Here is a 144179-nt window from a genome sequence, read left to right as displayed (position 1 = left end):
TGGGCTGCAGTTACTTAGTACTGTTAATAGAGAGCATCATGCGAATGTTGGGTCGAAACAGAGGGGTATGGTCTAGTTAACAGTTTAGATGTCTGTGTCTACTGTGTTATTTATTTCTTTTTGCATGTTTAGGGGTTTGCTACCTGCTGTTTTATGGCTTCTTCAAATGCGTTAGAAGATTCAACATTTAAGGCAAAATGTTATAATGAACCCACAACATAATGTCACATGACCTACGCAGCTAGTAGAAAGGGAAACTGGTATCATGTTCTTCCCCTCCCCAAAAGGAGTGGATGAGTACATTCAATAGCACTCAGGTAGATTCTTGCTAAAGCACATTTAGCATTGGGAAAAGAACACATTGATCCCAGCAAAACAAGTCATTACACAACTTGTTTGGATAGCTTGAAACATGAAATGGCATACCATAACATAGCACAGTGTAGCATGCCAAACCCATCCTAGATGTATGTTCTCATTTACACATGCTTACCATGAAGGCTTGTTATTGTTTATATCTGCAAAAAGAGTAGTTTGCTTCATTTTGGGGATTCTGAGCTCGTGTGCATGTACAAATGTTATATATGTTGATTAAAAAAGGTTTCTTGCTAATGTATAAAACAGGCATGCAATTGATTATCTACCCCTATCGATGGAACTATGTTGATATTTCCATCGACAATTTCATGCTTGTCATTCTAATGCATTGCATTTGTTCCATTTGTTACAGAAGGAAGAGTCAACAGATACCATGGACTGGGGAACATTGTATGAGGTCATCGGAGGAGTGAATCGACACTCCACCAGCATCGGCAAAATCTGGCTCTCTGTCCTCTTCATTTTCAGGATTTTGATCCTTGTGGTGGCCGCAGAGAAGGTCTGGGGAGACGACCAGTCTGACTTTGAATGTAACACTATGCAGCCAGGCTGCAAGAACGTCTGCTTCGATCACCACTTCCCGGTGTCTCACGTCCGACTCTGGAGCTTACAGCTCGTGCTGGTGGCCACGCCTGCCCTCTTAGTGTCCATGCATGTGGCCTACCAGAAAAAAAAGCAGAAAAAGCAGCTTGCAAAGCAAAAGAATGGGGCCCTAGATGCCAGTGAAATAGAAGAAATACAACTAAAAAAGCTCCGCATTGTGGGCAGTCTGTGGTGGACCTACACTATTAGTATATGTTTCCGGATCCTATTTGAAACAGTTTTCATGTACTTGTTCTATTTTATGTACACTGGCTTTCATATGCCTCGCGTGGTGAGGTGTGATGCCTGGCCTTGCCCCAATGTGGTGGACTGCTTCATCTCCAGACCCATGGAGAAGACGGTCTTCACGTATTTCATGGTCATTGTTTCCACCATCTGCCTCGTCCTCAATTTGATAGAATTGTTCTACCTGATATTGAAAGCTGCAGGCAGGAGGATAAGGAAAATATCCAGGTATTGCATTCAAAAACACAACAGCACTGAGATGAACCAGCTGAACTCCATCAGCTAACAGAGCGGTATACCCATCTTTTCCTAAATGGAAGCCCACTAGACACATGACCTAGCAGTGCCTTGTTTTCCTGAAAAGGATGAGAGCATCCGATTGCCAAAGTTTGCTGCATGCTGAATTGATTGTTTTCTATAAGCATGCCAAAGATGCCGATTGAATTCATTGACAAAGGGACTTGTTGTGCATTTTGCCCAAGAAATAGGGTAAAAAACAATAGCCAAAATGTGATCAAGCCTGGAGGGGCATTTACTGGCAAGGATATCCATCTTAACAACATTACTGGTTCCCTGAAAATTGCTACCGAGTGGTGTTTAGTTTCATTTCTGGAAAGCACTACATTGTGGAAATTACATTTTTATAGAAAGCTGTTTTCAACCTCTGTTGTTGCAAGTCATCATTGTCTTTTATGTGCATTTGTTTGGGAGCATTACAATGAATACCAACTTGAAGGAGGTGCTACACAACGGCTTCCAGATTGTAAATATTTGTTATTTAACACGATTAAATGTTTTCCGGAAGGGTGTGAATCCCTGGACAGCACAGTGCACTGTATCGAAGCAAGAGGATAAGCACATCAATATTTGAACCCAGAATATCTAGTCTAGAGTTGCCAAATCGTATACAGTATTAAAATGATCGCAGTTGAGTGCCTGTCTGTCAAATCAATGTGAAATGTATTTTTTTTAAATAAAAGTGACACAAATGAACTCACCATGTGTTTGACTCGATTTATCGTAGACTATCACATAACCTGTATATTGCCAGTTCACTAATCGGCCCTGGTGTGCAGATGGGGGACACTGGCACACTTTCCTTGGGCTGGAATACACAGGTTTCATTTATTTTTAATTTTATAGGGTGTTTATGATGTGCCTATGCAGCAATGGTGTTTCAAGACGCCACAAGACAGGGGGCGGGGTGGGGCGGAAAAGAAGATGAATAACAAAAACGGTCCTACCAGGCCTTGTGACTTTCGGATCGTGCAAGTGCAGTAACAAGAAGTGCAGGGGAGTGGGGAGGAGGGGGGGACGTGCTGGTCAGAGCGGAATGCGCTAATGTAAGTTTAGGGGTTGAAATTGAAGGCTGATGGAGTGTGCAAGTTGGGTCATTTCATGCCTGCTTTTGGACACATAGCCCTAATGATCCCTTGGTTGCTCATTACTATTACTCACAGTTTAGGTCTTAGGTTGTGTATGTCCTGTGCTGTTCCATGTCTTCACCATGGTGCTCATGAAAGAATATTTCCTAGTGGTACCCTAGAGCGTTCTTCTCTGTTCTCATAGCATGACCTCTCCTTCATCCCAATGGCTGATTTTCAGAGTATTCACTGTATTTTGCATTTTTAAAATCTCTTTCCTATCGCCACAAAAGCACCCAAAATCATTGATAACCCACAAGGTGGCAATGGTGACCAATTCAGAATTCGCCAAGTGTTTCTTGGCCTTAGAAAATGAGCATTTTAATGATGCTTTCAAGTCCAGCTTCGCCGTGGCACGTGATCAGAGACAGGAAGGAAGTCTATGGGTTCCCAGTGGACCACAAAGAATACATAATCCTGGCATCTGGGCCAGACCTTCAGGCCAGTGATTAGCACAGTTTCAGGATATTCAGATAAAGTTCAGCAACAATGGCGAGATTTGTTGTCATTAAAGCTGTTATCACCCTTGCGTTTGACGGTGGTCAAGGTCAGTAATGGGCCACCAGCCCGAGCATAATGTAGGCCCAGCTTAGTAACACTGTTAGTGGTCCTGTCCACACCTGAACATGGGGGTGATAGCGATTCGCTACCTAGGGGATTTGTGTTTTTCTATTCGAGGGAAGCAGCACTGTGTCACAGGTGTGCACCAAGTTTCCTTGAAAATAAACTACAAACAAGTGGTTTCAAAGAAAATGCTAAAGGGGGTTTGTTCCTTTACTATTTTCATGACCAGGAAAAAGCAGCTGTCATGAGGAGAGAGCGACATGAGGGGGAGGTCTAGAGAAGGCTAAGTCATGGTGTGAAGGGTCAAGGACATGACGTTAGACAAGAAAAGGGCTAAGGGTGGTGCTGCAAAGAGTCGACATAGGGAAATGGGTGCCAGGCTAGAGGGGAATGAGGCCCAGGGCACCAGGGCACCAGAAGGAGATATAGAGAAGGCCGGGAGAGAACACAGTCGGTTACTTTCTGATACTGCCCACTTTTCTGACCTCCTGTTTGCCATCACCTCTCCCTCGGGTGCCATTCTAATGTAATATTCTTGCTCAGTGGCAAGATGTTCCTGCCTACAGAGGATACATTTTTCCAGAGATCAGGCAAAATGTAAGGAGATGTGTTTGCCTCGAAAGGACATATTATGGCAAAGATTGGGTAAAATGTGGAGTTTATATGCACGATGCGTGTAATACTCCTGCACAGTGACTGTGTATGTGTATTCTGGCACTGTAGCTGGGTATTTTGGAACAGTATTGAATGCTGTGAATATTCTGTAGCCCACACTCTGTTTAAAATAGCACATGCAATTGAGGAGCATCAAAAGTATTCTTAAACATGCTTCTTACCTAACTATTGACTTTCATTTTTTCTGACCACTGAAATCTTTTTGCCTCAAGATGTTAAGCTTGAAAGTATGCTGACATCCAAACAAATTGACTGACTTGCATATTTTTAGGCATTACATTTAAAGGCCCACCCTCCTAAAAAGTAAAATGACGATCTGAACACAGAAATTGGGTATCAGAGCATATGTGAGTGATTGATGGATTGAGTGAGGACATTTGCAAGGCTCACCTATACAGAATTACCATGCTTATTCTGTCGCTACCTAAAGTAGCCTGACCAGTTACTGAGTACCACACCGGATATTGGTGAAGATGAGGTGTTTCAGATTTCCCCTGAAGGCAGGGAGGTTGCAGGTATGGTTACCGGCTAACAGAGCCTCTTCCGGCTCTTGGGCCACTCTATTCTCATGACTTTGGCTCCTAGTCATGTCCTTTTGAAAAGCGGGACAATCAATATCTCTTGACCCGATGACCAGCGAGATGAGATGAAGCTCAGCCATGAATGACATTATGGAGCAAACAGAAGATCTGAAAGTAAATGCAGGATTTGACATGGTGCCAGCGCGTGCACCTCCAAAGAAAAAGAATGTGTCACTCTTACTGGCTTCATGGATCAAGTGAAGAGCAGCATTTTGGTCCAGCTCAAGACAACACAGATACTTGGCTGGCCTCCCTGTTATAGTAATATTGTCTGGAATTGGCAAGCACCCCCATCTGCACAGAACAGACAGCCAGAGGAATAGAAAATAGGAGTGGATGAAGAAGATGGAAACCTATAGCTTTCCAAGATGCTCTACTTGTGTATTGTGGTGAGGAAAAGGTCACCAAAATATACATTTTTTTTGTATCTTAGCTTAAATGTATCCCCTGTTTCCAGGCGCTAAACAAGCTATAGAGCATCCAATCCTGGCCTAGTTCAGGGACAGTTCCCATGGAAACCACCATCCCTAACCCCCAGCCTACTGGATAGGGAGGGTGTGATGCTGGAAATGCATCGGAGGGACAGGGACTCTGTATCCTTGTCCTTTACTGCTTTTTATCATGTGTTCTGTCGTGTTTTCCACGCAGGAGTTCATGTGAGACTCCTGGCGGTGCAGCTCTTTCCTATGGTTTTGGTGAACGGACCCATGGGATACCCTTATGGCACCCATGGGTAGGGGTACAACCCTGTGCCCCTAGTGTATGTTGGCCCACAGAGCAGGGTACGGGCTGGTGGCAGCTCCGTGCTGAATTTACTGGTGCCCTGTGCATCCTCCATTTTGGGATGCCCAGGCCCTGTCATTGGAATTGGTAGAATCCTGATGGAGACAAGATGGCCCCCGTGGCCTCTTGCCTTCCATCGCCTGTTACCTTGATCTTCCCGAAGTCCCGGGAAGCCCTGACTCTGTCCCTTCCCCCTGACTGGCTGTTGGGTGGAAGTTCCATATATGGTAGTGTGGGGAAGTGCTGACCAGACTGGCTGGAGCCTTCCCAATGACCGTATGTTGTGGGCGCGCCTGTGGGTGGGACCTGGGTGAATGGAGTGTGTGACGAATACACATTCTGTGTTGTGGATGTCTAGTATCTGGTGTTTTACACAATGACTGAGACAGCCCTGCCCGAAACTGGTATGAATGCAGTGTGGAGTGTTGAATGGCTGGGTACTTGTCCCAATACGCATAACTTGTTGTGAGTGTCTGGAGAGAAGTGAATGGCCTGAATGCACTATGCACCTGATTAGCTACCTGCCTGCATGAATGCCCTTCTGACCGATTGGTTGCCTGAGTGTGACCCAGCAGAATGAATGGGAGACCAACTAGTATATCTCGGGGCCTCTCCCTGCTAGAATTCGTGTTCAGAAGCTGAAGTCCACTACGAAGAGTAACTGGAGTAAACCTGAAGCTTAACCTTGAAGCCCTGCTGGAAGAGAAGAATTGCTGTTGCTCTCCTTCACAATCTGAAAGCTGCTATGTCTTCAAGGACTGACCCAGAGAGGACCTGGTAAGGCACCCTCTTCCCGAGCGATGAGAGACCATTGTGCACTAGCCAAAGCTCCCTGGTAGACAGACCTACGACAGGCTGCCGACCCGAGACAGGGACTTCTGCGGAATCCCAAGGAGAAGCACCCAGACTGTTGTCCACCACTGTCAATGACTGCCGTTGCCGACCGGAGCTGCCATGCTCCCATTGCCTAAGAACTTCATTTGATCCAAGGACGCTCTTGTCTGCATCATCGCCCTTCTTATCCCACTGGAGAAGGCCTGACTGTCGACGTGCCAAGGAGCATCCGCCGGTGGGTTTCCCACCACCCGAAGACCACAGAGATGCCGACGACTCGACACCCTTGCTGGGCCGCAGTTCTTCAAACTCTTTGCGGTCCACAACTATCGACACGAGGTGCCCTGTACTCCTCTTCCTTGCAGGACGTTTAAGCTTCTCTTTCAACGAGCACTGCTAGGAACAAAGCTGCCACTTCACCGTCGTAGCTCACCCTGTTCTCTGTCGGACATTTGACGAACCGTGACTCCTGCCTTAAAGGGAGGACACTCAAGAAGGGCCGTCGATCCCCTGACGAGGAACGCTACAATGCCAGGTACTTTGGGGTTGCAGAGCTATTGGAAAGTCTTGTGTGAACAATATATGGACTGGGCTTGTGATATAGCTTTATTCTACAGGTTGTCCAGGTGGGGGTATCTCCACACAGAACTGTGTCTAGGTATCGGGGCCAGTAGTCTGCCAATTGTTCCAACCAACTGCTTTCCTCTTACCTCTATTGTTGGTTTCCTTTATAAACTGATTTGTGTAACATTTAACCGTACAGTTGATGCAGTTTAATGAGATCTAATAATAATTGTGGTACCACGTAGAAATGTATATTTGCCATTATAGATAACCGAGTACAAAGTGAGTTATCGTGATATTGTACATAACCTTGAATATTAATTATATAAAGACTGTGTTTTAACTAATACAGTGTGCGGACATTCCTTTGTGGGTGCTTGGGGACTACAATGTACTTAAGAACCAGCCTGCATCACCTCCCGAGAAGCTAGGCCTTGATTGCTCGTCCATTGCTACCACAATATTGAGAATCTTGGCAGGGGTCCTCTGTGCCTCTCCTCTACCAAATAGAGAGCGGAAGTACAGACCCCCCTCCGGTCTTCACACTGGTGGCAGCAGTGGGATGCTTACAGTTTTAAGAATCAGTGTATAACCGTGCCACTTACAAGGATATCTGCACTTTGTTAAATTGAAGTTTAGTTGTGTACAAGATAACTGCATTACAAGCAATGGAATCTATTGCAAATGGTAAATTGACTAGGATGAACTTAGAGGCTCTCCAGGATGCCTGTGAAGCCAAGTAGTTAGACTTTGTGGATAAGTATAGGGCTGAGCTGATAGCTGCCCTGGTGGACGACAAGACTGATGGTGAAACTCTTGAAGGGGGGGATGCAACCAATGAGGACCCTACCCCGAGGGTTGTCGCTGAATCTGTTTCTGGGAATGCCATAATTACTGCTGCCTCTGTTCCAAACCCCAGCACTTCCTTGGAGCTTGAGTTATTAAGGATGAAATTGGCCTTTGAATACCACAAGTTGAAAATAGATACTGAGCTTAAGAAAGAGGAGTTTGCACAGCAAGTGGAACTCAAGAATAGGGATCTTGAACTCAAAGACAAGGACAATGAATGTCAGCGAATCCATTTAGCGAAAGCTCGAGTGGAGACTTCAGTTAAACCAGTTGAGAGTGTCAGGCCCCAAGCAACCAAGTTTATGAAATATTTGGTTGGTGTGTATGCGGAGGGTTCTGATATCCTCCAATGGATTGAAGCATTTGAGATGGCGCGTGCAATTCATGATGTTGATAAGAGAGATTGGGCTAAGTGTTTGTTAAGCAGAGAGCCTCAGTCTGGATATGATTGCATTCTGAAGCTGAGTGTGGAAGAAAGGTGTCAGTATGAGTGCATGAAGTCTGCTTCAATTGCCAAGTTTGGCAAGACACCTACCCAGTACCTTAAGAGGTTCAGGGATTTTAAGAAATGAGAGAATGTGTCTATGATTGACTGGGTGAGTGCTGCGCACATGAACATGATGGGGTGGATTAATGGTTACAAAGTGAAAACGTTTGTTGAATTGTCCCACCTCTTGTTTTTGAGCATTTTTCCGGAAGCCTGTTCACCAGAGCTGCATCAGTATGTTGCTGACCAGAACATTCTGGAGCCCTTTAAGCTGGCTAGGTTGGCTGACAAGTGGGTCTCCCAACGGGTGTCCCCTAAGGACTCCAGTGGGAAGGACAAGGATATAGAAAAGTGGACCTCTCAGAAAGCTGAGGAGTCCCAGAAGCAGTCACAGTCGGGTAAACCAAAACCTTCCTCTCCTAAGACCCAAAAACCTAGTGGGGATAAGTCTGTCGTGGGTGGGAATAAGAGTAGTGGTCCGCATGCTGCAAAGCAGGGTCCCAGTGGCTCCAGTACAGTACCCAACACTCCTGGCACTTGTTGGGATTGTGGGGCTCTGGATCACTGAAGGGGTGTCCCCAAGTGTAAGGGTAAGGCACTTGGAGTCCAGGCTGTCAGCCTGACCTCCCCTCCTCTACAGGGTTCACATTTGGTGTTCCTGTAGAGATTTCCTTGGTGTCCCTTGGGGCCTGGGACCAGTACACAGAAGTACTGGCGACTATCCCACAGAACACTGGTAGATTTCTGAGAAGGGTCCTCTTGAATGGCCAGCCTTCTACTCGTTTGAGAGACACTGGGGCAAGCATGACAGTGGTGGACAAGACACTGCTAAAGCCATAGGACTATGTAGGTGCTCCTCTGAGAACCACCAGTTCAGCTGGCGGGCCTCCCAAATTATTGTCTGTAGCCTTAGTCAACATTACGATTGGAGACAAAACAGCGAAGCTTCCGGTCCTGGTTCAGGACAACGTGCCTGTGAACATTTTGTTAGGAAACGATCTGGTCGAGTTGGGGATGATCACGGATGGTCTACCCATGGCTGATGTGGCGTCACCCGATCGCAGGTCACACAGGGTCCAGCTGCAAACCCGGTACCCTCGACGACGGGGAAACCCAAGGCGCGAAGAAAACAGAAGAATAAGAAGGCCGCATCTGTGGAGGGAGCCCCTGCTCTTCCTGCTGTTCTGACAGCATCCATTGGGATCCATGCTCCAGACAGGGTACAGTGGTGAACCCTGTCTCAACTCCTGTGAGAGAAGAGCCAGAAGGCTTTCCTGTGGGAGAGGTACTCAACCCGGAGGAACACCCCGACCTTCAATGCTTGTTAGCGGAAGGGGGACCCTCCCGGGTGCACTTCTGTAAGGGACAGAGAGAGTGCCACTCTCTCGAGGGTTTGAGGAAACCGGCCCTGTCCTAGGTACAAGGAGAAGTGCCTAGGACATTCCGGATCTATTGGGAGGGTGAGCTCCTTGTTAGTGAGCCCACTAAGCCTGAACCTGGTGCTCTCAAGAGGTTGGTAGTACCCCAGGTTTGTAGGCCCTTCCTGCTGCAGTTGGCACATGAGGTGCCCTTAGCTGGTCATCTTGGTGCCAAGAAGACTAAGCAGAGGCTCTCTGCTCATTTCTACTGGCCTCGGATGGGAGTGGAAGTGGAGTCCCACTGCAGGACTTGCCCAACTTAGTTGTCTGGCAAGACTGGAGGCAGTGTCATTGCCCCACTGCAGCCATTGCCAGTGGTTGGCACACCGTTTGAGAGGGTGGGCATCGACACTGTTGGTCCCCTTGACCCTCCCACTTCATGTGGACATCGGTTCATCCTGGTCTTGGTTGATCATGCCACCAGGTACCCTGAGGCTGTGCCCCTTTGGACTGTTACTGCGAAGGTGGTTGCTAGGGCTCTCCTGGGCATTTTCACCCATGTTGGAATTCCCCAAGGAGGTTGTCTCTGACAGAGGATCCAACTTCATGTCTAGTTACATGAAAACCATGTGAAAAGAGTGCGGGTAACCTACACGTTCTCCACCTCTTACCATCCCCAGGCCAATGATCTGGTTGAGAGATTTAATAAAACTCTCAAGGGCATGCTAGGTGCTTTGGAAGAGCCCCTAAGGAGGAATGGGATCTCCTCCTGCCATGCCTGCTGTTTGCTCACAGAGAGGTACCTCAAGAGGGTGTTGGTTTCAGCCCATTTGGTTTACTCTTTGGACATCCCGTGAGGAGGCCCCTTGCCTTGATCAGAGAAGGTTTGGAAGACACCCCTCCAGGTCCCGCCAAGCAAGTGGGGGACTATGTGTTAGGCCTCAGATGGAGGATGACACAGACGATGGGTCAGGAGACAGCAAATCTCAAGGCCAGCTAGGAACTGAATAAGTACTGGCATGACCTTAAAGCCTTGCAAGTGGATTGGACTCCAGAACAGGAAATCCTTGTGATGGAGCCTACCAAGCCTCGAGCTTTGGCAGACAAGTGGACTGGACCCTTCAGGATTATCCCCAAGATGGGCGAAGTCAATTATTTGGTTGACATGGGAGCCCCTGTGGTAGCCCCTCAGGTATTCCATGTTAACAGGCTCAAGCCTTTCCACAGGCGAGCAGAAGTCTCATGTCTCTTGCTAGCTTCAGAGCAAGAAGAGGATGAGAGTGAGCCCCTTCCTGATTTGCTGCAGAGCAACCCTCAGGATGGCTCAGTGGAGGGAGTACATCTCTCTCCCGATCTGACGACAGAGCAGCAGAAGGCCTGCAGGGCTTTGCTCTGGCAGTATGCCTGTCTGTTTTCACTGACACCAGGCCTTACACCGTGGTGTAGGCACGGGATTGACACTGGTGACAGTATGCCTGTCAAAAGCAGGTGCTACCGTATATCACATACAGTTAAGAACCACATCCAGGCTGAGGTCACCAAGATGTTGGATCTGGGTGTTATTGAACCCTCAACCAGTCCCTGGTCCAGTCCCGTGGTCCTTGTCCCCAAGGCAAGTTCCCAGGCAGGTACCAAGGATTGGAGTTTCTGTGTGGACTACCGAGGAGTCAATGCCATCACCAAAACTGACACGCACCAATTGCCCAGGGCTGATGAGCTTGTGGAGACCATAGGTGCTGTCAGATTTGTGAGCACCTTTGACCTTACCTCAGGCTATTGGCAAATAGCTCTGACGGACCATGCCAAGGAAAAGACAGCGTTCTCAACACCAGAGGGAATCTACCAGTTTAGGTTCATGCCTTTTGGGTTGAAGAATGCCCCTGCCACGTTGCATAGATTGGTTAATCATGCACTCAGTGGGATGGAAACCTTTTGTGCGGCTTACTTAGACGACATTGCTGTCTACAGTTCCACCTGGGAAGAGCATTTGACACATCTGGATAAAGTGCTGCAGGCCTTGAAAAGGGCTAACCTCACTATCAAGTCCACCAAGTGCCAGATAGCTCAGGGGAAAGTCACGTATCTTGGTCATGAGGTAGGAGGGGGTCAAATCCAACCTCTCCCCAGTAAAGTAAAGGATGTACATGACTGGGAGACTCCCACTACTCAAACCCAGGTGAGAGCCTTTTTGGGCCTCACTGGGTATTATCGCAATTTAATGGCAGACTATGGAACCGTAGCTGCACGCCTGACAGCTCAGACTTCACCCAAACAGCCTAGGAAGGTTAATTGGACTGAAGACTGTCAGAGGGCCTTTGATGGCTTGAAAGAAAGTCTGTGTAGGGCACCTCTACCAGTACTGGAAAAGGGTTACATTGTATCCCTTTTGTATCTGTAGCTCCTAGAGCATTGTTTCACTCTTTTAACATTTAGACTTGGCTGGTGGCATTGGTATCTACCCTAACTTTTCTACCACAATTATACTATATAAACATGGTATTGTTTTAGGCTATTATATTAGCCTCGAACTTAAACCCGCTTGACCAAATACTTTTTCTTTTGGCTCCGGTCGGGTTTATTCGCCATTTCTTTTTGTTAAAGTCCTTCTTGTGTTTTACTTTGCACGGCAAACCAGGTTTGCCTTCTTTGTTCACCGTCTTTTGGCGGGCTTCTGCTCAGAAGCCCTCCTCCAGGAGCCTGTGTGTCTGGGTGGGCTGAATGTGAGGGAGGGGTGTAGTCACCACCTGCTCAGGGTATCCTAGGAAACCCAAGTCGCACTTTGCCATGATTGGCTGAGGTGGTTGTCCGGGCCGGACAACCCCCCTGCTGCGTGATTGACAGCCAGGCTGTGTGAATGGGGTATTTTCGCATAAGAGGCAGGTCTCTTGGGCTAGAAGTCAGAGTCGCCACTGGAACTACAAGGAACCGAAGAGAAGCAGAGAAGAAGACAGCTGCTGCAACTACCCTGTCCCGGTGAAGCCGTGCTGCAGGTCCAAGCTATCTACCCTTTGACGCCAGAAGAGATCCAGTCCGGAGTCTTCTTCCCTTGAGCTTGGTGGGGATAACCAGCTCATCTTCCACAGCCAGAGGATCCTCCTCTTGGTCGAAATCGCTGCACACTGCTGTAGTGGTCCGGATAGCCATCTGAAGAGCCTCTCCTGTTTTTAAGGAGTGCACCTTTTATTCATGGTTGCTGCTGCCGGCCTCATCCCTGGGTGGTGCAGACCCCTCCAGACGTCGTCCTTCACCTCGAAGCTCCAGGAACCGTGGGTCTGCAGGAAACCAACAGGAAAAACTGCCAGGGCACCAGCTTCTCCATTGAATAAGGTACTGTGTTCTGCCTGAGGAATTAGGGTGAATCCCTTTTCTTCATCTCTAAAGCTTGCCCTTGTCTTCCCTCCTTCTTTTAAATTTTGCTTCCTCTGTTGACAATATCTAAGTACTCCTGGCAATGTTGAATCTCGAACTATCTGACTGTGTGATCCTCGACAACAGGAACCCGGTTCCACTTGACACTGGCTCCGGCCTATTGACTCTTGAATTTCTGTCTATCAGTGTTCTCTGATTCTGTCTGCCTTGACAAAAGTATTGCCTGTGATTTTTTCCCCCAACTCTCTCTGGTTAACCCAGGTGCTAAGTGTGTTTTTGCCCGGTAACAATTCTTGTTGCGGATACACGTTTCTTTATTAAGACCGAACTGTCATTACTGTCAAAAAGTGATCGCAAGAGTATTCCCGGTAACGTCTTTTGTTTCATAACACCGGTCCATTGAAACACAGGGTGCTTACCTTGAGTTAGAGTTTACCAAAGTGAATTGGGTGGTTGTAGTATATTTTACATGTGGTTTTGAATTAATAGAAGTGTTGTGTTTATAACAAATGGTTTAAAAAATAAATGTACTTATATTTTTTACCTGAAACCTTGAGTCAGTGTTTGCTTGAGTCACAGTAATTCTGGTCCCTTTGTGTAATCTCTACTACTGCTCATATACTCTTGAGATAAGCCTGGCTGCTCCGCTACTGCTACCACTTTAACATAGTAGTACAGGCTTGTACCAAAGGTAAAAGTTGTATTGCCACCTGTAGTCTTAATTGTGTGTAGTGGTCCCTAACGGCACTTCACAGGATTCTGCCTAACACGGGGCCCATCTTGTCTCCATCAGGAATCTACTGATTCCAATGACAGGGCCTGGGCATCCCAAAATGGAGGACAATCAGGGCATCAGTCAATTCAGCACGGAGCTGCCACCAGCCTGTACCCTGCTCTCTGGGCCTCCCACAGGTGCCCAAAACATACACTACGGGCACAGTGTTATACCCCTACCCTTGGGTGCCATAAGGGTATCCCATGGGTCCATTCACCAAAACCAAAGGAGAGAGCTGCACCACCAGGAGTCCCACATGAACTCCTGCACAGAAAACACGACAGAACACACAATAAAAAAGCAGTAAAGGACAAGGATACGGAGGCCCTGTCCCCCCGATGCATTTCCAGCATCACAATCGCCCCCTCAGACTGAGGTTAGGGTGCCTAATCTCCTACGAGATAGACACCCTCATCCAGACGGTCAACATACCTTCTGGAAAGGCCATCTGCATTATCGTGGCTCTTCCCTGGTCTATGCTCTATGGTGAAGTCTAGTCCTTGCAGGCTAATGGACCACCTGAGCAGTTTTGGGTTTTCACCCTTCATCTGCATAAGCCACTTCAGGAGCTTATTGTCTGTTTGGACCTTGAAGGTAGACCCAGTAAGGTAGGGTCTAAAACGCCAAATGCTCCAAACTATACTAAATCATTCCTTTTCCACAGTAGCCCACCTAAGTTCTCTACCCTTGAGTTGTCTACTGATGAATATGATAGGATGTTCCCTTCCTTTGTCATCTAACTGGGACAAGACAGCTCCAATTCCGGTGTTGCAGGTATCAGTTTGAACGATAAAGGGCTTGCTGTAATCAGGCGCAAAAAACACATTGCAAAACATGGGTAAGAGTGGGGGGAAAAGCTCACACTCTTACCAAGTGAAAAATAAACTCCAGAAGTCCAGCAAAGCTGCTGGGGGACTCACTAGGTGAGGGAAATTAGCCATAAAATGAGAATTTTCCCTAACACTCGCCCCCCCAGACTAAGGTACAGGAGGATTTAATCCACTCCTGGATGGACTGCATACCTCTAGTCGGTTAAAAACATCCTAGAGAGACCATCAGCATCTTGGTGGTGACTTCCTGCTCTGTGTTCAATGTAAAAATCAAATCCTTGTAGGCAGATTGACCATCTGAGTAACTTTGGGTTTTCCCCTTTCATTTGCATCAGCCATCTCAAGGGTTGGTGGTCAGTCTGAATGATGAAGGTAGAACCATACAAGTCTGGTCTAAACCTCTTCAGTGAGCACACAATAGCAAAACATTCACGTTCTATTGTTGCCCACCTTGTCTCAGGATCCTTTAACTTCCTGCTGATGAAACAAATGGGGTGTTCCCTACCTTTCTCATCCAGTTGACTAAGGACTGCATCTATACCTACATTAGAAGCATCAGTTTGTACAATGAATGGTTGGTGATAGTCAGGAGCTTTTAGGACTGGAGCTTGATAAAGGGCTTTCTTTAGAACTTCAAAGGTTTGATTGCACTCCTCATTCCACCTAACCTTTCTAGGGAATTTAGGAGAGGAGATGACATTCAAGGGAGAAGCTATGGTTCCATAATTCTCTATGAAGTTCCTGTAATACCCAGTAAGACCTAAGAAGGCTCTCACTTGGGTTTGAGTAGTAGGGGTGGCCCAGTTTTGTACAGCTTGTACTTTGCTAGGCAAAGGCCTTATTTCACCTCCTCCTACCTCATGTCCAAGGTAGACCACTGTACTCTGACCAATTTGACATTTGCTTGCCTTTATGGTCAGATGGGCCTGTTCCAGAACCTTCAATACATGTCCTAGGTGTTCAATATGTTCTTTCCATGTAGGGCTGAACACTGCAATGTCATCCAAGTATGCCATGCAGAAGTCCTTCATCCCATTCTGAACGTGAGTGACCATCCTCTGAAATGTAGCAGGTGCATTCTTTAGTCCAAAAGGCATTCCCTTGAATTGGTAGAGGCCAGCTGGGGTGGAGAATACAGTTTTATCCTTGGCATGGTCTGTCAGGGCTATTTGCCAATAGCCTGACTTTAGGTCAAATGTGCTGAGGTACTTGGCTACACCAAGTTTGTCCACCAGCTCATCTGTCCTAGGCAAAGGATGGGCATCAGTCTTGGTGACTGCATTTAGTGCTCTATAGTCCATGCAGAATCTCAATTCTTTGGATCCTGCCTTTGGTACAAGCACAACTGGGCTAGACCATGGGGTAGTAGAGGGCTCTATCACCCCGAGATCAAGCATCTTGTTGACCTCATTCCTTATATAGGTTCTTACATGATCTGACATTCTGTACCCCCTGCTTTTGACAGGCAAACAGTCACCAGTGAGTATGTCATGTTGGCCCCAAGGGGTCAAGCCTTGTGAAAGTGAGAACAGGGAGGCAAACTGATTTAACAGTAATTTGCACTCATCCTGCTGGTCAGTTGTGAGACTGGAAGAGAGATTGACTCCTTCCACTTGCTCATCTAAAGGTAGGCCTTTGAGGAGGTCAAGCAGAGGTTCACTCTCCTCCTCCTCATGAGCTGAAGCTAGGAAGAAAGCTCCTGTGTCAGGTCTAGAGACATAAGGCCTTAAACGGTTGGTTGAAAGACTCTGGGAGCCTCCTTAGGGTTGCCTAAGTCCACTAGATAGTTCACCTCTCCAAGTTTATCCACAACTTTGAAGGGTCCTATCCATTTGTCCTGCAAGGCCCTCTGCCTTGTTGGGAACATAACAAGAACAAGCTGGTCTTGAGTGAACCCAACATGTTAGCCTTCTGGTCATGCCAATGCTTGACCAGAGCTTGCCCAGCCTTCAAGTTATCTCTTGCCTCTGCCATCATGTGTAACATTCTCCTCCGGAGACCTATCACATAGTTAGTCACTCTGACTGGCTTGGGAGAAGGAGCACTCTCCAACCCTTCCTTAATCGGGGCCAATGGACCTCTAAATGGATGGCCATAGAGAAGTTCGAAGGGACTGAATCCTACTCCCTCCTGAGGGACTTCTCTATATGTAAAGAGAAGGCATGGCAGTAGAAGGTCCCACTTTCTTCTAAGGGGTTCTTCTAAAGCACCTATCATGCTCTTCACACTTCTGTTAAACCTCTCCACCAATCCATTGGTTTGGAGATGATAGGCAGTTGAGAACTTGTAGATGACTCCACAGGTTTTCCACATGGCTTGCATGTAGTGGGACATAAAATGTGATCCCCTGTCAGATATCACCTCCTTAGGAAAACCTACTCTGGTAAAAATACCAAGTAGGGCCTTACCTACAGCCGGAGCCATAACAGTCCTCATAGGTATGGCTTCAGGAAATCTAGTGGCATGGTCCACTACAACCAGGATAAACCTTTTGCCTGAAGATGTAGGAGGGCCAAGAGGACCAACAATGTCACTCCCACCCCTCTCAAAAGGAACTCCCACTACTGGGAGAGCCACCAAATGTGCCACATTCTTGGCTCCACTCTTGCCAGAGGTTTGGCAAGTGTGGCAGCTTCTGCAGAATCTGACTACTTCTGAGCCCATCTTAGGCCAGTAGAAGTAAAGAGAAAGCCTTTCCTTGGTCTTCTTAAAACTTAAGTGACCAACCAAAGGTACCTCATGAGCTAACTGCAGAAACTGGAGTCGGTTCACTAGAGGTACTACAAGTTTCTTGCAGTCTCCAGGGGTTCACTCAGTCGGTTCACTGTAAAGAGGCCATCTTCACAGTGCAACCTATACTTCCCAGGCTCAGTCCCATTGAGCTGGGAAGCTGCCTGTAGGCGAAGACCTTCCAGGGTAGGACACTCTCTTTGTCTTTGCTGAAATCTGCCCTGTTGGGTCCACCTTCTGCCTGTAAAGACTGCAGCTCAGGGTGGTCAACAGGGTCAAGATCTCCTACCAGAGCAAGACCTTCCTCTAGATCTGATTCCTCAGTATCTAGCTTAACCATACAGGGTTGAACCTCACACTCAGCCTCAGCTGGTGCAGGAGTCACATAACTCACTTTGGACAGTCTTAGAGATGTCCTTCTGGGCACAGGAGTGCTTGCTGGTTTCTTGCTGGCAGACTTGGGTTTCCCCTTTGTCTCTTCCTTACTTGCAGTAGCAGTAAGTAAGTCCTGTGGACTTGGGGTGATAGTTTCTTCTATCATGTCTGCAGGAGAGCCTATCAAGGTTCTCTCCGTTGCAGACCTAGTGAGCTACTGCTTCCTTCTGCTGTGGGTTCTGGGGGTACTAGACACACATCCAAGAGTGTTGAGGTCATTACCCAATAGGACCCTTCGAGGTACGTTATTTTGCACACTTACAGGTATTCTGACAGTCATGTCATTACACTGGATGAGAGCTGGTAACTGGGGAACCATTTGCACAGGGCCTCCAGCTAACTTGGTTAGGTGTTTAGGTGCCTTAGCAACATCCTCCACCTTGAAAAAACATTCATCAACCACAGTTATGCTGGCTCCAGTGTCTCTGATGGCAGGGGTTTCCTGACCATTCACAAGGACACTATCTTTGTAATACTCTTTAGTATTATCGGGGATTGAGTTATAGACATCTAAGTTCTGTTGTTCCCAAAGACCCAAGGACACTAAAGAAACACTAACTGAGACTCTCATGGGCTCATCAGCTAGTAACTGAAAGTTTCCACTGGCTATAGGTACTTCATCCTCCTGGGAGAAGGCTAAGGAGACAGTGTTGATTCCTGAAGGTTTACCCTTACACCTGGGATCTCCTTTCACATGGCCAAGTAACCCACAAACAAAGAATTTCCCAAATGCTCTTTGGAATGGGGGTTTGTTCTGGCCTCCATCTGGTGTGGGACCAGGTGGTAAACTAGCCTGATTCAGTTTACCTTGTGGCTTACCCTTGTTATGTGTGTGGCCCTCTTTTGGATTGGAATTATTTGAATTCTCTTTGTTGTCTTTCTTTGGCTGTTTTCCCTTCTCCTTTTTCTTCGTGACCCCAGAATCCTTGTGAGTAGCCCGGTTGGCAACCCATAAGTCAGCAGCCTTAGCTAGCTTCTTAGGATCTATCTCCTTTGAATCAGCCAAGTGCTGTCTAAACCCAGGTGAGTAGACATCAAAAATAGACTCCAACATCTCAAGATTCCTCAAAGCTTCATAAGTGTTCACTTTGTAACCCTTAACCCAACCATCTAAGTTTTTCAAACATTCACACACCCAGGTAGCCCAAGGGGTACCATCATGCTTTTTGAGGGTTTCTAAACCTCTTATGATACTGGGAAGGGGTCTTCCCAAACCTAGGCATTAATGCTAGTTTCACACACTCATAATCCTGTTTATCCTCCTCCCCCAACTCCATTACAGCATCACTTGCAACAGGGGGAAGCCTAGAGAAATGCAAAGGAATCAACTGATTCCCTGAGATACCTTGAATCCCATGATTCTACTCAAACATTGCTAACCAATCCAAAGCATCAAGTTTAGTCTCATACATACCAATCATTTCCTTTGGCACACAGGGTCTCTTAGGGCAGGAAGACCTAGAAGACTCTGGGAGAGAAGCATTTTCTACAGACAATATCTTCATCTCTAGTTCATGATTCAGCTCCATTTCTCTGAGCCTTAACACTTGATGTTTCATGGCAGTTTGTGCATCAATACGTTTCACTTCCAATTCAAGTCTCATTCTCTCAAGTGAAATAAACTCAGGGGTGAGTGTAGGACCTGTGGGGGTCCCTGTGGACAGAGGTTGTGCTTTCTGAGCAGGCAAAGGAGGTGTAGGGTTTCCTAACAAGGACTCGTCTACTTTTTCAAAATGAACACTCTCAGAATCAGAAACATCAGTATCCACATTTGCTGGAGGGGTAGGCCCTTCTGACCCACTCTCCAGACTTTGTTTTCCCATTAACATTGCAATCAATTCAGATGTCTTTCCTTTACCAGAGAGACACCTCTCCCTACACATGGTTCTTAAAACACCAGCAGTGTAGTTTAAGAGACCCTCTTCAGTGTAGTTTACCATATTTGACATGATTTTTCAGTTAAATAGAATTAGTGGTGTTAGCCTTGTGGTTGATTTTTATTTATTTATGTATTTATTTATTTTATTTCTATTGAGTTGGGTTAGTTGAACCCAAGCAATAGCAGCACTTTAAGTGTAATCACTCTACTTCCAAATCCTCTTCGCTATACACCAGTGTTAGGCAGAATCCTGTGCAGTGCCCTTGGGGACCACTACATACAATTAACACTACAGGTGGCAATACAAGTTTTACCTTTGGTACATGCCTGTACTACTATGTTAAAGTGGTAGCAGTAGCGGAGCAGCCAGGCTTATCTCAAGAGTATATGAGCAGTAGCAGAGATTACACAAAGGGACCACAATTACTGTGACTCACGCAAACACTGACTCAAGGTTTCAGGTAAAAAATATAAGTACATTTATTTGTTAAACCATTTGTTATAAACACAACAATTCTATTCATTCAAAACCACATGCAAAATATACTACAACCAACCAATTCACTTTGGTACATTCTAACTCAAGGTAAGTACCCTGTGTTCTCTACTCTTGCAATCACTTTTTGACAGTAATGACAGTTCGGTCTTACTAAAGAAATGCGTATCCGCAGCAAGAATTGTTACCGGTGCAAAAACACACTTTTCACCTGGGTTAACCAGAGAGAGGTGGGGGCAAAAATCACAGGCAATACTTTTGTCAAGGCAGACATAATCAGAGAACACTCATAGACAGAAATTCAAGAGTCAATAGGCCGGTGCCAGTGTCAAGTGGAACAGAGCTGCTGTTGTCGAGGATCACATAGTCGGATAGTTAGAGATTCAACGTTGCCAGGAGTACCTAGATATTGTCAACAGAGGAAGCAAAAGTTATAAAAAGGAGGGAAGACAGGGGGAAGCCTTGGAGATGAAGAAAAGGGATTCACCCTAATTCCTCAAGCAGAACACAGTACCTTATTCAATGGAGAAGCTGGTGCCCTGGCAGTTGTTCCTGTTGGTTTTCTGCAGACCCACGGTTCCTGGAGCTTCGAGGTGAAGGAGGACATCTGGAGGGGTCTGAATCACCAAGGGATGAGGCCGGCAGCAGCAACCATGAATAAAAGGTGCACTCCTTAAAAACAGGAGAGGCTCTTCAGATGGCTATCCGGACCACTACAGCAGTGTGCAGCGATTTCGACCAAGAGGAGGATCCTCTGGCTGTGGAAGATGAGCTGGTTATCCCCACCAAGCTCAAGGGAAGAAGACTCCGGACTGGATCTCTTCTAGGCGTCGAAGGGTAGATAGCTTGGACCTGCAGCACGGCTTCACCGGGACAGGGTAGTTCCAGCAGCTGTCTTCTTCTCTGCTTCTCTTCGGTTCCTTGTAGTTCCAGTGGCGACTCTGACTTCTAGCCCAAGAGACCTGCCTCTTATGCGAAAATACCCCATTCACACAGCCTGGCTGTCAATCACGCAGCAGGGGGGTTGTCCGGCCCGGACAACGACCTCAGACAATCAATGCAAAGTGTGACTTGGGTTTCCTAGGATACCCTGTGCAGGGGGTGACTACACCCCTCCCTCACATTCAGCCCACCTAGACACCCAGGCACCTGGAGGAGGGCTTCTGAGCAGAAGCCCACCAAAAGACGGTGAACAAAGAAGGCAAACCTGGTTTGCCGCGCAAAGTAAAACACAAGAAGGACTTTAACTAAAATAAATGGCTAATAGACCCGACCGGAGCCAAAAGAAAAAGTATTTGGTCAAGCGGGTTTAAGTTCGAGGCTAATATAACAGCCTAAAACAATACCACGTTTTTATAGTACAATCGCGGTTGGAAAGTTAGGGTAGATACCACTGCCACCAGCCAAATCTAAATGTTAAAAGAGCAAAACAATCCTTTAGGAGGTACAGATACAAAAGGGATATGAAGTAACCCTTTTCCAGTACTCCATGGAAGATAGGGTGTACTGGATCTGTGGTAAATTGACTAAGTAAAGTTAATGGCAACTTTACCCTTTTCTGGGGGACTGTAGTCAGCCCCAGAAATGGAGTTGGTGGGAAGTCTAAAAGACAACCCTGTGTCACTGCACTGAAGGTGCTGTGTAACACACAAAAGAAGGGGACAACTGTAGTGGTGTACTTCAGAGTCCACAATCATAAAAACAGGTAAAAGACACATGGCAAAACATGGGTAAGAGCGGGGGGAAAGCTCACACTCTTACCAAGTGAAAAATAAACTCCAGAAGTCCAGCAAAGCTGCTGGGGGACTCACTAGGTGAGGGAAATTAGCCATAAAATGAGAATTCTCCCTAAAACCCTGTGGCCTCTTGCCTTCCATCGCCTGTTACCTTGATCTTCCTGAAGTCCCGGGAAGCCCTGACTCTGTCCCTTCCCCCTGACTGGCTGTTGGGTGGAAGTTCCATATATGGTAGTGTGGGGAAGTGCTGACCAGACTGGCTGGAGCCTTCCCAACAACCGTATGTTGTGGGTACGCCTGTGGGTGGGACCTGGGTGAATGGAGTGTGTGACGAATACGCATTCTGTGTTGTGGATGTCTAGTATCTGGTGTTTTACACAATGACTGAGACAGCCCTGCACAAAACTAGTATGAATGCAGTGTGGAGTGTTGAATTGCTGGGTACTTGTCCCAATATGCATAATTTGTTGTGAGTGTCTGGAGAGAAGTGAATGGCCTGAATGCACTATCAACCTGATTGGCAGCCTGCCTGCATGTATGCCTTTCTGAACGATTGGTTGCCTGAATGTGACCCAGCAGAATGAATGGGAGACCAACTAGTATATCTGGGGGCCTCTCACTGATAGAATTTGTGTTCAGAAGCTGAAGTCCACTACGAAGAGTAACTGGAGTAAACCTGAAGCTTGACCTTGAAGCCCTGCTGGAAGAGAAAAATTGCTGTTGCTCTCCTTCACAATCTGAAAGCTGCTGTGTCTCCAAGGACTGACCCGGCGAGGACCTGGTAAGGCGCCCTCTTCCCAAGCTACGAGGGACCATTGTGTACCAGCTGATCTTTGCCAAAGCTCCCTGGTAGACAGACCTATGACAGGCTGCCGACCCGAGGCAGGGACTGCCTCAGAATCCCAAGGAGAAGCGCCCGGATGTTTGTCCGCCACTGTCGATGACCACCGACGCCGACCGCAGCCGCCGTGCTCCCATTGCCTAAGAACTTCATTTGATCCAAGGATGCTCTCGTCTGCATTGTCGCCGTCTCATCCCGCTGGAGAAGGCCTGACCGTTGACGCGCCGAGGAGCATCCGCTGGTGGGTTTCCTGCCACCCGCAGACCACAGAGACGCCGACGACTCAACGCCCTTGCTGTGTCACAGTTCTTAAAACTCTTTTCAGTCCAGAACTATCGACACCGAGGTGCCCCGCACGCCTCTTCCTTGCAGAACGTTTACGCTTCCCTGCCAAAACGCACTGCTAGGAACGAAGCTGCCACTTCACCGTCGTAGCTCACCCTGTTCTCTGCCAGATGTTCGATGACCCGTGACTCCTGCTTTAAAGGGAGGACACTCAAGAAGGCCCGTCGATTCCCTGATGAGGAACGCTAAAATGCCAGGTACTTTGGGGTTGCAGAACTATTGGAAAGTCTTGTGTGAACAATATATGGACTGGGCTTGTGATATAGCTTGATTCTCCAGGTTGCCCAGGTGGGGGGATCTCCACACAGAACTGTGTCTAGGTATCGGGGCCAGTATTCTGCCAATTGTTCCAACCAACCGCTTTCCTCTTACCTCTATTGTTGGTTTCCTTTATGAACTGATTTGTGTGACATTTAACCGTACAGTTGATGCACTTTAATGAGATCTAATAGTAATTGTGGTACCACGTAGAACTGTATATTTGCCATTATAGATAACCAAGTACAAAGTGAGTTATTGTGATATTGTACATAACCTTGAATATTAATTATATAAAGACTGTGTTTTAACTAATACAGTGTGCGGACATTACTTTGTGGTTGCTTGGGGACTACACAGTACTTAAGAACCAGCCCACATCACCTCCTGATAAGCTAGGCCTTGATTGCTAGTCCATTGCTACCACAATATTGAGAATCTTGGCAGGGGTCCTCTGTTCCTCTCCTCTACCAAATAGTGAGCGGAAGTACAGACCCCCCACCTGTCTTCACAGAGGGGCACTACAGCCGCTAAATAAAATAGCTGTTAGCAGGATATGGGCCAAAGCCTGAGTTATTTGATCACTCCGGGACACAGGCATCAGAGTGAATTTTGTAGGGATCTCAACAAGGACCCTTCTTTATTTAATAAAAACACTAATACCTTTTCTCTTTTCCCTAGGAGTCCCCTGGCAGGAGCTCAAATGATCGGGGACTTGCTACGTCAGCTCACCCTTCATTGAAGGGTTCTCAGAAACCCATAGGGTGAGCCTGGATCAACAGACCCCTACCTAAACTTAGGTACCACCCACATAGATTGTGAGGCCGGTAGGTGGCCTCTTTGGGTGGATCCACCTTGCTAGGCGGCATCAGGCAGGCCGCAACCCCTCTCCCACTATCTCACACCAGAGTACCTCCCCTCTACCCTTAATTTAAATAATGGGCATCTAAATAAATTGTCCGACCCTTACTTAACACTTAACCCTATATAGCATTCCCCCTAACACTTACCCCAACTCTGTACTTCCCCTACTTAACAACGACCCTACATAAAAGTACTTAAATACATATATACATATAACTACACATAAATATATACATTGACTTACAACATAAAACACTATGTGACAATGGGGTGACTGCTGCAGTCAGTCACCCTTCACAGTACCTTGACATCTGTCTCTGGTGGTGCTGGCTCTGTGCGAGCTGGTGCAGAGCTGCTCCGTGTGGTTAAGCTGGATGGCGGCTGGCTGCAGGCAGTGCTGGATGGTGGGCTGGCAGGAGCTGGCTGTAGGCTGGAGCCTGTCCCATCATGACACCTGATGGGGCCCTAGCCCCTCCTCTTTCTTCAGGGTGGCCCTGTCCAACCACACTGGGCCACCCGCTCTCACCACGTGTGCTTGCCCTCATACCACAATCCTGGGTGGCCTGTGACGGTCCTCAGGTGTTTTTCATCCTGGTTGGGCCCCATTGACCCCATGGAAACGGGGACGCTGCCGACGTCACCACTGCACTCCGTGGCCTTGTTGGGGCACCGGCCTGCCCCCTGTGTAATGTCCCCAAAAATTAAATCTATGATTTAAAATATACAACAGTGGGCATGGCCAAAGGCCATGGTCAGTGGGGCTGAAAAATATACAGTGAGCACGAATAAAACGTGGTATAACAAAAACCTTGAAATTGAACGAAAAAATATTACTTAAAGTGCACCGAGTTAAGCCACTCCTGAGTTTCCCAATGCGCTGAATTTGAAGGGTTTTGTTGCATTAAGTTTAGTCACCTTAACTGCACTTACACTCATTTTTTCGTTGAAAAAAAAAAATATATATGCTATTTATATATGTTATGCCTGTAAATACTGCACTTGATATTCTAGTAGCTCACATGACACAACAAAAATAACAAAGCACTCAATCCAACTTTAGCATGCAAACATCTTTATTAAAGTTAAAAATAGTTCATAGTCAATATATTAGCCAGCATGCACTTACAAAGATGCTAAAAAGTCAAACACTCATCTATGCGCCACGCATTCCACCCCTATGCAGGGACTTCCTCAGGCAAAGTGTATCATTTGTTTAATGGAAACCGCTTTCTATTTCTACTTTCTTCGGGAGGTAGTTTAGTCCTAAGTCATGTGACAGATGTAACTCATGTCAATTTATTTATAGAAAAACATGTCGGCCATATTGGGCCTTTATAACCATAATAATCTATATAGGCATTCCTACATGATCTTAAAATAATACTGTCTACTTATTGAGACACAATAGAATTTCATCTCCCTTATCAGTAATCTCAATTGTACTTAATAGTACTGCTTAATTTGTTCGCCAGGCCCAATGGCCCCTTTATCAGATACTGTCACTGCAGTATCATACTGCGTGTTGCAGAGTGCATGACATTTAAAAAGCTTCAAAGCTAACGTTCATGCATCAGCACTGGTGGTAGTCAGAAAAAGGAGGGGGGAAGTTATGCACCAAGTTTAGTTTGAAACTTGTACCACGTGATTATACTAATACTAAATCATTTGTAATTCGCATCACAATTATGTCACATAACCATTCTATATAAAGTGCTCAAGCGCTACAAAATTATTTCTAATAAACATGTTAAAATACGACTTGAAAATGCTGTGACATAAATAACAGTCCTCATATTCAATTGTTATGCATCCCATGTTTAGAACAGTCCTGCCCAAGTGGGCTTTGCATTGCCGCTAGACAATGTTGTATAAAGTGAACAGGTGCAATACAGCACTAATTCATAACCTCTATTTCCTGAATGTGCAACATAGCTCTATAATTCCAATTGTTTAATGAATAGTATTTAAATCAGTGCTAATGATTAGTGTAGATATAAACTCTACTCAAACACAAGGATTGACAATGCAGCGACTTACAACCCCATCCATTGAAGTGCTAATTTTTTATTCATAATTCACTGTACTATATATATATATATTCAAGAAAAAAACTTTAGTTGCAGGTATGTTAATGTGAGCAATACATTGTAACAAAACCCTTGAAATTCAAGGAAAAAACTTTAGTTGCAGGGACGTTAAGGTGAGAACAAAACCCCTGAAATTCAGCTAAAACCACCTTAACTTCGCGCCCCCTGTTTCGCAGCCTATGACCACAATGACAACATCCCAGATCACATCACTGATGACATCACTAATTACATGTTGTATGAAAATACTGATGGCATTACAAATCACATGCTTAACATTTAAGTTATAACAAACTACTTTTTGCATCCGCAAATTCAGAAAAGAATAGCCTACAACATCCATAGTTCGTACACCAATAAATGCATTTTGCTACCATGCACAGATATTACAATACTATACAAAAATTACTTTGTTATACATGATGACTAGTTTACAGATTACTTTATTGCAACCTTCACAAGGAAACCAAGACATATAACATAACTATATCTTCAGTTTTAGAAAGAAATAAATGAAGGCATGCCAACACGGTAACATTATTTTGAGTATTAATCTTTTTAGACTATAGTCATACCTATATTATAAATAATATGTAGACAATAAAAAATGTTGTGAATAAACATTTTAACACTTATCAAAAACTACACTAATAACATAACAAATGTAACTTCTATACTTCTTTTAAATTCTGTGTGCGTACATTATTTGGCCACCTACACACATGAGAAGTTCATAATGACAGATACATAAGTGTACAGATTTGACTCGTAGTGAAATGTGCTCTAGCCACTAAATGATAAATATGAGGGCAAGCTAGGTACCCTTAACTAAAGGCCCACCCATAAGGACATTAATAGAGTATAGAGGAGAGTATGGTTGGGATTGGGGTATCTGTGCTCTGTCTCTTTAGTTTAGGAAATAAATGATTAGCAATGAGATCACTTCAAACAATGGCCTTAAATGTTTTTTTCAAGAAAAATGTTTTTTCTTTATTGTCGAGAAAACATGGTCAGCTGACACGTGTTTACACCTTAGTCACCTTCAAGGCCTTAGATCCACAGTACGGTAAGTAGTTACCCATATATGGTTCTCATGTGTCATGATACATCTGGTATCTCTCAAAATATTCATGTATTTGTATAAGTTGGCTCTTTGCAGTGCATTCAATGTTAACATAAGCCCATTGGCTATAGCGTGGAAGATACGCGTAACGCCAGAGGTATTAAAACCTGCTATGATTGCTGACACTGGTCATGGACCTTGAGCCCAAAGTTTGAACTGGCCGATACTAGCTCCAGAGACATACTCGTTTCTACATATATACACATATACATCCAATGCGATCTTCAAACAATTCAGATCAATTTGGATAATATGTATGAATCAAGTTGGTTTTCAAAATCTCTGTACTGTCAGGTCCTGATTCAGCTAACTGCTCAATTTCAGTCAAGGGCTTCAATACTCAATTTCTAGTACTAGCTGGTCCAAGACTTAACCAAACTGCATTAACACTACATCCATACAAAGGCAAACTAGTTAGCTGATCTGAAGCTTCATAGCTACCACACTCTCTATGTGAAAGCATCTTCAAACCAAAGTTTATAAGTTTCTGACTGTGATTTTTATCTGATGATAAATCTGCCCATACTTCAGCTGCATTGCTCTTTTTTTGTTTTTGTCATGTATCCTGTAACATAACGAGCAACAGCTAGTGAATTATCAGCAATAAACTGTACATCAGTATTTGCATTGCATAGCTGTGCAATGACTGCATTGTAATCATAATATTTTAAACATTTTTTTAATTTGATTTAATTGAAAAATGATTTTTACAAAAAAGAAGGATTATTGTTCCTTATTTCCCTTTTCCCATTTGTCCACTTTTATTTCTGACTGCCTCCGGCGGCTGAGGTTCCCAATATTTCACTTAATTATCTTCGGTTTATTTCTCCTGTTTCTCTCACATGCCAATGTTTTGTGCAAAGTAAGTGTCACAGCAATCACCCATGAGGTCTTCTCTCCACTCTTCCTGTCTTCTTCATCCAGCGTTTGCATCTTTAGAAAATGGTGTCTCAGGTAAGTTGGTCTTAAGGATTTTGTGCCTGAACATGAGAGCAGCAAGTGCCTAATTGTTTCGATCTCTTCCTCATCTCCACAATGTCAACACTTATTCATTAGTGATTGACCCCTAATTGCCAGGACCTTGTTTGTGTCTAGAAGGTTTAAACAAGCTCTCAAAAAGGTATTTTGTAAAATATTCCTTGGAAACCTTTTCATATATTCAGCTAGAATGTTTTTTTTTGGTTTGGCACAATATTAAGCTGTCAGTTTGTTACTAAGTGCTTTATCTAGTGTGTTGATCCAATCATGTTCCTCTACTTTCTTTTTGACCTTATTTGGATTGGTCACTAGTTCTTCTTCTGTGCTTGCAATCTCTTTCAAGAGAGATTGATTTCTCATTTGCCACTCTTTTAGCATCTGATTTTGACCTCCTTTTATTTCTGCACTTATGATGTCCAAAATGTTTGGTCCAGACAGGAGAAGTGTTTTCCTGAATAACATCAGACTGTTTCATTCAATAACTGCTTGGAGTGATGTCAAGGACAGTTCTCTCCTGATTGATGCCATAGGTGTTGTTTTTGATAAATCCAAGACTTTCCTCCGACCTTCTAGTTTTTGCCATATTCTTGCAGGAATGTAGGGCATAGCTTCTATTACATACACCAGGAATGGAATGACTTTGGTCCTATAAAAGTTTACAGTAGGGTTTAAGGAGAATTGTTTTTATATCCACTGCTCTTGTTTGAACCACCAGTAATTTAGTTTTTTTGTAAAGTGTTCTCTGCATTGCCGTTTCCAGGCGATTGCTGCTCAGAATGACTCTGAGGTACTTGATTTCTTTCACTATTTCTATCGGTTTTCCATTTACGAGCCATCTTAGTTTTTCCTTTATCTTAGATGATTTTTCTGGGATCATTATTTTAGACTTCCCTTTGTTAATTTCCAAATTGTTGTTTTGTATATATGCACAGAGGTTATCCAGTTGGCTTTGTAGACCGACAGCTGTCTGGACTAGGAGGATTAAATCATCAGCGTATAATAATCGTGTTATCTTCGTGTCACCTAGAGTCGGAGGGAACTATCTAATCTTCTGCTCTTCTAGTTGAAATAAACAATAAACAAAGTTGGGGCCAGTGGGCAACCTTGTTATAGTCCTTTTCCATTGTAATCTCTGAGGATAAGGTGCCACGCTGGTTTAGTCATACTATCATTGTTGTATCGTAGTATAAGGCTTGAATTGGGCCCAAGATGGATTTTGGGCATTTCCAGGTGGTCAGCTTCTTCCATAGGGTCTCACGATTGACCTGGTTGAATGCCTGGACCAGGTCGATGAACGCTATGAATACTCTTGGGCTTCCTTTATTGATCTTCTTTTTTAAGGTGCTTAATAGCAGTATATTAGCTGTAGTCCTCACGTTTTTTACAAATCCTGCTTGGAATACGTCTGCACGAGGAGCTTTCTTTGCCCATGATTGAAAACGGGTCAACAACGATGAACCAAAAATTTGATGAACCAAAAATGTAATCATTAATACAATGAGAATTAAGTAATGGACCTAGATATAATTGAGGCTAGCGACAAACTTTCATCATTACAAAACCATTCTTGCAATAGAAAAATATATATTTATTCAATGTTGTCACATATAATTTTCATGTTCTGGAATCAGAACCTATTTGAATAACATAAATTCTTTGACATAATATTTTCTCCTTTCACACTTTCATTTGTATACATAATAAACAATGTTTTTCTCTTTCACAAAAGTGAGACCTAAGTCGTCACAAACAAACATAAAACAATCCTGTCCGTATCAGTATTATTTCTTCTGTATCTTAATACACATTTAGATGTTCACAAAGTAGTTAAGATTCCTCTCTCTTAGATCGACATATGTTTTGGTCGATCTTGGACCCCACTGGGTCTGCTATTTATCCGACCTTCTTCAGGATCTAGGAACCACTCGTCAGGGTTCCCAACATAACAGGAAAAGAGATGTATTCTGTGATATATCTCTAAAAATTAATAAATAAAACATCACTCTTTTTCGACACAATTCACTGGTGTGTATCTCTCTTTACTGATGATACCCATCCACACTCACCTCTAACCAAAATAGTGTCAGGGGTAGTATTGATGCCGGAAATCAATCCTCCAGGTCTCTGTATTAAATCACATAAACCTCAAAATATACAACGGCGAGGATAAATAAATATCCCATCCTCGTATAATGACTCTACACAAATGTCTGCCAGCAGGTTTTCTACCAACACATTTTACACTTACATGTGTCTTCAATTGGTCTCAGGCACATGAATGGTCTCCTCAATAGAGCAATATAGAATCCAATTATTATGGGTGGTACACCATCTGCTGTCACTACCTAGAAGCATAGCAGATGGCACCAGTCAATATACTGTCACTGTAAACCCTACAATTGCAGAACAAGAACATCACCATTGATTAATCGAACTACTCACCCTCTCTCTGTGTCTTAAAGGGTAGTAGGGTGAACACGATATCACTTTCTGCTGTCTTTCAGTTTACTGAATCAATTTGCAAAGAGAACCATATTTTAGAGCTGCAGGTATTCAAATTTCTCTCTGTGTTAATAAAATCCAGGTAGTCATGGCATCCAAACTTGTGAGGGCGTGTCCCAGTTCACTCGTGGTGTGTCCATATAGTCACCTTCCCACTTACACACTCTTTTTACACACATAACCAATGATGGTGCGTACAAATCCGCATGTGTGTGATTTAATATGCGGAAGCAACGATTTGCTATCTTTTATGCTCCTTGCCTATCTCATATATCAGTTTAATATATGTACGTCCTCATTGGCATATCGCCCCCTCTGTGTCTATCGTGGCCCCAGGGTGACCACTTAATGGGTATGGCAATTATCCCACTATGCCACTGTTCCATGCAACATCAACTTCAAATCATCCCGCAAGAACATGTCTGTTTTCAGGGGGACGCTTACCTCTCAATGGATCCTAAATTCACTGCAGCAATTCAGATTCGCTTCTGAGTAGGGTGTATCCGCATCCACAGCCCGTTAGGAGCAGCTAGTGTTACTGTGAGCGCGGCAGCGACCCCGTGATGAACATAAACAGGGGACTACTGGATTAGCCACAGTTCAGTGTCTAAACATAGACAGAGGACTGCTCCATCGTGCTGTAGCTAAACATAAACAAGGAACTACTTCAATATTCATGCATATATACAATTGGCTCCCAAATAGCCACGTGATATTTCCGAAATCGGTCATGGACCGGGAGCTGGTGTGGAGGGCGGGGGGTGGTAGATTTACGACTCCAGTGACAATCACCATGGTGTCGGGTACACCCAAATACCGCTTAAGCTACCAAACAGGGCATCTCTATGGGATGTCACAATAATGGAGACACAGTTGTATAACATTGCGAAGTGTATGTATAAACACCTGGGCCAGGAACAGGGTGTACATTAGGACAGGGATTCCAGGACCCCCACCTACAGACTGTATAAGTCAATTTTCAAGTGTGTATCAATTTGTTCCATTCAATGGAAACATTTTACCCCTGTTTAACAGAGTTGAGGGTATAAATCCATTTCTGTTCTGCCCGGTGAAGTATCGTTGACATATCCCCTCCTCTCATCGGTAGTTTAAACGTTTGTAACACAAAACGCCTGATGTCTTTGGCAGTGTGACCTTTAAGCTGAAAGTGTTCCTCTAGGGGCTTGTCAGCAACGTTGTCAGCAATCCCTGGCACCTTGAGGTAAAGGCATATAATAAGACAAAAAGTGTGGTGCCAGGGTAGCGGGAGCCACTAAAGAAGGAAGACAGAAGGTTTATAAGAATACATAAAAAACATTGAACATTTTAATCAATTCTCTAAAAGACGCATCCTACATATCATGCATTCAAACACTCATTCAACTAATTGAATCCCTAAAACATATGAATATTTTAAGATGTTAAGAAACTTCCAATTCATTTCCATAGTGTTATTAATGATTCCCGACAAAATATCATTAATGATGGTTCATTCCAGACAACATATCGACTATTGGTGCCCATAAGTATGGATCTTCTTTAAGAAAACGGCTCCCCAAATGGTGAATAATTTCGACTTGACAAAATGTGTGTGTCTTCATCAGGATTGGATGAACATTTAACAGATTTCTAAAAACAAACATACAATTAAGATATTGTTTAAAATATAAACTGCGGTCTCCCCTCATTCAGTTTAGCCCGCAAAATGCTATACAGCATACAATAGAGAAGAAATCGAATGTATCTCTATAGCCTAAGAGTACTGTCTTTAGGCGACACCTTATGAACATAATTAAGGTCTAAACATTCACAAATTACCTAATACAGCAAATGTGGGTGAAACAGAAATGCAACAAATAAGCATAGTTTCAATTAGCCCATATCTTATTTGGGGCTCAATGGTTCAAAACATATAGAACACATTACTATAGTTTCCCTATCATTAGCACTCTCCTGTAGTGCCATCGTTCTCTCTCTGTTCTCACCCCAGACCCCCATGTGTCATGCTTAAGTTTAAAATTCACTAAGATTCATACCTGCAAACCCAATTCGGTTCGCCAAAAGGCTTGTGTTCCAGTAGCCTCTGGTGTGTATCTAAGATGCTAGTTCTCCAGGAAGTGAAACTAATCTAAGAGAAAACAAGATCAAAGACCTCTATGTGAGAAATGGATGTGACAAACTGTCTCATGTAATACAGTACAAGAGTGCAGGAGATATACCTTTTTTTTCCCGAAAGCTTTTCTTCTTAGCACACTTGATCTCATTGATGTAAGTGAAATGTAATCCGTTCCGTACTCTCCTTAGGCTGTACAGCACCGCCTCCTATGTGCTACCCTATGGGGCGCGGCAGTGATTGCAAAACACGGGGGGAGAAAGAATACTTGGCTGCACCCAGATCAGGGCATATATTCTCTCCTACAACGATTTAGAAATTAACATAATAAGCAACCCCTCCTCGTAAACGTGAATCTGACATTTAAATGTGCGAACGCACAAAAACATTCCGCTTACCTTTCACAGAAAACGGGGGGAGAAAGAGAATGCACTAAGCTCCTCCCAGATTGGGGCGTGTATTTGCTCCTATATCAATCTACGAATAAACAAGCCAAATGAGCTACCTGCTCTAACTTTAGAAAATCTCACAGTTAAGTACGTGATCACTCGAGGCCAGACAACCTACTTTTCATTCTACGTCCCGAAGTCGATGCTGATGGCGAGAGCATCCGAAAAAAGGAGATCGAATGATACGGAATGAAAGTCCATCTTTTATTTAATTTCAACCGTCTGTCCCAGCAACAAACAAAGGACTAAAGCTAGGCGGCAAGGCGCCCTGCCAGAACGTAACGTTACTGCTCTTTGGAGTACAGAGATAAAAAACCGACTCCCAAGGCAGAAAGTAAAGCCAACATGTTAATAAATGATGGCGACCAGCCATGGGGAGGCCCCAAATGGCAAAATCAAATGTTCAAAGACAGCGTGTCAGGATCGCCTGTGTGGGCTTGCCCTCGTAGTGTAGCCAATGAATTCTACCCTACAATATAACCCTGTGTGTGATTACAATAAAACCAACACCAGGGATCAATTGTTTGGAAGAATGGACCCAAACGCGTGGCAGAAGACTCCCTAAACCAGAAAGGAAAAGATTGGTTAACAACAATCTTACTTCTTTCCTAAGCAAAAAATGTAACAAATAAATAAATCTAATACCTTAATGTAGATACTCAAAGACCCCAAGGGAAGAAGCTTGAAAACAGTATCACAGAAAGGGAGCCCTGGAACTCTGATTCTAAGCACAAGAGGAAACACAATGGAAAAACTTCTAAATACTCACAAGTGACCAAAGCATGAAGGAAAAGCAAATCAGGACAGACACTTCTTACCATAGGTGGTTCAGGAGACCAAATAGAGGCAGGACAAGTGCTCCAAAATAAGACTGTAAGGTACAACAGGCCTGGGACTATTCCCGACGGCACGCGAACTCCTAGGGAGAGGAAGTCCCACAAGTACACCCGACGAAACAAGGACGCTCCCCCCTTTCTTCCCAGGGTACAAATGGCAGTCTCTAGTCCGTACCGAAGAAAGGCGAGGAGGGGGTACCCACAGTCTTATGCAGGAGAGCACCTGCGTTGATATGGGTCTGTGGTGGTTTAGTGGTCTGGAAGTTTCCTGATCACAGTACGAGAGAAGGAAAATCGGGAGGCAAAAGGCATTCCGTTGAGCAGTCCGGGTCGGCAACATGCAAGAAGCAAACAGCGTTGAAATCGGGAGGCAAAGGCAATCCGTTAAGCAGTCCGGGTCCGCAACGTGCAGGAAGCAAACAGCGTTGAAATTGTGAGGCGAAGGCAATCCACTTATCAGTCTAGGTGAGAACAGGGATCAGAGAGGGCGACGAAGAGGTAGGTCTGAAGCGGGAATAGACACACAGGTAGTGGGAACAAGGCACAGAAGAGGAAGGGGTAAATGGTGGGTACGGAGATGGCAAGGAATAAGTCTCTTACTAGACTTTCACACTGGCAATAATCACAAAGTAGGCAACTTGACAGCAAGAACAAAACATAGTTCGCAACTAATCAGAAGCAATGAGTGTTGGGAGAGGAGGAGTTTTATGAAGTTACGGTCACATGATCGTAACGTGCGTCTGACGTCGGATGCATTGGCGTCTCACACTCAATTTCCATGGCAACTGCCACCGGGAAGAGAAAGAGGTGTACTTTCGTAATGGCCGGGGTCTGCAAGATGTTCCTTTCTCCGTAAAAGGGGTTTTATGTGTTGGCGTCTGTGAGCGTGTGTGTGTACTTCGTACCCTGGAACGTCCATACTGTCTCTGACAATATGGAGACGGAATCAACCTCCCTTGATTCCTGACAATACCCCACCTCAAAGAATGCTTCCCCCGACGGGATGACCAGAAATTCCACAAAACCTCCGGGGCGTGAATATGAGCCAAAGGTTCCCATGTTTGATCTTCGGGACCATAACCCTTCAAATCCACTAGAAACAGGCATACCCCCTGGGAGACCTTGGTGTCTAAAATTAGCTGCACCTCAAATTCATCTGAGCCCTTCACTGGCAAGGGGCGTCTGGTAGACATCGACCGAGAACCCTCCTGGACAGGTTTCAGTAGAGAAACATGGAACACAGAGTGGATTTTCAAGGTGGCTGGGAGCTGTAACCGAACAGCCACTGGATTGATCACTTCCAAGATAGTTAAGGGTATGAGAAACGAGGTAACAGAGAACTACGGCCGGGTAGGCGTAAGTTCTTTGTAGATAACCATACTTGCATACCCTTAGAATAGGCTGGTGAATCCAATCGATGGGCATCCGCGTGTTTCTTGGTACGGCGTTGAGCCTCCAAAAGATGCCTTCTAACTTGGGAATGCAAGACTGTGAGAGAACGAACACAAGTATTATCTGCCGGATTACTAGAATCGGACAATGAAGACAATGGAAGAGTGCGAGGATGGTGGCCGTAGAGGGCAAAGAAAGGCGTAGTACCAGTAGCCATATGGAATTAATTATTGTAGGCAAACTCAGCCATGGCCAACAGGGATAACCAAGAACTTTGGTGGTGTAACAGAAGGTATTGTTCCAGGGTTGCGTTCACTCTCTCTGTTTGCCCATCCATCTGGGGATGATAAGAGCTGGAATACCTATCATCTATACCTAAGGAGGTGGTGACGGCTCTCCAAAAGCGAGAGGTAAACTGCGAACCCCTATCCGTGATGATAATGCTGGGAAGACCGAATCATCTGAAAACATGAGAAACAAATAAGTCTGCCAACAATGGAGCTGATGGTAACCCACAACAAGGGATAGTCAGGTAGTCAACAATAACCCAGATGATATTGTACCCCATAACTGGTGGCAAATCTACTATAAAGTCCATTGAAATCATATACTAAAGTAATCTAGGAACAGGTAGTGCTATAAAAGCCCCATGGGTTTGGTGTGTGAAGATTTACCTTGGGCACAAACAGTACAGGTCTTGACATAGGGATTAGTATCCGTTTTCATGGTTGGCCACCAGCTCCACCTGTTGAGTAATTCTAAAGTCTTTCGGGTACCAGGGTGTGCTGAGATTTTAGAATCGTGACACCACTGAAATGCCAGAGAACGAGTTGCATTGGTAGGAAGAAAGATTTTCTCATGAACATAGGGTAATGAGTGCACAACCTGAATACCTTCTTCTTTGATGGTCTGTGGATTCTGCTCCACCCAAGCCATCAGGAGAGATCTTAAAGAAGCGTCTACATTGCAGCCACACACCACCTGTTGAGGAAGCAAAACAGAGGTAGGAGCAGGTTTCGATATCGTGGTTCCAGGAATGCGTGAGAGAGCGTCTACCTTAGAGTTACATGAACCAGGACGATATGTGATCGTGAAGTTAAAAGCAGAAAAGAACTCATGCCACCGGGCCAACCCAGCTGTAGTGCATTTCAGTGATTGGAGGGAGACCAAATTGCGATGATCAGTGTATACCAGGATGAAGGGCATTCGAATCACGACAAGCCTGGGATAACACCACACCTACTGCATTGTCTGAAGCATCCGCTTCGACCACAAAAGGCAGGTCTGGATTTGGGTGTAGAAGAACAGGGGCCATGGTAAAGGCTAACTTGAGTGAATTGAAAGCTTGTTGAGCTGCTGTATCCCATACAAATGACTTCGTGCTACTGGTCAAGGCGGTCAATGGAGCTACTATCTGAGAAAAAGAACGCACAAAATGTCTATAAAAATTGGCAAAACCCAAGAAGGATTGTAATGATTTCAAATCCTTCGGAGTCGGCCAATCCAGAACAGACCTGACCTTAGCTGTACTCATTTGTATCCCCTGATCTGTGACTTCATACCCCAGAAACTCCACGGAGGATACATGAAAAACACATTTCTCCATCTTGGTGTACAGTGAATGTTCTCTTAATCGTTGCAGAACTAAACCGACATGGTGTATGTGACTTTCATAAGAATCGGAATAGATCAGAATATCGTCTAGGTAAATGACGAGAAATCGATCCGTCATATCCCGGAAAATGTCATTGACGAAATGTTGGAAGGTCGCCGGAGCATTGCACAAACCGAAAGGCATTACACAATACTCGAAAAGGCCATACTTGGTCTTGAATGCCTTTTTCCACTCGTCTCCTCTCTGGATTCTAACTAGATTGTAAACGCCGCGTAGATCCAGTTTGGTAAAGATTTTCGAGGACCCAAGCTGGTCAAGTAAGACCGATATCAAAGGAATCGGGTATTGATTTCTGATGGTAATGGCGTTTAAGGCCCGATAATCTATACAAGGTCTTCGGTCCCCTTCCTTCTTGGGTACGAAGAACATAGGGGATGCAGCGGGTGAACGTGAATGACGAATGAACCCAGACTTCAATGATTTGTCAATATACTCTTTAAGAATCAGGTCTTCTTTCTGCGTAAGAGAGTAGATACGTCCGGTAGGTATCTTTGCCCCAGGGATCAAGTCAATAGGACAATCATACGGCCTATGAGGTGGAAGAGATTCGGCTCCTTTAGCATCAAATACATCTCTAAAGGACATATATTCCTTTGGAAGACTGTGGCCAATGACCGCGCCAATGGCGGAAACACCATGTAACAATGGTCGAGATGGATTACTGGGTTCTGGAGTCGAAGGGAAACAAGAAGACTCACAATGAGGGGACATAAATTCCAGTTCCCCGGTATTCCAATCCACCACAGGATTGTGGAGTTTTAACCAAGGCAGGCCTACTATCAAACGGAGTTGGGGTGCTGCTATAATATCAAAGCTGATGTTTACCACATGACCTTGATTTATGGTTAGCATTAATTCAACCGTTTGTTCCGTGACTAAACCGGAAAGCAACGTTGTACCGTCCACAGCATTGACCATCTCTGGTTTGGTTTTTTGTACCCTTGGAATACCCAACTTTTTGGCAAAGCCATTACCAATATAATTCCCTGTCGCTCCTGAATCTAGTACAGCATCGATGAACCACTCATGATCTGGAGAGCAGGAACAACGGGTAGGAATGGAAAAAGGCCTCGAAAACAGGGAGTCAAGAAAAGATGAGCTTGTCAGTCTGACTCCTTCTACTGTCGAGCTTTGGCATTTCTCTGACGTTTGGGTTTCTTAGTACAGGCTTTTAATAGATGTTCTGATGACCCACAGTAAAAACATAGATTGTTTATTTTTCGTAATTCCCTTTCTTCCTGGGTTAGTGGACCATGGACGGCACCTATCTGCATTGGTTCTGTAGCACCCGATACAGTAGCTGGAGGGACCAAGGCCAAAGGTGTGGAAGATCTTTTTTCACCCCTCCTTTCTGCTCGTCGAGAGTCTATTTGGAGGACCATATCTAAGAGTTCAGGAAACGTGGTGGGTACAATTGGGACCGTGGACAAAGTATCTTTAAGCGAATCTGACAATCCATGATAAAACATAGAGGTTTTTTTATCTTCCGGCCAGCCGGTCCCTGCGACTAATCGGTTAAATCTAGCTAAATAGGCCAACAAAGATGATTCACCCTGATGTAAACTTAACAATTCTAGATCTGTGGCTTGGGTTTATAACGGGTGTCAAAGACCCAATTCATAGCTGCAATCAGAGCATCACAATCAAATAATAAGGGGCTACCTTGTTCAAGTAAAGGATTGGCCCAGGAGGCGGCTGTGCCACCGAGATGAGACAATAAGAATGGCGCCTTTGTTTTAGAGTCAGGGAATGAAGATGGCCTGCATAGAAAATGCAAGCGACATTGATTTAGGAAGGTGCGATAAGTACGGGGATCGCCGTAGAACCATTCAGGTTGAGCTAATGGGAAATGGGCTGTCATAAAGAAGGGTCCCGTTTCCTGTCCTGCCAATGCCCCTCCTGCACCAGAGGGTGCCGCTGGATTTGCAGCAGGAGGATTAGCTGGTATCATGCTGGCTTGTATTTCATTACTACGTTGTTGAGTGGCGGTATGAGCAGCTGTCATATCCACACGTAACTCAGTAACCATATGCATGATTTGGGTCAGGGTGTCGTTTGGGTCCATTATAAGGCTTCTGATTTTGTCAGGATCACCTGTGTGGGCTTGCCCTCGTAGTGTAGCCGATGAATTCTACCCTACAATATAACCCTGTTTGTGATTACAATGAAACCAACACCAGGGATCGATTGTTTGGAAGAATGGACCCAAACGCGTGGCAGAAGACTCCCTAAACCGGAAAGGAAAAGATTAGTTAACAAAAATCTTACTTCTTTCCTAAGCAAAAAATGTAACAACTAAATAAATCTAATACCTTAATGTAAATACTCAAAGACCCCAAGGGAAGAAGCTTGAAAACAGTATCACACAATGGGAGCCCTGGAACTCTTATTCTAAGCACAAGAGGAAACACAATGGAAAAACTTATAAATACTCACAAGTGACCAAAGCATGAAGGAAAAGCAAAACAGGACAGACACTTCTTACCATAGGTGTTCAGGAGACCAAATAGAGGCAGGACAAGTGCTCCAAAATAAGACTGTAAGGTACAGCAGGCCTGGGACTATTCCCGACGGCACACAAACGCCTAGGGAGTGGAAGTCCTACAAGTACACCCAACGAAACGAGGACACTCCCCCCCTTTCTTCCCAGGGTACAAATGGCAGTCTCTAGTCCGTACCGAAGAAAGGCGAGGAGGGGGTGCCCACAGTCTTATGCAGGAGAGCACTTGCGTTAATATGGGTCTGTGGTGGTTTAGTGGTCTGGAAGTTTTCGGATCACAGTACGAGAAAAGGACAATCGGGAGGCAAAAGGCAATCCGTTGAGCAGTCCGGTTCGGCAACGTGCAAGAAACAAAAAGCGTTGAAATCGGGAGGCAAAGGCAATCCGTTAAGCAGTCCGGGTCGGCAACGTGCAGGAAGCAAACAGCGTTGAAATCGTATGGTGAAGGCAATCCAGTATCAGTCCAGGTCAGAACAGGGATCAGGGAGGGCGACGAAGAGGTAGGTCTGAAGCGGGAATAGACACACAGGTAGTGGGAACAAGGCACAGAAGAGGAAGGGGAAAATGCTGGGTACGGAGATGGCAAGGAATAAGTCTCTTACTAGACTTTCATACCGACAATAATCACAAAGTAGACAACTTGACAGCAAGAACAAAACATAGTTTGCAACTAATCTGAAGCAATGAGTGTCGGGAGAGGAGGAGTTTTATGAAGTTACGGTCACATGATCGTAACATGCGTCCGACGTCGGATGCATCGGCGTCTCGCACTCAATTTCCATGGCAACCGCCGCTGGGAAGAGAAAGAAGTGTACTTTCGTATTGGCAGGGGTCTGCAAGATGTTCCTAAAAGGGGTTTTATGCGTTGGCATCTGTGAGCGTGTGTGTGTACTTCGTACCCTGGAACGTCCATACTGTCTCTAACAATACGGAGACGGAATCGACCTCCCTTGATTCCTGACACAGCGGCAAATCTCCACCGACCCGAGGATATAATACCTCATATGGCCTAACAATGCTGCTAAAAGCAGTAAGGGCCTAGAGAATAAAAGAAAATAATACAAACCATGCTTATTACCTTAGACGTGGAGTCGCTATATTCCAACATCCCACAAGCTGACTCTCTGGGGATTATGAATAGGTTTTTACAAACTAGGACTAATACTACTTCAGTTCCCAGTGAGTTTTTGGTAGAATTATTGGAAATTGCACTCACTAAAAATGTCTTTAGATTCAAGAACACATACTACATGCAAATCAAGGGGACGACAATGGGGGCATCTTTTGCTACCAATTATGCCACCCTGTACATGTGGGATTTTGAGGAGTCTTACATCATGGCAGACTCGAATCCCTTTAAACCTGCCCTTAAACTATATAAGAGATATATCGACGATATACTCATCATTTGGGACAGTTCCAGAGGGGACTACAATGCATTTTTTCATTGGATTAACAATTTAAATCCGAATTTGAAATTTACCATCCAGACTAGCAACAAGGAAATTGCATTTTTAGATTTGTTAATTAAAGTGGACTCAAATGTATTGGTGGTGGACCTTTATAGATAAGAGTCCGATAGAAACATCATACTGCACCATCATAGCTTTCATGCCCAGTCTTTGAAATCTAATATCCCTTATGGACAGTTCCTAAGGGCTCAGAGAAATTGTACTAAAGTCAAGGGATTGGAACCTGAGGCATCATACCACCTGCCTCAGTACTAATGTAATTTATGCGATCATATGCCCTTGTAGCAAGGCTTACATTGGTAAGACGTCGAGAGCAGTTAGATTACGTATAAGTGAGCATAAATCCAAAATAAGCACTGGACAGCTGAATGCCCCTTTAGTCACACATTTTGCGGAACTGAATCATAAGCCAGAGGACCTAAAATGGTGGACTGTTGAAAAAGTGTTTGGTACAGATATGGTCAATGTTGCGGCACGCCTGTCCCAAAAGGACAGTGGTGGATATACCACACCGACAGCTTAAATAGGGGTCTGAATCAACAGGAGGAGTGGAACTGATTCTTTTTATGCATTCTGTGCCCCTATACTATTTTGAAGTCTTGAATTCTTGAACTTTTGAATTGTTTGGAATTTAGAATTTTCTAATTTCTGAATTTTTCAATTTTGTATTATTTTCTTTTATTCTCTAGGCCCTTACTGCTTTTAGCAGCATTGTTAGGACATATGAGGTATTATATACTCGGATCGGTGGAGATTTGCCACTGTCTGTGAACATTTGATTTTGCCATTTGGGGCCTCCCCATGGCTGGTCGCCATCATTTATTAACATGTTGGCTTTACTTTTTGCCTTGGGAGTCGTTTTTTTTATCTCTGTACTCCAAAGAGCAGTAACGTTACATTCTGGCATGGCGCCTTGCCGCCTAGCTTTAGTCCTTTGTTTGTTGCTCGGACAGACGGTCGAAATGAAATAAAAGATGGACTTTCAGTCCATATCACTCAGTCTCCTTTTTTTGGATGCTCGCGCCATCGGCATCGACTTCGGGACGTAGAATGAAAAGTAAGTTGTCTGGCCTTGAGTGATCACGTACTTAACTGTGAGATTTTCTAAAGTTAGAACAGGTAGCTCATATAAGAGCAAATACACGCCCCGATTTGGGAGGAGCATAGTGCATTCTCTTTCTCCCCCGTTTTCTGTGAAAGGTAAGCGGAATGTTTTTGTGCGTTCGCACATTTAAATGTCAGATTCACGTATACGAGGAGGGGTCGCTTATTCTGTTCATTTCTAAATCGTTGTAGGAGAGAATATATGCCCTGATCCGGGAGGAGCCAAGTACTCTTTCTCCCCCCGTGTTTTGCAATCATTGCCGCGCCCCGTAGGGTAGCACATAGGAGGCCGTGCTGTACAGCCTAAGGAGATTACGGCAGAGATTACTTTTCAGTTACATCAATGAGATCAAGTGTGCTAAGAAGAAAAGCTTTCGGAACGAAGGTATGTCTCCTGCACTCTTGTACTGTATTACATGAGACGGTTTGTCACATCCATTTCTCACATAGAGGTCTTTGATCTTGTTTTCTCTTAGATTAGTTTCACTTCCTCGAGAACTAGCATCTTAGATACACACCAGAGGCTACTGAAACACAAGCCTTTTGGCGAACCGAATTGGGTTTGCAGGTATGAATCTTAGTGAATTTTAAACTGAAGCATGAGACATGGGGGGTATGGGGTGAGAACAGAGAGAGAACGATGGCACTACAGGAGAGTGCTAATGATAGGGAAACTATAGTAATGTGTTCTATATGTTTTGAACCATCGAGCCCCAAATGAGATATGGGCTAAAATGGGTAATTGAAACTATGCTTATTTGGTGCATTTCAGTTTCACCCACATTTGCTGTATTAGGTAATTTGTGAATTTTTAGACCGTAATTATGTTCATAAGGTGTCGTCTAAAGACAGCACTCTTAGGCTATAGAGATAAATTAGATTTCTTCTCTATTGTATGCTGTATAGTATTTTGTGGGCTAAACTGAATGAGGGGAGACAGCAGTTTATATTTTAAACAATATCTTAATTGTATGTTTGTTTGTTTTTAGAAATCTGTTAAATGTTCATCCAATCCTGATGAAGACACACACAATTTGTCAAGTCGAAACTATTCACCATTTGGGGAGCCCATTTTCTTAAAGAAGATCCATACTTATGGGCACCAATAGTCGATATTTTGTCTGGAATGAACCATCATTAATGATATTTTATCGGGAATCATTACTAACACTATGGAAATGAATTGGAAATTTATTAACATCTTAAAATATTCATATGTTTTATGGATTCAATTAGTTCAATGAGTGTTTGAATGCATGATATGTAGGATGCGTCTTTTAGAGAATTGATTAAAATCTTCAATGGTTTTTATGTAAATCAAAATAAAATGAAAATAATGATTTGATTCTTATAAACCTTCTGTCCTCCTTCTTTAGTGGCTCCCGCTACCCTGGCACCACACTTTTTGTCTTATTCTCTGTCTATGTTTAGACACTGAACTTTGGCTAATCCAGTAGTCCCCTGTTTATGTTCATCACAGGGTCGCTGCCGCGCTCGCAGTAACACTAGCTGCTCCTAACGGGCTGCGGATGCGGATACACCCTACTCGGAAGCGAATCTGAATTGCTGCAGTGAATTTAGGATTCATTGAAAGGTAAGCGTCCCCCTAAAAACAGACATGTTCTTGCGGGATGATTTGAAGTTGATGTTGCATGGAACAGTGGCATAGTGGGATAAGTGCCATACCCATGAAGTGCTCACCCTGAGGCCACGGTAGACACAGAGGGGGCGATATGCCAATGAGGACGTACATATATTAAACTGATGTATGAGATAGGCAAGGAGCACAAAAGATAGCAAATCGTTGCTGCCGCATATTAAATCACACACATGCGGATTCGTACACACCATATATGGTTATGAGTGTAAAAAGAGTGTGTAAGTGGGAAGGTGACTATATGGACACACCACGAGTGAACTGGGACACGCACTCACAAGTTTGGATGCCATAACTACCTGGATTTTATTAACACAGAGAGAAATTTGAATACCTGCAGCTCTAAAATATGGTTCTCTTTGCAAATTGATTCAGTAAACTGAAAGACAGCAGAAAGTGATATCGTGATCACCCTACTACTCTTTAAGACACAGAGAGAGGGTGAGTAGTTTGATTAATCAATGGTGATGTTCTTGTTCTGCAATTGTAGGGCTTACAGTGACAGTATATTGACTGGTGCCATCTGCTATGCTTCTAGGTAGTGACAGCAGATGGTGTACCACCCATAATAATTGGATTCTATATTGCTCTATTGGGGAGACCATTAATGTGCCTGAGACCAATTGAAGACACTTGTAAGTGTAAAATGTGTTGGTAGAAAAACTGTTGGCAGACATTTGTGTAGAGTCATTATACGAGGATAGGATATTTATTTATCCTCTCCGTTGTATATTTTCAGTTTTATGTGATTTAATACAGAGACCTGGAGGATTGATTTCCGGCATCAATACTACCTCTGACACTATTTTGGTTAGAGGTGAGTGTGGATGGGTGTCATCAGTAAAGAGAGATACACACCAGTGAATTGTGTTGAAAAAGAGTGATGAAGCTAGAGTCTAATAGGTTGTTTTATTTATTAATTTTTAGAGATATGTCACAGAAGACATCTCTTTTCCAGTTATGTTGGTAACCCTAACGAGTGGTTCCTAGATCCTGAAGAAGGTTGGATAAATAGCAGACCCAGTGGGGTCCAAGATCGACTGAAACATATGTAGATCTAAGGTAGAGGAATCATAACTACTCTGTGAAAATCTAAATGTGTATTAAGATACAGAAGAAATAATACTGATGCAGGCAGGATTGTTTTATGTTTGTTTGTGACGACTTAGGTCTCACTTCTTTTTGTGAAGGAGAAAAACATTGTTTATTGTGTATACGAATGAAAGTGTGAAAGGAGAAAATATGATGTCAAAGAATTTATGTTATTCAAATAGGTTCTCATTCCAGAACATGAAAATTATATGTGACAACATTAAATAAATATATATTTTTCTATTGCAAGTATGGTTTTGTAATGATGAAAGTTTGTCGCTAACCTCAATTATATCTAGGTCCATTACTTAATTCTCACATATCTTACCTGGAGGACCTATGATAATACAATGGCGTTCCTTATTTCTTTTTAAATGATTGGTTTTTCTCAGAGCCTTACCAGTAACATGGTGGCAAACAGAGGACATTAAACTATTCACTTGACAACTGGTTTAACACGCCTTGGAAAGCTAAATCTGCACTTAGTATAGTTCTTGTCATTACGTTTGTATTTTCTTAGACAGGACTATCCACATGAATGCTTTTGAAGTCGTTACATCTTGTTTCATAGATCATCATCCATGTGCTGAGCTGGAATAGAACAAGTAACATATTTTTCAATTGAACTCCATCACACAGCCCTCACTTTCCTTACCAAACTGAAGAGCATCTTTAATCCACAACTGCATATGTCTATGTGGAGCCCCACGTGCCTGGTACCCTTTCCTCCCCAAAAAAATGTCTACAAGGCCTAGTGGACCATTTTCTATATTACATATAAGGTGTAATATGGCTAAAAATCTATGATGAAAAAAATGTGTTACACTTACAGGATCCATAAAACACAATTCTCCCTATGTCATGTGTTCTATGTTGTCTTCCTCTGCATTACTTTCCCAAATCCACTCTGCAAAATCATCGCAACCATACTTAGCGTAACGTAAAGTCACAAACCAGGTTGGATATCAAATGTTTCTGATCATGCATCTAACCTCAGAGTGTCTCCTATAGCAATATTCTTTATTTATTATTATGCTTTTTTATTGTTTTAGTTGAAATACAACTTCCTTAATAGAAACAATTTGCAGAGGAGTTTACATGTTGACATTATTCAGTCAGAATGAGTATGTCCAGATTTGTCACATAGTTCTTTGTTAGGAGTGTTGTGGTTAGATTTCAGTTAATAATATAATAATATCTAAAACCAATAACACTGAAGTAAAATTTAAAGAAATGTAAAAACACAGGTATTCAGTCATTATTCAGGTACTAAAACAGTATTCCAAATTGTGATATATTCATTGAGATAAGACTCATAATGTTGTGGTTATACTTAGAGATCAAACAATGAAATTTATAAGACCTTGTAAATAAAAATATAAAAATGATAATTTGAATATTATTAGGGTATCATGCTTGTAACAATGAACCTAGATGAAAATTGATAAATTAGTTGACCAAATCATTGCACAAGTTGAAACGAATAAAAATCTAATTTTCGAAATATTTAACGACACTTTTATGGCATTAAATATTTGTGACCACATTGATTCTTTTGTCATAATTCTATAAAGTCTACAGGATGTTTAAGAAAGATGCCTTGCCTCAATTGTGTTAATGCTAAACATTCGGTTAATAGATGTTGAAGAGACTCTGTATTGGATCATAGTGCAGAATCTACATGTTGGGATTAAATTCAGAGATGTGTTATACTGGGTGGCTTGCAGCTCAGTGGGCCAAAGATTTAGGCAAAGTCTTAGTATCGTTTGAGCATATTTGGGATCACGACATGTTTTCAAATATTATGGTATTTCATTCAGTGGTTTGAATAGAAAAGCTCCCGATTAAAATCATGAGTATGAGTTACATGTTTCCCAGGTTGTTTGCCAGTCCCATTGCCAAAGCTCCAATTTAGCTTTTTCAGCAGATTCAAGTAACAGGTCTATGGTGATGTCGGCCTCATTTAAAATAGTGATGCAATGCACTTCCCGCATTTAAAGAGGAGTCTTCTTTGTAGTGTGTAGGATTGATTTTAGGGTTGGTAATAGGGCGTTGCTAGTAGTCGTGGCAGAGAGGGATTTTCTATAGGAGGACAGCATTTGCCATGCAACTTCCGCTGATAGTGAAATTAATCCTATTTCGTATCTAATTATTGCAAATTGTATTTATTTATTTATTTAACATTTTTTTAAGCACTCACACAGCCGACGGGCTTCGAGGAATTTAGTTGCATAATAGTTTTTTTTGTCTTAATTGCGTCTTTATAATGTGCTTAAATACCCAGAGGTTTCTAGGCGCAGACCCGGGGATCGAACCTGTGTTGCTTCGTGTCGTCTTGCTTCCAAGGCGAGCACGTTGCTGCTGAGCTACCCACCCGGGGCAATTGGAGTGCTCTTTGGGAGGGAAAATATTTTTTTCCAATAGATGCCTTCCAAAAGATTCCATTTTGGACAGTTGGCTGGAAGTTTAGTTTGGGCTTTGTATGTGATGATTGGGATGACTTTTTGTTTATAGAATATTCTCGCTGGGATGTACGAGAACTTCCCAAATTTGTTCTGTATGGCTTATCCATGGACTGACAAAAGCTTCCTTTTTGTTCTTAGTTCCAGTTAATATGGTAAATCCGAGGTGTGTGTATTAACATTCAAGCCTAAATATTTATATAGATGGACTTGAACTAGGGAAGTCTTAGAGAGAATCCAGGTGAATTGATATTTGTGTGTGGACATATCATGATGAAGAACCATTGCATTTGATTTTTCGGTCTTTATGATTAAATGATTATTTGTGAGTATTTGTCTAGGGCAGCTAGTTTCCATTTGCAAGCCTATTGGGGTCCTGTCCAGTACAACAAGATCATCGGCATATAAAATCCATAACATCTATCTAGAACCAAGTTTTGGTGGGAATGAGCATACAGATTCAAAGGCCTTGTTGACATCATTAATATAAAAATTGAATAAAATAGGAGCTAAAATACAGTCATGCTTCAGCCCTGAGTCTTTCAAAATGTTGCCTCTAAAAAGGCCATTGTGTGTGAGTTTCACTTTTATGGAAGTTTTAGTATAAAATTGATGAATTAAGTGTAGGATATATAAAGGACATTTAGCATTAAAAGGTTTTCCCCATAAAACATTTTGAGGCACATTTTGAGTCGAAAGCTTGTTTAAAATCAATGAATGCTAAACAAAACGGTTGTTTAGATAAAATTGCTTGTTTTTTAAAAGCAGTTAAAATGGTTAAATTTCGAAAAGTTCCTTTAATAAAACGTGACTGGTGTACATCAAAAAGCTTGCTAGCTGTCATCCACAGGGTTAAATATCTAAGAATGAGTCATGCAAATATCTTTCCTGGAATATCCAGGAGCGCGATGTTAGTTGGATCATTATGGTTGCCTTTCTTGAATATAGGTATTATGATAGTTTCCTTCCATGATGGAGGGATAAACCCTGTTCTGACGACATTGGTGTAAATAAGCATAAGAATGCTTGCCCACTCAGTTGGATGAGCTTTGAGGGTGGCATTTGTTAAAGTATCTGACCCTGGTGCTCTGGATGAGCTTACATTTTTTATGAGGATAATAATATCAAGTTCATCAAAAATTAGTTTTTGACAATCTGGGGTGGGAACATGCCAAGATGATCGTCCTTTGGGGGATCTATTGAGCAGAGCAGTAAAATGTATAGACCATTCTTGTTCTGATATGGAGTTTATTTGAAGTGAGTGGTATGCACATTTATCTTGAATGTTTATAAGATTCCAAATCTGTGAAACAGATTTACTTACTATAGCTAATAGTATCTTCTCTGCATTAATTTGGGTTTTATTAGCATTGATTTGTTTTATCTTATTTCTATAAGCAGTTTTTAAGATGTGTCTTTGTTGTAGGCTCGCAGATAGAGGTAACATTCTCAAATCTTGCCGTAATTTTGTGTTTTAAGTTTGAATTTGTGTGTCAAAACTATGTTTGTGTTTGAAGCATGGGCGACTTAGAGTAGTTGTTGATTGACTAATTAAGTTTAGACAGTCAGTATATAGTGCGGTGGTTATCGAGGAGTTGTCTTGTATAGAAGGGCTCAACTGAGTTTTTAGTAGTTCCAGTTTATGAGGTAACCATATTAGTCTGTTTCTACCTTAAATAAGAATTAGTGGAAATTCTCTTGTTTCACATACTGTGTCCGAAGCCCCGGCAGTGGAACGTGTGCATCGCTGAAACGGAACATGCTCCTTCAGCGAAACGTCCGTGAGGAGGCTCTCTGGACATAATTATACGGACCCCCGTGAAACGAATGTCCATGAGCTGTGGTACGGATGAATACGGAGAAGCGCTGGGTGGACCTAACAGGACAATAGACATGCAGTGAAGCCGGCTCATGCAGAAAGTCGGAGAGCCGCGAGGCGCTACGGCAGGGAGACGAAGAGAACTGGGCAGACGTGAGCATACTGCTCACACAGCAGGGGCCAGGAAGATCTTCATGTGACCCACCACACTATCTGGGCGGCATGGACTAACGCAAAGGGCCCAGACATAGTGAGAGGAGAACATCCGGCCCACCCACCACCCACCAGGCGGTGGTGGGAAGTAGAAACACAATTCAGATTGCCAACAGATACATTGTAAGGCCAACAAAGCCCCGATCAGGCAGCAGAAAGAGCCAGAGAAGAGACACCGCAACATCACACTGAGGAGGCCGGTGTGGGGGAAGGGACCATGGTGGCTAAAAATAACAAGGCCAAAGGAAAACAACCAACGATGGACATCTTCGCGAAACATGTACAGTCACCGGAGGCACCCGAGCCCGTAAAAGGAGCCACTCAAGACAAGATCGCCCTGCCTCGGGATGATCATCACATCCTGGAAGCCATAGCAGAATTGAAGGCCTCGTGGGGAAGTAAAATCTACACGGCCATGGCGGAGTTGAAAGCTGCACTTGAAACCAAAATTGATGCAGTCAGTGTGGATGTGAACCTTCTAAGACAAGATGTAAAGTCGCTGGCGGAACACACAAGTGGCCTGGAAAGAAAAGTACAAACCAACACGGAGACCAGCACAGCCACTGCCAAGGAGGTGCACATACTGCAGCAACAGGTGCGCAACGTGGAAAACAGAGCGGAGGAGGCAGAAGGACGAGCGCGCTGCAACAACATATGAGTGGTTGGCCTACCGGAGGGAGAGGAAGGTACGGTCCCTGCAAACTACTTGGAGAACATGCTGATTCAGGAGATTGGAGCAGAAGCGCTCACACAAGGATTCACAGTGGAGAGAGCGCACAGGCCTCTGCTCAGGAGGCCCCAACCAGGAGCCCCTCAACAAGCAATTATTGCCAAGATTCTGAACTATAAAGACAGAGAGAGGATCCTCAAATACTTTCGAAAGGGCGGAACGATAAGCAGAGCATCGGCGACCGTCACAGCGTATCCGGACTACACCATGCAGGTACAAAGGCCGAGACTACACTACGTGGCAGTCAAGAAGCGGCTGCGGGAATCTGGATTTAAATATATGCTGCTGTACCCGGCGAAACTGAAAGTCTTGCACAAAGGGAAAGCGTTCTTCTTCGAATCCCCCAAAGAGGTGCTGCTCTGGCTAGACGCACAGGGCTGCCCAGCAGACGCAGGAGATCGTGGCCAGAAGGGACAAGATAAGTGAAGTAGCCGCTTGTGAGTGGCCGAATGTGCAGACACATTGGTAACTAAGCCACGTGGTGGGTGGATGTCTAGCGAAACCCTCTGAGCATGTACAGAAGCTAGAATACATTGACAGTGGGTGATACTACGGAGTAGCCTTAATATTAGGATTGATTATAAGCTGCAAGTGAGTGTCAGGAAAAATGTGAGTGGCACATTGCCATGAATGCGGGAGCAACAGAGACAGAGCGTTCTTACCCCCAGTAGTTAGTTGAGTCGGGACACCAATAGGGTGGACCCCTGCTGGGTTCTACTTGTAGGATTAGATGCCGGATAGCCTGAGATCCAAATATGGAGCACAGGTAGGACGTTGTTTCGCCTGCTTTGTGCAAGACGAAGGTTCAGTGGAGCAGAAAGCAGCCAGCACACTGTAAATGTACCCATACGCTGCAGAAGAAACACGTCGTGCGTGATGTACTGCATACTACATAGTGCAGTTGATGAAGACACCCATTTGGATAAGCCAAGGATAAGCCGAGGAATGACGTTCCCTGCAGTATCCATTTTTGTGCACTGAATTCAGCCACTTCCTCTTCAATCAAGCAAACCTACAGTGCGGCTTGACTGGTCCGGCCCACAAGGAGTGCCTGCCTCACAGTGAGATTCACCTCAAGGTTTCTGTGGGGCCACCCACTCGCCCTGATGAAGGCGGTTCACGTAGAACAAAATGTATCCCTCAGAAGCATTTCCAAATGGGATAATGTTTCCGCCGAAACGTGTACTATGTGCAAGGGGGCTGTATTGATCCATATGTCCGATTAGTACTTATTTAACAAACATCCTCAGGCCAGCAATTGTATTCCACAAGCTGACCCAGTTCCCCCTGTCACGTTGGCACCTGCAAGATGAGTTGCTTCCTTGTATAGAAGCAACTTCAGGACCTAGAGGGCTACAGGTCTAATAAACCTTTTCGACTCCTACATGTATTTTACATGGAGCATGTTCTAAACCCAGAACTATTTGTGAATATGTTCCCCTTTGGGTCACGCTTAAATACTCTCCATTCAGCAAGCACTAAAAGGCCTGAATGAGCATTTCTTTCATGTACCTCATCAAGTTATTGTTGTCTAGATTATTGAAATTCGTCTCATACATATTGCTTTCAAATGCTTTTTTTTTTCTTTTTTGATGTTCTTATGTACCCCACCAAGTTATTCGTTGTCTAGATTATTGAAATCTGTTTCATACATATTGTTTTCAAATGTGTTTTTTTGATGTTTTTTTGTTTTAATACAAACCTTTTATGTTCACAACCTTTGACACGTGTGAGTTTCCTTATTCGATCTTTCTTCTTTCTGGACAAACCTTTTGGGTTACTAACTTAGGGATTTAATCCATTAGTACAACTATACCAGGCTCCCCGATTTCCATTTGTTCCATTTATTGACTAAAATTGGGTATGAACCTGGAAGGTAGCAGTTCTACTTCCTTTTGTTTTTGTTTCCAAATATGGAGCTGGGCACTAGTTGGTGCTGGGAGGGAGGGTGAGGGAGGGAGGAGTTGGGGTATTTGGAGGGGCGTTAATGGCGGGAGGGTGGGGAGTTGGGGGTTTGGTAGTGTTATTAGATAGAGGAATGAGCTTACATACAGGCGGGTCTGAACCTAAAGCGATTAACCAGGAGGGAAAATGGAAGGGACAAGGTAGTACAAATAACAAAGGTGGGCCTTAGGATAGCCACCTGGAATGTTAGGGGGCTTAACAGTTATTTGAAAAGAAATAAGATTATGATGTACTTAAGAAGACAGAAAATAGACATAGCCTTAATACAGGAAACACACCTTACGAAAGAGAAACTAGAGGTAATAAAGAGGAAATGGAAAGGGACCACCATAGGCACAACTTATTCAACCTATGCTAGAGGGGTGATTACTTGGGTGGCACCACATGTTCCCTTTCAACTATTGCATACCACAGCAGACGGAGATGGGAGGATGGTGGCAATAAGGGGACTGTTAGAAAATAGAGAAACATGCATTATTAATACATATGCAACAAATCAAGATACAGTAGCATACTTCAAGACCCTATACAACAAGATGAGCCTGTAACTGAGAGGAGCAGTGATATGGGGGGGGCGACTTCAATTGCACACTAAACCCGAGCATAGACAGATCAGACAGGAATACAGCCAAATCCACCCCGGCTGCCAAAACCCTAATGACTCTTTTGTGAGAACTCCGGCTCGAAGATATGTGGAGATTGCACCACCCACACGATAGACAGTACTCACACTACTCAGCCCCACAAAACTTGTATACACGCTTAGATTATATGTTTGTTTCACAGGCGATAGCGGCCGAAATAGTGCGATCGGAGTATAAAGCGAGGGTCCTCTTGGACCACTCACCTCTGGTCCTCACATGGCAATACTCGCAAGGATCCCAACGTGGCGACTTAGAGCGGAAGCACTGAAAGATATAATGTTCAGGGATAGCCTGAGGGAGGAAATTATAGAATATTTTGAGAAGAACACAGGGAGTGTGGAATTGGCTGGTAACCTGTGGGAGGCTTTTAAAGTGGTAACGAGAGGAGCAGCCATAGCCAAGTCTAAAGGGTTGCAAGGAGGTATACATAGAGAATTGCTGAAAGCAGAGGCGGAACTGGAGGCAGTGTTGGGCAGAGGTAGTGACTCCCGGGAGGATGCAGAAACAATAAACCAATTTGCAGCAGAAATGCGTAGAGCTTTGGGGTGATTGTGTAATTTAAACTATAAGAAGTACACAGAGAGACAACATGCGGGGGGAGACAAGGCAGGTAGATTGCTAGCATGGCTATGCAAAAGCGAGACCCCCGGAGCAACGATTAGAGCAGTTACAGGGGAGAGCGGGCATATAGTGGACACCCAAGAGGGCGTGAACAGAGAGTTCTTTGAATTCTATAAGCGATTGTATCGGGATGAAGTTGAGTGTGAAAGTTGCGAAATAAAAGAAACATTAGAGGATGTTGGGCTACCGAAAAAAAGGTTTTGCTGGGATTGGAGGAGTTGGGTTTGAAGCTATTTGATCTGATCTTGCTTGAGTAAAGATGGAAGAATGTGTGGGTTCTTTGTGGAAACCCGGGGTTTTGTTCAATGTGCTTTGGTTAGATTCTAAAGAAGGTTTTGATGTAGTTAGCCGAGATCTTTTCTGTTCTAAGGTTCTGAATAGTCCAAGTCGACACATATAATTTGACGAATCTAATTCGTTTGAACTTGTGGGTAGTGTAAACTTTGGTCCATAATATCTATTTGTGGAGGAGTGGAGACCGGATAAACAGAAAGATTCATCAGTTCATCATTGCTAATTTCCACATTTGTTTGATCTTCACTTACAAGTATAGGGTTAACATCGTTAGCATTTGCATTAGTCAAGTTACCTTGAGGTGCCGCCAATGGATTCACTGGCTGGAGAGCAGGAACTTGTGGGTGTATGGTAGGCTGCAAGGTTTGGTTGCTTGTTTCAGTAGCAATGGCAGATGTTTTATCCACTTGGCTAGCTTTATTAGGAATAGTTAGCCCATCCAAAAATATTTTTCCATTTTGTTTGGATAACTTATTTGGAATAGGCTGCTTCTTTTGAGTTTGAACAAAAGCCGGGCAGTTGCGTTTTTTATTTATTTTATTTTTCAGCTTATTCTGATGAAATAGTTCAAAGGTGGGGATCTCAGTAACTTCCCCTTCTGTAGTTTCTAGGTTAACGCTGTGTGTATCAGATTGAATCGGGAAACTATTTGGTGAAAGAATTGGGAGGTGAAGGATTCGGCTGTAGTGGTCAAGGGAATTATGTTGCTCTCCAGCAGAGCCATTGGGTGACTAAAGTTAGCTTGGTGAAGAGACATTATGGACATATGCAGTTCAAATGGAGCAGAGTTCGTAGCGTTTGACGGACACATTCATTCTCCTGCAATCCAATCAATTTTGGAAACTATAGTATGCATGATGGCATTGTGGTCATTAATCTTGTAGTCCATTGATTTGTATACTTTCGCTGGTGTCAAAACACTTGGCTGAAAGGGTGGTATCTAGTGCTAGCAATGTGGGGAGTGGAAAGCCAAAGGATGGTTTTGGTGTCGGTTTGGCGAATTAGTTAATGGACAAGTTTCTAGAAACAAATATTTAAGTGTTTCAGGAATTTCTTAATTAGTGTATAAAATGGGCAAATTTAATAATCTAGTGGATGGACTATTTGAGGTTAGTTCTGGGTGTACAGGAGAGCATAGACTTATAGGAGGGAGAGGCAGAGGAGGTTGAGTAGAATGCTTAGAGGGGAGATTGAATGGCAAGTTACGCTCTGATTCCTGAGCAGTTGGTAGGATACCATGCAATCTGCACACTGTGTTATTTTGTACAATTTGAGAGTATAATGGTCGGATGTCCCTAGAGTCTGTGGGATGTTTCAACCCACTTCTGCTCTGCTATGCGGCATCAATGTGTTATGATGGTGCCAGACAACATCAAAATGGCTGCAAAACCCTTGTGCGCACTAAAACCTCTGAAAATCGCGCTTTGCAATGCACAAAAAGATAGCTGCCCAATCTGCTACACATGTTGTCAGTGGTGGAACAGAGATCTCACTCCTGAAATATGTCACTGGGCTCCACAACAAGTAAAAATGGAGTGCAGAAGGAGAAAGCAGTGTTGCTAATTGAAATCCCCAAATCTTGCTTTAAATCCCTTTGAAACATCCAAAATTCTTGCTTGTTGCTACTATTCACTTAGTCTAAGAAACCATTGTGAACTTGCAAGGTCCTGGAAAGCTGAAAGCATATAGAGATTTCCACAGCAAAAGTGGCCTGTCTGTGGATGTTAGAAAAAATCTCTGTGCAGCAGAGAGCTGCTGTAATGTCAGCTGTCAGGAGCCTGCCTGATTAAACTTTAAACATGGATAAACTGAAATGTTTGCAATCTAAGAGGCCTGTTACTGAGAGTAACCTATGTTGTAATTGTTTTGATCCCATGGTTTAAAATCTTGAATAAGTATTCTAGCTGCTATTTTGAAATCACAAGTTTGTTTTAAGCTAAGGAAAAGTCCAACATAATTAACAATTAAATCAAGCCTGGCTAAAAGCTACCAAACTGGAATATCAGGTTTCTTCACAGAAGGAAGGCCTTTCGCTCCAGCAGGAAATCACACCCCAGCGGTAATTATAGGGATTGGAAAGAACTTAGTCTACAGAAGCAAAAGGGAACAATGAACAGCTCGCAAATGGTCGCAAATGGTCTCGGCCAAGAGCAAACAGTGAGGAGACTGCTTCTGAACTGCAGGGAGACAAAAAGAGGCGCAGACAAACAACCATCTGTGGCTGAACCTTCACAAAGAACATTTTTTTAAAAGACTTATAATTTGCCAGTGAAAATTGTACAGAATATAAAAGTAACAGATTGGTGAATCTAAATTTTGGCTGCACGTTTCAAGAGGTGGCAAAATCGTGTGACATGTTCTGGAAAGAAATGGCAGAAAATGTGATTTTACACAAAATGTATTTTTCGCTAGAAGCCTGAAACTTTATACACTTATGCCCATGTTAAACGCGCACACTTGTAGAAATTTGCTAATAAATTGGACATTGTGTTCCTGATGAAAAGGGCAACATTCTGTGAAAAGCTGAGACAAGATCCCACAGCTACGGGGTTTTGAGGGATAGCTGCTATTTAAAATATGTTATCTGTATATTTCATTCTTATACAGGTTGCACATGTGTAAATATGTATGGTGCCAAAAGTAGATTTTGTGATCAAGGGGGCAGGGGTGGATCCTCAGCCTCATAAAATCACACCATAAAGGTGACACACTGTTTCTCTCCTCCTATCAAGGCAGAGAGGAGACTCTGACCCAATCACCTTTAAAAGGGGAGCGCTTAGGCGAAACCAGCCCACACACCCCCTTTATCATAGCATAAATAAAGACAGCTCACCACTCAAAAGGACAGACAGAATCACTCTCTATCCTGATACTGGCAGAGCATCCTGCTGCTTAACTCTACATCTTCCTTGCTCCAGACTCCAGAAACTTGGCAAAGCAGAAACCCATTGCATAGCTGAATCATTTTCAGCTAGGCCTCAAATTCCAGAAACAGAACCCCACAAACCTAAGAGGAAGCATCAAAATACAGCCGGGCTGTGCTGTACTGCTTGTCTGCTGGAAGAACTATCATCAGAACCAAGAAGGGCTGATTCAATTCAGTTCTGTGCTGTGCTGTGACCAGAGTGCATTGCAGATCCAGTACAGTCCTGTGCCGTGCTGTGACCAGAGAGCCTTGCTGATTGCAGATCTAATCCGATGTGCCCAGCTGTCTGTCCTAGAACCAGATCCCATCCCCTGACCAGAATCTTGACGGACCAGAATCCTGACTGTTCCGTTTAAAAACATATCTAGTGAGTATCTATAGATAGAACTGTGTCACTAGCATATGTACTGTCCATAGTCAATCCCTATCTTAAATCCATCCTATCTTGTATTCAGAACCTGTATTGTTAGGAGTACTTTTGAATTATCTCCAAACCATTCTATCTTCCTCCTTTAATAGTATTGCTAAAACTATCTTTGCGCTGATCTTTTCCCATCTGAAAAAGGCGAGTCCTTAGCAGGCAGTCATTCTGATCAAGTGGCTGTGTTCTTGTGGTACATTCGTTTTGTTCATAGTCATCCTCTAGTGTAAGAAATCCTTTTGTCACTTTAAAAGTGCATTCCTGTTTTCATTCTTGCGCCTATCTCGAAAAAATGACCTCCACTAAAATATCCATAACTTCCTCAGTTTTTGTGCTAGAAACAACATTTCAACTTCTGCTTGTAGCTAACATCCACAGCTTTGAATCGCATCTAAAATTGCATTCCAATAATCCATACGGTTCTCCCATTGTCTTACACGTGTAAAATAGCTTTTGATTGCTTCCGACTTGATTTTTAAGATTTCAAATAGTTTCTTGGTATTAAATCATTGCTTGTGTTTGTGTGCAACTATCCAAAGCGGCTCCCATAAGAATTTATAACAATTACAGCAATTTTGACGATATTTAGGGTTTTTACCCAGTCCATTCTAAGGATAACTTTAAAAGCCATTCTGACAGCTTGACAGTCAATTCTGTTTTTCTCTTGTGTTTGCTGGGGGAAAGTGGGATTGCTATCTTGTTTGAATTCTGCCATTCCTGAATACCTGCTCTCTCCTCCTATCTCTTTACATTGCCTTTTGGGGGTTGAGGTGTGTGCAGTGGGAACCTTTAACCCAGTGCTATCTGATCTGAACACACACACAAAAGTATTATTTCTGTGCTAAATTGTTTTGCTCACTATTACTCCTTGTGTATTAAAGAGATTATTCAGTGTTGCATTACCCCATTGGCGATTATTGTGTACCCATTGAAACATAGTGTGATTAAATTGTAAATACATAAATAAATATTTTAACTTTACAAACCAGCCTGATTCCTGGTTCAGTGTGATCGGGGGGGGGGGTTCCAGGAGAGGGGTGTGATATGAGTGTTATATCGTTCAGAATAAAGAACTTTTAGACAAAAATAATTAAGGATTTCAGCTGTGCATTACATGCTAGGCGTTGACTTGGGTGTGTACCGGATTGAAATCACTTACAAGTCTAGGGTGTGAATTGTAGCTATCAGACAGGGTTGCTGTATCGTGTGTAGCAACTCGGTAGGGGTTGGAAAAAAACCTGAAGATCCTATTCTGCTGTAGCAGGACTTAGACACGTTTGCAACGTGGTATCCAACACTTCCGCGTTAGGGGGGTTTGACAAACCTGCCATGTTGGAGATGTCTGAAGGACAACTGGAGTCAGCTATGAGTAGAACTGAACTTTCTTCATGCGCACTTTGCTATATATCAGAGTTACTTTTACTGGGGAGACAACATTGTCTAATGTCTGTTCCCCCAAGCTGGACAAGCTTCTGATTATGCGGTCGGTCAGCTAAAGCATTGGGCAAAAAGATAGGGAGCATAGATTGCAGCTTTGGATGCTTCCCAATTAGGAGTGAGGTTTGTTCAGGCATATGTGACGTTAGGCGATAAGACACAATTATGGATGGAATTGGGAGTAACTAAAGGGAAAAGTCGTGGAAGCAGCACACGGCGCAGCGGTTCAGCAGACAGCTGACAGCACTCGCGTCGCCCTCGTGATGCGTGCGCGTGATGCACACAGTTTCCTGGTTTTGTAGAAGTCACGTGATTAGGGTGCATGGCTTAGACTACAAAGTAAAGAACAGCCAGATTAATGATGATAATAATAGATCTTTGTGCCTACAATATTGGTATATATAAGCATATGACACCCATATACCAGGAACTGAGTCCGGAGTTAGTAAAAATTAAATTTGTGGCAGTAGGTGGAGCGTGGTTGTAGAACACTCCAGGAGGACGCAATGAGCAGAGTTCCAGCTGGGACAGCTGACAGCACTCGCCTTGCACTCCCTGATGCATGCACGTGATGCACGCGGTTTCCTGGTTTTGAAGAAGTCACGTGGTTAAGGGGCGTGGCTTAGACTACAAAGTAAAGAATAGCCTGATTAATGATGATAATAATAGATCGTTGTGCCTACAATATTGGTATATATATAAGCAACTGACACCCATAAACCAGGAAGTGAGTCCAGAGTGAGTAAAAAGTACATTTGTGGCGGTAGGTGGAGCGTGGTTGTAGAACGCTGTAGGAGGGTGCGATGAGCAGTGTTCCAGCTGGGACAGCTGACGGCACTCGCCTCGCACTCCCCGATGTGCACCAATATTCTTTAGTTCCTCTCATTGTAGCAAGAATATTCGTAAGTTTGCCCTTTAAAACTTCATTTTTTTCTTTCACCTGTTGCAGCATCTCACATGCAGAAATATTATGAAACCTAGTTCTGGTCTAAAGTGTATGAGCAACAGCATTACTTAATGTTGAAAATTCACTTTCATACAATAAGTGAAAAAAATATATTCAACATTGGTGCGGAATCGTGAATCTTCTGAGTACATTCTTGTACAATGATATTCTGAAGCAGAGATTTGCACCTTCCGATCATCCAATCTCCCTCCACTACCAGTTGGAAAAAGCATAGGGAAACAACAGGCTTCTAATGTCTTTTCTCAGATACCAATTGGTGCAGCTTTCGTTGCCTTCATTTTATACAATTCACGTGAGTGTAGATGATGAATAGTGTAATGTTCATACAAACTATTCCCTTCTGCAACAGATAGATGCTGAAACTGACCTTCACTGCTCTTGTTTGTTGACTCAACATTAAGCATAGACACGTCTGGTACAGTCCGACTGTCTTTGATAAAATCATTGTGCTCCAATAGAAATGCCAATACCTTTTTCACTTTTCCAATATCGATAAGCTGTTGCCAAATCCTCGTATTTTTAGTGGCAACACCATTTACTAAAACAAACATAGAATCTGCAACGTCACACTTCACTGCTAGAGTATTAACATTTACTTCCAAATTCAAGGATAAATACAACTTTGCCTCTCACATTTTGCACTAATGACTTCTTAGGCAGATTTGACATCTTTGTTTGCAGTCTAACAATAACTTGAAAAGGATGAACAGTTTGCAATGCAATCACTTCAAACATGTTCAATATTTGAAGCCCAAGGCGGATGTCAGGCACTACCATATAGTTTAAAACACTTCTTGGTGGAATACATGTTTGATTACAAAATACAACAAATAAAGTGCCTCACTTGTGTCAAATCGTTCTTCTACAAACAAATACAGATAAAGTTATTTCCAAACATCTGCTACAGTGTGTTTAATTTTGTTCTCAACATAAACTAGAGCTCTTGAGACGTATAAAAAGTGTGTCGACAAGATACACAAACAATGTCAGGTCTTTCACTAGAAGACAACTCAAAAATTGCAATACTTCTTTTATACTGTTGAAAAATATGATCCTTTGAAAGCATTGGATCATCATTTCCGCTTGCTGTAAGTGTTTTTTCTACATACAAATACTCTTTTAAATGCATCATATTCATCATTTGCGTTGTAGAAATTAAACTTTCTACAGTTCCAGTCAAATGTATTTGATTTAAAACTGCAAGAGACATACTTGGTGTTTTGCACTCATACCGTTTAACTAGACGGTATCTCATTTTAATAAGATGTGCAGCTAGCATACGTATATGATGAAACAGCCTCTTACATCTACGTTTATAAAGACAAGTTAGAGAGTGATTCAAAAGTCTTGTTTTTTCATGAACTTCACAGTCATCCATTCTTTGTAGCATCTTCATATGTCTTTGTATACCATCATTTTTGTACAATACTTGCAAAAATCACTTTAAAATGTTACAAAAAAACCTATCAATATTGCACAAAAAATTTCAATCCTTATTTCATTTAGTTTTTGACTGACCTACAGTTCCCATTTCCATATTAAAACACTGTATGAGTTCTTCTTTTTTTAGAAATCACAGCATTTCGTACTTCATAGCTACATCCACTCTCATCAATGGCTAGTGGAACATTCTTTCCCTGCATGTAACTGTCATCATTAAAAAATCTTTCTGTATGATAAGTGTGTTTCCACTCTCCACCAAAGATGTCACAAATGTTGTCACGTGTAAGCACATGAACTGCTTGTATATTTGTATAGATTGGTGTAGTCACCTTAAGCAATTTCTTAAGTTTATTTAATACAAAATGAACAATTTTCTTTTCATATCAAAAGCTTTCTTAATGATTACTTCTACTTTTTTCTTTTGCAAAAAAAGTTTCACCAAATATCTAGATTTTCATTTCACGCTTCTCTAAACATTGGTAACAACTCGGGAGTGATACATTCTCCTATATATATATCCTTATTCCTCTGTTTCAAATTGATAGCACATTTGCTACCTTTTTTCTAAAAATCTTTCTTTTTTTACAAGTTGACAACACATTTGAATTTTTTTTTCTTTCTTTACTTTCAAAAACATTATCGGTTTCAGCAAAACTTTGTGTTGGCATATCTCTTATTTCAACTGCAACATTTCTAAAACTATCCTCAACACTAGAAGTTATTGCATTATCTACAGGATTTGTATCTACAGATTTAAAAACACTATTTTTAAAAAAGTGATACTGTTTAACTCTACTTCCCTGCGGAAGACACATTCTTATAGCTTGTTGGTTTTGTTTTCTTGATGACATCTTACAAAAAAGCTGTATATGATAAGATATGATCTGGCATTTATAGCGCGCCGATACAGAAGTGTGTCAAGGCGCGACGATGCAAGGGAGGGGGAACAGAGGGAAGACAGAGACAACAATCCTTTTGGGCCAGGTATCATTCAGATCGTGCACGTGCGTGGGAAGGGGCAAGGGGGCAAGTGCAGGGGGAAAGGGGAGGGGACAGTGCAGTACATGGGATAAATAGAATGAATAACCAATAAGTAAAAGTACAGCCAGCTGGTGGCAAGGGTAAGAGCAGACATCTGGTGTCAAGTGCTTGTAGGGGGACTGTAGGGATACAGAAAACAGTCCACAAGTGCAGGGGTGGCAAGGTAACCAGTGCAGCTTCAGTTTCAGACAGGAAATTCAGCAAGGGAGAGGAGGAGAGATACCAGAAGCAAAGAGAATGGTTTTGAGATCCTTTTTAGCCTCGCAGGTGGGAGCAGGAAGAGGGCCAAGAGAGGCCGGCCAGAGGGTGACAGGAAAGGAGGGAGCGGATGTGCGGATGAGGAGACTCTCAGTCTTACTGGCATTAAGGCAGAGATCATTGGTGGCACACCACTCCTGGATGGCGGAAAGACAGTCAGAGATGCGAGAGGGAGAAGAGGTGGCTGAAGGTAGCCTGAAAATGAGCTGAGTGTCATCCGCATAGCACTGGACGTTGGGGCAGAGAGCGGCAATGTGGTGGGCAAGAAGTGCCAGGTATTGGTTGAACAGCCAGGGAGAGAGGTTAGACTCCTGGGGAACATGACAGGAAGAGATAGAGATTGAGGAGAGGAAGGACCTAAGTTGGATCTGAAAGAGTCGATCAGAGAGGAAAGAAGTCTGCCACGCCAGGGCCTGACCGGTGATAACCAGATTATCACAGAGCCAGTTGAGCAGGATGGCATGGTTGACTGTGTCAAAGGCAGAAGAGAGATCAAGTAAGATGAGGACAGAGGGGGTGTTGGGATCAAGGTTGGAGAGAAGGTCTTCACAGATGTTTAGGAGAGCAGTTTCGGTGCTTCTGGCAGCTCTGAAGCCAGACTGATGATCATGGAGACAACCAACAGGTTTAGTTTGAAGATTGAGCTGGGAGATGGCCAGCTTTTCCAGGCGATTTCCCAGGAAAGGAGTGATAGAGATTGGGTGATAGTTAACCAGGTAGGACCGGTCAGCAAAGTGTTTCTAAAGAAGAGGGTGCACGAGGGAGTGCTTCAGGGGTATGAGAAGACTGCAGTGGCAAAGGAGTGGTTGCAGAAGTCAGCCAGCAGAGGAGCCAAGGAGTCAATGAGGTCCTTGTTGGTTTTGGAGGAACAGGGATGAACCTGTTTTGGCGAGACCATCATAGAGCTGACTTGTCTAGAAACCTTGTCTTGGGAGAACAGGGGAAAGGCAGAGAATGAGGGAGGAGAGGTGGCCAAAGAAGGGTCAGAGGAAGAGCAGGGAGTAGAGGGAGGAGGGGGAGAGGAAGAGAGAGAGGACAGGATATCCTGAGTTTTAGAGATGAAATGAGAAGCCAGAGCCATGCAGAGGACCTGGGAATGGACAGGAGAGGTAGAGACTGCAGAAGGATTGGCCAGTCCCTTGCAGATTTTAAAGATTTCGTCTGAGTTGTTAGATGCCGCAGATACGCAGGCTTGGATGTGAGCTCTCTTTTTGGTGAGGACAGAGAGCCGGTATTGCCTTTGGAGCAGGTGGCAGGCCAGTTTGTCAGAGGATTTATCAGAAGCTTGCCATTTCCTCTAAGCCACCCTGCACTTGCGTTTGAGGGTGACACGGTCTGAGTCGTACCAGGAGTTGCACTTGGCTTTGGGCTTCTAGCGGACCCTCATGACAGGGGCAAGAACATCAGAAGTATCAGATATAGCAGAGTGGAGCATTGAATGGGCTGTGTCAGGGTGTGAGTCAGCCAACGGGGAGGAGGGGGGAGAAAGTGGCGGCGAAAGCCTTAACTGACACGCGCTTCATGGGTCAGATGACCGAGAAGGTAGGTGGTAGTGCTGGAGTTGGCTTGGCCTGAGGGGTAGAGAGGGTGAGCTGGGAAGAAAGGAGAAAGTGATCACTTCAGGAGACAGGAGTGGTGAGAGAGATTGAAAGGGGAAGGTCTGAAGAGATCAGAGCATCCAGAGTGTGCCCTGCAGAGTGAGTCGGGCCAGAGGGGAGAATAGAGGGTGAGTTAGAGTCGCAGAGGTCGCGAAAGAGTCCAGAGGAAGGACACAAAGCATCCAGGTGGATGTTAAAGTCTTCCAGAAGAAGGAGTTGAGTGGTCGAGACCAGGAGGGAAGAGGAGAGTTCTGCCTACTCAGAGAGGAAGTAGGAGATCTGTCCAGGTGGCCAATAGAAAGTAGCCACAGTAAGGGAATGGCTACGAGAGAGAGAGAGCCTGCAGACAAGGCATTTGAAAGAGGGGTAGGCCTGCCTAGAAATGACAGAGGCAGGAATCTACCCAGGGAAGATCAGGGCTACACCCCCGCTGGAACGGTTGTACCTGGGAGCAGAGAGGATCTTGTAGCCGTCAGGGAGGAGAATGTCAAATCTTGTGACAGCGCTGGCCGTGTACATGTCTCGGTGAGACTGAGGATATCGAGGTCAAGTTCCTCCAGGAAGCGGCATATGTCAGAGGAGTGTTTGACAACTGAGTGAGAGTTTAGAGTGGCAGTATGGAGAAGGTTGCCATCCTTGAAAGACTTCCAGGGAGGGGTACAAATCAGAGGTACGTCCAGCGGAGGTATAGAAGAAGCCCGAGGGGGGCAGAAAAGAAAGTAGGAGAGGGCAAGGAAGCCAAGGAGGAGGCAGCAGAGGGGGTGAGGAAGCCGTGAAGGGAGAGAGGGGACAACAGGAGAAGAAAGGAAATAGATGAGGTGCAGGAAGTGTCTATAAAAGAGGGGAAGGTTGGTGTGAGGGCCTTGGACCAAGACGGTACTGTCAGTCCAGAAAATCTAGACATCCCTGGGTGGAAGGAAATGCATGATAATTGGTTGGCCGAGAACCAACCGCCTTATTCAAAGTGTTAAGAATACATGCTCATTAGTTATTACGTAGCTATTGGCCCAGCTAGAGTGCGGCCATTGTAAGATGACTTGAATTGCCATTTTGTTTTCTCTCTGTTCTCTTTAACGTTGCCTCTTTGCCTCATGTAAAACTGCTTTGCTGTAGATATTATTTCGCTTCAATGGTCCAAGGCTACGAAAACATGTTGAAACATTATACTGGAGAGCCAGACAGAAATGCGCGATTCCCTCCCTCATATATCCTTGAAGACAGGGAGAAAGGCATTTAATCAGTACATAAATGCCAGCGAGTCTCTTGAAATAATAGCAATGTACAAAACTAGCATTTAAAGAGTTGAATTATGTTCTTCTTTACGGCCCCCCTTCCTAAGCCCAGTGAGGCCCTGGAGAGCGGGCTGACCTCCAGAGTGAGAATCGAAACTTAGAGATTGGGAGGCCTGGTATGCGCCAGTGTCCTACGCACAGCTTGCCTATGAGAAACAGAAACGCTGTGTTCTCGCAAAAAAAGAATGATGTCTGTAAAACTGGAGAATGCAACCTGTTACTAAATATGGTGGTCTAAGGTGTCATATTTGTCACACTGGTCAATCATCGCCTCTAATTCAAAGGGAAATTAATTGGGGGCGGCATCAAATGTGTCATACTGTGTCATTGCTGATTGTAAGATGTTCCTTTTGTATTTATGTAACTGATGTACGTCGCTTGCTTTCGTCCCCTGAGGTCTGTTTAGACACACGTCGCGGGGCGTGAGACCACTTGGCCAATTGGGACTATTTTGTATTGCAATAAACCCTAGATTTTGGGAACGGAACCTCGTGTTTGGCGTATCTATTCGTGTGTGGTGACTTTGCCTTGTTTCCACATTCGAGGGTCCCTCAGGGGCACCTTCAAGATGACGCCCGAATAGGGACCCTCCACCACTTGTTCCATCATGTACGTTGTGACATAAGGAAGGCGACAAGAACAGCAAGGACAGGGGCGATCGAGCCGGGATCCAGAGGTGTACGGGGCGCCCCTGCGAAAGCGATGAGAGACTCCTTTGCAGATCTGCACACCGCTGATCCCTAATTGACGCCCCTGGCCAGCGAACAAGGAGGCGAGGGTCCCAAAAACGAGGCAGAGCCGAGATACGCAGACACGACGTCATTGGTTGCGTCCGTATACGGACAAATTGTGTCCTGAAGAAGACAAATTGATTGATCAGGTGAGTCGTGCCCCGATTCGTAAGTAATCCTGATATTGGTTGAGAGTTGATTTTGCAAAATCAAACACCCAGAGTAAGTTTGATTAGCCAAGGGTAAGGTTAAAACATGCCTGGGGTATTGTCTACCTTAGCGGGATTTTTCCGCTGCGGTGAACAATCTTTGGAAACTGGCCAGGAAGCACCTCCGGGAGGAACGCCGACTTATGAGATGTACATAAAGTATGGTATGGGAGCGAAAATGTTGTGTGAGACTTGGCATAAGCAAACCAGAAAACAGGCAGACCTTCAGTGGCCGAGCCATGGGAGTTTTGAGATGGGACGAATAGATAACCTGAAAAAGGTGTTGATAAGTAAAAGAGCATGCCCTGGGCCACTAGACATCCGTAGGGACTGGAGGAGGGAAGCGATGCTCAGATTTAGAAGTAGAGAGAAGCATGCCCGCAGGCATAAGTCAAAGACGGAGAAAGCTGAGGAGAAGTAGGAGGAGGAGTGGGGTAATAGCTTGCGAAAGGCAAGACGGCGTGATGAATTAAACATAGAAAAAATATATCCACAAAGAGAGCTACACACGTCAGATGAATTAATAAACAGAATTTTGACTGAAACAAAGTAGGGTCTGAGGAGTGGAACCAAACAGAATACGTCAGTAGCTGTCGCTCAAACCCCTCCCGTTCCTCAGCCCCTCCCAATGCCAGCACAGCCGCAGGCTGAATCAGACATTGCACTGTCCACCAGCCAGCCAGCCCCGAGTGTTTTACAACTACCACAACCCAACAGACATATCCCACTCTCACTGCCCCCTCCCCACCTTCCGATCAAGAAGATGCCACTGTTCCGACTGCCCCTCTCATGAGTGGAATCGAGCAGAATGAATGTATGAGAGTAACTCACAGCGCGATCAGCAAGGAGAGAAAGCGCGAGCTGCAAGAACAGGCGGAAATGTATATAGACGACAATGATGAGGCATCCACGCTAGCGTTGTTGTATGACTTCAGAAGGAACAATGAAATACAGGTATTGTTGGAAGGCATGGGGGAATATTTGTCAAGACAATTGAAAAAGTTAATTGGAAAGTTACCACCGCAACGACTGTTGGATTTGAATGCATTAGCCCGTTGTAGAGGAAGGAATGAGGAGATAGAAGAGCATTTGAAGTGACCGTTTGAGATAAAGAATGAACTGGATGAAGAATATTCTGAAGTGTTGGCCACACCGGGGAATAGGAGAAAGAATATTGAGAGGGGTAGACAGCAGCGATTCTCGTCGCCAGCAGCGCAACCTAGTGCGGAGCGGAAGGCATGCATGCGAGAGGCACAAAAATGGATTTCAGATCCCAGTATTCCCATAATGGAAATACATGGAATATTTGATGAATACACTTTAGCAATGAAGAGGATAGTGTTACAATGGTAGAATATTTGACAGCTAAAGATAGAAACGAGAAAAAGGTGAGCCCCCCAGAAGTATTGGCGGTGTATAAGAGAGCAATGGAATGGGGGACAGGAGAAACAGCTTTATCCCTCGACCTGGGAATATTGTTACATAAGAGGGAAATGGGCGGATTAGTGAGTGAGGCCTTCCCCATGAGAGAAGTGCCCCCTAATTTTGTACCAAAGGTAGAGACTCCCGCAGTAGGCGATACGCCGGCTATGGTAATCCCAGCGCATTACGCAGCTCAATTTGTGCATGTTCCCTTCTCTAGACAGGAAGTGAATAATATAAAACAGCCAATCCCTGACATACGAAAAAATCCATCAGGTTTTTATAAAGAAGTAGAGTCTTTATTGAAATCAGCGGTGCTCACAATGAGTGATATAGACTTAATATTGCCCGTGATTTTGCCAGCAGAGATATGGAAACAAATAAGAAAGGTGGATGATGAGACGGCCTATGGTGCCACATGGGCGAATTTAATACTGGAGGATAGAAATAAAGCGGTGGGTGCAGAGCCAGGGGCGAATATGTTAGCACTACCGGCACGAATAATACATAAGTTAAAAGAATTGGTCCCGGAGAAAAGAATTCAATGGAACAAGATGACAGCGTGTGTGCAAGGAAAAGATGAGGTGGCCACAGATTATTTTAACAGATTTGAAGAAGTATTTACAGATTTTAGTGGACAGGATGTGAGTGCAGAAGCAGGGAAAAGGTTATTTGTGGATAAATATGTGAGGGGATTAATACTTCCAATTCATAATTTGATAATGACATCAGAAAGTGCATGGCAAGCAAAAACGCTAGGAGAAGTATTACACATGGCTCAATATTATGAAAACAGGGTAAATACTGAAAAGGAAAGAGAAGCAAAGGATAGAGCAAACTTGAAAACGCGGTTATTACTTCAGCAGGTAGCAGGACACAACAGGGGAAGGGGAAATACACAGAACAGGGGAAATTCGAATACATATGGAGGGCCTTTGGGATTAAACCAATGTACATATTGCAGGGAGGAAGGACACTGCCGGGCACAATGCCCGCACTTACAAAATAGAGGCGGTTATGGTCAGAGAAGGCCTCATAGAGGCCACGGGGGAACAAATGGTCATAACAGAAATAATATGCAGAAGCATCAGAATGATCAAGGGAATGGAGCACAAAATCAAGGCCAAGCTCTGAATCAAAATCAGAGTCAAAATCATCAGGTTGCACAAATGGGAAATAGAGGTAGAGGGGGGAACATTTTGGACACACAGACAGGTGCATACTGTAACAACAGGGGTGATTACACATCGGATGATGTATTGTTACCCCAATAGGACAGCCCAGGACAGGAGTCGGAACCAGTGTCTTTTCCCGTGAATCAGAAAGGACCCTACGTAGAGATGAAGATCGGGAATGAAGAGCATAGATTCCTCGTAGATACTGGGGCACAGAAGTGCTCGATAGATCATCACTTGGTTCCAGACATACCTCTGTCAGGGCGACAAAATATTTCAGTAGAGTTCGCAGGTACCCCAGTAATAAACCCTGAATCTAAACCAGTAGCAGTAACAATAGGGCCTTTTACTGAACATTGTCCATTCCTTTTGACAGAGCATTGTGGAGAAAATCTTTTAGGATTAAACTTACTGAAAAAACTGAGTGCAGTTATTCATTGTACACCAGATGGGGTATTTTTGAGGATTTCTCCCCAGAATATGCCGACTTCTGAATTTATGACAGAACCTTTAACAGGGGAATTGAGTACAGTGCCAACTTGCATTTGGGCCATGAATGACAATGATGTGGGATGTTTGAAAATAGAGCCAGTACAAATTACATTGAAAGAAGGAATAACGCTACCACGTGTTCCGCAGTATAAAATTTCAGCGGAAGGAGAAAAAGGATTGAAAAGTATTGTGATTGATTTGGTAAAATTGGGAGTGATTGAAGAGATTACAGGCAGTGTGTGTAACAGCCCCATTCTTCCAGTATATAAGAAAGGGGATAATGGGGTACCGTACCGTTTTATTATTGATCTTTGTGCACTGAACAGAGTGGTAGATCCCCAATTCCCGTTAGTGCCAGACGTCACTACGATCTTGACAATGATCCCTGCATCAGCAGAATATTTTAGTGTTGTAGACTTAAAAAACGCCTTTTTCAGCATTCCAGTACACAAAGAAAGCAGGTATTAATTCGCTTTCACTCTAGGAGGATGATCATTCACATTTACACGCGTGCCACAAGGTTATACTGAAAGTCCGAGCATATACAGTAGAGCATTGAAGGAACAGCTGGACATGTTAGAATTACCAGCAGACTGTGTATTGTTACAATATATTGACGATTTATTAATCGCCGCTGACACAGAAGGGATATGTAAAAAAGGTACTATTTTACTATTAACCGATCTAGCTGAGCATGGCCATAAAGCAAGCATAAAGAAATTCCAGTACTGTCAGAAAGAAGTAGCTTATTTGGGTAACGTACTATCAAAGGAAGGGAGAAGATTAACGCCAGAAAGAATAAAGAGCATTTCTGGTTTGCCTATTTCAACAACACAGAAAGGTGTGAGAGCTATAATAGGCATGGCTTCATATTGTCGCCAGTGGATTATGAATTTCGCTTTGATTGTGAAACCAATGGTGGAACAAACAAAGAAGGGTGCTGTAGTGCCTTTGCAGTGGAATGAAGAATGTCAGAAAGCATTTAATTCGCTAAAAACCATTTTGAGTTCTGCTCCAGTTTTGGGCACACCGAATTATGAAAAGGTTTTAGGCTATTTGTGCATGAGAACGAAGGATGCGCGTTGTCTGTCTTAACATAGGAACAAGGTGGACGAAATAGGCCGTGCGGCTATTTTTCTTCTGCGCTGGACCCTGTAGCGCGCGCACTATCACGATGTTTGCGAGCTGTTGCAGCGGCTGCTGCGTCGGTGAAACAAACAGAAGGAATGGTATTGGGGCACACCTTAATTCTGATGGTGCCACATGCCATAGATGTTCTACTCAATAGAACGCAGACGCAACACCTCACCTCTGCTAGATTGACTAGATATGAAATCATATTGTTCGCTCCCTACATCCAAATTATGAGGTGTAGCGCTTTGAATCCAGCAGAATTAATGCCAATGCCCGAAGTGAAAATTGGTGGGACTGAATTGCCTCCCCATGATTGTTTAATGGTTACTGAGGAAGAAATAAAAGGGAGAATCGATTTAAGGGATACACCCCTAAAAGAATTAGAAGGGGAACTGTTTTGTGACGGCTCCTGTTTTAAATTACCTGACGGCACATCAACTGCCGCATACGCTGTCACCACATTAAAAAGTGCTGTGGAGAGTAATAGAATTCCTTAAAACTCGGCTCAAGCAGCAGAGATAATTGCCTTAACAAGAGCTTGTGAAATTTCAGAGAACTTGAGTGTAAATATTTATACTGATAGCCAGTATGCCTATGGCGTAGTCCATAACTTTGGCCGATTATGGGCCGAGAGAGGGTTCTTAACATCGCATGGGGCTGGAATACAACATGGCCCTTTCATTGCGCGATTACTGTCTGCCCTTACGTGTCCAAAACACGTGGCAATAATGAAATGCGAGGCACATAAAAAAGTGACATGTAACGTGGGTAAAGGAAACGCATTTGCAGACAGAACTGCGAAACAGACTGCCACTGATCTGAATACAAAAATGTTGACAGTACAATCGGAGGAAGTGACCTGTATGATAGAGAATGGAATCGTGACGGTTAAAGAAATGCAGGCGGAAGCTACCGCCGATGAAATACAGGGATGGGCAAAGGGCTCTGCAGAATTGGATTTCGAGGGATGTTGGGTGGACAAGAAAAGCGGGAATTGGATGTTGCCAAATGTGTATGTAAACGCAATGGTTACAATGGCTCACAGTCCCACACACATCTGTGCGAAGAAAATAGTCCAACATTTAGCCACAGTTTGGGAAAATCCCCTGATAAAAAAGAATGCCGAGAGGTTGGTCCAAAATTGCATTACGTGCTTACAGCACAATGTGGGAAAAGGAACAGTGACTCCAACGGGAAGTTTCGGACCTCCCTCTATGCCATTCAAAGTGATTCACTTTCACTTTATAGAAATGGAAAGGTGCCAAAATTCGAAGTACGTTCTAGTGATCATATGTGCATTTAGCAAATGGGTGGAAGCGTATCCTTTGAAAGATTGCACAGCCAGGAGCATGGCGAAAGTAATGCTAAAAGAGTATTTCTCTCGCTTTGCTCTGCCCCGTGTCATATGGTCAGACAATGGTCCGCGCTTTGTGGCTGCAGTGATATTACAGATTTGTGCAGGATTGCAGATCGATAAGAGGTTCCACAGTTCAAGACATCCGAGTTCGGCCGGTCTTATTGAACGCCATAACGGAATTCTGAAGTCCAAGATCAGTAAGATCTGTGCGGGCAGCAAATTGAGTTGGGTAGATGCATTGCCAATAGCGTTACTATGCATGCGAACGTCAGTGCAGGCCAGAACTAGGCTTTCCCCTTATGAGATCATAATGGGGAGACCGGCAAATGTATGGTGCGCACCTCAGCTGAGGAAAATGAATGAGGTTGAATACCCTCTACTCAGCATTTATTGTAATTTGTTAGTAAAAAAACTATGTTTGATTCATCAGCAGGTGCAGGAGGCATTACCGGTACGATATACTGGCCCAGGACATGCATTGGAGCCAGGAACCTGGGTGCTAATAAAGAACTTCGAACGGAAAACATCATTAGCACCCAGGTGGCGTGGGCCGTATCAAGTATTGTTAACCACGCAGACAGCATTACGCGTGGATGGACAGAAGGCGTGGACTCATGCTACGCACGGCAAGAAAGTGCCATCACCATTCGACACGTCAACTGATCGAGACAAAGACAAGAAAGAGACAGCAATGGTTTTGGAAACAAAAAATGCCATTGTCAGTCCTCCGACACGAAAGCTGCCTAATCCTGAAACAAAGCCTGATGAGATTGCCATAAAATTGGAAGCGCAAAAAGCGCTCAAACGTAGTCCAGCAGACTCTGCATCTCTGCTGGCCGACACCAAACGCATACATCTGTGGCGCCCACCATCTACTGTTGTGCCAAAGCCTGCATTGTCGCCCGGGCACCCATCATCATCTGCCGCTGTGCCCCAGGCTGACTCGGAGCTTGAAACCAGAAGTGCATCCGCACTGTTCATTGATCACACGGTACCAGGAGCAAATCGGTACAACCTGCGGAGCAGAAAGAAGGAGTGATCACATTTTCATCTCTTTGTTGCCTCTATTTCCTATTTTAGGATGAAGTGGGAACTGGAGGCCTAGAGGAGGGTGGCGTAAGAGTTGTGCAAGTTAGACAGCTCACGAAACGCAACTCCTCTGTGTTAAGTCCATGTGTCAGGAAACCGAGCGAACAAGCGGGGCGCACGTGGCACAAAGGTCGCTGCTCTGAAACTCTAGAGCAATGTGCAAATGCACGGAGGCCTTGCCGAAATGGAAAAGCAACCAAGGCAGGTAGCAACTGACATAAAAGATTGTAAACATTAATTGAACTGTTTCAACATCCGGAGAAGTACAAGAACAAAAGATATTTGCGACTGTGATGCTGGAAATGCATCAGAGGGACAGGGCCTCCGTACCCTTGTCCTTCACTGCCTTTTTATCGTGTGTTCTGTCATATTTTCTGTGCAGGAGTTCATGTGGGACTCCTGGTGGTGCAGCTCTCTCTCTTTTGGTTTGGTGAACAGACCCATGGGATACCCTTACGGCACCCATGGGTGGGGGGGTACAACCCTGTGCCCCTAGTGTATGTTTTTGGGCACCTGTGGGTGGCCCGCAGAGCAGGGTATGGGCTGGTGGCAGCTCCATGCTGACTTTGACAGGTGCGCTGAGTATCCTCCATTTTGGGGATCCCCAGGCCCTGCCTTTGGAATCAGTTGATTCCTGATGGAAAACAAGATGGCCCCTTGCTTTCTATTACCTGATACCTTGTTTTCCCAAAGTCCTGGGAAGCCCTGACTCTGTCCCTTCCCCCTGACTGGCTGTTGGGTGGAAGTTCAATATATGGTGTTGTTGTGAAGTCCAGTCCAGACTGACTGGAGCCTTCCCAGTGACTGTATGTTGTGGGTACGCCCTGTGGGTAGGACCTGGGTGAATGGAGTGTGTGACCAATATGCACTTCTTGTTGTGGCTGTCTGGTTTCTGGTATGAGAAACAAAGACTGAGACAGCCCTGCCCTAAACTGGCCTGAATGCAGTGTGTAGTGTTGAATGGCTGAGTACTTGTCCCAATCCACATTCCTTGTTGTGAGGGTCTGAGAGGGAGGAGGATGGCCTGAATGCACTGTGTGCCTGATTGGCTGGCTGAATGACTGCATGAATGCCCTTCTGTATGATTGGCTGCTGAGAGTGACCCAGCAGTGTGGATGAGAGACAAGATAGTATATCTGGGGACCTCTCACCACTGGAAATTGTTCAGAAGCTGTGTCTACACTTTAAGAGTAACTGGAACTGCTGATCCTCGATGCCCAGCTGGAAGACAAAGACTTGCTGTTGCATTTGCTTCGACCTGATCTGAAAGCTGCCGAACTCGTCAAGGACTGATTCGAGAGAGGACCTGGTAAGGCGCCCTCTTCCCGTGCTCCAAGGGACCATCGAGCACAGCTAACCTTCGCCGAAGCTCCCTGGAGGTCAGACCCTCGAAAGGCTGCCGACCCGAGATGGGACCGCTGAGGAGAACGAAGCAAAGCACCCAGACTTCGCCGCTGTTGAAGTCTATTGCCGTTGACCAGGGTTCGCAGGTTTGTGTAACCCCTGGAAGCCCATCAAAGTTGTATTGCCCAGCCATGGGGACCATGTGACACCGTGCCGCCGACGAGCGGAGCCACCCGCTCCTTTGCCTAAGAACATTTGAATCCAAGGACTCCCTTGTCCGCAACGTCGACCGCTTTGTCCCGCCGGAGAAAGTCGAGGACGACCAACGCGCCGAGGAGAATCCGCCGGTGGGTTTACCGCCACGTGAAGGCCACAAAGACTTCGACGACTCGACGCCCTTGTTGGGCCACAGTTCTTCTGAAACTCTTTGCGGTCCTGAACAATCCATCGCCGAGGTGCCCCGCACACCTCATCCTCGCAGGACGTTGCTGACAAGAACCGCCTGGATTGACATCGGGGTCTCGGCACGCTTGAACTTCTCATCGCCGCCATAGACGACAAGTTCACCGTCTTCGACGCCTCTCAATGATCCGTGGCTCCTGCTTTAAAGGGAGTAACTCAAGCAGGATCCTTCAACACGTCTTCGAAGAACTCTACTCTACCAGGTACAATGGGGGGGTAAAACCTTAATAGGAGGAAATAAGGCTATTGAACAATATATGGACTGGGCTTGTGCTATATATCTTTATTTTACAGGTTGCCCAGATGGGGGGATCTCCACACAGAACTGTGTCTATCCGTTCTGCCTATTGTTTCAACCATCTTACGTTCTTTCCTACCTCTATTGCCGGTTTCCTCGTTATTGATCTGTGTGACATTTTAACCGTACAGTTGGTGCACTTTAATGAGATTTGATAACATTGGTGGTACCACTTTAGAATTGTATATCTTTATCATTGTTGATTTCCGAGTACAAAGTGCGTTATTGTGATCGTGTACATACCTTTGAATATTAATTATATAAAGACTGTGTTTTCAGTAATACAGTGTGTGGACATTCCTTTGTGGGTGTTCGGGGACTACACTGTACTTAAGAACCAGCCTGCATCACCTCCTGAGAAGCTAGGCCTTGATTGCTCGACTACGTTACCAATAATATAGAATCTTGGCTGGGGTCCCCTGTGCCTCTCCTCTACCATGTACAGAGCGGATGTACAGACACCCCCCTTCAGTCTTCACAGCGACGAATAGAACAGAAGAAGAAGGGCGAGAGAAGAATGTCAGAATCAATGAATGCCCCCTTCTGAACCAAAGCTGACAGCGAATTGAACGTAGTACATTGATAGACGGCTATTGATTTCTGCATGCTATGCCTCTCTATGCGGCCTATATTACGGGAAATGGAACAAAAAGTGAAACATAATGTACGGATGAGGCGTATGGCATATGGCCAGCTAGAGTGCGGCCATTTTAAGATGACTAGAATCGCCATTTTGTTTTCTCTCTGTTCTCTTTAGCGTTGCCTCTTTGCCTCATGTAAAAACTGCTTTGCTGTAGATATTATTTCGCTTCAATGGTCCAAGGCTACGAAAACATGTTGAAACATTATACTAGAGAGCCAGGCAGAAATGCCCGATTCCCTCCCTCATATATCCTTGAAGACAGGGAGAAAGGCATTTAATCAGTACATAAATGCCAGCGAGTCACTTGAAAGAATAGCAATATACGAAACTAGCATTTAAAGAGTTGAATTATGCTCTTCTTTACGGCCCCCCTTCCTAAGCCCAGTGTGGGCCTGGTGAGCGGGCTGACCTCCAGAGCGAGAATCGAAACTTAGAGATTGGGAGGCCTGGTATGCACCAGTCTCCTACGCACAGCTTGCCTATGAGAAACAGAAACGCTGTGTTCTCGCAAACAAAGAATGATGTCTGTAAAACTGGAGATTGCAACCTGTGTCATTGCTGATTGTAAGGTGCTCCTTTTGTATATATGTAACTGATGTACATCGCTTGCTTGCTTGCGTCCCCTGAGGTCTGTTTAGACACATGTCGCGGGGCGTGAGACCACTTGGCCAATTGGGACTATTTTGTATTGCAACAAACCCTAGATTTTGGGAACGGAACCTTGTGTTTGGCGTATCTATTTGTGTGTGGTGACTTTGCCTTGTTTCCACATTCGAGGGTCCCTCAGGGTCCCCTTCAGTACCATTCACATAAACATTAATGATGACCTCAGAGGTCATCAGAGGAGTGGAAGGAGGCCAGGAGGGCCTCTCACCGGGTGCCACCATGAATGGGAGAGAGCACAGAGACCATATGTAGCGTCCATAGGACTGGTAAGGGAACGACAAAGAGGATGTCAGTGAAAGTTTGCCTGAAAGAGGCACTGGTATAGGTGCCAGTGATAGGGAGGCCTGGGTTGGAGAGCAGGATGTCCTTTTTAAACTTCTTCCTACCAGATTTAGTGAGGATAGCAAGATAGTCGATAGAGAAGCAGTTAGGGAAGATAGGAAAGACAGAGAGAACCATAGAGTAGGTAGGGTGAGGAGAGGAGAAGAAGGGAGTGGGAAGGGGTTAGAGGAGAACACTAAGGACGGACACTGGGCAGGGAGCAAGCAGATGAGACGGAAAGACTAGACAAGTTGACAATTGTACAAGACGACAGGCGCTAAAATGGTGGTAGAAAGGTTAGCAAGATGAGTGCTTTGCTAGGAGGCAAAGCCACAGGAAGACACTATTTTCACAATGCAATTTTTAAAACAGGTAAAAAACACACCTAAGTTTGAGAGTCCTGAATAGAGGGGAAAAGGCCTATGTTTTACAATGTGGATTTAAATACTTTCACAGAGCAATTTTTAAAACAGGAGAAAAGCACACATATGTTTGAGAGTCCTGAATAGAGGGGGGAAAAAGCCTAGGTTTCACAATGAGGTTTTAAATACTTTCACAGTGCCATTTTTTAAACAAGAAGAGAAAAACACAAGTTTGAGAGGCTGCTATGTGGACAGGGGTATGCAGGGTAGGGTCTAACCTGGTTGACAGCCACCAACTGGCTTCCCCTCCTGACACCTGCAGACACAACCTGGAGACGCCTCTAAGGAGCCGTCCTTTGCCTAGGAGCCCGTAGCCGCAGGGGCTGCCAGGCAGGGGGGCTGCCCTGGAGAGGTCGCTTAAGACCAGGAACCTGCCAATCCGGGAAGGAGGGGGGGCTGGGAGGCGGGAGGGGACTGCACCAGGGTAGTGGAAGTTGTGGGAGGGAGCGGGGAGGAGAGAAGGCGCAATGCGGGCCTGGGGGGCACAACAAGGCACAAGATATTTAAAAACAAGGCCCTGGAAGGGTCTTCGGCAACAAGCCGCTCACCTGCACTCCAGAATGGACAAAGAGCAGCCACCGAGCTCCGGCTCACTGTAGGGCTGCAAGCCCAGCTGGATGCACCAATCCGGGAAGGAGAGCGGGCTGGGAGGTAGGAGGGCACTGGATCAGGGAAGTGGAAGTCACGGGAGGGAGCGGCGGGAAGAGGGCGCAATGCAGGAATGGGGGGCACAACGAGGCACAGGATATTTAAAAAGAATACCCTGGAAAGGTCTTCTGCAACGAGCTGCTCACCTGCACTCCAGAATGGAGAAAGAGCAGGTACCGGGCTCCCGCTCACTGTAGGGCTGGAAGCCCAGCTGGATGCACCAACCTGGGAAGGGGGGCTGGCTGGGAGGGGTCTGGATCAGGGAAGTGGAAGTCGCGGGAGAGAGCTCGGGGCAGGGGGCGGTGGGGGCTGGAGGCCACAACGAGGTACAAGATATTAATAAAGAAGGCCCTGCAAGGGTCTTCTGCAACAAGCCGCTCACCTGCACTCCAAAATAAATTTGAAATGTTTATGTTCACACATACTGACAAAGGTGGTAATAGCTCCCCTACACATTGCAACAACACACATGGCTACCGAAAATCCCAGGGGCAACAGATGATATAAAATAAAAATATATATTTTTATATAAATATAAAAAGATGATTTTACATCATTCAGCAGTTTTCAAACACCAATGTATTCCTGAACTGCACACATTCTGCAGAACTGTAGACAATAGCAAACCCTAAATGTACAGATTACATGTGACACAGACATGACCTGCACACCCATTTTCACGAAGATCTCTAGGTCCACACAGGACTTCATAGTACTGTAAAACACTACAATGGATACATTCATGGTCACACACATGGGTCATTTGGCATGTCTCCTTGGTAACTGAAACATACAGAATGACAAGGGAGTGACTCAGAGGTTCAACACTGAGTGCCACTTAAGGTAGAGGGCTCCAATAGCACTACCTGTGACTGTGTGGGTCATGGGACTAGTCTGATTGGAGATGGGACCCATAATTATCAAATATATCCCCAAGAAAATCCCAATTGATATGATATTATAAGTCATTTATAACGTACCTGTACACAAGTATTGCTAAGCGCAACAAGAAAAGGGAGGGAAAACAAGACAAAGAATCTTACTAGGTCTTGTGTCATTCAGATCATACAAGTGCAAGAACGAAAAGTGCAAACAGAAAAGGATGGAGGAAATGCAAGGGTAAGGGGAAAAAAGGAAATAAATGCTCTGAGTAAGTGCAGCCAGGGAAGCACGGCTCTGGGTAGTGCAGGGACACTACTAACTGCTTATCCTCTTTCAACTACACTGGTATTATTCTCGGGAATGTTGTCACCTGTTCATGAAGAGAGGTGAAAACAATGTACCCAGTACTTTACTCAAAGATGATCGTGATAAAATGTCTGCAGAAAATCAATCCGGTAAATATTAATACCATATGTGGTAAAGAGAGATGTACTGGATGATTAGATCTTTGCCGCCACACATGCAGTAATAGCAATTACTTCATGTAAAAACACAACAAAATTGCATTTAAGAAAACCAGTAATGTTTCATTGCTTCTAGTAATGTTCATACCAGAAGACTAAACACCACATATGCTCAAGGAGACACCTCACAGGGCAGCCTGCATAGCAGTTCAATCCATCAATAATAGCAGCCAAGAAAAGGCATCAATTTTTCAGAATGGTTTGCTTAGATGCTTGTGATTAGCAAGTGTACATTAAAGAAGAACACTTTAGGATAACATGTATGGTTAAAGACTCTATGCCCATCGTAGGCACCCATGTTCCACATCAAAAAATACAGTCAAAAGAAGTTTTTCGTTTGTACAACATATTAGACCCTACCACACTCTTGATTCTCTGAGCAGCCATTTAATGACTCCTCCTTAACCACCCTTAACAAAAAGCAAACACAATTAACTACCTGACCTGATTCCACCTATCGCAGCATAATAACAGAGTAGCCTAATGCACTATCCTGCCTTTCCCCTACAAACTAATAACTACTACTGCTAATCAACACAAGGTTAACAGCATGTATGTCCTCCCTTCACTGTCCATCCCCACTGTACTAAGGTTTCAATGGCCATATGCCCTAACCAGCCCCAGAAAACATTCCTAAAAAACCTCATCAACAATACTGTCTCCCCCAACCCACTATGCAACCCCATTAATTTGATCTCTTATACACCACGTTACCCATTTCTTACATACCATAAAAATTCGACATCCACACCACATCCAGAAAAAGGGTGTGATATGTCAAACCCCAATACATGCCATAACAGAGAAAAAAGGATTTAGAAAAAACAGGATGTAGATAAACTGACACAATAGATGCTGGGAAATCAACCATTTTGTCTACCTGCAATGCCAAATACAAAACATAAAACCACCAAAATAACCTCCACCACTAAGGAGATAGGCATGACTGCCACGTGATCTGAAAGTAAACAGATGTGAAACTGGCCATTAACTTTGACAACTTCTTGTATATCTTTGCTTGAAACCATACATTTTTCAATGATAAACCTAAATGAAAAGTGAGATAATCTTATACACCACACTATCCATTTCTTACATAACATAACAATTCCCAATAAAGCATACACATAATACAAACAATATATACATAAGCCGTCCACGATAAACATAACAAGAGAATCAAAGCTGCAAAATAATGCACTACCACTGAGTTACTCCACCCAGCTCCAGTGTTCACACCTAACAACCCTCTGCTTAAGGACTGTAGGTCAACTACAGGTAGACAACATTCACTCTACTGCTACTCACATAACTGTCCTCTGTCACAACCTTCATCCTCCTAACACCCATGAAATCAGTCCTTCTTAGTCATCCTCATCCAATAACATGCAAAGTCAAATGGCTCACCTGTTTCTATCTATTCAACTATCATTGGGCCAATAGCAGACCCACTATCCGACATTTCATCTACACACTAATCACTACTACTACTCAACAAAACATAGCAACATGTAGGTCCTTCCTTCACTACCCATCCCCCCTGCACTAAACTTCAATGGCTTTGTCACCTAAGCAGACCCAGAAAACCATGTTAGCAAACCTCATCCATACCACTGTTTCCCCAACCCACTATGCACCCCATTCATTTGACATCTCTCTATATCAGTGCATTGCATAACAACATATTGCATTAGATAGCATGGAACCCAAATAGATTCCTGTACTTCCAAAGCACACTGTTTGCACGCAAATTGGAAAAATTATAAATATGATTGTTCATTAGTCTAAATTACTACCAACAATTACATAACAGTGAAAATCCTGAAGTATAATACAATTTTCCATATAATATGAAACCCTACCCATTTTGCCACTATAACTTAACCTTCTTCACTTTGTAATTTCACGCTTCCACAATTCTAACGCAGTAGAAAATCACCAGCATACGGTCACAAAAACAGCTTAATATCCAACTACAAAGCACACACACAGCCACAATAGTTGTCAAGGGTAGTTATACTGCTTGGTTCACACTAGGATTTCTTATACACCCTCATTCATATCACATCTTCCAATGTCACTGAGAAACAACATTTATTTGCAAATATATTTTCTGGCAAACATAAGCATAGCAACCATGTCAGACTGCTTTATCACTCTCCTAAAAGCACTGAAGTAAAATGTAGACAACCCTACTTTGCAAACAATACTTATAAACGTAACCAAATGAGACACATAAACATAGGTCAGTTATTTTACAAATACAATAATTCAAACTGTACATAGCGTATATAAAAACACACTATCACTCACCTTCAGCTGTTAGAAATAATGAATAGATCTTCACCAGAGTCAAACACAGAACATGTGCACACTCTGAGTTCTGAAATCATACTGTCAAAGTTTCACACAAATGTCACTTTCAAAGCTTTCACAATTCACTAGCACAAAAAGAGGACTGTAGAAATCAAACAAGTAAAATGACAAACACATTTCTATCACAAGATATATCAATCAATAAACCCCAACATAATCCTTCAATCAATACTTTATACAATATTTACACACTACATTAAAAAACAACTTGTATTTCCTTCCTGGTTTTCCCCAATAACATACCTGCGGCTATAACCCCAGTTACACGACGAACACCCACCTATAATCGCGGCTATACGAACATTTTTCTAATGCGCTCAAAAACATGTATCAGAAAAATTTCAAAATCAATTCGCACCAGCCTTCAGGTGACAACATCCAAATAGAAACACGTGTACAAATCTGAGCTAAAATATCCATAATATAATATGATCACTGCACCAAAATACGACCGGCTGTAGTCGCGTGTATAGCAACGCGATAGCGATAGTCGCAGCTGCACCCGTCAAAAATACACGATATGCCATTTGCCCGCTCGTACCCATGGCTACCAAAGACCGCAACAGGCGATTAGTGCGTTCATACCCGTGGCTAGGGCACAACAGTTATTGCCTCAGCTGCAACCGCAAAAATACACAACATGCCGTTTGCCTGCTCGCGGCTGTAGCTTGTGCCATGGTCGGTACCCACAGCTGCATTACACCTGACAAGGCATGACATTTCATTGGCTGCTACAGTAACCACGGCTATTTTAAAAAAGGACAACAAACACATTCTACTTTTCCAATATACTTAAAAAGTTCTCTGGGTGGCTCTTAAAAGAGTCTTTGGTTTCTTCTACCAATACATCACCAACATTTTCAAACAGAGAAATACTCTTCACCTCTATGATGATTCAAAACATTTTGAAAAACTTGTCTGTGCTCTTTCTTTAGATGATTAATTCATTTTCTTTTTCCAAAGAGAAAAACAACCTGTGCTCGCTGTCAAAAATATTTCTCCACAATCGCAGCATATACCTCTCATTTCAAACACTCCATCCAATATTATAAAACCAAAAAAACCTTGTAAGCCAGTGCTTTGAGAACTCATCGCCTATGTCCTCAACATCACTATTAACCCCATTCTGAACAAAGAGATTCTTTGCCTTCTGGAATTGGCTCCATGTTTCAAATATCAAATACAACAAGAAATATACCACAAAAATAGCACTGTTTCCTAAGGGTGCACCTCACCCATCTACAATTGTATTGACATATACGAACATCACTCAACAAAAATACATTCTCTCAAAGGCTCTATGCAATTCAACAGCATCTGAGGTATTTGAAATCTTATTGGCAGCTACTCACCACACAAGCAATGAGCAACCAATCACAAAGCAAACACAAACATTCCACCTTCTCTCCTCATTAATCTTCTTCCATTCCAAATTATAACCCTGAACTGACAAGAAGTATTTCTCTGTACCATTAGAACAATTGAATAATGCATGGAATGGCTGAAGGAGAATTACCCTACAGAAGAAGAGCTTAGAAAAGAAGACACTCAAAACAATGCTCTAGAAGACGATACACCACAATCAGGATTTTGTAAGTACATTCTATATATTCATGTAAAATGTGACTAACAATTACATTTAAATTAACAAATATCAGTCACCAAACACATATAATGTATGTACCTATTGTCAAACTATCAAATGTGTATACAGCCAATCCACATATTTTGAAAGTGTATTATGTCTTAAATTGCTTAAAAATATTTCAAATATTTTCAAACAAATGAAGAGGTGATTCAACTGTCTAGAAGATTCAGAAAGGACGCACCACAACAATGACCCACCAATCTGATTATGGATTCTTTGATAGAATTAAAAGAAATAATGATGAATATACAAAAAGACGTGCAAGCAATGAAAAAGCACATTGAACATTTAAAAGTGCGTGCCTTCCAAGATCCTGCCGCTGAAATATGTGGAAATATCTTTCTTCGTTGTAGAGATTCCACCATAAGAATTAGCTTGCATGCAGCACCTTATTGTGGTGCCTTATAGCCGGCTGATCCTGATCCCCAGCTGATCCTGATCAACAGCGTTATTGCAGGTCGCCAGGCAACGTGGGTAATGGTGGCTGTGTCCACATCATTGCTTTAATTGGGCTTGTTGATTTATTTGAACATAGCCCGCTTATTGGCTCAACTCTGCAGTATCATCCAATCAAGCGGACCGGCAGTCGAAAGCCGTCCGTAGCACTCAAGGGCCGTATAACAAGGGGCTTAATGTCCTTGCCTGTCAGGGCCGTAAGGGACATAGGAACATGAACGGCTGACCCTACCTTCATCTCGCTGTGAAACCAAGATTCTCATCCTCCCCATAAGACAAGGAACTGAGTTGACTCCGCTCAATTATCTGACGGAGCTGACACCCGACACACAGACTGCCAATGTTGAGGGTAAGCATGCTAACCTGAGCCATGACCAATTAATGTCTTAGCACGTCGCCTAATGCAGCGAAACGTTCTCGCACCAAATCCAATGAGTGAGAAAATGGCTGCCTTACAGCTGATGAGTTCTATACAAAGATTCTCGCAACTGCCAACAATAGGTTATAGCCGTTATGTTTTACTAAATTGTCATTGAGCCAATACCAGATGAATAAATATGTATGCTCGACATCTTGTGCTCCGCACACTTCCCTAGTTACTAATGGTGTGTTTCCAGTACTCTGCCGGAACTTAATGTTATGTATTGAACAACACTCACCTTGTGCTATTGCACACCTGGCTTTTATGTATGCCAGCCAATGCTAACTGATTGCTGCCCTATGTTTGCTGCTTCATGTCTAAGATAAACACAACCTGTGTACTGATATTACCGCCTGATGATCAGTGTAAATTGTTACTGCAGCTTTACGTATAGTACCAAAACATCAGCTGCACGTGAATATAGTTTCCCTATAAAACATCATATCTGCCCATCTCCTAGAACTAATGTGTGCCACTACTCTATTCCATTGGCCACCTACGTTCTATGCGCTACACTACTACTGTGTCTCACAGGCCATTCTATGTGAATTTCACAAAAATGTATCTACTACTGTTACATAAGCTAAATTCTAATCAAGTCGAAACCTCCACTGTGTATCTATATTCTGGTATTCACTGACCTTGCTACATATAACAGACTCTGATATAATTGATTACAGTATTGTCATGTCGCCCCTCTGCCTGTATTGACTCTGAGATTGTACAACTAGCTCTCCCATCCTACACACTAGCTCACTCTCATTTACACATCCACCTGTGCTACCTGCAGCTCGCCCACCATTAGTTCACATGGCTAACTTACGTACAGTCACGCTTACTATGGCCACTCTGCTACCATTTGTAAACTCCATTGCACCTACCAAATTCCTCCCCCCTTTTACTCTTAGCCAACTGCCTAGACCCACTATTGTAGACTCAAAGAGTAGTAACTACCCTCTCACTCCTAGTCAGTGGATACTGTGTTATGCCACAAGGCCTACTTCAAACATACCATCCTCTACCATTTTGAGAAATTCTAGACTTGGTTCTTGCACCAGATTTAAGGACACCCAACGCTACAAGACTCCACCGACTAAATCTATTTCAGTCAATTCAGACCTCCTTACTGCAAATAACACTATCCCATTATAGGTTTCTAGCCCATCCTCTCTATACCTCCCTGAGCAGTGGAGACCCCTCATATCAAAGGAGCTCTCATCAACGGCAGGTCTCTAATCGCTCATGCACTAGATATAGCAGACCTCATCTCTTCGAATAAAGTTGACCTTTTAGCAGTCACAGGAACCTGGCTTCCCCCAGCAGCAGGACCTTCCCTTACGCTAGCACTACCTGAAAATTACACAATCATTAGATCTGACAGAGCAACCAGTAGAGGTGGTGGAGTAGCATTCATTGACAACAACCAACTTGGCCTCAGAGAATTTGCCAGCCAACCAATCTCATCAGGAGAACTCCTCTCCGTCAAACTCCCCCTTTCAGCTGCTCATACACAACTTATCCACCTCTTAAACAGACCACCTGGCCCTCTGTCCACCTTTGAAGAAGACATTACACACCTCCTATCCCAAAACACCAAGCCTAGCTCCCAAATCATGTTACTGGGTGATCTGAAGTTAGGCCTATATGACACCCAAGATCTCAATGCCCCAGCCCTTGAAAACTCGCTCACAGAACTAAGCTTCTTCTATCTCAGAACCAACACACAACAAAGGCAGAACCCGCGATTGGATAGCCGATATAAATTGCAACATAAAAATCCTCTCAAGCTCCCCATGTGCATGGTCTGACCACCATGCCATATCTTTTGAGATCCCTGATTGCAGTCTCCCAACAGTCAGTGGTCAACAAGTCCCCCTGCCCTAACCAGAAACAACCGTCAGATCACCCTGGAGAACTTACTCCCACCAGTACAACCCATTACTAACCCCTACGGGAACCTAGATAAGGACCCTGCCAACCTGGTGGACCTCTATAACCAGAACAAACTCCAAGCCCTAGACCAAATAGAGCCGCTCAAATTGAGAAAAGCCAAACCCCCAGCACACTTAAACAAATGGTTTTCATTAGACTTGAACGCCCTACGCAAGTCCAAAAGAGGTGCAGAAGCTAAGTGGAAAAAAAAACCTTGATCCAGAACAAGGAAAACTTCGACAATGCCTCCAACTCCTACAAAGCTGCTATCCTGAAAACTAAAAACAACACTTTCAATAATAGAATTCTAAATGCCAAGTCCAGCTCCAAAGAGCTCTTCTCCATCCTCAAAGAGCTCGAGACACCTATCTCCCCACCGGCCTCGTGCAACAAAGATGCCCTTTGTTGCACTAACATCCAAAAGGCATTTCTTGACAAAATTGCACTACTACAAACTAAAATTAAAGCCAAAAAATTCAGCCTCACATCCAATGCCAAATCAAGCAAATTCCACTCCTCTCCTTCTAACTCCTGTAGCCTATTTGAATTCTCCCCAGTCACTACCAGAGAGGTAGAAGCTATAATTGCTAGCCTTAAATCCTCCAGATGCCAGGGAGACACATGCCCAGCTACAATTATAAATGAGGGTGCAAAGGAATGTGCTCCCTTTGTCACATCATTCATTAATCCCTCCATCACCTCATGCTCTTTCCCAAAAAATCTTAAAGATGCCTGGGTCATGCCTCTCATCAAAAAACCTAATCCTGACCCCAGCATATATAACATATTTACAAAGCTTCTATTTGACTGCTTAGATGACATGGAAATCCTCTACATAAACGACGCAGACGATATGCAAATTCTCATTACTCCCTCAGGTTCATACGATAAAGACTCCACACTCCTAAATTAAATATATCTCAGAATTCAAGCATAGATGGCTGAGCATGGTCTTTGTCTTAATGACGACAAGACTGAGCTACTGCTCATCGGCTCCAGACAATGATTCAAGAAGCTAGATCCCCTTTACACTTCATTCAATATTGCTGGGAACAATATCAAAGTGTCAAAGGATGCCAAAACACTAGGAGTTTACCCAGACTCCACCCTTTCCCTCTCCAGACAAGTTAACGCAACAACCTCAGCAACGGCCTATACTTTCAAATTAATAAATGCATGCAGTCCCTTCTTGTCACCGCAAGCTGTATCACTCTTGCTAGAGCACTTATACTCTCTAAACTGGACTATTGTAACACTCTATACCTAGGCACTAGCAAGTGAAACCTAAACAAGTTACAAGTGCTGCAAAACAATGCACTCAGATCAGCTCTTAACATTCATCATTCCAACCACATCTCACAAGCGAGGCGCAACATCAACTGGCTCCCAATGCAAGATTGGATTACACTCAGAACTTTAATGACCACCCACAAATCTCTATCAAACTCGGCCCCGAAATACTTGATTGATCATTTCTCCAGAAAAGAATCTTCTAGACCTACCAGAACTAACTACCGTCACTGCCTCAACATTCCAAAATTCAAATTGATCAAAGCAGGTGGGTCTAGCTTTCCAGTAATGGCAGCTAAGACCTGGAATTCTCCTCCCCCTGCCTTAAGAGTCGAACCATCCTTCCCGGCCTTCAGAAAAAAGGTAAAATCTTGACTCTTCTTCCAGCTGAATTAAAGACGTCTCCTTGTTACTGATTCCACACCCATGTCTACTCTATGTATCTATGTTTACACCCTAGACAAAGGGAAACATAATTGATTACCCCTGTCTACTAGAAGCCAAGAGGTGAGAGAGTGTAGTGGTTTTACAAGCTAAATAGCATTCGAAACAACATTGTGATCACTCAAATTGAGAAAGTAGTTTGAGAAACAACAGGTTTTCAAAATAACATTTTTAAAATAAATTAATTTAATGATTGTTGTACAAAACTTAAAAGAACATTGCTAGGACAGACTATACAAGTGGATGTATCAAAACACAAAATCACAAACTCTTGAAAAATTATGAAAACACAGAATTAAGCAGGGATGTAAGTTGTTAGATAAACATTACTTTACACTGTTAATGCACCAGATTACTATAATTAGTGATCTTTTATACGGTACTCGACATGTTTCATCCATGACTTGAATTGGACACTATCTCTAGTGTCTTTTCAGAAATAGATGTAGCGGCCATCTTCAGGACAAAGGATTTCTTCCAGGAAATCTTCAACTGATCAAGCGACTGGATAGTGTACAGAATGAAATGCCCATATAATTCCCAGGTACCACCGGGTAGACCTATTGTCTCAGCGATCAATTCGATCCTAGAACCCTTATCCATTTATGCTGATTGGTTCTTGAGACCTTTTGTTAAATCCATGAACTCATTTGTCAAAGATACCACCAGCATGATCAACCTACTGTCTAGCATACAGATAGATCAACAAGATATTCTAGTGACCCTCGATGTCACTGCCCTCTACACCAGCATTCCTCGAGATGAATGTTTAAACATCATGGAACTATATTTAAAGAAACGCACTAACACTCTAACAAAAGTTCCCACAGCTTTCATTTTGGAATGTATTCGTATCGCCTTGACCGAAAACTTTTTCCTATATGAAGGCACTTTCTACAGGCAAACAAATGGAACGAGAATGGGGGCAACTATTGCCCCCGATTTAGCCAATCTCTTCATGGACCATTTTGAGGCCTCATCTATTTACCATCTTGAAAATTCTTTCAAGGCCAACATTATAAAATTGTTTTGTTATATAGATGACGTGTTCATGGTGTGGAATGGTGACCTCACCTCACTTGACACTTTTCTAACTTGGTTGAACAACCATAATGAACATATCGTGTTTACCATGATGTATGATTCCAAAAAAATCCTTTTCTTGTCCTACTCATTTACAAAACAGAAACAGCTTGATTACAAAAAAATCTATACTGTAAACCCACTGATAATAACACCTTATTAAAATTCAACAGTTTCCAACCATTACCTTTACGGGAAAACGTACCCATAGGACAGTTCCTTAGGGTAAGAAGAAACTGTTCTAATATCAGTGATTACTTTAAAGAGGGCAAAGACCTTAAACAATGTTTGACAACACGGGGTTACCCAAAAAAATCGGTCCACTTGGCATACAAACGAGCTCAACATGCCAACAGAGATAGATGTCTACACCCTGAAGCTAAAAATCAGGAGGAAAGAATAACACGCGTCAGCACGTTCAGCCCCATCAGCAATGGATTGTGTAAAATAATAAAAAAACACTGGCATATTCTATCCACCTCATACTTTTGTCCGGCACTTCCCAGGTTTGCCTTTAAATGCCAAAAAACCTTCAGAGATCTCTTAGTTCATACATTTCCGAAAGACGCAGGCACCACAAGCTCAGACAACCCTATGGCATATACCACCGGTAACGGGCCACCATAAGTGTGGCCAATGCTCAGTCTGTACTCTCACCAACAATTTAAAATCTGTTGAGTTAAACGGTAAAATGTGGGAACTTCGTTTTTTTCTAACTGTTCAACCGACTGGGTAGTGTACGGAATTAAATGCCCATGTAACCTACTATACATAGGTAAAACCAGTAGACCTGTCAGACAACGCATATGTGATCATAGGTCTTGTTTAAAGAACAAAACTGACAAGAAAACCATTGGTCGCACACTATGCACTGATAAAACACAAATACACAGACATCCAATGGTTGGTGATTCAAAAAATCCCTTGTGCAGCTAGGGGAGGTAACAGGGAACTTGCACTTAGTCGATGTGACCACGTTGGGTTAAACTCATCGGTTGAATGGAATAGCTTGTTGGGCTAACGACAAAAAAAACAACCCCCTCCCCCTCTTGAGTTCTTTTTGTCTCTGGGCCAAAGCCTCAGCGATATCACCAGGAAAAACATTCCCCCCCAAATCTTCAGGTACCATATGGTAATCTCCTTCATTGGCTCCATCTAAACATCTGCCTTATACTCAGGTGCTCATTGAAAATCTCTGGGCATGTTTATGAGTGTTTTTATTTTTTATGGCCTCATATGCAGTGGCTCATTTGCCATGCACCCTTCTTCACCTTTTGTTTGCTTACCATAGTGGAGTATCCCCCCACTTATCATCTTTTTTTTTTATTACAATCTCACACTCATGACTTGTTTGCTTAGTGTACTGCCTATGATTCGACAGGCACGACACTCGCTCAGGCCATCCTGTGCCTTTAAGTAAGTTTGTTTATTCCTCAGATGCCTCAGGCGATCACGTGATCATTCACGTTCACTAGCCATATGTCTTTTTAATTACGCGGACCTGTTAAATAGACACGGTTGAGAGTCAGATGTAAGACTCCTCCGGCTCCCACCTCACATGGCTGCAACTCCACGGCTTGCGCCTACAAGTAAATGCCTTTGCATGCTGACGTATGCCGTCACCCTTACAGCATTTTCCTTTCTCAGTTTATCCGTAGAACATTTTTGAATGGCATGCTCAATGAATTCAATGATGGTTGTTTTCTGTGTTTCTCCCATAGCCCTCAACCATTTGTGCTGCAAAGGCGGGTGAAATCACCCGATTTTGTTTTTGGCGGGTGAGACGCCCATTGGAGTGAATGGGCGTGCAGGAGGCTTGGCGGGTGAGTCAGCCCTTTACAAGGCGGGTGACACCCGCCAAAAGCGTGTGAGTTGAGAGCTATGGTTTCTTCTAGACCTTGATACCAATTTGACCTTAGGCTTGATCCGGCATACCGTGTTGACAACATTAAGATCCGTCTCCAGTATCTTTTGAGTTACGATCAAATCACCACCTGCTGATACGCTGCAGTAAGTCTCTGTAAACTCACCCGTTATACTGAGTTTTTTCACTCTGCCATTCATACTTAGAGCAGATTAATCCAGGTCTGCCGCACTCCTTACCAAGGACGCTTTTTTGTGTAATAGGCACGATATACCGCAGCCTGTCATAATAAAGTCTCCCCCCCCTTTTTATTCACCAGAGGGCGCATTCATATGTACAACAATTCATATCTTGCCCGCTGCTGGGAATCCAATGACGTTTGCATCCCTTACTCTGCAGAAGCCTATGCCTGAAAGTTTAGACTTTCTCAGCTGTATTGACTCTGGTCCTCTACTACCACATCGAGCTTTCGCCGATGATATGTTAAGCAACCTCTAAGGTAATCTATCTGCATAGCTCACAGTTGATGACCTTGATCAGCAGCACTATAACTCGATTGCTTCCAACTTCTTGTATAGTCTTTTAGCTATGAGAAATGATGATATAAACATTCAACAGTTTACAACCTTTTCCTATGGACATTAAAAATAGATTTAAAACTAATGTCTAGCTGTATTACTATTCAAACTACACAATATTTAGAAATACCCTAAGTATGGGAACTAATTTTTATCATTATCCTGTAGGACAAAATTGGGAATTTCCCTTGCCACAAGGACGACTCTGCATTGTTGCACCACTCGCCCGTACAAAAGAAATATTTTAATAGATGCATTGTATGCCCATTACTTCTCACAGAGCCCGGAGAAACAAGTAAAAGATTGGTGTAGTTACTATATTTATGTGTTACCTTTTGTCTATATTTGAAATGATAAATACGTAGCCTGCAATACAGAATGCTCTAAGTGAGTACCATGAAAAGTCAAGGTTGAACTAGATAAACCTCTGACTAGTATTGAACTTGTGCTACTACATCAGTTTTGTGGTTGTTTTGTAACCAGTGCACTATAGCGGATGCTTAACAACATTTGTATTAAATACAAGATCACTTTAATTTGACAACCAACTGTTTGTATTTTTATAGATCAGTGATTTTGCAATTACATCATAAATATGGGGTTAATCATTGAATTGAAGATTTCCTGGAAGAAATCCTTTGTCCTGAAGATGGCCGCTACATCTATTTCTGAAAAGACACTAGAGATAGTGTCCAATTCAAGTCACGGCCGAAACATGTCGACTATCGTATAAAAGATCACTAATGATAGTAATCTGGTGCATTAACAGTGCAAAGTAATGTCTATCTAATGACTTACACCCCTGCTTAATTCTGTGTTTTTTATAATTTTTCCAGAATTTGTGATTTTGTGTTTTGATACATCCACTTGTCTAGTCTGTCCTAGCAATGTTCTTTTACGTTTTGTGCAATCATTAAATTAATTTATTTAAACATTTTTGTTTTGAAAACCTGTTGTTTCTCAAACTACTTTCTCAATTTGAGTGATCACAATATTGGTTCGAATGCTATTTAGCTTGTAAAACCACTCCACTCTCTCATCTCTCTGCTTCTAGTAGAGAGGGGTAATCAAATCTCTGTTTCCCTTTGTCTAGACATTCTTCTCACTCCCACTTGAGAATTGATCCCCCTTGAACAAAAAATAGGGAGTTTACCTCCCCCTTTATATACATCTATGTTTACACTACATACATGCAAAGGACTTACACCTAAATCTATAACACTAGCTGTTCTCCTTTGTAGTTTTTCATCCTAGAGCTATTTACACTCCTGTATAGAATTCTGTATATAACTGTAGTTCACCTTCAAAGTCATATTATATATGTATGAGAACAATTGCACCATTATGTAACATATGTTGTATATGCAAGCAAAAGCGCCCAGATACCTTTGGGTTCAGTGCGCTATACAAGCAAATAAACTAAACTAAACTAAACTAAACTAAACTAAAACTAATTATGGAGAGTAAAAATGTTGAAAATATGGCTACAGAACAAGGTATAACACGTATTAAACTAAAACTGAAAGAAAACCCACAACCACATCCCCCCCAAATAAACTTGTTTTCAACAAATTGTGTTCAAATATTTATTTACTACTTTCAAGTATGTACACCTAAATGCATTATTATTGATGACAAAATATTTCAAATGTTACACTGTTTGCAAACACTACACTCAATACGTATTTAAAAAGTGTTCCAAATGTAATTTTGTAAAAACAAAATTCTTAAGCCGCGGCTACCAAAATATGCAATGACGCTGCATCATCAAAATCACGCCTGGGACTCCCGCCCCCTGGTTATTGCTGCGGTTACCCGCAGCTCCATCAGTGACAAATGAAACAAAGGATAGTATTGACGTGCCTACGCACTTGCTTTTTATAGACCCGACTATACAAGAGCGCCTCCTACACGCTTGCTGGTAGCCGCAGCTATTTGCAAAAACCTTGAATTAAAATTTGCATTTCCACTGCAACAAACCCCAGAAACTGTCCCCAACATACCTACCAGCTCCCCTTCCACTCCTTATAGTCCACCCCCACTCCCCCCAGGTCTCTTATAATCCCAAAAAGAGCTCAATTCATATAAAATCACACCCCACCCAAAATTCTGGGTAGTCACGGCTACCACATGTCCAAAAACGCACGATGTGTCACTTGCTCTAATATAGCCCCAGCTACAATGCGGGACGTGTAGCATAATCGACCAATTAGAAAGTACAACACACACACATCATACATTCCCTTCTCATACAAACTACTAGAAATTCAAACAAAGAATCATTTTCCTGGAGACAGAGAAATGCTGCAGATATCATGGACCTGGGTTTGAGAGATTTTACCATTAAATGGTTTGGATTGCAGGGAATGCGTTGGTTCCAAGTTTTTCCAAAATTGTTAAGTCTGAGAAGTACAGGGCACCCAGATGTCATACTAATTCATTGTGGGGGCAATAATTTGAGGAATGTACGAGGGGAGACCCTTACTTTAATGATGAAACAAGACATAGGAAAATTAATGGAATTATTTCCTCACACCATCTTTATCTTTTCCAATCTCACTCAGAGGCAAAAACAGAGATGGACCACCAGATTTAATGGTAAAATTGAGAAATCCCAGAGAAATGTTAATAAAGCAGTTTCAGCATTCATGACAGACCACAACCAATTATGAATTACGAACAACAACATACAGTTCTACCTGGCCAATGTCTATAGAAATGACGGAGTACACCTAACCGATGAAGGCAATGCAGTGTTCCTTGATAACATCAAAACAGTACGCCTGATGTACTAAAGTTCTACACTTAGTGTACCCCAAAACAGTCCTTTTAAGGACTACTCATCATACATAAATACACAAATACAAAAAATAATAACCCAAACTTTTTTTTATTATACCCGCAACTACAGTTCATTGGGCCTCATTATGAGAATCACGGTACAAACAGTCATTACCGGCATGGTGGTAGTAGCACGTCTGTATACCCTCGATGCCGCAAATAGAGGCTGATTACGAGAGAACGTGCAAACCCCCATGCCGGTAATGGCTGCACCGCCATGCCGCTAAAGACCCCCAAACCCCTGATAGTGGCATCACGGAACCCACTGATACCGCCTCCGCCCAGGAGCAACCCCTTAATAACAGACCCGGCAATACCATCATGCAATTATCGGGTTCGTAATACCGGACCCGGAAGAAATGTCATCACGCCGGAATGGGAAATGTGGTGGCGGCCATCTTAAAAAACACAATCCATCGCAATCCTCTGAACACAGCACTGGCACTGAGTTGAGAGTAGGCCAAACCACCAGAAAATGTCCAAGACAACTAAGAAATCCACCCCCCCCGCCTGCACAAGAAGAGGTTCTTGGATGAAGAACTAAATAGGTTAGTTGACACGCTGGTTGTCCATGCAGACAAAGTCTTTGCAATAGATCTGAAGCGCCCAGCACAACTGCGGAAAAAAGAAATCTGCAAGGAGGTGGCAAGGAAAGTCACTGCGGTTGGCACCACCACCCGCACAGTGAAGGATGTAAACAAAAGGTGGGACGATCTACATCTCCGAGTTCGCAACATCCTGTCTGCCAACCGCAGGTAGGCCATGGCAACAGGCGGCGGGGACCACTCTCCCACCAAACTGACAAGGTGGGAGGAGACTAGTAGCACCACCATAAGCATGGAGTCAATAGAGGGATTCGGAGACATGGAGGCGGGGGTGCCGCCATCGGCAGATGGAGGTGAGTGTCCCCACAAACCAGAGAACCAAAGCATGGCGTAGCACAGCTGATGTGAAAGTGAACCAAGTCAATGCATGGCCCATCATACACACATAAACAGATCCATGTCCAGATGGTGGCCGAAACACTGTCACATTGATATGCATGCTGCGTGCCAGTCTCATTACCAACAGACACCCAACACACAGCAAAACATCACATGTCACACATCACGCAAACCGCAATACAATGGTATGCCACATAGCACACATCAGTTCAAAAAGGCGAGTCCACGACGTATGCCAATATGGCCCCCCCTATTGAAAGCACCCTGTGCGTCACACCTACAAGTATGAAATGCATGAAATGTGAACTACTGAACAACAGCAATGTATGCATCTTGCACGTACCACCATCACTGATGCCCTGCATCTCTTGGTCCCCCACAGGCACAGATGCTGACAGTGAAGGCCAGGAGGCTGCCGCACAGGCCACGACATCCTCCAAGGGATCCAGGTCCAGCCAAGAAGGCGCAGGACCATCTACCTCCAGGGCAACACTAACTCCCAGACTGCCACACAGGCCAGCACCAGCAATACAGGGCAGGCCACCGGAGAAGCAAAAAAACACAGAGACACAACCGACTACACAGCCACACCGGAGTTGTCCACTGTTTTAGAAGCTTAAGTTGATGGCACACAGTCTGCTGCCACCAGCTCAATCGAGGAGGTTGCTGCCTCAGCCCCCCTCAGCGATGTAGAGGGCCATGTTGAAGAACAATCTGACATGGACGGCAACCTCCATGGGGAATGTGCATATATCCTGAGCCCCCAGGAAACCCCCCAGCACACCCCCCTGCACTCCACACAGGGCGCCCCAGTCAGCCCCATGCAACAACAGGCCGGAGTACTGGGGAGTCCACATCTGTGGTCCCCATCAAAGGGCAGTCCAGCATTGGCCCGCCCTGCTACTGCCCCGTCCACCTCCACAGCCATCAGTAACACCGAGGCCCGCATGACGAGGATTGAGGCACGCCAGGATTGGATGATAGAGCTGGTCCGGCAGTACGTGGCAGAGGGGGAACTGACCCGCCGGGAAATATGCGATGCCAATGCTGCAAACATCCTTGCCATGAACAATAACACTATGGTGATCCGCAACAGTCTAGCAGCAGTGACCCAGGTCCTGGGCAGAATTGTCGAACAACTGCAGCAGCAACGACCTGCACCGGCGGATGCACAGGTAGCCACCTCTACCCCATCCAGCACACCTGCCAGCTCAGCTCAAACAAGCCCTATGCGCCAGACCAGGTGCAGCGCACGCCATACAGACATGCAGCCCCCAGAATAGAAGAGAGGCTGCCACTAACAGGGCCACCCTGCATGTGCTGACTGCATCTTGAGGAAAACCATGATTAGCACATCATGTGTGGGATGTCAATGGGGGAGGGAGTATGGGGTGTTGGGGGTGTTGGGTGGAGGGGGTATGGGGTGTTGGGGGTTTTGGGGGGAGGGGGAGAGGGTTTTGGGGGTGTTGCACAGAGGGGGGAGGGAGTGTTGGGGGAGGGGGGAGGTTGTGTGTGAGGTGGATGGTTCAACCACAATCATTTTTCATTTCCAATAAACCCGTTGAGTTCAAAATCATATCATGACTGGACATTGTTCATTTCGTGTGTGTTTATTCAAATCATGACAGTGCACAGTTCCCAACTCCCCACACACCCTAGGGGACATTACGAGGTTGGAGGTAATGGAAAAACGATGCCGGTAAAGGATTACCGGCATCGCATACTGCTCCGGGCTATGCCGACCAAAGACCCTGATATTAGAGGCACCGCTAATAACGGTGCCTGTAATAGCGGTAAGGACGCTGGCACACGGCCCATCAGGCTGGCAATACCAGTATGCCGCTAATGGTAGGACATCACAAGTCAGGCGGACATGCAAATACCAGCATCATGAAGGCGCTAACAGAGGATACCGGCATGCCGGTAATACTGGCATCGTGAACCAACCATAAAATGCTATGTGCAGTGTTCCAAACTGTCACAGGTGCACACATTCAACACAGGTGGTGACAATGGAGTCTGAGCCAGCACAAAAGGAGCACACCCACACACCACACCCCTTTCCACACCACAATGATTTAACTAGTAGTAGCGATACTGGGGCTGGAGGACATGCTTTCATTGCTACACCAGCAACAACAACAGCAGGTACCACAGAGGAGACGCAGGAGGAGAAGGAGGGTGAGACAGGCCCAGCATGCCCCACCAGTGCAGCCAGTGGTATCACGCAGGCAGCCCCCAATCCCTTGCATCAGAGCCAGTCCATTCAACCTAACCCCTGAGCAGATCCACACCATGTACCATCTGGACCGGGACACCATCACCACAATCGTGGACATGATACACGGGTCAGCCTCATACAAATACGCACCGCCATCCCGCCTCTACTGAAGGTAGTGTCTGTGCTCCACTTCCTTGCAACAGGCACCTACCAGCACACATTGGGGCACATGCATGGCATATCACAACCCTTATTTTCTCGCATGCTGAACCAAGTGCAGGATGCCCTCCTGAAGCACACAAGTGACTCCATATCCCTACCGCGGACTCCCCAGGACACATTTGATACAAAAGTTGGCTTCCATGCACTGGCAGGCAGGCCAAATTGTATTGGTGCCCTCGACTGCACCCATGTGGAGTTGGAGGTCCCGCATGCCGTGGAGGTGGTGTACCGCAATCGCAAGCAACAACACTCCATCAATATGCAAATGGAATGTAACCAAACCAAGATCATCACACATTGTTCTGCCCGATATCCCACATAAACCCATGATTCAATGGTCCTGCGGAACTCAACGATACCACGCTAAATGGACCGACATGCTGGACGACGTGACTGGCTGCTTGGTGAGTTGCATGGCAAGCACATGGCAGTGTAATGGGGGTAGAGATGCATACTCCACCTGGGTGGCATTGGGTGTGCAACTGGACAATGCCCATACTGCAATGCACTGTGCCCCAAAGCATCCCAGGCTGAACTTGACACCTGAAATCAATATGAAAGACGTAAGCTGCACAACAATGACAACATGCCAGTACTGCAACCATGCCATATCCATCAACACGTACACTGCCCATCATCAGACCGCACCCTTTGCAACACAATGCAGCACCATGCTGTGAGTATGCCCAATGCAAATGACCGCTGAACAGCACTACACCGGACATGGGTCCATGAGTGCGCACAAATGAATCACACGAAGCCAATGCACAGATAGTCACTGGCACACAACCACAGATGCGCAGCATGCCAGTATGAGAACATCAAGCTTGGAATGGCAGATCATGATGAGACTGGTGGCAACTGTGCCAGGATGAATGCATACGATTAACTACACATCACATATATCATAGCAACTACTGCTGTAGGCAAACACAGTGCATAAACACTGGCAAGGAAGTGGACACCCTGCATCAACTTGACGATGCAACCCACACCTGTGGACCATGTGACTTCACACATTGTGAATAGTTTGAATGTCTCCATTCATGCAGGGATGTGGCTGTGAACAATAAATAACTGCAGGTATGGGAGTGATAAGTACAGGGGTCCTTTCATGAAATCACTTACACATACCCAATGTTGCACCCATGCAGGTGATGCTTGCTATCCCTTGAAGAGGTGGCTCTTCACCCCTGTCCGAAACCCGCAGAACAGGCATGAAGAGGACTACAATCGTGTCCATACCCGTACCCGTGTGGTGATCGAGCAGACCTTTGGCCTGTTGAAGGCACAGTTTCGCTGCCTCAGCAGGTCTGGTTGCGCACTCCTGAAGGTGGGAAAGATCACCATCGTCTGTGCCATGCTGCACAACATGTGCATCCGGAGAAACGTACCACTGCCACCTGACATTGACCAGCATGCACCGGGTGAGGATGAGGAAGAGGAAGAAGATGGGGTTGCACGTCAGGCAGGTGGCGTTGCACAGGAGGGACGTGCTGTGCGCCAGTATGTGATAGACCAATATTACTAAGACACATGGATGTGGAGGGTGCCATGGAGGAGGGACTCAGGGCACTGGGTGTGGGGGGGACATGGACACTGTGCACTGTTAACCAATAAGGCACACATACACAACCAATGTTCAGTCATGTGATTTTTCTTGACACAACGGGTGTATTAAACATGAAGTGTTTCAAAGTGGGTTACAAAGTGTTCTAACCCTCTCCTCCCTCCCTCTCCCCCAGAACTAGCCCACACACCCTCTTCCCCCCCTCCCAGAACTACCCCACACACTCTCTCCCCCTCCTCCACCACCAGAACTACCCCACACACCATCTTCCCCCTCCCCCTTCCCCAGAACTACCCCACACATGGTGTGCATTTTCCATGTCCTCTACCAGCCTCGGGTGGCGGCATGTCTGACCGGCGCAAGGTCCACGCGGACCTGCGCAGGGGGCTGGTCTCCGTGGAGCTGGCAGAGGAGCATGTGCTCGCTTGCTCCAGTCCCTGTGCGGGACGCTGGGCCTCCATGGCATCTGCTATGCAGCTGAGGACCTGCCTCACAGCAGCCAACTCATCGCAGATGCAAGTCGTGCTCGTCTCTATCGCTACTTTAAGGGCCGCAGTGTGTTGGCGGCACTCCTGCGTTGCCAAGGCACCTTCGGTCACGTGCTGTCCGACCAGCGCTGTGAGCTCCTGTGAGCTCCTCCTGGCGCTGTTCTATGAGTGCCATCCTCAGTTCTCCGTCTCTGACACCAGTGGAGGTTGATGCAGCATGCGGCAAGGGTCTCACATCATGTGTGCTCTCTGTGGGGCTCAAGTTCCCTAGCCATGACTCCCCTCCAGACTGCTCATGGCTGCTGGCGTTGGGCGTGCTGTGTGGTGTGAGGTGGGGTGACAGCTACGGCCTGGGTGTGCATTGTGGTCCAGATGTTTAGCTGTGTACCTCATCGTCTGTCAGGGGAGCAGTGGCAGCTGATTCACCAACAGAACTGTTGGCAGCGGACAGTGAACCATCTGCCGCTGACTCCTGTGCGGTGGTAGAAGCTGGTGTGGGCACTTTTGCAGTGTCAGTGGTCCTTTGCCGCCCCAATGCCAGTGCATCCTGTGATGCTTTGGCCTTCTGTGGCAGTCCAGGTTTGGCTGTGCCTCTTGATGTAGAAGGCCTGTTGCCTCCTACCGTGCAGCTGGCTTTCTTACTGAGTGTCATGGCCTGCGAAGAGGAGTCCTGGCCCTCGCTGTCAGATTGTGAGCCTGTGGGGGACAGGGAGAGGGACAGCATCAGTGATGGTTCTACATGCATCATGCATATATTGGTATTGATGCAGTTCTACACTTTGGAGGGGATTTGGTTTTGGAGTTGTGACATACAGGTTGCTTGCCATATGGGTAGGTTATGCAGGCATACGTCTGGGTCACACATGTATGAGGTGGTGTATGCTGTGTGACATGTCTTCAAGTTGTGCAATGCGTGCAGTGTGACACATGACGTTTATATGCTTGTGGGGTGTGTGTCAGGTATGGCTTTGAGGTGCTGGATGAATGTGGATGTGATGGTGCTGGGGACAGCCTATAGGCAGGGTTGTGTACATGTGTGTGTGATGGCCCATGCATTGGCTCATTTCACTGTCACATTTGTGGGACATCATCATGCTTTGCATTACAGTGGTTTGTGTGGACACTCACCTACATCTGCCGATGATAGCGCTCCCCGCTCCTTTTCTCCCACTCCCTCAATTGACTCCATCCCAATTGTCCTAGCACATGTTTCCTCCCAGCGAGTCATCTTGATTGGTGAGCTTGCTCCGCCACCTGTTTCCATGCCCTGGCTCCTGTTAGCTGCCAGAATGTTTCTGACACGTAGGCGCAGGTCGTCCCAGTGCTTACGCACATCTTTCAGTGGGGGGTGGTACCGACCGCACTGACTCTACGTGCCACCTCCTCCCACATCTCCTTCTTCCTCATAATGGCCGGTCGAGTCATATCTGCCGCAAACATGACATCCTCATTTTCTGCAAGGGTGTCCGCGAGCATGTTTAGCTCATCCTCCGAAAAACGCACCTTGCGCAGGCGCGCAGCACCTTTCGTCACGGCCTTGCCCATGGTGATGTGGTGGTATGTGAAGTTGGGGCTGCTGTGGTGATGATGCAGGTCCTGTGTATGAAGGATTGCAATGGATCGTGTTTTTCAAGATGACCGCCGTGTTCTTTCCCGTTCCTGTGCGATGACGCTACTTCCGGTTCCGCTTATTTACAGGCACCTATTTACGGGCACCGCTAATAGCAGTCGCCGTTATTAGCGGTGCCCGCTAATGCCATATCCATTGATGCCGTTAGTGCTGTCAGCGCTTTCCATGATGCCGCTAAGGTCAATTTTTTGGACTTGAGCGGCATACTGGTAATGTCGTTACCGGAATTGCACAAAGCTCGTGCCCGCAAACCCGTAATAGCCCTCTATTGGCGGGCTCTTTACTACACGGACATGGTATTTGCTCCATGCCGGTAAGGACAGTTACTTACCTCCAAACTCGGAATGAGGCCCCCTGTGTCCATATGCACACGATCCCAGTGCCCAGTGTAGTACTAACACAGAACCATCAGCATCCAGTGTTTTAGAAGAAATCGTCAACCACTGATTGGCATACAGCACGGCCATCTTGTGCATCGCGAACTGGCAGGGGTGCTGCTTCTCCTCCATCATCATCTTCATCCTCACCCGGTGCATGCAGGTCAATGTCAGGTGGCAGTGGTATGTTTCTCCGGATGCACATGTTGTGCAGCATGGCACACACCATGGTGACCTTTCCCACCTTCTCAGGCCAGTAAAGGAGTGCTCCATCAGACCTGCTGAGGCAGCGGAACCATGCCTTCAACAGGCCAAAAATCTGCTTGATCACACCACGGGTACGGGTATAAACCTGATTGTACTCCTCTTTGTGCCTGTGCTGCGGGTTCCGAACAGGGGTAAGGAGTCACGGCTTCTAGGGATAGCCACCATCACCTGCATGGGAGCACAATGAGGTATGTGTGAGTCAATATCTGACATGACACCTGTACAAATTACTGTCATGGCTGCAGCTATTTTGTGTTGACATGCACATGTCCCTGGATGTATGCACACAGGTTTATTTGTCGCAATGTGTGCTGTACTATGGTCTGCAGGTGTGGATTGCGTTGTCCAGATGATGCAGGGTGTTCACTTGCATGCTTTTGCAGATGTACTGTGGATGCGGAACAATGTATTTGCACCCATATTGGTGATGTATAGTACTCTGTATGTATTCCAACTAGCAGCACTGGCACAGGTGTCATCATGATTTGTCATCCATCAGTTGCCATTCCCATGGTGGCATGCAGCACGACTGTGGTTGTGGGCCAGTGACAATCAGTGTATTCCCTCTGTGGGATTTCTTTGTTACCAATCATGGGTGCATGTCCTGTGTTGTGCTTTGCTGCAGTCATGTCTGTTACGCATACTCACTGCATGTTGCTGGATTGTGTCACTGAGGGTATGCTCAGTTGATGTGCAGTCGACGCGTCGAGGGATGTGGCATGCTTGTACATCTGGCATATTGTCATTGGTGTGCAGCATTGGTCTTATGTATGGCATTGATGTGCCATGTTCAGGTTGGGATGTTTAGGGCCACAGTGTTTTGCTGTATGTGCATTGTCCACTCACCACCCAATCCCACCCAGGTAGAGTATGCATCCCCCCAATCTCACCCAGGTGGAGTATGCATCCCCCCAATCTCCCCCAGGTGGAGTATGCAGCCCACCAATCTCACCCAGGTGGAGTATGCACCCCCCCCCCCAAACTCACCCAGGTGGAGTATGCATCCCCCAATCTCACCGAGGTAGAGTATGCATCCCCCCAATCTCACCATGGTGGAGTATGCATCCGCCCCAATCCCACCCAGGTGGAGTATACATCCCCCCCAATCTCACCCAGGTGGAGTATGCATCCCCCCACTGCACTGCCATGGGCCTGTCAGGCGACTTACCGAGCAGCCAGGCACATCGTCCAGCATGTCGCTCCATGTAGCGGGGTAGCGAGGAGTTCTGCAGCACCATGGCATCATGTGTGGATCCGGGAAATTGGGCACAACAATGTGTGATCATCTTGCTGCAGTCGCATACCATCTGCACATTGATGGAGTGGTGTTGCTTACGATTGCAGTACACCACCTCCATGGCATGAGGGACCACCAATTCAACATGGGTGCTGTCGAGGGCACAGATGCAATTGGGCATGCCTGCCACTGCATGGAAGCCAACTTTAGTGTCAGCGAGCTCATGGGCAGTCCGTGGTAGGGATATGTAGTTGCTTGCATGCTTCAGGAGGGCATCCAGCACTTGGGTCAGCATGCGTGAAAAGAGAGGTTGTGATATGCCATGCAGCTGACCCACTGTGTGCTGGTAGGAGCCAGTGGCCAGGAAGTGGAGCACAGACACTACCTTCAGTAGAGGGGGGATGACAGTGCGGATTTCAATCAGGCTGACAATGTCGTCGTGCATCATGTCCACCATGGTGGTGATGGTGTCCCGGTCCAGCCGGTACAGGGTGTGGATCTGCACAGGGGTTGGGTTGAGTGGACTGGCTCTAATGCGAGGGATTGGTGGCTGCCTACGTGGTACCACTGCCTGCACTGGTGGGACTTGCTGGGCCTGTCTCACCCTCCTTCTCCTCCTGCGTCTCCTCTGTGCTGCCTGTTGTTGTTGCTGTTGTAGCAGTACAGGCATGTCATCCAGCCCCAAGATTGCAACAGCAAGTGGGATCATTTTGGTGTAGGAAGGGGTGTGGTGTGTGGGTGTGCTCCTTTTATGCTGGGATAGGCTCCATTGCCTCCACCTGTGGTAATTGTATGCACCTGTGGCAGTTGGGTACACAGCAGTTTGCTATTTACGGGTGATCCACGATGCCTGTAATACCGCCATCGTGCAGGCCCTATTAACCCGCCTTCGGGATACCGGTAGGTGCATGCCTGCGTGACTTGTGATGTCCTCCTGTTAGCGGCATCCCGGTATTGCCACCACGAAGGGCACATGTATGCGCGCATGCCGGTAAGAAGGGGCACGGTACAGGCGGTGGCGGTAATGCCAGGTTTTGGCTCGTAATGGCCCGGACCGGTACTCGATGCCGATATTACCATTCCGCCTTCCTTTTTTCCTTACCTCCATGCTCGTAATGAGGCTTTTATCACTGTTGCTGCAACTATAAAAATAGTCAGTTAAAGGGGGGACTGACTTCAAATTTCATTGTGCAATCCAATTTAAATGATGAATACAGAAGAACACTACTGATGTACTTATATCAAGAAACTGCAAAATAAGGATCTTGAACAAAATACTTAACAGGTAACTAGATAGGCAAACATTGCACAACTACACAACATGATACCATAAGTGAAAATACTCAACCTAAAATACATTGTATGGCGCATCTAAAACTAGACTCCAATTTTTCCTTTTTACATTAATTTTGTTAAACTATTTTCTTTTATCTTTCTCCAAAGTCTCAAATGTCTGAAAACACACATCCAAAGTAAAAAAGACTCTCTAATACCTACCAGATCACTGACCAACGTCACTTCACCTAAACAAAATACTTTCAAAAACATATAAAAAACACACCCCAAACTAAATAGCCGTGACTACCATACTACACATACCCTCGGCTGTCTGTAGTCTTTTGTAGCCTCGGATATAGACACAAATATCATCAAAACAGCTGGGAAAAAAAATACTTTCCTCCCCCTGCACCTCGACATGTGCCCCCCTCATCTGTGTCAGCTCCCCCCACTCCCGAATGGCCTCCTCACCTCCCCTGCCCTCTGCCTTTCACCCCAGAGCACATGCTGTTTGTTTGTTTGTTTTGTTTATTTATTTATACTGCACACCAGACCCAAAGGTCTTAGGGTGCAAAAAAGCAAAAGAGGGTTGTTCAGCTTAGGTTACATTGCTGTGCATTACAATACAAAACATTAATAACAGTACAGGCAAATATCATACAAGTAGGCAAGAGGTAGCTAGAGACAGTGGACAGCAATTGTATACAGTAACAGTGGTAAGGGGTCTAAAGCATGGGTAAAACATATCTTCCCTTAAAGAGGGTGGGAGTGAATTCCAATTTTGAGCAGCTTTGACTGGGAAGCTGTTACCCCCTGTCTTCGAGCGTTTGAATCTGGATACTCGAAGTAGGTTGGCAGTGGCTGTTCTGGAGGGGCGGATGGTAGATTGTCGTTGGAATCTAGTAGTGAGGTACTGTGGGGCGGCCATGTGTAAGCATTTATGAGTCAAGGAGGCTGATTTGAGTAAAATTTTGTCTTTAGTGGACAACCAATTGTTGGATCTCCTGAAGTCGGATATTTGGGCTTTCTTAGAAATGTTGAGAGCAGCTCTCAGAGCATTATTTTGTAAGATCTGAATCTTGTTGGTAATGTATTTATTGCATCCTACATAAAGGGGATTACAATAGTCCAATTTGGATAATAGCAGGGCTCTTGCTAGCGTAATACAATTGGTGGGCATGAGAAAAGGTCTAGCTGCTTTGATTAACTTACAAGTGTAAGCGGTCGCCGAAGCCATGGAGTTAACTTGTTTTTTTAAGCTGAGGGTAGAATCTAAATAGAAACCAAGAGTTTTGACTTCCTTAGCTACTTTGATGTTGTTATCTATGATGAAGTTGGAGTGGAGATGGCCCAATTTGTTGAGATTTGCCGAAGTGCCAACTATAAGGAGTTCCGTTTTGTCATCATTCAGGCATAGTCCATGAGAGGCCATCCATGCCTGGATGATGAGATACACTCTGTTCACGAAGGCCAAATCCTTGTCATAATCTCCTGTCAACGGGATGAGGTTCTGTGTATCATCCGCATAGTTAGTGTAGCTGATACCCAGGCTGTCTAGATCATCAAAAAGGGGCTTTGTGAAAATGTTGTACAGAGTGGGTGAAACGCATGAGCCCTGGGGCACACCGCAAGTGATGGGTATGGGCTCCACAGCTGCTGATGGTGCGAAGACCCGTATGGTTCTATTATCTAAGAAGGATTGAATCCATCCTATGGCTTCTTGTGAGAAATGGGTGGCAGAGTCCAGGTGGTGGCAGAGAGTTTTGTGGCACTGCTCCTGTGACACAGTTTGCTTTCAGATGTCGGCTACTCACCGGTATAGCTGTGGCTACAGAATGCTTTGTGTTGCAAACTCTGTCCCTGGACCCCCTCCAACTCCCAAATTTCACTCAGTGCTTTCTAGCCATCCCCCACCTCTACCCTGAAGGCATTTGTATTTTTTTACTCACAAATAGCTTTTTACTGCGTTTCATTTTCCCATAACCTCGGCTACAGCCGCGATTATCTCTTGCGTCGAAAGAAAAACAAGATGGCGGTCGTTTCATTCTTGAAAACCATGATCCTGCAATGCACCATGGGAGATTTAACTATAATTTTTGGAGAAGGGGGAACCCCCTTCTCCGTCAAATTTTAAAATAACCACACCACGGAATAACTTGCGAGTCAACGCTTTATCCCCAAGTTGTTTCGGGCATGGTCCATATCCGTCCAGAGGTATGGGATGTGCGCTTTGGCAAAAATGTACCTTTTTTGTCTATCGGAAAATGAATGGGAAGTAGGCCGCACTTTTTTACTCTTAGGGCCTCATTACGACCTCGGCGGTAGCCATGCCGCTATTGGCGGCATGGCTGCTGCCGAAATCGCGTCCGGGTCCTCAGAATGAGGAATTACCGGGCCATTCTGAGTTCGGAAGGTCCGGTAATTCCTCCCTCCAAGGACCCGGACCTAGTCCTTGCCCATTCCCATTTCAGCCCCCATAGGGCTGAATGGGAATGGGAGAGGGAGCAAACAACGGGCCATTACGAGTTGGTCTGTTGTTTGCTCCCTCTTCCCCTTGTGGGACCCGGTAAGCATGCCTGGTTTGACCAGGCGTTGCTTCCTGGGTCCCGCGAGGGAACCTCGTAATGAGGCGGTACGGGGTAAACGGCGCCGTTTACCCCGTACCACCAGGGTCGTATTGAGGCCCACAATAACTTTTTGATTTTTTAACAAAATCTTTACAAAACTTTGCAATCTGAGGGGCCCGCTGACTTTTAATCACTTTCGGAATTTCAGTCAAATCCTTCGCTAGAATCAAACGTTATTAACAATAGAATTTTGAGGGGTTCCTATGTGTCTCTGACTCACCCTAACTATAGGGCGGCTACCGCTGCCCTATAATATAGATATATATATACAAACATAAAACACATTTTTCATAATGTTTTACAAAACAAGTAACACCACAAGCCAAAAACTGAGCTATGGAACACAGGATTTTTTATGCTGATGTCCTAAACAGACGTGCTTAGTATGTATAAAAAAGGAAAACAAATGTGGTGAGGAATGGCAAGCATACATTTTTTGAAAGAGCACAGGCAGACCTTTTTAACCTCTTGAGTGCAAGGACGAGCTATCTCGTCCTTGGGATTACCTCCCTGTTGCCAAGGACGAGATAGCTTGTCCTTTCAGGCACTCTGTTTTGTGCGATCCCTGCAAAGCAGGGATCGCACAAAACTGTAATTCAACCCCCGGGCTATGTGAGGGGGAGGTCCCCCCTCACTGCCAGGGGGCTGGATTACCTTCAAGCACGTCGGCGTGAAAGTGAAAGTAATTTTCACCGCAGCAGCCATTTCGGGCTGCTGCGGTGAAAACAGAGGTGAGTGTTCACCTTTCTCCGCCTCAATCTCCAGCTGTATTTCAAGCCGGAGATCGAGGCGGGTATCGTTGGAAAGGGGAGATTCTCCCCTTTCCAAGGATACCCATTGTGTGGCATTGCTGCCCGCGGATCTGACACAGGGTGCGCGATCCATGGGCATCAATGTCACCGGATCAATGCAGATCCGTTTGTGACGCGGGGGAGGGGGGGGCTGCTTACTAGGTAAGCGGCCCCCTTCCCCCCGTGGCCCCAAAGCATGGGGCCACAGCATCAGAGACCCGTGGGGGCAGATGATCACTGCCCCAGGGGTGAAAATGAAAGAAAGAAATCGAGGGAAGGGGGAGGTGGGAGGGGGTTTGGGGCCCTGCGGCCCACTAGGCCACCAGGGATACTGGAAAAAGTGGTGTCCTTGGAAAGGGGAGGTTCTCCCCTTTCCAAGGACACAACATACACGAGGCATTGCTGGTCATGGATCAGCGCAGAGCGCTGATCCGTGACCAGCAACCCACTAGACCACCATGGATCAGTTTGTGACTTGGGGGTTAGGGGGGCTGCTTCAAGTAAGCAGCCCTCTCCCCCTCCCTGGCCCCCAAAGCATGGGGGCACAGCGCTGGAGACCCCTGGGGGCAGATGATCACTGCCCCCAGGGGTGAAAATAATAATTAAAAAAAAGCAAAAACATTCGAGGGATGGGGGAGGTGGGAGGGGGTTTGGGGCCCTGGGGCCCACTAGGCCACCAGGGATACTGGAAAAAGTGGTGTCCTTGGAAAGGGGAGGTTCTCCCCTTTCCAAGGACACCACATATACGAGGCATTGCTGGTCACGGACCAGCGCAGAGCGCTCGATCCGTGACCAGCAACCCACTGGACCACCATGGATCCGTTTGTGACTTGGGGGGGAAGGGGGCTGCTTCAAGTAAGCAGCCCTCTCCCCCCCTCCCAGCCCCCAAAACATGGGGGCACACATGTGCACAACCCAGAGGGTAGATGGCTGATCATCTGTCCCCAGGGAAGGGGACAAAATAAAATAAAAGAAAAAAAGAAAACGTGATGGGAAGGGGGGAGGGGGTTTGGAGGCCCTAGCCACCAGGGATTTTTTGGGAAATGGTGTTTTTGGAAAGGGGAGATTCCCACGGGTCTCCTCTTATGGGAAATGCATGGGGTTCCCTGTTTCCCTTGCTGGCTTCGACACCCTAGGCCCAAATTTGTAGGTTGCCCAGGTGAACAAAATGGGTAGTGGCGAAAGGCCTGGGGTTACCAGTGGGTTACCCTTTTCCTTTTGCGCCCCCGGTAGGTGCACCCACACATGTGAGGTACCATTTTCATCGGGACACGTGTGGGGATGCGGGAAGGTAGGCCATGTGTTGTTGGCGGTGTGTTTCGGTTGGTGGCCAGAGCGAAATGCCTGAGAATTGTCTTCATTTCCAGCCAATTTCAGAGACATTTCCCTGTGTCCACTCACCGAAACACGTCACCAACAACAGATGTCATACCTTCTCACAACTCAGCACAGCAAACCATTTGTTCCTAGCTCTTACAAGGAAAAACCACAGGCTTCTTTGTACATCATTTTAATGGCATTTTTTGAATAAACCCAACATTTTCGCCCTTTTTGCTTATTTTCTCTCACCCCCCTACAGCAACCTAGGATGCCTGGGTGGCGTTATGACCGTCTACATGTGGGAAAAAAGGAGCCAAATTTGGCCGAGATAGCTCATGTAACAAAAAGGTTACAAGCCATTGAATGCCCACATACCAAAATCACCAAAAAAGGCCCTGGCACTGGGGGGAAATACCCATGGCAGTTAAAGGGTTAAAGGAGAAGTGACTTGTGCAGGTTACAAAAGTGTACAGTGCCTAAACCAGTGACTAAATGTAGGTTACATTTGGGAAATTAAAGGGTTGTGTAAAACAGTGCAGTAGCAAATGTATGAAAACAGTATCAAAACCAAAAGAAAACAACAAATGTTCTACCTTCCCACATTCCCACAAGTGTGTAACAAAGTGCAGTAGCAAATGTATGAAAAGGGAGAAGGCTAAACCACTGGTAGATCAAATGACCTGCGGAAGACTGGATTTGGCTTTGTGGAAAACCCACAGATTTGGCTTGGGTATTGCAGCCAACAAGCAAACCAGGGAACTCCATGAATTTCTGAAAAGAAGACACCCGTGGGAATCAACAGAGGTTGACTTGTGCGAATCACCCTAGAATTTATTACCTGGCAAAGTAAAAAAATTAGGGGACAAAATACACTTTTCAGACATTTGCCACCAGGAAACCACTGAAACATGCTGGAAACAACACATATCCTACATTCCCACAGGTGTCTCGATGAAAAAACGGTATCTCACATGTGTGGGTGCACCTACCTGCAAGTAATTTCTAATCTCTAGACATTCTAATTCTCTAGCTGCCTCACTAAGATCTTTAGACAGTATGTGTTTTGTTTGTGTTAACGTGCCCTCATGCCTGTGGGCTACCGGCACTATATAAGCTCACATTACATTACATTACATTACCTGGGCAGAAAAGAAAAAGTGTCAACCGTCCCAAAGTCACCTGTCTCCCAAGTGGATTTATCGTCCCCAAGTGCAGCGTTATTCCCAGGGAGCCCCAGCAGGGTCCCCATCCCTTCCTGCAGGGATATTCTCTAACGCAGGCCAGGCTGAGCTTCGGGATGGTCGGGGGTGATGTCACCTGCCTTGAGTGCCTGTCTCCCATCAGGGTGGATAGCAACCAAGCTCAGCCCCAGTCCCGGGGAACCCTTGCAGTTTCCAGTCCCTTCCTGGAAGGCAAAGGCTGTAACACAGCCCAGCCAGAGCTCCCAGCTGGGCTTGGGGCTGGTCAACCAACATGGCCTGGGACATCACCCCTGACCATCCTGGAGCTCTGGCTGGGCTGCGTTACAGAATTCCCCTCCGGGAATGGATATGGACCCTGCTGGGGCTCCCTGTGACTGCCACTGTGCATGAGGATGGTTGACCCATATGGAAGACGGTTGCTCAAGGCCAGGGACATCACCCGGGACCATCCTGGCGCTCTGGCTGGGCTGCGGTGTAAAACTTCCCTCCGGGAATGGATGGGGACCCTGCTGGGGCTCCCTGCGACTGCTGCTGTGCTTGGAGATGGTCCACACACATGAGAGATGGGTGCCCAAGGCCAGGGACATCACCCCGGACCATCCTGGAGCTCTGGCTGGGTTGTGTTACAGATTTTACCTTTGAGTAGGGATGGGGACCCTGCGGGACCTTGCTGGAACCACCGCTGGGCTTGGGGGCATTCAACCCACATGTGAGACAGCCGCCCAAGGCCAGGGACATGACCCCCCACCACCCTGGAGCTCTGGCTGGTTGCGTTACAGCTTCTCCCTCTGTGAAAGGCTGGTGACCCTGCCGAAGCTCCCTGGAACCGCTGCTGGGCTTGTGGACAGTCAACCCACATGAGGGAGAGCCACCCAAGGCCACAGACATCACCCCCCGGAACTCTGGATAGGCTGCATTACAGAATGTCCCTCCCGGAAGGGATCATCTTGTGACACTTGTGTCCGTCTTGCTTTGATACCATGCCTTCCTTACATATGGTGTCAGCAGTGGGATGTGGTTCAACTGATAAACATTGAAATCCATGCTGATAATTGTTTTACCACCAGAACGGGAAAATAGAATCGTTGAACTCCTCGACTCTGACTGTGTATCCACGTTGAAAGAGGTTTTGCTCTCTCAACTACGTATCCCGACTGGTCAACAAGATCTGTTGTTTAAAACTTAAGTATTATTAGACAGCCTTCCTCTCTCCCACTATAATATACAACAGTGGGATCGAATAATACCAAAAGTTCGACCTGCCTTTACCTTTATTGGACCTAGTACCTTAAAACCCCCCGCCCCTGAACCTTTTTTTTTATACCCAATCGTCATCCGTCGTAGGGCCATCAGGCTTAGAGACCAACCTACCAAAGTCAATGGGCCTCATTACAAGTCAGCCGGTCCGGAAACAACGGTGGCGGTAAATCCGACGCCACCGTTGTTTTCGGACCGGCTAATTCCAAGTCCTGCAGGTGGAAGGTGTCAATCCCGCCAGGTCTGACCTGGCGGGAGTAACACCACACACCTGCAGGCGGACATGGAAACACCGGCTCTGTCATAGACGGAACCGGTGTTTCCATGGTCCCCATCCCCATGGAGTCGTATGGGACTCCATGGAAATGGGGCCTAACAGAATTCCGCCTCCAGAATTACCGGGTCACTAGGGTGGTAATGCCCCAGTGATTCCAGCAATCACAGAGGTGGAATGGAATTACCGGTCTGGCGGCAGCTTGCCGGTTTTTCCAGCACAGCTAGCGCTGGACTCGTAATGAGGTCCAATGGCTTCCGCAGAATCAGACTCAGAAGAATCAGATGACTTCGAAACTTTAACCAAGGGAGTCGAGACCTGTTTTTTTCTGATTTAGAAAACAACACAGAAGAAACCCTTCCCCCACGGGAAGAAATGGCCGACCTGGCTAATGTCATAGCCCAGTTGGTGGCCCATCAAATACAAGCTGAAGCTAGAATCCAAGAAAATTTAACAAAATTGGTTGAGTTGCAAACTAGATGCCTACTACCACAGGGGGTACTTCAACCATACCTAAAAGGTGAAGATCTAGGGAATTTGTTCTTGAATTCCGAACGCCTAGCCAAACAACTAGGATGAGAAGAGAATCTTAAAAGGTGCTATTTGGCTTGTCTCTTGAAATGTGAACTACAAATTGCCTATCAACTACTTAATCTTGCCAAAGGAGCCACCTTCTTATCCATCAAAGAAGAATTGTTGAAAAGAGTGGGGCAAACTTGCAATTTCTAGTGGCAGAAATTGAGGGGCATTAGATTAAACCTGGGAGATACCCCCCTAGAAATGGGAGACCGTGTCAAAAACACTGTAGCCCTTTGGATCAAAAACAAATCCCTAGAACAGTTCATCAATTCCTTGCCCCCTTTTTTGAAAAAAGCCATCTTAAAGTTAAGTCGACCTACCCTAGCCATGGCCATTGAAACTGCACAAAATCACTCTGAGGCAGCTAAACACTTCCACTCTGCACATTGAGGGGAGGAATGGGCCGATTACAAACCTATCCACTGACCTCAACCTCAGGGAGTAGACACACAAGGAGGGTCATATAGAATCAAGGACAGGATACCAAAGGATATCAAGAGATCTTACCCTAAAACCAAAGACAAAAGCAGAAGGGAGGAAACTAAAGAAAGCAGACCACCCCCTCTTATCTGCTTTTCCTATAGAGAAACGGGGCATTTAGCTAGACAATGCCTGAAGAATTTAAAGGGGGAAGAGTGGGAAGAACCTGAAGAGGAGTTAGAGACCTTTGGCATACGTTTATGTCAGCCTTCTGCTGATTTCACATATGAAAAGGCTTGGGTGAATAGGAAGCAAGTAGAGGCATTAGTTGACCCGGATAGCAAACAATCCGCTATATGAGATGACTTGGTCACAACAAAAGTCCTCAAGGCCACCGCCCTAGTTAGAGTTACCTGTGTACATGGGGACAATGAAGTATGCCCAAAACACCCGTACAGATTAAAATCCAGGGCGAGTCGTGTTTAATATATTCAGCCATCCTTCCAGGACTCCCTGAGAAAGTTAGAAGTTATTCTGGGTCGGCATTTCCTTAACTTTTCTAATCTCTTGCAGCAAACCCCACCTCCCTTTGGAAAATGTTTACCTCAGAATTGATGGAAGTCAACCTGCTACTCCCATATGGGACTGGGAAAAATCAGAACCCCACAAAATCCCTTCAGGATATAAAGAGCTTATGAAACCCCAGTCAACCCTTAGAGACCAATTCATGGGGTACTTTAAAGAGAGCAATAATGCCATTTCACCTCTACCTGCATTGGCAAAAGAAAATTAAAGGATTATGCTAGAGTTCCTGGATATATCTCATCCCTGTTCTCTTCAACGAAGAACCTGGACAAAAAACAGGCATATCCACCTCACATAGGGGAAGAGTATGTGAGAAACCTGATGGTGTCTCACCCGCTAGTTGCCGGGGATCTGTCATCCAGGTGACCAGGACATGGCCATTGCTTTTGGGTCCAGTTTCTGGGGGTGGACGAGTACAGGAGGATCATCTGGATGAGGGGTCCCCGGGGAGTGGAAGTGTGACACCGAAGGTTGAGATGTGGTGTCCCCTTCCTAACAACACCTTTTCACCCTCCTACCAAGTAGGATACCTAGGAAATCAACCCCCGCCCCCTTTCCCGACACAGGCAGTCCAACATGAAAGAAAACTGACTAATACCTGAGCCTTATACCTGACATGTCCCAACACAAGGGTCAGGCAGGGTCAGGCAATTACTGATAATTACACACATCTGACTTGCATCACACTATGGATAAACGGTGCAGCACAGGAGAACACTCTGAGCGAAGCAAAACACCTGAGGAAGCAGATGTTCTGAGATGGCGGTTTAACACAAGGAGAAAGACAGCAAGATCAGAAAGGGTTGCAAGGAGTGAATTGCCCTTTGCCTTTTCAATGAAAGGAAACTGTTACTTTCAAGAGCCCTCAAGGATAAGAAACATATGACTGGGAACTAATGCTGAAGAAAGGTGCACTGTGTGTCGAAGGTACACAGGGCTCTCCTGCATCGATAGCCGAGTCGGGGAGGAGAGATTACAGCTGTGGTACTGTCCTTGGCTCCTGAAATAAAGCCGCTCCAGTAAAGTCAGCACAGCTGGTGAGTCGGGGAGACTGATAGCAGACCAGTATGTGTTAGACCCAAGGTCTCAAGCGACAACGTTGTATGAAGAAAGCTGCAAGGAACAAAGCAAAAGGCATATATGTGATGAGCGTCACAAATATAATTGAATATTCAAGGAGTGAGTGAACTTTTGAAACAGAATAGAAACCATACAGAGTGGTGGGCATCACATCAGTGCTCATTCAAAAGTCTCTGTTAGGTATCCAACAAAGAGTGTAAAATTGTGAACTGTGATTACAAAAACCCAAGTGTGAACCCGACAAAGGGATGCCGAGAGAAAGCTAGGTGAAGGGAACCCCGCTTTCTAATGAGAGTGCAAATGCAAATTGTGTTAAGTCAAGTGGTCCTGCATCGGGTCAAGCCAAATCCTGCGCACATTTGAAAGTCTTTGATAGCAAAACTGAAGTTGAGATTGGTCTGAGCCTGGCTCAGGGAGACTAAATAATCGTAAAAAGGGATCTGAGCCCAACAGAGGGGGATCTGGGGTGAACTGTGAGTCACGAGACCTAATTGTAAAAAGGGATCTTAGCCCGACAGAGGGGATGCAGGGTGAACTGGGAGTCACCCAAGAACTCATTGTAAAAAGGAATATGAGCCCAAAAGATGAGGATCCGGGGTGAACCATGAGTCACCCAACAATTACTTGTAAAAAGAGAGATCTGAGCCCAGAACATGGGGATCCAGGGTGAAGAGTGAATCATCTGAATTGAATACTTGTGAGAGGAAAATAACTTTGTGTTTTGTGTTGATACATCAGGCCCTCTGCATCATGAGACTGAGAAGTAAAGAGACTTTGGCTCAGAAGGTCCTGATGCTGGTACTGGAACTGGATCCTTGTGCCAAAGAAGCCAGAGTGTGTGCTATGCTTGTGTGAACCACCTTGTCCCGCGCTGAAAAAGGGGAACGGACTGAACATCCTGACTTATTCATTGTGAACACTTCTTTATTTTTCATGAACATTATCCCACACTATTTGTAAATTAGCGGTAAGGATTGGCAATAGATTTTTTTAGTATAGGCCCTTTTTATGTTGACTCAATTCCAGTAGGACAGCATTAGTATTATTTGATGGTCGTAGATTTAGGGTTAGCTAGGTGTTTATCACACCCTTGTTAAAAGTTCAATAAACACCCTTGAACTGTGGTCACATTTGTCTGTCTTGCTTCAATACCATGCCTTCCTTACAGGGTCAAGTATATTCTGATAGAGAGTCTCCCCTTGAAGGGGGAGAGTTTATTCAGCTATAGATTCTCCCCTACAAGTGGGAGAACATATTCTGCTACAGATTCTCCCCCATCAAGGGGGAGTTTATTCTGCTAAAGTGTCTACCATTCAAAGGGGAGAGATTATTCTGATATAGAGCCTCCCCCATTAAGGGGGATAGCTTATTCTGCAACAGAGTCTCCCATTCAAGGGGTAGCATTGATTCTGATACAGAGTCTCCCCCTTCAATAGAGTAAGTTTATTCTGATACAGTCTCCCCCTTTCAGGGGGAAAATGTGTTCTGATACAGAGTCTTTGCTTTAAAGGGAAGAGTTTATTCTTATACAGAATCTCCCCCATTAAGGGGGAGAGATTATTCTGATACAGAGTCTTTGCTTCAAGAGGGAGAGTTTATTCTGGTACAGAGCCTCCCCTTTCAAGGGGGAAAGTTTATTCTGCTACAGAGTCTATCCCATCAAAGAGGAGAGTTTATTCTGCTACAGAATCTCCCCAATCAAGGGGAGAGTTTATTCTGATACAGAGTCTTCGCTTTAAGGGGGAGAGTTCATTCTGATACAGAATTTCCCCCATCAAGGTGGAGAGTTTATTCTGATACAAAGTCCCCCCTTCAAGGGGGAGAGTGTATTCTGGTAAAGAGTCTCCCCTTTCAAGGGGGAGAGTTTATTCTGCTACAGAGTCCCCCCCCCATCAAGGAGAGAATGTATTCTGATACAGAGTCTCCCCTTTCAAGGGGGAGAGTTTATTCGGAGACAGTCTCCCCTTCAAGGGGCAGAGTTTATTATGGTACAGAGTCTTCCCTTTCAAGGTGGAGAGTTAATTCTGCTGCAGAGTCTCCCCCATCAAGGCAGAGCGTTTATTTTGATACAGAATCTCCCCTTCAAAGGGGAAGAGTTTATTCTGATACAGACTATCCCCCATCAAGGGGGAGAATTTATTCTGATACAGAGTCTGCTCTTCAAGGGGCAGTTTATTCTGGTGCAGTCTACCCTTTTAGGGGGGAGATTTTATTCTGCTACAGAGTTTCCCCCATTAAGGGGGAGAGTTTATTCTGCTACAAAATCTCCCCCATCAAGGGGAGAGTGTATTCTGATACAGAGTGCGTTTTTCATGGGGGAGAGTTTTTTCTGCTACAGAGTCTCCCCCTTCGATGGGGAGAGTTTATTCTGACACAGCGTCTCCCCTTTAAGGGACAGAGTTTATTCTGCTAAAGAGTCGCCCCTTTCAAGGGTGAGAGTTTATTCTGCTACAGAGTTTCCCCGATCCACCGGCTCTTTCTTAAAAAAAGCAGTATAATGGCCAACCCAATGCACTTCAGAGACTTGTGCTATACTCGCTGCAGCTTGAAAATCGTCCCCATGATTGATAATATCATCAAAGATTTCTACTGTTACTAGTAGAAATTGCTGCTAGCATTTTTTCAGCATCATATTGGGCTCTATTTGCTTGGGTTGCGTTACTCCAATTTTTGTACTATTGTTTCAATTTCCGTATCTTTCTCTCTCGATTGCCCCCTTCAAACATACTCAATCTTTGAAAATATTTTCTATATTCTTTTCTTTTTTGCACAACCTTCATATTATAGGCATGGTTCTTTGTGATCGTTGGCGTCTTATTTGGTCCTTTCTTTATTACAAATTCCTTCAACATCCAGCTGTAGTCCACCTCTTCTGGATTCTCATGGACAAATTTGTCATAACTCTTCACCAAATTTGGCTTTGCTTTCTGTTGTATCCGTAGCCTATTCATACCCCAGGTAACCTCTACTTCATTTTTCATCATGGGCTGTGTCTCTTTTATTGGTACGAAAAGTTCAATCCTCAGTAGATCATGATCACTCCTAGATGTTTTTTTATCTCAAAGGACTTTATCCACTGCAATCATTTTTCTGTGACAAAACAATAGTCCAGACACGCCCTACTTGTGCCCCTATGCCAAGTATCAGCTCCTCTTAGGTCACCCGTGGTTTGGGCGTTTAGCATTCTCAAATCCCTGATTTTCATCCGACCATCGCAATGCTCTGCCATTAAGCTGGGAATCAGTTCTCACTTTTCCACCTTTAGTTAGTAATTTTATATTCAAATCTCCACAGATCATTATTAATTGATCCCTTTCATGGAGCATAGCTCCATCTACTTCTCTTGTGATATCCACTAGATACACCTCTGGTTTTGGTACGTTTTCCCTCCAATATGTATTTTTTAGTAGGAGTTTCATTGGGCTTTCATCCAGCTGTTTTCGGAGTTCCAGGACTTGGACATATGGATTTGGAATCCAATGATCCATTACCTTAAAACAAGCCTCTATTTTAATTAGGGTTAATAATCCAACATACGGTCTTCCTTTTGTTCCCATAATAGCCAGATTCATATATACTTCATATCTCTCACATAGTGGTTTATTTCTAATCCATGTTTCCTGAAGGCAAACAATGTTATACTCTTCTAGGAACTTGTCTTCTCCTGAGTATAGATGTTGAAAACCACATTTATTTCATGAGGTACAAATGAGTCCCTTCTATTCACTGGTCTTCTCATTCTACTTCATTTTATTAGCAGCTAAGGCTCCAGACATCCAAGACCAATTCTGAATTTGTTCACCTACAGGGATTCTTGATTTTAATAGTTTTATTTGCTTTCTCGAGTTGTTAATAGTGAATCTGGGGATTTTAGCCAACTTGTCTCGATCATTTATATCCTCCCTAGCGCTAATCCCCAATTCACTTTCTCTTTTCTTCTCCACAGAATTTGATTGTCTGCCCACCACATCGTGGATTTTATTCATTTCTTTTTTTTCTCTCTCCTGCAGGGGGATCACTAGTACTTGATTCCCTGGTCGATTGTCTCTGTGGGGTCTTATATTTCCTTATTGCTAATTTTAGCAATACTCCCTTTATAGTCAGTCATCTCATAGCCCATTTGAGCCAGCTCCTTCTGCACAATTAACAGTCTTTCTTTAATTTCAGACGAAGCCAAGTGTAGTATTACTCCGTCTGTCATGTGTTCACTTTCAAATTTGACTGATGTCATTTGAAGATAGATTTCTTAATTTCGTGATTTTCCCTTAATAAGTTTACCACTTTTTCTCTATTCAAAATTCTTTGTTTTGAGTGGTTTGCAGTGCTTTCTACACAGACTTTAATACCTCAGCCTCTTTCTTGGGGTACGCTTTATTAGGCTGCCATGGTTCTCTTTGATCATTTCTCTCTTGTTTCTTTGATCCTCCATTTCCTTTACTATACATTCCTCTTGGTCCACCTTAGCATGAACTTTCTCTAACGTCATACGTGCTTTGGTTTCAATTCTCACATAATTCTTTCTTTTTCTTCCATAATTTGAAAGTCAGCCGTCTTACTGTCTCTCTCATTCAACTTTTTACTTGTTGACTTTACTTCCTGTTTTCCACCTTCATTTGTTATTTTATTATGATCTGATAGTTTCCCCTCTGTTTGTGGTTTTGCCATCAGATCACGGACATTTCCTTCAATTTCTTCCATTCATCAGAATTTAAATTATTCCATTCCTCTCTTCCTGATTTCTCTCATTGGCTTGCAGCAAATCACTCAAGTCGGCCCCTGACTGTTCTTCATAGGGCTCATTTTCATCAATGTCATCCAATATTTCTATAGTTTTTTCCTGAAGAGGAAGTGCCAGGCGTCATCCACACTCCAGCCACCCCCTTCGAAGTGCCAAGTACGTTCACGCCAAAATATGTGACGTATGAAGAACAGATAAACCAGCAGAGAGCCGCAATTGGGCTCTGCCCGGTGTCTATCCGAGTAACAGCACCTATTGAAGTACCGGCACCTAAGCAAACCTGGACAGTAAGGTACCCACTGAGAAATCCATATCTACAGACACAACAAAAGAACATTTGTCAGAATGGAATACCCGGAGAAACCAAGAAGATACTAAGAGAAAACGACTGGTGACGTCATGAGAAATCGGACTGACGCACATATCTATCAAATGTAAATGTTTGTTAGTTCAAAAACAGCAGATCAGCGTCAAACACGACTGTGTCCTCAGCAATCACGCGATTACAATCGCCTTGCATTCTGGTACAACCCAGCTGATGATTATAGTTTGAGCTGGCATGTTCTCATCGGCACCATGACAGAAGTGTGTCCTTATTGCAAGGCTCTGAAATTTAATGGAGAAACTAAAGGAATGTGTTGCGCCGGCGGGAAAATTAAACTGTCTCAACTTGGAGAACTGCCAGAGCCATTAAAAACTTTGCTTGCCGGATATAGTGCTGAATCGAACCATTTCCTATCTAACATCAGGAAATACAACTCATGCTTCCAAATGATGTCGCTTAGCGCAAAAATCGTAACAGCTCAATTCATGCCAACTTGCGTTTGCAATCACCATCAACAAAGCTCAAGGAAAATCGTTAGAATTGTGCAGTTTAGATGTAGACACGGATTGCTTCTCACATGGACAATTATATGTTGCATGTTCTACAGTCGGCAAACCAGACAATCTCTATATCTGCACAGACAATGGAACAACAAAAAATATTGTATATCCACAAGCATTGTGAAATTAAACATATTAGAAACGTGCGCTTTCTATTTTCTTTCTTTTCCATTTAACCATACTGAGACACAGCAACGTGTGGCCGGGGTCAGCTAGTAGAATATATAATGACCTAAGAATGCTGCTAAAGAGACGAAATACCATGGATAAGTGACTCCTTGAGCCTAAGGTGAAACATTTGATTTCAAGATGAAGAAACGTATGCCATATGCACGATGAAGACATTAAGCCAGTTTAAACATGTACATACGCAGGAAACCGGAAGAAGCGAAGAAATCGTGAAGCTTGCATATGCTTAGTAGTAAAATAGATTGCTGCAAGCGCCAACTATACATATCTACCTCAAAAGCACTTTATAGATGAGTGAAAATCCACTACGCACATAAGCAGAATTGAATAGAGGTTACTAAAGGTCTCAAGAGGAGAGGGCCGCAGCAAATAAATCAAGAATTAAAGACAGAGAGAAACCCAGCTGAAGGGAACTCTGCAAAGAAGCTGATGTCGAATCAGGCTGGAATAGGCTAGCAATGACTACAATTAAAGAGAAAAATAACAAGAGTCTCCTGTTCAGCAAGGTCGAGATAAGCCGCAGATGGTAAACGACTATCAGAAGTAAATCAAATGCACATGATTGCATGAAGAAGAGGACTATTTCGCGGTGTCCTAGTCACGCGGCAAGAAAGGGATGAGACTTTCACACCTACGCATGGAGCCTTGTTGTACCCATACTCCTTAACTTTCTCAGACCAAGAAGCAGACTCAAGGCCAAACTACAAGGCAGTAATTGACACATGGCCACTGAGGTGATTAATGGTTGTAACATAAATTGGAGGGAATCTGCGGTACAGACTTACTCCCTGCACTTGGCTAATTATTCTGCATGCTGCTAAGCGCAAGTGGAAAGGTATGTGTGGGATCAATGCCAACCCAATCATAGTGGACCATGTAATCTAGGGTTATATAGAGAGTGGAGCCAATGGGACGTCGTACGTTTAGTGACATTTACAGTGGCCAGTTTGAAGGAAGGGCTTAGTTGCCCCACCTGACATTATTATCCAATCCCCTCTCCCCGTTACCATATACAGATATAGTGCCTATGTTAAAGTTACCTTCCTATAACCAATCAAGTTGCATGTTAGGTTTTTAAGATTACACTTCAATGATGACATGTTTTTGGTATAAATGTAGTTGTTTTTCTGAAATTAATTGGAGTTTAAGCGAGAAGGAAGATCGAGCGGTTGCTGATGTTCATTGAACTCCCCGTTTTCTGTACTTGTCATTAAACGGACTCCCTTTGCCAAACTAGTGAATTGTCATTATTATTTGATGCAAGAATACGAATCTGCATCCCCATCTATCTCGAGGGTGCTGCTGCTCATCTTAAAGGGTTGTTTGGAGACACCCAGTTTTATGGGCCGGCTGGGGTCCATCCAGTTCACTTGGTAGCAGAGATTAGATGGTTAGATTAGATAAGACACCCATTGACCGATGACATATGTAACTTCGGGTCCTCAGCAATATCACAAGTCCTTTGCCATCCGGCTGAAAGAACGAGAAGCTCCCCATAGATATTGGTTAGTTTAATTAAAAGCCCTGCAGGTTAGGTCTGAAGGATCCTTTGCTTTCCCCCAAAAACCCCTTCCCACTTCTACTAGCAGCCGATCAGACGAGCAGCACAGACAGGCAGTAAAAAAGGCGGTGATCCTGAGCGTCCGGAAAGGAAAAACATGCGAACGGTGAGTGAAAACGACTGAGGGCCTCATCACGAGTTGGACTGTATTCCCAGCTGTAATATCGCTGACTGTAATAGCCCTAGCACCGACCAGTCTGGTGGTATTACCACAGGATCAAGGGTTGGGCCTTAACTGTAGATCCCCATTCCTGTTTGGGTCCATTGGATCCAATGGGGAATTTTCGGTGCTAATATTGCGGGCTAATACAGCTGGCTGTAATACTGCCGAAAACAGGGATTTTCACCTCCAGAAAAAAGCTGGAGGTAAAACAGCTGATTTAGCGCCAACTCATGATAGGGTCTTCCATTAAATACAGCAGTAATACCGTTACCAGTGCAATTAAGGGCTACAGCCCAACTCATGATGAGGCCCTGAATGCTTTGGCAAAAAGTTGCAGGCCTTGAAACAAGAAAAAAGTAGGTAACGGAGGGAGGTGGGACAAAAATAACATCAGAGTAAAAGTATAATGTACATATAAGGGGAAAATATTGACTCAAGGGTGGCCAAGCAATAAAGAGAGATACCAGGAGCGACCGAGGTAGAGAGTATACGCCCATTTTCCTAGGTTTTAAAAGAGCGCTAGAAAAAGCCTTCATTTAAAATCCTGAATTGATAGGACGACATAGAAGACCAAAATCGGTTAAAGACGATCTGAAAGAAATGGGCTTAAATTCCATGTCGGTATAAATTAGGGGCAGAATGCATCTGAGGAAGCAGATGGCATGAGATTTGTGTAGCTGGCCGGAGTCTGCCTTGTCTGTTTCATGCTTTTTTATCTATGACATCAGAAGGTAAAAACTTTTAAAAATAGCATGAAAATTGCACGATTGTGATAATATGATGTTGCATGGCATGTATTGATGGTTGTAGTTAACAAAAGTAAAAGTGACATTTTTGTTGAAAAACGGGATTGGAGCTTGAGACGATTGTTGCTTGCTCATATTGTTGATCTTGGTTGTGAAAAGTAAAGCATAATAGAGTGTTGTATAGAGGAGAAAATAAACAGGTTAAGCATGGAAGACATTACCCCATTGGCATACATGTGCAAACAGCTGCTGAAGCATGCAGCTAAGCTTAAACAATACAGTGCAGAATGGGTTAAAGGAACCGCAAACAAAATGTTTATGTCATGCCCCCAGGGTGGATCGCTATCTAAAATGGTCCTGCAGCATATGACGGCATATTTGTATGCCACATACATGGGCAAAAGGTTAGAAAAACACCTAGCTAGTTTAGAACTTTTGAAAAGTTGCCAACAAGAAAAGGAGGAGGAACCACCGTTAGATTGGATACTGAATGTATGCACAGAGGGTGGTAAAGAGCCTTCTGCACCACCCGCCCCGCCTGAAACAAAAAGCGAAGCTAGTAAAGACGAAGGATTATACCCGTTACGAGAACTTAAAGCAGCCACAGGATATAGCAACCTGTCATATGAATCACCTACGGAAAGTAGTGCCGAAAACCCAGAGAAAAACAGAGACAGAGATATTACCTCCAAAGTCCCAACGGACAAGGAGAGGCGTGAAAAGGATAAAGGGAACCAAACACAAGCAAGTACATCTCTAGATACGGGAAGAGAGGGAAAGAGATGAAAGGAGATAAGGATGGGACTGATGAGATGGCATTCACACAGAACGAATGGATGGGAGGCCAGATTTTATTGAAACTCGATGGTAAAGGCATTGAGGATATGAGACAAAAAGGAGAATGGGATGAATTAGAGAGGAGGGAAAAAGAAAACCAATCAAGAGACGAAGGTTCTAAGAAAAAGGATAGACAGAAACAAGAGCAGTTATATCATGATGAACAGGTCAGAAAACAGGAAAAGGCGGAGGAACAAATCATAACAAATCATAAGCAGAGAACAGCTGATGATCGAGATAGAATAGAACAAAAGAGGATAGAAGAAGAAGAACAAAAGATACGGGAGAGGAGAATAAAAGGACGATGGGATGAGGAAATGCCGAGGGCAAATGAACAAAGAGATGCGAGGAAACAAGAAGAAGATAGGGTCAGAGAGGATGCGAGGGAGCGTACAGCGTTTGATGATGACATAGAATGCAAGCGAAGACAGAGAGCACGGGATCTTGAATATCTGGAAAAAGAGGTTAAAAAACCCGATCCAATAGTAGGCTGGGAAGATATAGAAGAATTCTTCCCTGAGTACGATTCAGTACCAGGCACATGTAGGGCACATATCGAAGATGACTTCGACACCAGAAGCATCAGAGAGACAATCGATAAAATATACAATGAGATGGGGCTAGAAAGAGTACCCCAAAGGGAAGGAGAGGATGAGCGTCTGGAGAGCACTCAGTTGTATGATACTGAGGACACCTCACGAAGTAGCAGAAATAGAGAGCTGTCATTAGATAGGCTGAACCAGAAATGAGGAGGTTGAGAGAAGTTTCACGAGTTGGGCACAGACAATATCGGATGCAGAAAGAGAAGAATGTGAAGAAAGAGAAGACAAGAGAAGATGCAAAAAACACTTCTCTAGAGGAAAGGGAGTAAGATGGTCGGATTCTAGTGGGTCTGCTCCTAAGACATCAGAGTCAGCCATACAATCAGATCGGCATGAAGGAGTATCATACGGTCAGAGGGGGGTGTCTCCACCATTCTATGTGAGCAGACTAAGGACATTGCCATGTAGACCGCAATGCGGGTATACTACCCCTGCGATAGACAAAACAATTATGAGAGTGGAAAAGGAGTGTCATGTATCACAGTTCCCTTTACTAGAAAAAGGAGGAACGGGGCCACAATACATACCCTGGCCTCACAGGGACAGAGAAAACCTGAAAAATAAGCTCCCAATGTTGACATCGGGAGCCGGAAAATGGATACATGAGTTAGAAAAAATGACACAGGAACACGGTAGCTATAGGGGATATTAAGGGTCTTTTTATCGCCATACTTGGTGATAGAGCTGACGATGTGTGGGCATGAGCAGGTTACCCTGGAGTGAGTACAGTTAATACTGCGCATGACGGAGTGCCGTTTAACAATTGCAGAACCCCGGTATTGGAAAGCGCTTTGAGTGCTATACCCAGACACTTCTTATATTGGAGCTTTAATGACACGCAAGATGAAGGAGTCAGATGATTCTTTGCTTTACATTCAGAATTTCCAAGACGCCTGGGTGCTGGAAACTCAGGATTCTTGGGGGAAATCTATACTCATGTTTTACCATATATTATACCAAGGGCTGCCAGAACAGGTACAGAAGCAGCTGAAGAAATTGGCAAGGATTGAGGCTAAGCCATGATCGGAAATACAGTTGACCATTGCGCACTATTGCAGGCTGCTGCAGGAGAAAAATCACAAAAAGGATGCTTGACGAAAAGGTGAAGAGGCTAAATTGGTGCAGAAAAAATTATCAAAGTATGCCATAGAGGGGGCAATGATAACTAACACTGTTGGATCTAACACACAGCAGATCGATAATCAAAGGCAGTTTGATCAAAACAATAATGGGCTTTACCCAAGGGGAAGAGCCTTCGAGGAAGAGGATGGCAGAGTAATCAGGGAGGTTTTCAAAACAATCAGGGAGGTTTTCAAAATATGCAAAATGGAAACCAGGCTATGCTAAATGGCCAAATAATCAGACCACCTCCAACATGTTCGACGTGTGGAATGACAGGTTATCTAGCACGCACATAGAGAAGTCAAGGCATGGTGCAAAATGACCAACTCACAAGAGGAGAGATGGTGAATGCATCTGTGTTCTCGCAGCAGGATTGAAATGGAGTTGCACAGAATCACACGGTGCAGCAGCAAGCGCTGGGAGTACAGCAAAGTTTCCAACCTCAGAATGTGACACATTTTCCACAGGGACAATCTCAACAGTCGCCAATGCAACGGTCACAAACAACAGGTACAGGACAGATACTGAATTCAGGAGTGAGAAATGCCACAAGTGACATGGGAAATCTGTTCACTCATAATGGGACAAGATTATATATAGACTAGGACAGCTCACTGGGAGACCTGATGTGTTCTATCCTGTCAGTGACACAGAACCCTCACGAGGAACCAAGGGTAGATGTCTGTATAGGGGATAAAGAATATTCTTTCTTAGTTGACACAGGTGCGACACGCTCGTGTATACGTGAAGGCAAGTTTTCTTTGTCCGGCGATGCCATAAATACTCAGGGCTTCCCAGGAGCAACAAGTCGTGTTCATTTTACAAATGAACTTCCTGTCTCCATAGTAGAATGTGACATGAATGTGCCACTGCTATATTCAAGGCAAGCCATGGTGAATATATTGGACGAGATCTAATGACAAAGTTAAACATGACAATCTCGTTTACAGAGTGCATAGTTTGTTCAACTCGAAATGATTAGAGCATACGCAGAACAAATGGTTATGAGAGCTATTCCATTGGAACCAGAAATATTAGCTTATGGAGTGCGCATATTAATGGCATGGCTACCAGGCCTTGCAGACAAAACAATGCTAATCCCAGATGAGTTTTTATTCAGACCAAATTTACCTGTGCATGAGGAAAAGGGACAAGTGTTTCCCTTGACAATACAAGCAGCCATAATGTGAAGAGAAATGGCTCTGCTTGACGGTTGTGATGATGAAGGCAGACAATGGTATGAAGTAATTGCCATTGGGGAAGGTTACAGATTGACTGATGTTACTGATGACGATCTGTTTGAAGAACAAACAAGTGAAGATGAGATGACAGTTGAGGTTAATCTTATCTATTTGGTAAAAATAATCAAAAGAGAAGTGCTTCAGAGAATGATGCTGGCACAAAAACGTCCTTAATATTTCGAGGACAACATGGCAAAGGTGCCCGTCTCAGTGTGGACTACAGGCCCCTATGATGTAGGCTTACTGAAAGGAGTCAAAGAAGTGAGGATTAAATTGAAACCAGGAGCAATTTTACCAAAAGCACGACAGTATACCATATCCAGGGAGGCAGACACGATTCTATTCAGCTATTGACTGTACTGGCTGAGAAAGGATATAAAGTTGACAAAGAGAAGTTACAATATTGTCAACAAGAAGTGCTGTATATGGGCCAGCTAATCTCACATGAGGGGAAAAGGGTTACCCCTGAAAGAGCTGAAGCCATTTCAAAAACAGCCAAACCACACATGATAAAACAAATGCAGAGTTTTCTCGGATTATGCAACTATGTCAGGGCATGGGTCTTTGACTACAGTTCCTATACCAGACCCTTGTTACAAGCCTTGAAGAAAGCACAAGCAATGAAAGAAGAAATCGTGTGGACCGAGACCATGGAAGAAGGGTTTGCTGAACTAAAAAGGCCACTTGCACGCCATCAGTTTTAGGGATTCCCAATTATGCAGAGGAATTCTACCTGTTTTCACACACGAATGGCAATGTTATGACAACAATACTCACACAGAGAACCACTTTGGGGTACAAGCCCCTTGAACCCCAAAGTGGGAATTTGGACCCAGTAATGAGGGGTCACTTGCCGTGCGAACAAAGTTTAGCTGCCGCGGCATTCGGAGTAGAAAAGGCTACAACCATTGTAATGGGATGCCCAATGACATTGTTCGTCGAGCATGCATTATTTGACATTTTAGAGAAACCAAAAGGCACATTGACATCTCCGAGAGCTTCTGCTTATGAAGTGGTCATATCAAATCCAACGATTAGAATAGTTTGATGCAAAATAGTGAACCCAGCTATGTTTATAGCAGAGCCAGTCACTGAAGGAGAGCAAACACATGATAGAACAAATTATGAAGAATTCTATGATGAGATTCCCAGAGTGAAAGAAAATGCATTGGCAGAAGGAGAAATTGTCTTTGTTGATGGTTCTTCAAAGATTGATCAAAATGATGGACAGAGATATACAGGCGCTCCTGTGATGAAGAACACAGCAAATGGGGAATGCCGAGTACTCATTAGTGCATGATTACCCTCACATTATTCAGCACAAGCTGCAGAATTATTGGCGTTGATACTCACACTCGAGAGTCATGCAGAACAGGTAGTGACAGTGTACAGCGACTCCGCCTATGAGTGTGGAAATAACTGATGTGCATGAGAGAAGGACTGTTGCAAGAAGCAAGCCTGAAGGCTATAGCAATTTGGCAAGAACTCAGTTAGTGGAGCTCCAAAGGTAGGCACCACAGGAAGAAAAGAACCTATGGAAGCGACAAGGGTGTTCTTTAAACCCGTCTGAGAGCTTGTGGGAACAAGACAGCACTGATAAACCGGTGATGCCTATAGCCTTATTAAAGGTAGCACTGGAACAGTTACACTATCCAGCATACATGACAAAGGAGAATCTAGCAGCAGCGATTGCTGAAGACTGGTTCATACCGAACTTGGCAGAACACGTTGCATTTTCTATGGTGAACTGTATAATTTGCCAGCAGCTCACAGCTGGGCATACACTACGTGTAATTAGAGGAGTTATCCCAAGGCCTAATGGGCCTTTTCAGCACTTGCATATCGATATGATTCAAGTATGCAATGGCTACAGGTATCTAATTGTTGTGGTGTGTCCATTCTCTAGGTGGATAGAAGCAGGTCCATGTACACACCCAGACCTGTGCGGCCAGATTCTTGGTGAGGGAGGTGTTTCCCAGATGGAGAAAGTGTGAAGTCATGAGGTCAGACAATGGTCCTCATTTTGTTAATGCAGTATTTGAACAGATTAGCTTATTGCTTGGTAAAAAGCACATGTTTTCTTTGGCGTATCATCCTCAAGGGAACGGCATATGCAAGAAGTTCAACAGCTTGTTAAAGGAAAGGATAGCCAAGTTGAAGCTTACTCTGAAGAAGGGATGGCTACACTGTCTTCCACTGGCACTGTATGCACTCAGAAACCAGCCTGGTTCTGACCATCATCTCGTGCCGCACGAAATCGTGACAGGCAGAAGGATGCGCACGCCATTGACACCTCAAAATAGAGCTATATGTGATGCCCAGCCAACAGGAGAAGTGTTAGGATTGGAAATGTAAAACTACTTGAATTGCATGACATCTTGTCTTACTGTAATTTCAGAACAGCTGCAGCAATGACAAGAAGGGTGAGGGGCAGCACAGAACACAGAAGGAGATACTACAACAGACCCAGTTCTGAAATTACATGTTCCTCCCATATTCCCTGGGGAGTCAGTCCTGGTGAGAACCCACACAAGGAAAAAGTGAGATGAGCCTAGGTTCAAGGGCCCCTTTAGAGTGGAGGACGTTACACCCTCTGCAGTCAAGCTACAGGGAAGAAGAGCTTGGATCTTTCTGAGCGACATCAAGCCATACATCAGAGAAGACCCTCTGCCTGCACCCTACCGCATAGAGACTACAGACAATGGGGAAGAATCACAGCATGTGCAAACGAGATCCATGATGAGGAAGAAGGATGCGTGACCAGCAAAGTAGAGATAAGGAACATTTTGTGCAAGTTGTGGCTTAGTTTTGGACACTTCCTTTGAGCAAAAAAAAAAGAGAAAAAAAGAAGGGACATAAAAACATGGACACTCTGTGCATCCTAGTTGCAGGGTGGAGAATAAGAATTGCAAGTATAAGCCACAAAAATAGCTTGTTGATTTTAGACTTTGGACTGAGGCACACTGAAGCTTTGAAAAGAAAAGATATGCCAGATTATGATCGAGGATAGGTAAATTGGAAGAGAATACAATATCCTGACACTTTCAATACAGAAGCCTTATTTGGACTTACTCATGGTGTTACACAATAGTGACCTCACCAAAGACATTCTGATCTATTTTGAGTTAGTATTGAGGTCATACCCGTCATTGGTGGGAAGAATCACAAGCATAACAGAGTTTCTTCCAGATCCTGAAAACGAAAAGACAGTAAGGAGGCTGCTCACAGTGATTGCAGAGCAGTTTCTTTTGCTTCCGGAATACAGCGAGGACAAGACAAATGTCCCTGTCACGAGAAGATAGCAGACTAGCCAGTAATGTTTTCTTTCACTTAATTGAAGACTTTCCAGAACTTGTGGGGAGACATGCCAGTGTTGATGTCCTCACTTTCATTAGAGTCCCAGCGAACTCTGTACCGATGAGTATGCTCCTACATGGTATCATATTGCAGGTCAAACTTTATAATCATCAGCAGAATCACCGGAGAAGATCGTAAAACTTTCCGTCAAGGGACAGATCGTAAAGGTGTTGCCAAGGACTTTGCTTTTATTTACGCTGACAAAAAGGAACGACATGTCATCTGGTGCGAAACAGATAAGAAACAGTGACTGGGAACTGGTCTATTATGAACACGCAAATTAAAAGACATGCTGAACTTATTGCCTCATTTGGAACATAGAAAAGGAACTGTTTCCAGAGACAAGAGACATTCTATTATTCAGACAAAAAGGATAAGCAGTTTAGCATCTGTACACTGCAAACAGAGACAGCAAAACCCAGATAAAAATGGCAAATGTTAACATGTATTAAAAGTTAGTTTTGCTCCTTAAATTATCGAGATGGGAAACCAGAGCAGTAACGGTGACCTCCCTCATGAGGAGAGACGTTCATATTGGCCAAGGAACAAATGATGTAAACTCACTTACAAGTGTATTATTTACGTATGCATAATATTTATTATCATATTACTGTCCCTGACGATTAGAACTGCATTTTTCATTGGTGCATAGAGCGTTTAGGTTCGCGTGCACCAGCCTAATGATGTACACATAAACAAACCCAACGGTGGGAACCTTATCAAACACTGGCACCTTGAGGTAAGGCCATACAATGAAACAGAAAGTGGTACCAGGATAGCGAGAGAAACTGGAGAGAAAAAGGCAGAAGGTTATGAGTGTTAAATCATTATTTTTATTTTATCCTGATTTACGAATAAAAATATATATCAAAATCACTGAACATTTTTAATTAATTCTTTTTAAAAACACACATCCTAACATCATGCATTCATACATTCATTCAAACTAATTTAATTCCTAAAACATTTCATATCATTAAAGATCAGGATACAACAGGTAAGAGCTGCTGGGGATCGGAGGGTCCGTGATCAGTGATGGATTAATCAGCTGTGCTTTCTTCTTGCAGGAGCGATGCCGGGAGTGTCACGCTGCGTTAGCAGAACGACACAAAGCAAAGAGCTGGGCCTGGGTGGGGCTTTAAATAGTGAGCCATACCCAGCCACGCCCTAAAAGACTGGCCTGCAGCCTAGACTGCATTGAATTCCTCCATGTTAGGGGAACCAAGGGATGGTAGCAAATGGCTACCCCGTAATGTAAAAGAGTTCCTTATTAACCCCTGATTGCCTGTCTCCCATTAACCCATGAAACTCCATTAACTTATGAATGTGCATAGCACCAATCACGCCATGCCTTCAACCACCTTGCCCCTACTTGTGACCTTACCCAGGGCCCCCTGTGGTTGTAAACCCTTTGTTTGTGTGTCTGCTTGAGTGCTAGTGCAGCAGGGTGGGGGCAGAGAACAGTGGTCGTGACAGGCCTCAAATATGGCCTGCCTTCCAACCGACAACTTTGAAGTTCCAGTAAAGGTCACACCGAGATATGTGATGTATGATGAGCAAATAAACCAGCAGAGTGCCGCAGTGGGACTCTGCCTGGTACCTATCAGACGGACAGTACCTATTGAAGTACCTACACTTAAGAAACCTTGGACAGTAAGGTACCCATTGAGAAAACTGTATTTACAAGTGAGACAGAATGACGATTGTCAAAACGTAATGCCTGAATAAGCCACAAAAGTCCTAAAAGAGGAAGAATGGTGACGTCACAAGAACTTGGACTGACTCATACATAAGGAAAACGATGACCTGTGAATGACGAAAAGAGACAAAACACCAAGGATAAGCGACAACCTGAGTTGAAGTAAAAGGACAATGTCAAGCATAAGAAGCTTATGCCATAAGAGAGATGTAGATATGCAACCAGTTTACACGTGTACATATGCTTGGAAACGGAAGAAAGCTGAGGAAATCGTGCGGCTTGCTATGCTTAGTAGGGAATTAGATGCGGCAAGCGTCACATATACATATCTACCTCATAAGGAGCACTTTATATGACGTATATGTCAACTTTGCAAAAGGGCAGAACCAACTGCAAGTTACCAGAGGCCCCAGGAGAGAAGGCCCTCAAACACGGGAATCGAAAGCCAAAGGACAGAAACGAAACTCAGATAAATGTGACCCGTGCAAAGAAACCAAGGTCATCCTAGCTGACACATGCTAATACAATGCATGATGCCAAAAGCAGAGTATCCTGTTCAAAGGAGTCTAGATAAGCAGCAGAAGGCATTTGGTGGACAGAAAGCTAAAATCAAATACACGAATTACATGGAGACGGAGATGATTTCACGGTGCCTAAAACACGTGACCTGCCAAGTAAGAAGAATTAGGGCCTTCACACCTACATGCAGCCTTGAGCCATGCATAGATATCCGAGTTCTCCCAGACAGAGAGGCAGCATTGAGGCCTACAAATTAGAAACTAATTGACACATGGCCCGTGGGTCAGTGATGGATGGCGGTACTGGTTGGTGGGAGGCTAGGGGAGCTGGCGGGCACCCTGCACTTGGCCAACCATTCTGCATGCTGCGAAGCAAAGTGGAAAAGTACAAGGTGACGTGGTATCAACCCAATCAAAATGTACCAAGTAATCTAGGATCCTATAGTCCGTAGAACCAATGAGACGTTGTACTTTTAGTGATGTCTTGTGAAGTTCATTGGAGTTGAAGCGAGAAGGAAGATCGAGCAACTGCTGATATTTATAACTCCCCGTTTTTTGTACTTATCATTAAACGGACTCCCATTGCCAAACCATTGATTTGTCATCATTGATTTGATGCTTGAGTACTAATCTGCATCCCCATCCATCTCACGGGTGCTGCTATTGCATCTTAAAGTGCCATTTGGGAAAACCCCAGTCCTATGGGCCGGCTGGGGTCCCTCCTGCACACTTGAAAGCAGAGATTGATGGTTATCGATTATCGATTAGATAAGACACCCATTGACCGTCGACATAAAGTAACTCTAGGTCTTCGGCAATATCACAAGTCCATTTCCATCCGGCTAAGTAGACCGTGAAGCTCCTCGTAGATAGTGGTTAGAATAAAGAGCAAAACTTGCAGGTAAAGGCCTGAAGGGACCTGTACTTTCTCCTACAAACCCTTTCCCACTTCTATGAGCAGCTGAGCGGGCGAACGGCAGGAGAGGCTGTGATAAAGGTGGTGATCCGGAGCACCCAGAGAGGAAATATGCGAACAATGAGTGAAAAAGACAATACTTTGGCAAAAGTGCATGCCTTAGAACAAGTAAAGGAAGGTAACGGAGGGAGGTGGAAGAAAAGCAAACCAAAATATAATTAGAAGTAGAGTAGAATGTATATATTTATATTGGGAAGGAAATAGAGACTCAAGGGGTGACCAAGTAGTGGATACGAATACCGGGGAGGATACCCGAGAAGAGGGGGATACCAGGAGAATACCTGAGAAAAGGAGGGGCATACCGGGGAGGACACCCGAGAAGAGAAAGGATACGCCCAAATTCCTACGCTTAATATAGCGGCTAGAAGAAAGCTGCATCCATAGTCCTGAATAAAACGTGAATAAATAGGAGACGACAGTGGTTAAAGACACCTGTGAAAGGGATGGGCTTACACCCCATGTCGGGGTAAAATCTAGGGGCAGAAGATCTGTTTAGCCAGCTGGAGTCTGTCTAGTCTGTTAACGTTTGTCGTATGTGTTTTGTGTTGTGACTTCATAGGATGAAATGTATCCTTTAAGGAACGAGCATAAAAAATTATGTGATGAAGTAACTGAGATATTGTAGAATATGAATTGATATTTGTTGGTTAAAAAAGGAAGTATAATTTTTGTGGAAAAAACAGGATTGGAGCTTGCGACGAGTGGTGCTTGCTCATATTGTTGGAGTTGTTTAAAGAAACAGAAGGGCATAGCAAGTATTATATGAAGGAAGGGGGAACAGATTTAAGCATGGAGGATATGACTCCATTAGTACACCTGTGCAAACAGTTGCCAAAACATGCACCCAAGCTGAAAAAGTACAGTGCAAAATGGGTTAAAGGAACCGCAAAAAAAATGTTCATGCCGAGGCCCAGGGTGGATCGCTGTCTAAAGTGGTCCTACAGCACATGATGGCATATTTGCACGCCACATACAAAGGTAAAAAGTTAGATAAACATCTAGCTAGTTTAGAGCTTTGGAAGATGTACCAAGAGGATAAGGAAGAGGAGCCACCGTTAGATTGGATACTTAACATATGTACAGAGGGGGGTGAGATGCCTTCTGCGCCACCTGCCCCCTCTGAAACAAAAATTGAAGTCAGTAAGGATGAAGGATTATACCTGCTAAGAGAACTTAAAGAAGCCACAGGGTACAGCAACACGGCATATGAGTCACCTACACAAAGTAGTGATGAAAGCCCAGACAAAGACAGAGGTAGAGATATCGCCTCCAAAGTCCCAAGGGACAAGGAGAGACACGAAAATGAGAGGAAAGACCAGACACAAGCAAGTACATCTCCCAATACAGAGAGAGAAGGCAAGAGATGGAAAGGAAAGGAGGGTAGAACTGATGAGATAGCATTCGCCCAGAACGAATGGATGGGAGGTCAGATTCTATTGAAATTCGATGGTAAAAGCATTGATGACGCAAATCGAAAAGAGAAGTTAGACGATGTACAGAGAACGGAGAAGGAACAGGAAAAAGGATTGAGAGACGAAAAAATTGGGGAAAAAAATAGGCAGAGACGAGAGGAGGTATATCGCGAAGAGCAAGAAAGACAACAAGATCATTAACAGAGAGCATCTAATGATCAAGACAGACAGGAACGAAGGTGAATAGAAGATGAGCAAAAGATACGGGAGGTAAGAATAAAGAGACGAAGGGATGAGGAAATACGAAGGGCAAATGAACATAGAAATGCAGAGAAAGAGGAAGAAGATAGAGTCAGAAAGGAAGTGAGGAGGTACAGAGAATTCAATGACAACGTAGAACATAAACGGCGACAGAGGGCACGCGATCTACAATATCTGGAAAGAGAAGTTAAAAAACCTGATCCAGTAGTAGATTGGGAAGACATAGAAGAATTCTTTCCTGAGTACAATTCAGTACCAGGCACATCAAGGGCAGATATCGAGGATGACTTCGACACCCGAAGCAGCAGAGAGATGATCGATAGAGTATACGATGCGATGGGGCTAGAACAAGTACCCCGAGGGTAGGGAGAGGACGAGCGCCTGGAGAGCACTCCACTTTACGAACAAGGAGGACATGAGAAGTTGCACGAGTTGGGCACAGATAATGTCAGATGCAGAAAGAGAGGACTATGAGGAAAAGGAAGATGAGGGAAGACGCGAAAGACATTTCTCAAGGGGAAAGGGAATAAGATGGTCAGATGCTAGTGTGTCTGCACCGAGGGCATCAGACTCAGCCACACAGTCAGGCTGACGCAAAGAAATATTGTACGGTCAGAGGGGGGTGTCTCACCACCATATGTGAGCTGACTGAGGACATTACCAGGTAGGCGGCGATGCGAGAATATCACTCCTGCAGTAGATAGAAAACCAATGAGAGAAGAGAGAGAGGACTATGCATCACAATTTCTGTTGCTCGAGAAAGGAGGAGCGAGACCACAGTATATTCCATGGCCACACATGGATTGGGAAAACCTGAAAAATAAGCTTCCAATGTTGACTTCGGGAGCCGGAAGATGGATACATGAGTTCGAAAAAATGACGGGAGGGAACACGTTAGCTATAGGTGATATCAAGGGTCTTTTAATCACCATACTTGGATGTGTAGACACGCGCTGGTTACTCTGGTGTGACTACAGTAATACCGCGCATGACAGAGCACTGTTTAACAATTGCAGAGCCGCAGTATGGAAAGCATTACGATCGCTCTATCTGGATACTTCTGGCATGGGAGCTATAATGTCACGGAAAATCAAGGAGTCAGAAGACCCTTTGCTTTACATTCAGAATTTCCAAGATGCATGTGTACTTGAAACGCAGGAATCTTGGGGGAAATCTATACCCGTGTTCTACCAAATATTATGCAAAAGGCTGCCAGATCAGGTGTAGAAGCAGCTCAAGAAATTAGTAGGAATCGAGGCCAAACCATGGTCTGAAATACAGTCGACCATAGCTCACTATTGCAGGCTGCTGCAAGAGAAGAATCGCAAAAAAGAGGCTACACGAAAAGGTGAGGAAGCGAAATGAGTGCAGAAGAAATTGTCAAAATATGCCATTGAAGGGGCAATCATAACTAGCACAGACGGATCAAACATGCAGCAGGCCAATAATCAACAGCAGGCTAATCAGGGCAATAATGGGTTTTACCCCAGAAGGAGAGGCTTTTGAGGAAGAGGATGACAGAGTAATCAGGGAGGTTTCCAAAACATGCAACATGGAACTCAGGATATGTCAAATGGGCAAATGATCAGACCACCGCCAATATGTTGGGTGTGTGGGATGACAGGGCACCTAGCATGCACATGCAGAAGTCAAGGCATGGTGCAAAACGACCAAGGAGCCAGAGCAGGTATGGTGAATCCACCTGTGTTATTACAACAGGGAGGAAATGGAGTTGCCCAAAATCACACGGTGCAACCGCAAACACCAGGAGCACAGCAAAGCTTGCAACCTCAGAATTTGATAAATTGTCCACAGGGACAGTCCAAACAGTCACTGATGCAAATGTCACAAACAAAAAGTATAGGTCAGGCTGTGAACGATGGGATAAGAATTAACACCGATGATGGGCGAAGACCATTCACGCAAAATGGGACAAAATTGTACATGGACTAGGACAGCTCACTGGGAAACCTGATGTGTTCTATCCTATCAGTGACACCAGACCCTCACCAGGAACCAAGGGTGGATGTCGTTATAGGGGGTTAAGAATATTCCTTCTTAGTTGACATGGCGGCGACACGCTCGTGCATACGTGAAGGCAAGTTTTCCTTGTCCGGAGATGCTATAAACACTCAGGGCTTCACAGGAGTAACAAGTCATGTTCCTTTTACAGACACACTTCCAGTCTCTATAGGAGAATGTGACATGAATGTGCCACTGTTATATTCAAGGCGAACCCCAGTAAATATACTGGGACGAGACTTAATGAGAAAGTTAAACATGACAATCTCGTTCACGGAGGAGGGCATAGTATGCTCGACCCCAGGAATGCAGTATTTGAATGTAGGCCAGATTATTAGAGCATACGCAGGACACACAGCCATGCGAGCTATCCCATTGGAGCCAGAAATATTTGCATACGGAGTACGGGTGCTGATGGCATGGCTACCAGGCCTTGCAGACAAAACCATGAGGACCCCAGATGAGTTTCTATTTGAGCCAAGAATACCTATGCACAAGGAAAAGGTACAAGTATTTCCCTTGATGATGCACACAGCCATAGTGTGAGGGAAAATGGCTTTCATCGATGGTTGTGATGATGAAGGCTGACAATGGTGCACAGTGATCGCCATTGAAGAAGGGTACAGGCTGACTGATGTCACCGATAACAATCTGTTCGACGAACGCACAGACGCTGAGGAAATAACAGTTGGGGTGTATCTCACCTTTTGGGTGAAGATGATCAAAAGAAAAGTGCCCCAGAGAATGATATTGGCACAGAACCGTCCTGAATATTTTGACCTGTTCTCACACACGAATGGCAGCTTTATGACGGCAGTACTCACACAGAGAACCACATTGGGGTACAAGCCCCTGGCATATTACAGTGGGAATTTGGACCCAATAATGAGAGGCCACTTCCGGTGCAAACAAAGTTTAGCTGCCGCAGCGTTCGCCATAGACAAAGCGACAACCATTGTGACGGGATTCCCAATAACGTTATACGTCGAGCACACACTATTTGCCATTCTAGAGAAGCCAAAGGGCACGTTGACATTTCAGAGAGCTTCTGCTTATGAAGTGATCATATCAAACCCGTCGATTAAGATCGTTCGATGCAAGATAGTGATCCCAGTTATGTTTATAGCAGAGCCAGTCACTGAAGGAGAGCCAATACATGACTGCGAAAACTATGAACAATTTTATGATGAGATTCCCAGAGTGAAAGAAAATTCAATGGCAGGAGGAGAAATTGTCTTCATTGACGGTTCCTCGAAAATCGATCAAAACGTTGGGAAAAGATATACAGGCGCTGCTATGATGAAGCACACGGCAAACAGAGAATTTTGAGTACTCTTTAGTGCACGATTACCATCTCATCATTCAGCATAGGCTGCAGAATTAGTGGCGTTGATACTCGCGATTGAGAATCATGCAGACCAGGAAGTGACAGTGTACAGTGACTCCGCCTATATGACATTAACAGTACACGCAAGCCTAGCATGCTGGAAGAGGAGGGGCAACCCCCGAGCGGACGGCACGCCAGTGCAGCACGCAGCCTTATTGGACAGGCTCAACAAGGCACTACAGCACCCAGTGGGCATAGCAGTCTAGAAATGCGCTGCCCAAACGAAAGGGACAGATTTTATCTCATGAGGAAATCAAGCAGCAGACACAGAGGCCAAGCGTATGCCGTCCAAGGGTGAACCCATAATGGACGTAGAAATAACTGATGTAAACGAGAAGATGATTGTTGCACAAAATGAACCTCAGAGCTACAATAACATGAGGCAAACCCAGTTAATTGAACTCCAAGGGGAGACACCGCAGGAAGAGAAGAATCTCTGGAAGTGGCGATGGTGTTCTTTAAACACCTTGGAAAGCTTGTTTTGACAAGACAGCACTGGTAAACCAGTAATGCCTATAGCCCTGTTAAAATTAGCACTGGAGCAGTTACACTATCCAGCACACATGACAAAAGAGAATCTTGTGGCAACACTGGTTGATGACCTGTATGATCTGCCAGCAGTTGATGGCTGGGCACAAACTAAAAGTAATTAGAGGAGTCATCCCAAGGCCCAATGGACCTTTTCAGCACTTGCATGTTGATTACGTCGATATGATTCAAGTATGTAACGGGTACAGGTATCTAATTGTTGATGTGTGTCCATTCTCTAGATGGATAGAAGCAGGTCCATGTACACACCCAAAGTCTACCAGTGCGGGCACATTTTTGGTGAGAGAGGTATTTCCCAGGTGGGGAGTATGTGAAGTCATGAGATCAGATAATGGGGCTCACTTTGTCAATAAAGTTTTTGAACAAATTAGCTTGTTGCTTGGTATAAAGCACAAGTTCTCGTCGGTGTATCACCCGCAAGGTAATGTGTTCTGTGAGAAGCTCAATGGCTTGTTAAAGGAAAGGATAGCCAAGTTGAAGCTTACTCTAAAGAAAGGATGGCTGCACTGCCTTCCACTGGCACTGTATGCACTCAGAAACCAACCTGGTTCTGACCATCACCTTACGCCACACAAAATAGCAACAGGAAGAAGGATGCGCACTCCCCTGACACCCCGAGGTAGAGCTAGGTGTGATGCCCAGCCGACAAGTGAAATCTTAGGGTCTGAAATGCAAAATTACTTAAACTGCTTGACATCTTGTCTTACTGTAATTGCAGGCCAGCTGCAGCGACGACGAAGAGGGTGCAGGGCAGCACAGAGCACAGAAGGAGATGCTACTTTAGACACAGCTCAGAGTCTATGTGTTCCTTCAATCTTCCCTGGAGAAACCGTCTTGGTGAGGAATCACACAAGGAAAAAGCGGGACGAGCCAAGTTTCAATGGACCGTTCACAGTTGAAGACGGTACTCCATCTGCATTCAAGCTACAACAAAGAAGAGCTTGGATCTTCCTGGGTGATATCAAGCCATACGTCGGGGAAATCCCCCTGCCTGCACCCCACCGTGAAGAGACTACAGACAATGGGGAAGAACCACAGCACGTGCAGACGAGATCCATAACAAGGAAAAAGGACGCATGACCAGCAGCAAAGCAAAGACAAGGAACTTTTGTGCAAAGTTGTAGCTTAAAAATGGACATTCCTCTGAGCAAAAGGAGAAGAGGATAAGGACATAAAAAATATGGACACTCTGTGTATCCTAGTTGCAGGGTGAAGAAGTGAAGTGCATATGTAAGCCACAACGTAGGTTATTGACTTTGAACTTTAGACTGAGCCACACTGAAGCTGTGATAAGAAAAGAATATGTGAAATTTCAATTGCAGACACACGAGTTGGAAGAAAATACAGTATACAGACTTGTTCAAGACAGAAACATTGTTTGGACTCACAAATGGCGTCCCACAGTCGCAATATCACTAAAGACGTTTTGAACTACTTTTATATAGTCTTGAGGTCACACTCATCACTAGTGGGAAGGCTCAATAGCATCCCTGAATTTCTGCAAGAACCTGAAAACAAAAAGACAATAAGAAGGAGCTCACCGTGATTGCCGAGCAGTTCTTCCTACTTCCTGAATACAGAGAGGAAAAAACAAAAAGAAATGTGTCTAATTGAAGAGCACCCAAACTTTGTCGGAAGACACACTGATGTATTAACATTTCTTCAAGATCCGGCAAACACAGAATGCTTGAGCATAATTATGAACGGCATCATAATCCAGGTCACTCTCCACACCAACCTAGATCATAGAAGCCAATAGCAGTGAGTACCAAACTGTTCCAGAATTCAGCAAGGAAAAAACAAATGTCCCTTTCACCAGAAGATAGCAGATTGGTGAACAATGTCTTCTTTCTCCTAATTGAGGAAAAGAGAACATTATTTCTCTGCCAAATCAATACAAGCTTTTGATCGGATTCCAAATGAACATAGGCTGGTCAGTCAGACCTCATCAGTTTTACCAACAATCTTCATGCTGAGAATCCAAGTTGGAGCAAATACTAAATGGTTACAGATAACCAGATGGGAGTTACTGAAGACAATCAATACAACCATAAAGGGATTCAACGCGATCAAGGAAGAATTAAGGGTGATTCGACTAATGACTCTCCAGAACTGATACATCCTTGACATGATCACAGCCATGGATGGCGGAGTTTGTGCAAAAATCGGAGAATCATGTTGCACATTTATACCTTCTCATGATGAAGAAAAGGGAACTCTAACAGAAGCCGTAGGTATGCTGACGAAACTACAGAATCAAATGATTGATGAAACCGACGAAGTAGATGATGACAGTTGGTTTGGATCACTGTTTTCATGGGTTCCACAATGGATGGCAGATGCATTCTAATTCCTAGGAGCCAATCTAGTGATGATATTGCTTGCATTTTGTGTTATCAAGATAATAATCTCTCAATGCCAGAAAACTACCATAGGGATGAAGATCATGATTGATGTCGAGTCAGAATGGAAACCCAAAGACCTGACTGATGAAGAAATAGGAGACTTTGTGAAAGCTAGCATTCACGCACCAGAAGGAACAAAGTTTCAGTATCCAAGGAGACACAAACATTATGTGGGGAAATTGATTTATTGCAGTCCAAATGGACAATGTCAACTTATGACATGGAACAAAGATGAACACGAGAGAACCACAGGAAGCTTGTAGGGAGTAATAAAGATATGGACCTCAAAGAGGCATTTCTACAGACCTTCACCTGGCATTTCTACGGGCACCCTGCACCTGGCCAACCATTCTGCATGCTGCTAAGCAAAGTGGAAAAGTAAAAGGTGATGTGGTATCAACCCAATCACAATGTAACAAGTAATCTAGGATCCTATAGTCTGTAGAACCAATGAGACGTTGTACTTTTAGTGACGTCCACAGTAGTCATTCGGAAGGAAGAGCTTATATGCCCCACCTGACTCTAGTTATCCAATCCTTTTACTCCACTATCATATACAGATATAGTACCTATAGTAAAGTTACCTTCCTATAACCAATAGAATTGCATGCAACATTTTTAGCGTTTCACGTCAGCAATGACAAGTTTTTAGTATAAAGGGTATGATTCTTGTGAAGTTCATCAGAGTTGAAGCGAGAAGGCAGATCAAGCAACTGCTGATATTCGTAACTCTCCGTTTTTTGTACTTGTCATTAAACTGACTCCCTTTGCCAAACCATTGAGTTGTCATTATTGATTTGATGCTTGAGTACTAATCTGCATCCCCATCCATCTCACGGGTGCTGCTATTCCATCTTAAAGTGCCATTTGGGAAAACCCCAGTCCTATGGGCCGGCTGGGGTCCCTCCTGCACACTAGTTCCTAGGAAAAATGATAGAGGGACTGAACTAGAGATGGATGTGATAAATAATGACACGCACGAAACTTGGGGTAACAAATGAATTGCAATGCCAGAAACAGGGTCGGCAAAGTAAACCCGAGAAGGGGTTGAGGGAAGGCACACATACACAAATAATGAGTACACCTGGTCTAGTGTCAATAAGTTCAAAATCACATTCCAGAGAATGGGGGAAGCTTGGACAAACAACAACGAGAAGTTCCACACCAAGAGAAGTTGAGAGACAGATGGAGAAAGCTGAACTTTTAAAGAGACAAAAGGTTTTAGAGAATAAGCAAATAGAGACAGCACCGACAAGTATGCCTGATCCAGCGATGAAAGGGCTAAGCTTGAGCCCTACAATACAATCAAGTGCTAAGATACTGGCAGAATCAATATGGAAGTTTATAAACAGATCCAGGAAGAACCAGAGGGATAAGGAAAGACTTACTGAACTTTCTCCTACTCAAATAATACAGACGAAAATGCCTGGAAAATGCCTGGATCATTGATGAAGATACCTGAGAATCCTCCAGCAAGAAGAAGCTATACAGATGTGTTTAAGGACGTGGTTATAGCAAAGTACAGGAAAACCTTAAGAATTAGAAGGAGTAAACAGGAAGACAATAACAAATTGAATGATTACTTGGACAGCACAGCACACTTGGGTAACAGCATATGGTACTAACACATGAAGGAAGTTGTAAGACGAACTTCAGAGGAAGAATGCTTTGTGTGTGCACTGCTACCTCACAGTATGGGGAAGTCAAAAATCTTCATAGCTGTTGAAGTTAATTTGCAGACAGTACACTGTCTGTCACACATAGCAATGTGCACGACTAGAGGTCAGTTCATGGGAAGTGATGCTTCACTCAAATGGGCTGACCACAAAAGTGATGGGTGGAAGGTTTCGAATTAATCTAAACCACTGGCAATTGCTCTGGGCAACGTTCCACACCACCGTTTTTTAGCCTGTCTGCGCCATTGCAAAAGGGGACCAGCCATGTGCAAATCAGTCAGCAGCTGCCGCCACCGAAGGTAGCAGCCCAGCCCGAACTGCTAGGCCAGGTCCCCTCTGCACAGAAAACCAAGCAACCCCAGACATGTTTCGGCCTTGTTGGACCTCCTCAGTGAGGTGCAGCCTGGTTCCCTGTGGCGCAGCGAGCAAGGGACCCACGTCTGGGCATACCCTCTCTCACAAGGAGAAACAAACTGACCACAAAAGTGATGGGTGGAAGGTTTTGAATTAATCTAAACCACTGGCAATTGCTCTGGGCAACGTTCCACACCACCGTTTTTTAGCCCGTCTGCGCCATTGCAAAAGGGGACCAGCCATGTGCAAATCAGTCAGCAGCTGCCGCCACCGAAGGTAGCAGCCCAGCCCGAACTGCTAGGCCAGGTCCCCTCTGCACAGAAAACCAAGCAACCCCAGACATGTTTCGGCCTTGTTGGACCTCCTCAGTGAGGTGCAGCCTGGTTCCCTGTGGCGCAGCGAGCAAGGGACCCACGTCTGGGCATACCCTCTCTCACAAGGAGAAACAAACTGACCACAAAAGTGATGGGTGGAAGGTTTTGAATTAATCTAAACCACTGGCAATTGCTCTGGGCAACGTTCCACACCACCGTTTTTTAGCCCGTCTGCGCCATTGCAAAAGGGGACCAGCCATGTGCAAATCAGTCAGCAGCTGCCGCCACTGAAGGTAGCAGCCCAGCCCGAACTGCTAGGCCAGGTCCCCTCTGCACAGAAAACCAAGCAACCCCAGACATGTTTCGGCCTTGTTGGACCTCCTCAGTGAGGTGCAGCCTGGTTCCCTGTGGCGCAGCGAGCAAGGGACCCACGTCTGGGCATACCCTCTCTCACAAGGAGAAACAAACTGACCACAAAAGTGATGGGTGGAAGGTTTCGAATTAATCTAAACCACTGGCAATTGCTCTGGGCAACGTTTCACACCACTGTTTTTTAGCCCGTCTGCGCCATTGCAAAAGGGGACCAGCCATGTGCAAATCAGTCAGCAGCTGCCGCCACCGAAGGTAGCAGTCCAGCCCGAACTGCTAGGCCAGGTCCCCTCTGCACAGAAAACCAAGCAACCCCAGACATGTTTCGGCCTTGTTGGACCTCCTCAGTGAGGTGCAGCCTGGTTCCCTGTGGCGCAGCGAGCAAGGGACCCACGTCTGGGCATACCCTCTCTCACAAGGAGAAACAAACTGACCACAAAAGTGATGGGTGGAAGGTTTCGAATTAATCTAAACCACTGGCAATTGCTCTGGGCAACGTTCCACACTACCGTTTTTTAGCCCGTCTGCGCCATTGCAAAAGGGGACCAGCCATGTGCAAATCAGTCAGCAGCTGCCGCCACCGAAGGTAGCAGCCCAGCCCGAACTGCTAGGCCAGGTCCACTCTGCACAGAAAACCAAGCAACCCCAGACATGTTTCGGCCTTGTTGGACCTCCTCAGTG

The 144179-nt window shown here is 44.6% G+C and overlaps 1 protein-coding gene across 1 annotated transcript; it reads left to right on the top strand.

The window, feature by feature from the left end:
• The first annotated feature begins 744 nt into the window (after positions 1 to 744).
• LOC138528643 (gap junction beta-2 protein-like) lies at positions 745 to 2138 on the top strand. Its single transcript, XM_069640462.1, has one exon. It carries the CDS (start codon positions 752 to 754, stop codon positions 1490 to 1492), a length of 741 nt encoding a protein of 246 aa, XP_069496563.1. The 5' UTR covers positions 745 to 751; the 3' UTR covers positions 1493 to 2138.
• Positions 2139 to 144179: the final 142041 nt, after the last annotated feature.

Source organism: Ambystoma mexicanum, chromosome 7q (assembly GCF_040938575.1).
Source record: "Ambystoma mexicanum isolate Mex_15411 chromosome 7q, UKY_AmexF1_1, whole genome shotgun sequence".
NCBI lineage: Eukaryota > Metazoa > Chordata > Amphibia > Caudata > Ambystomatidae > Ambystoma > Ambystoma mexicanum.
This window is presented reverse-complemented; position numbering and strand designations above follow the sequence as displayed.

What these genes read in the sequence shown, in the direction of transcription:
- LOC138528643 (XM_069640462.1), top strand. Translation starts at nt 752, where the DNA reads ATGGACTGGGGAACATTGTATGAGGTCATCGGAGGAGTGAATCGACAC.